At 51.1% G+C, this 108,204-nt stretch overlaps 1 protein-coding gene across 6 annotated transcripts; it reads left to right on the top strand.

Moving 5' to 3' along the window:
- Window positions 1–24,778: 24,778 nt before the first annotated feature.
- Window positions 24,779–105,280, top strand: SLC38A3 (solute carrier family 38 member 3). Of its 6 annotated transcripts, none has more exons than XM_073562559.1 (17): window positions 24,779–24,974; window positions 35,468–35,654; window positions 83,212–83,327; window positions 83,437–83,515; window positions 83,839–83,954; window positions 86,549–86,622; window positions 86,701–86,793; window positions 86,872–86,953; window positions 96,533–96,615; window positions 96,740–96,798; window positions 97,338–97,514; window positions 97,733–97,812; window positions 98,125–98,225; window positions 98,655–98,779; window positions 101,776–101,920; window positions 102,092–102,195; window positions 103,071–105,280. In XM_073562559.1, the coding sequence occupies exons 3-17, from the start codon at window positions 83,239–83,241 to the stop codon at window positions 103,173–103,175; spliced, it is 1,512 nt and encodes a 503-aa protein (XP_073418660.1). In that variant the 5' UTR covers window positions 24,779–24,974; window positions 35,468–35,654; window positions 83,212–83,238; the 3' UTR covers window positions 103,176–105,280. The 6 variants fall into 6 exon arrangements, with proteins under 6 accessions (XP_073418660.1, XP_073418661.1, XP_073418663.1 ...); XM_073562560.1 differs by having other exon boundaries at window positions 24,779–25,016; XM_073562562.1 differs by lacking the exon at window positions 35,468–35,654.
- Window positions 105,281–108,204: the final 2,924 nt, after the last annotated feature.

Here is a 108,204-nt window from a genome sequence, read left to right as displayed (position 1 = left end):
CCGGTCTGACTCCTGTGTCCGGTCTGACCACCAGTGTCCCGGTCTGACCACCAGTGTCCCGGTCTGACCCCGGTGTTCCGGTCTGACCCCGGTGTCCGGTCTGACCACCAGCGTCCCGGTCTGACCCCTGTGTCCGGTCTGACCACCAGTGTCCCGGTCTGACCCCTGTGTCCGGTCTGACCACTAGTGTCCCGGTCTGACCCCTGTGTCCGGTCTGACCACCAGTGTCCCGGTCTGACCCCTGTGTCCGGTCTGACCACCAGTGTCCCGGTCTGACCCCTGTGTCCGGTCTGACCACCAGTGTCCCGGTCTGACCCCTGTGTCCGGTCTGACCACCAGTGTCCCGGTCTGACCCCTGTGTCAGGTCTGACCACTGTGTCCGGTCTTTTTTGCTTGGATACCTCCATTTTACACGTTTCGTGGATTCCCACTGTAATAGACGCCCATAACACGGATTAGATCGTAGATCTTACAGGAAGGGCTGATAATGACCGGGCCGAGGCCTCTACAACTGTGGCCGTTCATTCCCCACTCACTCTCCATAGCGCTCCGGTAGAAGAGTGGCAGCTTCATATGACCAGGCACCAGGTACGGACTGACTGGGGCTGATATAGAGCCCTGGCAGTGGCATGTGAAATCACACAGGCCCATGTTGTCCCTGTCTCCGAGAACCAGATGGGATATATTACTAATATCACCCTGGATGGAGGAAAGCAAGATTTACTACAAGACCAATATTTCTTATAATAAAGAATAACTTGGCATTCAACTTAAGGCGTAAGTAGAAGATAATTTTTATTTGCGCAGTCAGCACAACGTTTCGGCCTACATGGCCTTCATCAGTCCTTTTGCTTAAAATTGTTGTGGTAATATGAAGGTCAATCTTAGGACCCTGTTTATAGTAGATATAGGTGATCTGTCCAGCTCCCTAGAGAAATGGGATATTGTGTAGGGAAAAAAAATCCAGAAGAACTTATGGATTCCTATTATGGTAGGATCCTGTAAATTCACGGCAGTCCAGAGTAGCTGATGGCAGAACCCGGCGTGTTGAAAACGAGGCTTGTAATAGAATTTTCGGTCACTAGTGGATTCCATGTATCAGTATGTCAGCTCCCTGTGAAGCATAGGAGGTCGGTGGTGCTGGACGTCAGCTTAGACGCGGTCTCCACCGTTTGTCCTAGTGGTAGGATAATCTACTATAAACAGGGTCCTAAGCTTGACCTTCATATTACCACAACAATTTTAAGCAATCGGACTGATGAAGGCCATGTAGGCCGAAACGTTATGCTGACTGCGCAAATAAAAATTATCTTCTACTTACGCCTTAAGTTGAGTGCCAAGTTACTCTTTATTGTGCACTCTACAGTAGTGCCACGCTATATAATGCACAGTATTTCTTATGACACCCGTGGCCTGCTGGGGTAAGCGACGGAGTCAGCCACTTTGTGCTCCATCACATCTCTGAACAGTATGGGAGACTTGAGAACACCGATTCTGTTAGCAACATAGCAGGCAGGCCCTTCTGGCATTTGCCAGATTTGTCAGATGGCCAGTCCGGCCCTGCCAGGCATGTTGTGTGTGAGGGACTGAGAGCCTCCATGTTACTGATTGTTAGGAGGGTACAGCGGCCATCACAGCTGCTCCTGGCAGATAACAGTGAGTGCAGGTGTCGCAGGTCTTCGCCTCAGCTCTATGCTGCTACCATTACTTCATGCTTCCACTAGAGGGCGCCACAGCTCAGAGAACAGTGCTGGCTCCAGGGCAACGAGGGAGCGTCCATGTTCTGTCAGAGACCTGAGAGCATTGTGTGAGCTACGGGCCAGCAGCGAATACTCCCATCATCTCATATCAGCGGCTCCGAATACTCCCATCATCTCATATCAGCGGCTCCGAATACTCCCATCATCTCATATCAGCGGCTCCGAATACTCCCATCATCTTATATCAGCGGCTCCGTATACTCCCATCATCTCATATCAGCGGCTCCGAATACTCCCATCATCTTATATCAGCGGCTCCGTATACTCCCATCATCTCATATCAGCGGCTCCGAATACTCCCATCATCTTATATCAGCGGCTCTGAATACTCCCATCATCTTATATCAGCGGCTCCGTATACTCCCATCATCTTATATCAGCGGCTCCGAATACTCCCATCATCTCATATCAGCGGCTCCGAATACTCCCATCATCTCATATCAGCGGCTCCGAATACTCCCATCATCTCATATCAGCGGCTCCGAATACTCCCATCATCTCATATCAGCGGCTCCGAATACTCCCATCATCTTATATCAGCGGCTCCGTATACTCCCATCATCTCATATCAGCGGCTCCGAATACTCCCATCATCTTATATCAGCGGCTCCGAATACTCCCATCATCTCATATCAGCGGCTCCGAATACTCCCATCATCTTATATCAGCGGCTCCGTATACTCCCATCATCTCATATCAGCGGCTCCGAATACTCCCATCATCTTATATCAGCGGCTCCGTATACTCCCATCATCTCATATCAGCGGCTCCGAATACTCCCATCATCTTATATCAGCGGCTCCGAATACTCCCATCATCTCATATCAGCGGCTCCGAATACTCCCATCATCTTATATCAGAGGCTCCGTATACTCCCATCATCTCATATCAGCGGCTCCGTATACTCCCATCATCTCATATCAGCGGCTCCGAATACTCCCATCATCTCATATCAGCGGCTCCGAATACTCCCATCATCTTATATCAGCGGCTCCGAATACTCCCATCATCTCATATCAGCGGCTCCGAATACTCCCATCATCTTATATCAGCGGCTCCGAATACTCCCATCATCTCATATCAGCGGCTCCGAATACTCCCATCATCTTATATCAGCGGCTCCGTATACTCCCATCATCTCATATCAGCGGCTCCGAATACTCCCATCATCTCATATCAGCGGCTCCGAATACTCCCATCATCTCATATCAGCGGCTCCGAATACTCCCATCATCTTATATCAGCGGCTCCGTATACTCCCATCATCTCATATCAGCGGCTCCGAATACTCCCATCATCTCATATCAGCGGCTCCGAATACTCCCATCATCTCATATCAGCGGCTCCGAATACTCCCATCATCTCATATCAGCGGCTCCGAATACTCCCATCATCTTATATCAGCGGCTCCGAATACTCCCATCATCTTATATCAGCGGCTCCGTATACTCCCATCATCTCATATCAGCGGCTCCGAATACTCCCATCATCTTATATCAGCGGCTCCGAATACTCCCATCATCTTATATCAGCGGCTCCGTATACTCCCATCATCTTATATCAGCGGCTCCGTATACTCCCATCATCTTATATCAGCGGCTCCGAATACTCCCATCATCTTATATCAGCGGCTCCGTATACTCCCATCATCTCATATCAGCGGCTCCGAATACTCCCATCATCTCATATCAGCGGCTCCGAATACTCCCATCATCTTATATCAGCGGCTCCGTATACTCCCATCATCTTATATCAGCGGCTCCGTATACTCCCATCATCTTATATCAGCGGCTCCGAATACTCCCATCATCTTATATCAGCGGCTCAGAATACTCCCATCATCTTATATCAGCGGCTCCGTATACTCCCATCATCTTATATCAGCGGCTCCGTATACTCCCATCATCTTATATCAGCGGCTCCGTATACTCCCATCATCTCATATCAGCGGCTCCGTATACTCCCATCATCTTATATCAGCGGCTCCGTATACTCCCATCATCTCATATCAGCGGCTCCGAATACTCCCATCATCTCATATCAGCGGCTCCGAATACTCCCATCATCTTATATCAGCGGCTCCGTATACTCCCATCATCTTATATCAGCGGCTCCGTATACTCCCATCATCTTATATCAGCGGCTCCGTATACTCCCATCATCTCATATCAGCGGCTCCGAATACTCCCATCATCTCATATCAGCGGCTCCGAATACTCCCATCATCTCATATCAGCGGCTCCGTATACACCCATCATCTCATATCAGCGGCTCCGTATACTCCCATCATCTCATATCAGCGGCTCCGAATACTCTCATCATCTTATATCAGCGGCTCCGAATACTCCCATCATCTTATATCAGCGGCTCCGTATACACCCATCATCTCATATCAGCGGCTCCGTATACTCCCATCATCTCATTTCAGCGGCTCCGAATACTCCCATCATCTCATATCAGCGGCTCCGAATACTCCCATCATCTTATATCAGCGGCTCCGAATACTCCCATCATCTCATATCAGCGGCTCCGTATACTCCCATCATCTTATATCAGCGGCTCCGAATACTCCCATCATCTTATATCAGCGGCTCCGAATACACCCATCATCTCATATCAGCGGCTCCGTATACTCCCATCATCTCATATCAGCGGCTCAGAATACTCCCATCATCTTATATCAGCGGCTCCGAATACTCCCATCATCTCATATCAGCGGCTCCGTATACTCCCATCATCTCATATCAGCGGCTCAGAATACTCCCATCATCTTATATCAGCGGCTCCGTATACTCCCATCATCTTATATCAGCGGCTCCGAATACTCCCATCATCTCATATCAGCGGCTCCGAATACTCCCATCATCTTATATCAGCGGCTCCGTATACTCCCATCATCTTATATCAGCGGCTCCGTATACTCCCATCATCTTATATCAGCGGCTCCGTATACTCCCATCATCTTATATCAGCGGCTCCGTATACTCCCATCATCTTATATCAGCGGCTCCGTATACTCCCATCATCTCATATCAGCGGCTCCGTATACTCCCATCATCTTATATCAGCGGCTCCGTATACTCCCATCATCTTATATCAGCGGCTCCGTATACTCCCATCATCTCATATCAGCGGCTCCGTATACTCCCATCATCTCATATCAGCGGCTCCGTATACTCCCATCATCTTATATCAGCGGCTCCGTATACTCCCATCATCTCATATCAGCGGCTCCGAATACTCCCATCATCTTATATCAGCGGCTCCGAATACTCCCATCATCTTATATCAGCGGCTCCGTATACTCCCATCATCTTATATCAGCGGCTCCGTATACTCCCATCATCTTATATCAGCGGCTCCGTATACTCCCATCATCTTATATCAGCGGCTCCGTATACTCCCATCATCTCATATCAGCGGCTCCGAATACTCCCATCATCTTATATCAGCGGCTCCGTATACTCCCATCATCTTATATCAGCGGCTCCGTATAGTCCCATCATCTTATATCAGCGGCTCCGTATACTCCCATCATCTTATATCAGCGGCTCCGTATACTCCCATCATCTTATATCAGCGGCTCCGTATACTCCCATCATCTCATATCAGCGGCTCCGTATACTCCCATCATCTTATATCAGCGGCTCCGTATACTCCCATCATCTTATATCAGCGGCTCCGAATACTCCCATCATCTTATATCAGCGGCTCCGTATACTCCCATCATCTCATATCAGCGGCTCCGTATACTCCCATCATCTCATATCAGCGGCTCCGAATACTCCCATCATCTTATATCAGCGGCTCCGTATACTCCCATCATCTTATATCAGCGGCTCCGAATACTCCCATCATCTTATATCAGCGGCTCCGTATACTCCCATCATCTCATATCAGCGGCTCCGTATACTCCCATCATCTCATATCAGCGGCTCCGTATACTCCCATCATCTCATATCAGCGGCTCCGTATACTCCCATCATCTTATATCAGCGGCTCCGAATACTCCCATCATCTCATATCAGCGGCTCCGAATACTCCCATCATCTCATATCAGCGGCTCCGTATACTCCCATCATCTCATATCAGCGGCTCCGTATACTCCCATCATCTTCTATCAGCGGCTCCGTATACTCCCATCATCTTATATCAGCGGCTCCGTATACTCCCATCATCTTATATCAGCGGCTCCGTATACTCCCATCATCTTATATCAGCGGCTCCGAATACTCCCATCATCTTATATCAGCGGCTCCGTATACTCCCATCATCTTATATCAGCGGCTCCGTATACTCCCATCATCTTATATCAGCGGCTCCGTTTACTCCCATCATCTTATATCAGCGGCTCCGTATACTCCCATCATCTTATATCAGCGGCTCCGTATACTCCCATCATCTTATATCAGCGGCTCCGTATACTCCCATCATCTCATATCAGCGGCTCCGAATACTCCCATCATCTCATATCAGCGGCTCCGAATACTCCCATCATCTCATATCAGCGGCTCCGTATACTCCCATCATCTTATATCAGCGGCTCCGTATACTCCCATCATCTTATATCAGCGGCTCCGTATACTCCCATCATCTTATATCAGCGGCTCCGTATACTCCCATCATCTCATATCAGCGGCTCCGAATACTCCCATCATCTTATATCAGCGGCTCCGTATACTCCCATCATCTTATATCAGCGGCTCCGTATACTCCCATCATCTTATATCAGCGGCTCCGTATACTCCCATCATCTTATATCAGCGGCTCCGTATACTCCCATCATCTCATATCAGCGGCTCCGTATACTCCCATCATCTTATATCAGCGGCTCCGTATACTCCCATCATCTTATATCAGCGGCTCCGAATACTCCCATCATCTTATATCAGCGGCTCCGTATACTCCCATCATCTCATATCAGCGGCTCCGTATACTCCCATCATCTCATATCAGCGGATCCGTATACTCCCATCATCTCATATCAGCGGATCCGTATACTCCCATCATCTCATATCAGCGGCTCCGTATACTCCCATCATCTCATATCAGCGGCTCCGTATACTCCCATCATCTCATATCAGCGGCTCCGTATACTCCCATCATCTCATCAGCGGCTCCGTATACTCCCATCATCTCATATCAGCGGCTCCGAATACTCCCATCATCTCATATCAGCGGCTCCGTATACTCCCATCATCTTATATCAGCGGCTCCGAATACTTCCATCATCTTATATCAGCGTCTCCGAATACTCCCATCATCTCATATCAGCGGCTCCGTATACTCCCATCATCTCATATCAGCGGCTCCGTATACTCCCATCATCTTATATCAGAGGCTCCGTATACTCCCATCATCTCATATCAGCGGCTCCGTATACTCCCATCATCTTATATCAGCGGCTCCGTATACTCCCATCATCTTATATCAGCGGCTCCGTATACTCCCATCATCTTATATCAGCGGCTCCGTATACTCCCATCATCTTATATCAGCGGCTCCGTATACTCCCATCATCTTATATCAGCGGCTCCGTATACTCCCATCATCTTATATCAGCGGCTCCGAATACTCCCATCATCTTATATCAGCGGCTCCGTATACTCCCATCATCTTATATCAGCGGCTCCGTATACTCCCATCATCTTATATCAGCGGCTCCGTATACTCCCATCATCTTATATCAGCGGCTCCGTATACTCCCATCATCTCATATCAGCGGCTCCGTATACTCCCATCATCTTATATCAGCGGCTCCGAATACTCCCATCATCTCATATCAGCGGCTCCGTATACTCCCATCATCTCATATCAGCGGCTCCGTATACTCCCATCATCTCATATCAGCGGCTCCGTATACTCCCATCATCTCATATCAGCGGCTCCGTATACTCCCATCATCTCATATCAGCGGCTCCGAATACTCCCATCATCTCATATCAGCGGCTCCGTATACTCCCATCATCTCATATCAGCGGCTCCGAATACTCCCATCATCTCATATCAGCGGCTCCGAATACTCCCATCATCTCATATCAGCGGCTCCGTATACTCCCATCATCTTATATCAGCGGCTCCGTATACTCCCATCATCTTATATCAGCGGCTCCGTATACTCCCATCATCTCATATCAGCGGCTCCGTATACTCCCATCATCTCATATCAGCGGCTCCGAATACTCCCATCATCTTATATCAGCGGCTCTGTATACTCCCATCATCTTATATCAGCGGCTCCGTATACTCCCATCATCTTATATCAGCGGCTCCGTATACTCCCATCATCTTATATCAGCGGCTCCGTATACTCCCATCATCTTATATCAGCGGCTCCGAATACTCCCGTCATCTCATATCAGCGGCTCCGTATACTCCCGTCATCTCATATCAGCGGCTCCGAATACTCCCATCATCTCATATCAGCGGCTCCGAATACTCCCATCATCTCATATCAGCGGCTCAATCTTATATCAGCGGCTCCGTATACTCCCATCATCTCATATCAGCGGCTCCGTATACTCCCATCATCTTATATCAGCGGCTCCGAATACTCCCATCATCTTATATCAGCGGCTCCGTATACTCCCATCATCTTATATCAGCGGCTCCGTATACTCCCATCATCTCATATCAGCGGCTCCGTATACTCCCATCATCTCATATCAGCGGCTCCGAATACTCCCATCATCTCATATCAGCGGCTCCGTATACTCCCATCATCTTATATCAGCGGCTCCGAATACTCCCATCATCTCATATCAGCGGCTCCGAATACTCCCATCATCTCATATCAGCGGCTCCGTATACTCCCATCATCTCATATCAGCGGCTCCGAATACTCCCATCATCTCATATCAGCGGCTCAGAATACTCCCATCATCTTATATCAGCGGCTCCGTATACTCCCATCATCTCATATCAGCGGCTCCGTATACTCCCATCATCTTATATCAGCGGCTCCGAATACTCCCATCATCTTATATCAGCGGCTCCGTATACTCCCATCATCTTATATCAGCGGCTCCGTATACTTCCATCATCTTATATCAGCGGCTCCGAATACTCCCATCATCTCATATCAGCGGCTCCGTATACTCCTATCATCTTATATCAGCGGCTCCGAATACTCCCATCATCTCATATCAGCGGCTCAGAATACTCCCATCATCTTACATCAGCGGCTCCGTATACTCCCATCATCTTATATCAGCGGCTTCGTATACTCCCATCATCTCATATCAGCGGCTCCGTATACTCCCATCATCTTATATCAGTGGCTCCGTATACTCCCATCATCTTCTATCAGCGGCTCCGAATACTCCCATCATCTTATATCAGCGGCTCCGAATACTCCCATCATCTCATATCAGCGGCTCCGTATACTCCCATCATCTCATATCAGTGGCTCAGAATACTCCCATCATCTTACATCAGCGGCTCCGTATACTCCCATCATCTTATATCAGCGGCTCCGTATACTCCCATCATCTTATATCAGTGGCTCCGTATACTCCCATCATCTTCTATCAGCGGCTCCGTATACTCCCATCATCTTATATCAGCGGCTCCGAATACTCCCATCATCTCATATCAGCGGCTCCGTATACTCCCATCATCTCATATCAGCGGCTCAGAATACTCCCATCATCTTACATCAGCGGCTCCGTATACTCCCATCATCTTATATCAGCGGCTCCGTATACTCCCATCATCTTACATCAGCGGCTCCGTATACTCCCATCATCTTATATCAGCGGCTCCGTATACTCCCATCATCTCATATCAGCGGCTCCGTATACTCCCATCATCTCATATCAGCGGCTCCGTATACTCCCATCATCTTACATCAGCGGCTCCGTATACTCCCATCATCTCATATCAGCGGCTCCGTATACTCCCATCATCTTATATCAGCGGCTCCGTATACTCCCATCATCTCATATCTCCCCTCTGTATCAGTCTGTCATTGTTAGTTTACTGTTAGTGATATCTGTAATTTGTATGTGACCCCTTCTCATGTACAGCACCATGGAATCAATGGGGCTATAGAAATACTAATATCTGTCACTCTGTATACTCCCATCATCTCATATCTGTTGCTCAGAATACAGTCACCAGTTTTATTACATTATATCAGTGACCCCGGCCTCCATCTTCTCTCACTGACCCCAGCCTCCATCTTCTCTCAGTGACCCCAGCCTCCATCTTCTCTCAGTGACCCCGGCCTCCATCTTCTCTCAGTGACCCCGGCCTCCATCTTCTCTCAGTGACCCCGGCCTCCATCTTCTCTCAGTGACCCCGGCCTCCATCTTCTCTCAGTGACCCCGGCCTTCATCTTCTCTCAGTGACCCTGGCCTCCATCTTCTTTCAGTAACCTGGCGGCCATCTTCTCTCAGTGACACCAGGTGATCACCCTCTCTCAGTGACCCCGGCCTCCATCTTCTCTCAGTGACCCCAGCCTCCATCTTCTCTCAGTGACCCCGGCCTCCATCTTCTCTCAGTGACACCAAGTGGCCATCTTCTCTCAGTGACACCAAGGCGATCACCCTCTCTCACTGACCTCGGCCTCCATCTTCTCTCAGTGACCCCAGCCTCCATCTTCTCTCAGTGACCCCGGCCTCCATCTTCTCTCAGTGACCCCGGCCTCCATCTTCTCTCAGTGACCCCGGCCTCCATCTTCTCTCAGTGACCCCGGCCTCCATCTTCTCTCAGTGACCCCAGCCTCCATCTTCTTTCAGTAACCTGGCGGCCATCTTCTCTCAGTGACACCAGGCGATCACCCTCTCTCAGTGACCCTGGCCTTCATCTTCTCTCAATGACACCAAGTGGCCATCTTCTCTCAGTGACACCAGGCGATCACCCTCTCTCACTGACCCCGGCCTCCATCTTCTCTCAGTGACCCCAGCCTCCATCTTCTCTCAGTGACCCCGGCCTCCATCTTCTCTCAGTGACCCCGGCCTCCATCTTCTCTCAGTGACCCCAGCCTCCATCTTCTCTCAGTAACCTGGCGGCCATCTTCTCTCAGTGACACCAGGCGATCACCCTCTCTCAGTGACCCCGGCCTCCATCTTCTCTCAGTGACACCAAGTGGCCATCTTCTCTCAGTGACACCAGGCGATCACCCTCTCTCACTGACCCCGGCCTCCATCTTCTCTCAGTGACCCCAGCCTCCATCTACTCTCAGTGACCCCGGCCTCCATCTTCTCTCAGTGACCCCAGCCTCCATCTTCTTTCAGTAACCTGGTGGCCATCTTCTCTCAGTGACACCAGGCGATCACCCTCTCTCAGTGACCCCGGCCTCCATCTTCTCTCAGTGACACCAAGTGGCCACCCTCTCTCAGTGACACCAGGCGATCACCCTCTCTCACTGACCCCGGCCTCCATCTTCTCTCAGTGACCCCGGCCTCCATCTTCTCTCAGTGACCCCAGCCTCCATCTTCTTTCAGTAACCTGGCTGCCATCTTCTCTCAGTGACACCAGGCGATCACCCTCTCTCAGTGACCCCGGCCTCCATCTTCTCTCAATGACACCAAGTGGCCATCTTCTCTCAGTGGCACCAGGCGATCACCCTCTCTCACTGACCCCGGCCTCCATCTTCTCTCAGTGACCCCGGCCTCCATCTTCTCTCAGTGACCCCGGCCTCCATCTTCTCTCAGTGACCCCAGCCTCCATCTTCTTTCAGTAACCTGGCTGCCATCTTCTCTCAGTGACACCAGGCGATCACCCTCTCTCAGTGACCCCGGCCTCCATCTTCTCTCAGTGACACCAGGTGGCCATCTTCTCTCAGTGACACCAGGCGATCACCCTCTCTCACTGACCCCGGCCTCCATCTTCTCTCAGTGACACCAAGTGGCCATCTTCTCTCAGTGACACCAGACGATCACCCTCTCTCAGTGACCTCGCCCTCCATCTTCTCTCAGTGACACCAGTTGGCCATCTCAGTGACAGCAGGCGATCACCCTCTCTCAGTGACCCCGGCCTCCAACTTCTCTCAGTGACCCCGCCCTCCATCTTCTCTAAGTGACCCCGGCCTCCATCTTCTCTCAGTGACACCAGGCGATCACCCTCTCTCAGTAACCCCGCCCTCCATCTTCTCTCAGTGACACCAGTTGGCCATCTCTCAGTGACACCAGGCGATCACCCTTTCTCAGTCTCAGTGACCCCGGCCTCCATCTTCTCTCAGTGACACCAGGCGATCACCCTCTCTCAGTGACCCCGGCCTCTATCTTCTCAGTGACCCCGGCCTCCATCTTCTCTCAGTGACACCAGGTGGCCATCTTCTCTCAGTGACCCCGGCCTCCATCTCTCAGTGACCCCGGCCTCCATCTTCTTTCATTGACACGAGGTGGCCATCTTCTCTCAGTGACCCTGGCCTCCATCTTCTTTCAGTGACACCAGGTGGCCATCTTCTCTCAGTGACCCCAGCCTCCATCTTCTTTCAGTGACACCAGGTGGCCATCTTCTCTCAGTGACACCAGGCTATCACGCTCTCTCAGTCACCCCGGCCTCCATCTTCTCTCAGTGACCCCGGCCTCCATCTTCTCTCAGTGACCCCGGCCTCCATCTTCTTTCAGTGACACCAGGTGGCCATCTTCTCTCAGTGACCCCAGCCTCCATCTTCTCTCAGTGACACCAGGTGGCCATCTTCTCTCAGTGACCCCGGCCTCCATCTTCTCTCAGTGACCCCGGCCTCCATCTTTTTTCAGTGACACGAGGTGGCCATCTTCTCTCAGTGACCCCGGCCTCCATCTTCTTTCAGTGACACCAGGTGGCCATCTTCTCTCAGTGACCCCAGCCTCCATCTTCTTTCAGTGACACCAGGTGGCCATCTTCTCTCAGTGACACCAGGCTATCACGCTCTCTCAGTCACCCCGGCCTCCATCTTCTCTCAGTGACCCCGGCCTCCATCTTCTCTCAGTGACCCCGGCCTCCATCTTCTTTCAGTGCCACCAGGTGGCCATCTTCTCTCAGTGACCCCAGCCTCCATCTTCTTTCAGTGACACCAGGTGGCCATCTTCTCTCTGTGACACCAGGCTATCACGCTCTCTCAGTCACCCCGGCCTCCATCTTCTCTCAGTGACCCCGGCCTCCATCTTCTTTCAGTGCCACCAGGTGGCCATCTTCTCTCAGTGACCCCAGCCTCCATCTTCTCTGCGATGTGATTATGTAGTATTTAATAATAATCTTTATTTTTATATAGCGCCTACATATTCCACAGCGCTTTACAGTTTGGACACATCATCATAGTATTTGGCTGATAATGGAGGACGATGGGCATCTACCACCACTCACAGCTCTGCTTTTGTCACTTCCTCCATTATATGGCCTAGAGTTGCCATCGTGACACGACAGTTCTTACATCCATTACTTGGACGTGTACAAAATGGCTAGCTGCTGTCTGGTCAGGAGGTCTCTGCTTGGACTTGTAGTTCTCCCGCATACAGCACAACTAGCAGACGACTGCCAAGAGATTGCAGGCTCCGTCTTTCCTCTGGTCAGGTGCTGGCAGCTTGGTGTCCTCTTCACAGACTCCGCTGGGGGACACACATCTGCCCCTCGGTCTCTGGTTCGTCTGTGACACATGAGATAGCTATGGCGCTGTAGACCCTTCGGCTGCCACATTAGGGACTGGATTACACATGGCTGATACTTGGCGGCCCTGGTACAAGATTGATTTTGTTTACGTCTTTGCGGGCCTGGACTGTGGGGCTCAGCTCACGGCTGCCACAATGATCCCGCTGGTTGCCACCATATTTATATGGACATCACTCTGTCCTCCAGTAATGCTCGGAGTTTCACTCGCCCCTTGTGCCTTCGTCAGACAATGTGTGGCCGTAGGATATTTATCGATGATACTCTCCGGTTCCTCTGCACATGTGCAGTACGTGTGCCGACCGGGGGGTGGTCCCTACAGCACACTCCGTACTCCCGATGCCATCCGCCGCTTCTTTCCCCGTAGTACAACAGACTGGAGGCCAATGCCAGGAATACTTCAAACAATTCCATTTATTCTTCTTTAGAGAACAGCAACCTTTTGGACAGCCTCCATACACCTGCCTGGGTACCTGTTACACATTTCCTCCTTCCCTCCTCCGCTTTATCGGTGGGACGTCGTTTCAGCCTGTTTCACTGTACCTGCCTTAGGCCCACGGACACAGCGATCACCTACTCGGCCCGTCCACCCGCTGCAACACCTATTTCCCTCCAGTGCCCAGCTATCCAAACATTTGGTACCCCAGGCTCTCCTTTCCTTCCGCTGTCTTCCAGGGGCCACCCCCCTCTTAGATCTCTCTAGGTCTGGGAACCTCCCCTTTTATCCCCTCAGTCTGGAAATCCCCTACTTGCTCCTCCCACCTTCCAGACTGTTCCCAGACCTTCCCTGGTGTTATGTCTCCCCCTAGTGGCCACAGCCCTAACTGCAGCTTTCCTACTTAACTTTGTGTACAGTTAGCATACATATATACATGACACGTATTATACAGTAGTGCTCTAACTATTTACATTTGTCCTAGTCCACGTATTTGGTCCACCCTCCTATATATCAGCCGCCTCAGACGCTGGGGCCTGGCAGGGTATCTGCTCGTCCAGCCGGAGAGGTGACGTGAGAGGCCGCCTGTGACGTTCAGGAGCAGACAACGTCCGAGAGTGGACCCTCTGGGTCGCGGATCTGGAGTCCCTGGGCCGAGCACGCTAGGTGATGACCGACCCCTATACAGGGATCGTTAGGGGCAGGACCGCAGAGGCCAGAACCGCGACAGCCGGTACCAAGAGGGGAGGCTCACAGGAGGCACGGATGGGTGTATGGGAACTGGGTACCAGGAACACAAAGAGTGTACACGGAAGTGCACAAACTACAGATAGTGCGAGACAGGTAGCCGTGAGCACGTATGGCATATAGCGAGTAATACCTCCGTTGGTAAACAAAGCAGGATGCGTGCCAGGAGCACGACAGAGTACTGAATGGAGCAGCAGTCGTGCCAGGAGGTGTTACAGAGCACAGGGACAGAGAGTACCAGGAGGTACGACAGAGCAAGGGACAGAGGACAGGATACTAGAGTGTGCCAAGAGGCACTACAGAGCATGAAGCAACGTGAAAGTTCAGAGCAAATGCTAGGAGCACAATAGAATACCAGACAGAGCAGAGGACCTGAGAACAGCGCACGGCCCAACTGGGACTAAGCAGACCCAGCCAGGAAGCACAACAATAATCAGGCACCTCCCATAGGGGAGGATAGCCTGATATAGCACATGACCATGACAGGTTCCGGGTCAGATCCTAGCCAGAAAGCACATGACCACTACAGCTTCCGGGTCAGGTCCTCCCTTACCATAGAGGAGACTGACCTGGAGACAGCACTGACAGGAGCGCGCAAGCACAAACGTGACATGGAGGAGGAGCCCCGAGGACGAGAGCTGCGCGTACACACCCGACGGAGGCCCCGGAGGGACCGCCGTACTGGAGGGAGTGACGGGACCGAAGCCCCACCTCCAGGTGAGCGCGGCATTACAGTACCCCCTCCTTTATGCCCCCGCGCTATAGAACTGGAAAATAGCACCTTGACACTAGGAGCGAGATCCAGACACTTCCTAACTGCATGAGGACTAATCAGATCCAGAGTCTCACAACGAGAAAATTTGGTCTCCTGCCATACCCTGGAGAACTCCACGGACGGAGAGTCAGAGGCAGGTGCGCCCAAGACAAGACGAACCGGCAGAGACACACTGACCTGCTTGCAGGCCAAAGCGGTGGTGCGATTACTGGAAGTTAATTCAGCCTTAAGAGGCGAGCTGTCGGAGGATGGTTGCTTGGGAACTTCCTTCTTGGCACAGAGCGGACAAGCAGCCACAAAGTCTTTGACATCCTGAGCAATAGACGGCCACCAGTAGTAGTGGGATAAACGGGAGAGTGTCTTCGTGATACCAACATGGCCGGCAACCGGAGAAGAATGTCCCCAGGATAACACACCTTTACGGTTACCTTTAGACACGAAGGTGTCCCCCGGGCGCTGGGATGTCAACTTGACGGAAGTCACGGTAATTACCTTGGACCGGTTACTTGACAGATGTGGAGACTGACTCTCATCCCCCTTCTCGACAACGTCCCATGTCATAGACCGGTTGCTAGTCAGATGTGGAGACTGACTCTCAGCCCCCTCCTTGACAATGTCACACGTCATAGGCCGGTTGCTTGACAGATGTGGAGACTGACTCTCAGCCCCCTCCTCGACAACGTCACACATCATAGGCTGGTTGCTTGACAGATGTGGAGACTGAGGAAATGGTTGAGGAGGTAAAAGTGGCTGGGACCCTAGGAGGTAGCGACCATGATATTTTAGAATTTTGGATAACTAGAGGCGGAAGACCCGTGAAGACTCAGACGTCACGGTTAGATTTCAGAAAGGCAGATTTTAAGGGATTCAGAAAGAGAATTGGAGGGATCCAATGGCTGGATATCCTTAAAGACAAAAATGTCCAGGAAGGATGGGAAATCTTGAAAAATTAAATTCTCAAAGCACAGTTGTTAACAATTCCGAAAAGAGGGAAGAATAGGAAGCATTTAAGGAAACCAGGATGGATGAACACAGAACTTAAGCACATGCTAAAAAGGAAGAAAAAAATGTTTATAAAATGGAAAGAGGGAGGCATATCTAAAGAAGAATATAATGCTGTCTGCAGAACCTGCAGGGCACAAATCAGATTACTAAAGCTGAAAATGAATTGAGGCTTGCAAGAGATGTCAAAAGCAATAATAAAGGATTTTGGGGATATGTCAAAAGTAAAAGAAAAGTCAAAGATGCTATAGGATTTTTACAGGATGAAAATGATGAAATGGTAAGACAGGATGTTGAGAAGGCTGAACTTTTAAATTCCTATTTTGCATCTGTTTTCTCTCAGAAAGGAAATGTAACATCAACTGTTCTTCACTGTCCTATTAAGGGAATAGAAGAATCCAGGATATCTATAAACAGAAAGATAGTGAGGAAACACTTAGCTAACCTAAATGAATTCAAGTCTCCAGGTCCAGATGAATTACACCCCAGAGTACTGAAGGAGATAGCAGAAGAAATTTTTGAACCCCTCTCCATAATCTTTGAAAATTCTTGGAGAACAGGAGAAGTGCCAGAAGACTGGAGAAGAGCAAATGTTGTTCCTATCTTCAAAAAGGGGAAGAAGGTGGACCCAGGCAACTATAGGCCGGTGAGTCTGACTTCTATACCAGGAAAGATCTTTGAACAAAATATTAAACAACATGTATGTCAGTACCTGGATAAGAATGAAGTGATTAAACAGAGTCAGCATGGGTTTGTAACTAATAAGTCATGTCAGACTAACTTAATTTCCTTCTATGACGGAATCACTGATTGGGTGGATCAAGGAAATGCTGTAGATATAGTATATCTTGACTTCAGCAAAGCATTTGACAAAGTCTCTCATACAATCCTTATTGAAAAAATGACTAAGTATGGAATGGACAAGGCAACTGTTAGGTGTATTCATAACGGGCTTAGTGATCGGACCCAAAGAGTGGTCGTAAATGGCTGCACATCCAGTTGGAAGAATGTCTCAAGTGGGGTACCACAGGGCTCTGTCCTGGGCCCTGTATTGTTCAACATCTTTATCAACGATTTAGATGAAGGAATTGAGGGTAAACTGATTAAATTTGCTGATGACACAAAGTTAGGAGGGATAGCTAATACTAGAGAAGAGAGTGAGAGGATTCAAAAAGATATAAATAAACTGGAGAAGTGGGCAGCAACTAACAGAATGGTTTTTAACAGGGAGAAATGCAAAGTACTACATCTGAGCAATAAAAATGAAAAAAGCATATACAGAATGGGAGGAATAGGGCTAAGTGACAGCACATGTGAAAAAGACTTGGGTATACTAATAGATCACAGACTGAATATGAGTCAACAGTGTGATGCAGCAGCAAAAAAGGCAAATGCAATTCTAGGATGTATTAACAGAAGCATACAGTCTAGATCACGTGAAGTCATTATTTCCCTCTACTCCTCTTTGGTCAGACCTCATGTGGAATATTGTGTCCAGTTTTGGGCACCACATTTTAAAAAAGACATCAACAAACTGGAGCAAGTTCAGAAAAGAGCGACCAGAATGGTGACAGGTCTGCAAACCCTGTCTTATGAGGAAAGGTTGCAGGATTTGGGAATGTTTAGTTTGCAAAAGAGAAGACTGAGAGGAGACTTAATAGCTGTCTACAAATATCTAAAGGGCTGTCACATTGTAGAAGGATCAACTTTATTCTCATTTGCACAAGGAAAGACTAGAAGCAATGGGATGAAACTGAATGGGAGGAGACACAGATTAGATATTAGAAAAAACTTTTTGACAGTTAGAGTGATCAATGAGTGGAACAGGCTGCCACGAGAAGTGGTGAGTTCTCCTTCAATGGAAGTCTTCAAACAGAGGCTGGACAGACATCTGACTGGGATGATTTAGCGAATCCTGCTTTGAGCAGGGGGTTGGACCAGACGGCCCAGGAGGTCCCTTCCAACTCTACGATTCTATGATTCTATGATTCCTCGACATTGTCACACGTCATAGGCCGGTTGCTTGACAGATGTGGAGACTGACTCTCAGCCCCCTCCTCGACAATGTCACACGTCATAGGCTGTTTGCTTGATAGATGTGGAGACTGACTCTCAGCCCCCTCCTCGACAATGTCACACGTCATAGGCTGGCTGCTTGATAGATGTGGAGACTGACTCTCAGCCCCCTCCTCGACAATGTCACACGTCATAGGCTGGTTGCTTGACAGATGTGGAGACTGACTCTCAGCCCCCTCCTCGACAATGTCACACGTCACAGACCGGTTAACGGATGGTGACCTGTAACCGCCGAAGACGAGCAAGCAGGGTTCTTCGGATGAATGGACAGCAGGCAACTCTTTTGACAGGACGGTCCCCAACGGAGTATATCTCCGGATTGCCAGTCCAGGGTCGGCCCGTGAGTTCGTAACCAAGGAAGACCAAGAAGAAGGGTATGAGGCGAAGTCGGCAATACGTGGAAGGAGATTCGCTCCTGATGACATGTGCCAATCTGCAACTCTACTTCCTCAGTGACCTGGTTAACGGTGTCCTGCAAGGGCTTACCGTTGACCGGAACTACCGACCTAGGAGTCTCCAGGGATTTGACAGGAATCCGAAACTTCATAACTGCCTCGAAACTAATAAAGTTACCCACTGCACCAGAGTCCACAATAGCCTTCACAGTGCAACTCTCGGAGCCAAAATTCAGGGACACAGGCACGGTAAGGGGTAAAGAGGAATCACATACACCAGAGGAGAGGTCGCTTACCAGTCCCAGGCGGAGAAACTTCCCCGGCCTCTTGGGACATGAGCGAAGGAAGTGGGAGGCATCCCCACAATAGAAACAGAGCCCTTGTGCCTGCCTCTTCACACGACGCCGTTGAGCTATCTGGAGCCGATCCACCTGCATAGGCTCAGGTACAGGATCTACTGCAGATAACTCGAGAAACTGATGGGAAGAACTGCACGTGGAGAAGAGGCGGGAGGCCCCTCTCTCTCTGGCTGACTCGCGGGTGCGCTCCTGGTAGCGCAAATCAATGTGTGTCGTGAGAGAGATGAGGTCCTCTAAAATGGTAGGAGTATCTCGGCCTGCCAGTTCGTCTTTGCTCCGGCTGGACAGACCACGCCAAAAGGCCCCTACGAGGGCATCATTATTCCAACCAAGTTCGGAGGACAAGGTACGAAAACATATTGCGTATTGTCCAACTGTTAGGGTACCTTGACGGAGATTAAAGAGTGACTCGGTGGTGGAAGCGAGGCGACCCGGCTTGTCGAACACCTTACGGAAGGTGTCCAAAAAGATGGAAAGCTGAGAGACGAGTGGGTCGTCCCACTCCCAAAGGGGATTAACCCATGCAAGGGCCTTCCCCTCTAAGTGAGAAACTATAAATGCTATTTTAGCAAGATCGGTGGGGTAATGCTGCGGCAAAAACTCAAAATGCAAACGACACTGATTCAAAAATCCGCGACACAACACAGGGTCACCACCATACCGAGGTAGCTTACATAAGCGCGGTAGCGAGAGAGGAACCATGGCCTGGGCAGAAACGGATTGTATAGATAGGAGCCGATTATCTACCGACGACATAGTTGAGGATCTGGGCCTGGATGTCGCGTTGCTGCGCAAGTGCCTGCTGGAGACTGGACAACTGGGCAGCATTCCCAGGCTCAGAGGACTGTAAGGCAGATAAACAGGACTCCATGGATTTAAGAAATAACATAATTCTAGTTTGGTTTTCCCGGAGAAACGCCAGCTCCTTTTGGACGGAAGCTGTAGTACCAGCGGGGTCCATGGCCTGATTATACTGTGACGTTCAGGAGCAGACAAGGTCCAAGAGTGGACCCTCTGGGTCGCGGATCTGGAGCCCCTGGTCCGAGCACGCCAGGTGATGACCGACCCCTATACAGGTATTGTTGGGGGCAGGACCGCAGAGGTCAGAACCGCGACAGCCGGTACCAAGAGGGGAGGCTCACAGGAGGCACAGAAGAGTGTATGGGAACTGGGTACCAGGAACACAAAGAGTGTACACGGAAGTGCGCAAACTACAGATAGTGCGAGACAGGTAGCCGTGAGCACATATGGCGTATAGCGAGTAATACTTCCGTAGGTAAACAAAGCAGGACGCGTGCCAGGAGCACGACAGAGTACTGAATGGAGCAGCAGTCGTGCCAGGAGGTGTTACAGAGCACAGGGACAGAGAGTACCAGGAGGTACGACAGAGCAAGGGACAGAGGACAGGATACTAGAGTGTGCCAAGAGGCACTACAGAGCATGAAGCAACGTGAAAGTTCAGAGCAAGTGCTAGGAGCACAATAGAATACCAGACAGAGCAGAGGACCTGAGAACAGCGCACGGCCCGACTGGGACTAAGCAGACCCAGCCAGGAAGCACAACAATAATCAGGCACCTCCCATAGGGGAGGATAGCCTGATATAGCACATGACCATGACAGGTTCCGGGTCAGATCCTAGCCAGAAAGCACATGACCACTACAGCTTCCGGGTCAGGTCCTCCCTTACCATAGAGGAGACTGACCCGGAGACAGCACTGACAGGAGCGCGCAAGCGCAAACGTGACATAGAGGAGGAGCCCCGAGGACGAGAGCTGCGCGTGCGCACCCGACGGAGGCCCCGGAGGGACCGCCGTACCGGAGGGAGTGACGTCGAGACCGAAGCCCCGCCTCCAGGTGAGCGCGGCATGACACCGCCTCAGAGACTGGGGCCTGGCGGGATATCTGCTCGTCCAGCCGGAGAGGTGACGTGAGAGGCCGCCTCAGAGGCTGGGGCCTGGCGGGATATCTGCTCGTCCAGCCGGAGAGATGCCGTGAGAGGCCGCCTCAGACTCTGGGGCCTGGCGGGATATCTGCTCGTCCAGCCGGAGAGGTGCCGTGAGAGGCCGCCTCAGACTCTGGGGCCTGGCGGGATATCTGCTCTTCCAGCCGGAGAGGTGACGTGAGAGGCCGCCTCAGACACTGGGGCCTAGCGGGATATCTGCTCGTCCAGACGGAGAGGTGACGTGAGAGGCCGCCTCAGACACTGGGGCCTGGCGGGATATCTGCACGTCCAGCCGAGAGGTGACGTGAGAGGCCACCTCAGACGCTGGGGCCTGGCAGGATATCTGCTCGTCCGTCCGGCGAGGTGACGTGAGAGATTGCCTCAGACGCTGGGGCCTGGCGAGATATCTGCTCCTCTGGCTGGAGAGGACGTGAGAGGCCACCTCAAACACTGGGGCCTGGCGAAATATTTGCTCATCCAGCTGGAGAGGTGACATGAGAGGCCGCCTCAAACGCTGGGGACTGGCGAGATATCTGCTCATCCGGTCGGAGAGGTGACATGAGAGATCGCCTCAGACGCTGGGACCTGGCGGGATATCTCCTCCTCTGGCCGGAGAGGTGACGTGAGAGGCCGCCTCAGAGGCTGGGGCCTGGCAAGATATCTACTTGTCCATCCGGAGAGATGACGTGAGAGGCCACCTCAGACACTGGGGCCTGGCACAATATCTGCTCGTCCAGCCGGAGAGGTGACATAAGAGGCCGCCTCAGACTTGGGCCTGGTGGGATATCTGCTCGTCCAGCCGAAGAGGTGACGTGAGAGGCCACCTCAGACACTGGGGCCTGACAGGATATCTGCCCGTCCGTCCGGCGAGGTGACGTGAGAGATCGCCTCAGATGCTGGGGCCTGGCGGGATATCTGCTCATCTGGCCGGAAAGGACGTGAGAGGCCGCTTCAGATACTGGGGCCTGGCGAGATATCTGCTCATCCAGCCGGAGAGGTGACATGAGAGGCCGCCTCAAACGCTGGGGACTGGCGAGATATCTGCTCATCCGGTCGGAGAGGTGACATGAGAGATCGCCTCAGACGCTGGGACCTGGTGGGATATCTGCTCCTCTGGCCGGAGAGGTGACGTAAGAGGCCACCTCAGACACTGGGGCCTGGCGGGATATCCGCTCCTCTGGCCGGAGAGGTGACATGAGAGGCCGCCTCAAACGCTGGGGACTGGCGAGATATCTGCTCATCCAGCCGGAGAGGTGACATGAGAGGCCGCCTCAAACGCTGGGGACTGGCGAGATATCTGCTCATCCGGTCGGAGAGGTGACATGAGAGATCGCCTCAGACGCTGGGACCTGGTGGGATATCTGGTCCTCTGGCCGGAGAGGTGACGTAAGAGGCCACCTCAGACACTGGGGCCTGGCGGGATATCCGCTCCTCTGGCCGGAGAGGTGACGTGAGAGGCCGCCTCAGACACTGGGTCCTGGCGGGATATCTGCTCGTCCAGCCAGAGAGGTGACATTAGAGGCCACCTCAGATGCTGGGGCCTGGCAGGATATCTGCTCATCTGGCCGGAGAGGTGACGTGATAGTCCGCCTCAGACGCTGGGGCCTGGCCAGACATCTGCTCGCCCGGCAGCAGAGGTGACATGAGAGGCCGCCTCAGACGATGGGGCCTGGTTGGATATCTGCTTGTCCAGCTGGAGAGGTGATATTAGAGGCCGCCTCAGGTCAGGGCCAGCGAGCGCAGCCAATGACAGCGTACAATGCAGGGGTGTGCACTGCCATGTGAATGATTGCAGGGTGTGACGGGGGCTCCACGTATAGACAGGGACATATTTATAGAGCTGTGATAAGACCACAAGGTAAACATGGCGACCTAACGGCCGCAGCACAGCACACCCTTACACCACCACACTTCTTGTCCTGGTCCTGCCTGCACAACTAAGGGTTTGTCACAGTGTGTCAGTGCAGCACATATCTGTCCTGTCCTGGACTTCTGCCCCTCAGCTCTTCCATACACTGATACACTGTAACAAACCCTCACAAGCCTATGAAGAACAGTCACTGACATCAAGCATGTGTCCTGCAAGTATGAGACTTGGAGACAGGGGTCCCGAGACTAGAGGCACCGCCTCAGACATGGGACCGAGATGCCCCCAATGTTCTCTGTGGTGGTCACATGTTCCATGAGCGTCCATTCCACAACCTCTCTGACCCGCAGCAGGGATCGCTCGTCACCCATCGCTCACCCGCTGTCACTCATCACCCACTGTAATCCACCCATCACCTGCTGTCACCAATCACTCACCACCCGTCATCCGCTGTCACCCATCACTCGCCACCCGTCATCCGCTGTCACCTATCACCTACCTGCTGTCACCCACAGATAATGTCTCCGGTGTTGTGGGGATGTTCACTAAGGTCTCTTTCACACTTCAGTTTTTTACCATCAGTCACAATCCTTAGTTTTAAAAAAAAAAAACAGATCCAGCGTTTATTCATGCTGGATCCGTTTTTTTCTCATAGACTTGGATTAGTGACGGATTGTGACGGATGGCCACACGTTTGATCCATTGTCCGACGGATCAGTCAGAAAATCTCTGTCTGTCGGCAGGAGAGAACGGACAGACGAACGTTTTTTGTGTACGTTGAAAAGTCGGCCAGCGACGGATCCTGCGCCATCCGTCGTTGGCTATAATAGAAGCCTATGGGCGCAGGATCCGTCGCTGTCCGTCAAAAGACGGATTCCGTCTTTACAACTGAGCATGCCCGGAATAATTTTTCTTCCATTATTTTAACCCCTATGGCTTTTTCCATTCTGGCACCAAGAAAAATCTCTCTCTCTCATTCTGTTCCTTTAATTCCCTCAGCAAGGCTGCTACGAAGGATCCGTCATAAAAACGGATCCAGTGCATCAGTTTTTTTGCAATATGCACAAGATCTGTTTTTTTGCACACTTTGATGGATTGTGACTGATGGAAAAAAAGCTGAAGTGTGAAAGAAGCCTTAGTCTTGGACATGTTAGTGTCCAAGACAGAGGTATGGAAAACCTGCTCTGAATGTTGTGTTTGAAACAGATTGCAGTATGATAGTATTGCAGTCTGTTCCATTCCGGACCCAAATTTTCCATGTGGCTGGAAGCCACAGGTTTCTGTGATAAAATCCCTGCAGGAAAGGGTAAGGCTGGTTTCACATTCGCGCTTTTTAAGCGCACGCACGGCCGGGGGTAGCTCCGCCCCCGAGCCGGCTCTCTGCCCGGCGTGCCCGCCCCTTCCTTGTAGCGCCGCCTCCTAGCGCACAGCGGCGCCTGCGATCGGCGCACCCTATCTTTAGCATAGGGTGCGCAGATCGTGCGCAGGTCGTGCGCTAATTGCGCTTTGACCTGCGCTGCGCACTTTTGACGGTGCGCTGTGCGCGCCAAAATCCGAAAAGTTTGATTTTGGCGCGCACGGCGCACCGTCAAAAGTGCGCAGCGCAGGTCAAAGCGCAACTAGCGCACGGCCTGCGCACCCTATGCTAAAGATAGGGTGCGCCGATCGCAGGCGCCGCTGTGCGCTAGGAGGCGGCGCTACAAGGAAGGGGCGGGCACGCCGGGCAGAGAGCCGGCTCGGGGGCGGAGCTACCCCCGGCTGTGCGTGCGCTTAAAAAGCGCGAATGTGAAACCAGCCTTAGTGAGATCTGAGGAGTTCTGAGTGAGTCTCAGGTGTGTCAGGGCCAGAGTGAGTTGATGCTTGTTGCTGTGCAGAGCTGAGCCAATAAGCCTGGCACCGACAGTGTACACAGTGATGCAAGTCATTCACGGTAACTGGTCTCAGATGTGGACAGTCTTGTGCCCGGAGGTGGATGTCCTGCGCTCAAAAGAGGACTGGAGTGTAACGATTGCAAAACAGGTGGATATGGTGACCGGTTGCGATCCTGGACTGTGTACGGCTGTGAGTAGAGACTGTGATACAAGTAGTGCAGAACACCCAAGGGAACTAGTCAGAGGACTGGCGTGTGTAGTGCCTGCAATCTAAAGGATGCCGTGTACTATGGAGTGCTATGAACTGGTGTGAACTGAATACTGAAAATATGCACTGAAGTTGTATGCAATTGTGTGAATTTGGACTTTGCCTCTTCACTGCATACGGTGCTACTGCTGCCTTACAGTGTGCAGTCACATTAACATTTACTTTTATTATCAGTCTGCATTACAGTCACAGCTACGCCTGTGACTGCCATTCACTCCTATGGTCTTCATACACCTCCGTGCATATCCTGGGGAGAACATACAGCGACCCCGACCTGTGACATTGGTCACTGCTTCCTCATTGCAATCCCAGCTACGCCTGTGGCTTCAATGCATCCTTATAGCCTCAATATGCCTATGTGCGTATCCTGGGAGAACATACAGCGCCCCCCAGCTGTAACTGGGGTCACTGCCTCACAACACCCACATTTACATAGGCCTGCACACACGTCTAACCATCTTAATGGTTTACATAGGACTGCACACATGACTTTTCAACCTTACTGTTTACTTATTATTATTATTATTATTATAGCGCCATTTATTCCAAGACGCTTTACATGTGAGGAGGGGTGTACATAATACATACAAGTACCGTAATCTTAAACGATACAAGTCACACAGGAGGACTGCTGGCTCTCATGAGTCACACAGGAGGACTGCTGGCTCTCATGAGTCACACAGGACTGCTGGCTCTCATGAGTCACACAGGAGGACTGCTGGCTCTCATGAGTTACACAGGACTGCTGGCTCTCATGAGTCACACAGGAGGACTGCTGGCTCTCATGAGTCACACAGGAGGACTGCTGGCTCTCATGAGTTACACAGGACTGCTGGCTCTCATGAGTCACACAGGAGGACTGCTGGCTCTCATGAGTTACACAGGACTGCTGGCTCTCATGAGTCACACAGGAGGACTGCTGGCTCTCATGAGTTACACAGGACTGCTGGCTCTCATGAGTCACACAGGAGGACTGCTGGCTCTCATGAGTTACACAGGACTGCTGGCTCGGGTGCCTCGTTGCTCTGTAATCTCAGGATTACGGGGTCCGTAAGAGGCTTTCTTTAATGAAGGTTTCACAGAAGTGGATTATTTCGGATGCTCAGAGTGTTTCGCTTCAGAGTTGTGGTTTCTTTAACCCCTTCCCTCCACATGCAGCTGATGTGGAGGTGACACTGACACACTGTGACGGACCATTGCTAGCCAGCTCTGCAGCCCAGTGTGCAGGTATACAGTGCACTCGCAGGACAAGGCGGCCTTCATCCACACGACTCCACCATTTCCAGGATCTCTGCCTGCTGACAGTGAATGGGACCATCCCTCCTAATCCTGCCGACTTCTTCTGATACACTGTAACAGGCCTGCAGCTGTGCTAGCAGGACAAGGTCAGGCAGGGTTTCAGCAGGAATGTTTGCATTTACTCACAGCAACCAGAGATCTTAAAAATGGGGAAAAAGGGTAAAAACACAGAGCCGATCAGAGAGTGGCATCATACGGCTTCATTTACAGGACTCCCATCATGCGGCCATCCGGGGGGTCGTCTGGTTCATTCCTGATCAGTCTCAATGAAGGAGCCATTAATTATCGTCATAGTGTTTATTGGTCAACATCGTAACCTCCTGAGCCCGGAGATGTCCTGTGACTATGGTTTTGGCAACACCAGGGACGCGGCAATGAGCGGTGCCAAGGACAGAGGGTGCGGTGGGTCACTGGGTGTATGGTGCTGTACCCTGTCCTAGGAGCGGTGGTCCCTGGGTGTACGGTGCCATACCCTGTCCTAGGAGCGGTGGACGCTGGGTGTATGGTGCCGTCCCGTCCTAGGAGCGGTGGTCGCTGGGTGTACGGTGCCGTACCCTGTCCTAGGACCGGTGGTCGCTGGGTGTACGGTGTCGTACCCTGTCCTAGGAGCGGTGGACGCTGGGTGTACGGTGCCGTCCCCTGTCCTAGGAGCGGTGGTCGCTGGGTGTACGGTGTCGTACCGTCCTAGGTGCGGTGGTCGCTGGGTGTACGGTGCCGTACCCTGTCCTAGGGGCGGTGGTCGCTGGGTGTACGGTGCCGTACCCTGTCCTAGGGGCGGTGGTCGCTGGGTGTACGGTGCCGTACCCTGTCCTAGGGGCGGTGGTCGCTGGGTGTACGGTGCCGTACCCTGTCCTAGGGGCGGTGGTCGCTGGGTGTACGGTGCCGTACCCTGTCCTAGGGGCGGTGGTCGCTGGGTGTACGGTGCCGTACCCTGTCCTAGGTGCGGTGGTCGCTGGGTGTACGGTGCCGTACCCTGTCCTAGGAGCGGTGGTCGCTGGGTGTACGGTGCCGTACCCTGTCCTAGGGGCGGTGGTCGCTGGGTGTACGGTGTCGTACCCTGTCCTAGGTGCGGTGGTCGCTGGGTGTACGGTGCCGTACCCTGTCCTAGGGGCGGTGGTCGCTGGGTGTACGGTGCCGTACCCTGTCCTAGGGGCGGTGGTCGCTGGGTGTACGGTGCCGTACCCTGTCCTAGGGGCGGTGGTCGCTGGGTGTACGGTGCCGTACCCTGTCCTAGGGGCGGTGGTCGCTGGGTGTACGGTGCCGTACCCTGTCCTAGGGGCTGTGGTCGCTGGGTGTACGGTGCCGTACCCTGTCCTAGGGGCGGTGGTCGCTGGGTGTACGGTGCCGTACCCTGTCCTAGGGGCGGTGGTCGCTGGGTGTACGGTGCCGTACCCTGTCCTAGGGGCGGTGGTCGCTGGGTGTACGGTGCCGTACCCTGTCCTAGGGGCGGTGGTCGCTGGGTGTACGGTGCCGTACCCTGTCCTAGGGGCGGTGGTCGCTGGGTGTACGGTGCCGTACCCTGTCCTAGGAGCGGTGGTCGCTGGGTGTACGGTGCCGTACCCTGTCCTAGGGGCGGTGGTCGCTGGGTGTACGGTGCCGTACCCTGTCCTAGGGGCGGTGGTCGCTGGGTGTACGGTGCCGTACCCTGTCCTAGGGGCGGTGGTCGCTGGGTGTACGGTGCCGTACCCTGTCCTAGGGGCGGTGGTCGCTGGGTGTACGGTGCCGTACCCTGTCCTAGGGGCGGTGGTCGCTGGGTGTATGGTGCCGTACCCTGCATTATTTTCCAATGCCAATAGCCCTGGTGTTCGTCAGTCCCACAGACACAGATGGCTGTCCTGATTGGTGAGTGGTTTCTGGTTTTCTCTAATTCATCCAATTATAACAAACCATCAGCTGTGAGCAGCATTTGCTCCTTATAGCCTGTTTGCACATGTTGGGAGTCATAGTCTTGCACGCTGGTCTGTCAGGCATGGCCTTTTACATGGTTCTCTGACCACTAGGTGGCGCCAGCGTATTCCAATGTGTGAGATGAAGGAGAATCTGAAGGGATTCATTGCTCCTGACAGAACCTGCAGAAAATGAATGAGAGCAGACAGACCCCCGCAGCCCCCGCTCCGGCACAGCGCATTATAATGGATGAATTCATCCCGCTTCCCTGCTGCAAATATAAAATGCATCTGAAAAAGCCGAGAGATTCCCACAGCCGAATACAATCACTAAGAGACACGCGTAATCAGTCCAGGATTAGAGGCCACTAGGAGGGGTCAGCGAGGAGACCCCAAGAGCTCCCAACCCACGGCTCTCCATCTCTTACACCACGACAACAGAAAGGGGCCCCTGTGCAAGGACTGTATATGGGCCCCTTATGGTCCAAGAATGTCTGTGAGAGCAGCTGATTGGAGTGGACCTCATTAACTCCTGAGCGCCTGGACAGGTCGCCCCAATGTTATATCCAACCTGACAACTTTTATAATGCTCTTACAGCAATAGTCTGAGGAACGCTACTGTAGGGGCTTCTCTCTGAATACAGAGATGCATAAGATCCTGTCTGCAGCCACTATTAGGGGGAGCTCCCTGTATACAGAGATACATGATAAGATCTTGTCTGCAGACACCACTAGGGGGAGCTCCCTGTATGCAGAGATACAGGATAAGATCCTGTCTGCAGTCATCACTAGGGGGAGCTCCCTGTATACAGAGAAACATGATAAGATTCTGTCTGCAGCCACCACTAGAGGGAGCTCCCTGTATACAGAGATACATGATAAGATCCTGTCTGCAGTCACCACTAGGGGGAGCTCCCTGTATACAGAGATACATGATAAGATCCTGTCTGCAGTCACCACTAGGGGAGCTCCCTGTATACAGGCATACGTGATAAGATCATGTCTGCAGCCACCACTAGGGGGAGCTCCCTGTACACAGAGATACATAATAAGATCCTGTCTGCAGCCACCACTAGAGGGAGCTCCCTGTATTCAGAGATACATGATAAGATCCTGTCTGCAGTCACCACTAGAGGGAGCTCCCTGTATACAGGCATACGTGATAAGATCCTGTCTGCAGCCACCACTAGGGGGAGCTCCCTGTATACAGAGATACATAAGATCCTGTCTGCAGTCACCACTAGGGGGAGCTCCCTGTATACAGAGATACATGATAAGATCCTGTCTGCAGTCACCACTAGAGGGAGCTCCCTGTATACAGGCATACGTGATAAGATCCTGTCTGCAGCCACCACTAGGGGGAGCTCCCTGTATACAGAGATACATAAGATCCTGTCTGCAGTCACCACTAGGGGGAGCTCCCTGTATACAGAGATACATGATAGGATCCTGTCTGCAGCCACCACTAGGGAGAGCTCCCTGTATACAGAGATAGATAATAATGTTCTGTCTGCAGACACCACTAGGGGGAGCTCCCTGTATACAGAGATACATGATAAGATCCTGTCTGCAGTCACCTCTAGGGGGAGCTCCCTGTATACAGAGATACATGATAAGATCCTGTCTGCAGTCACCACTAGGGGGAGCTCCCTGTATACAGAGATACATGATAAGATCCTGTCTGCAGTCACCACTAGGGGGAGCTCCCTGTATACAGAGATACATGATAAGATCCTGTCTGCAGTCACCACTAGGGGGAGCTCCCTGTATACAGAGATACATGATAAGATCCTGTCTGCAGTCACCACTAGGGGGAGTTCCCTGTATACAAAGATACATGATAAGATCCTGTCTGCAGCCACCACTAGGGGGAGCTCCCTGTATACAGAGATACATGATAGGATCCTGTCTGCAGTCACCACTAGGGGGAGCTCCCTGTAAACAGAGATACTTGATAAGATCCTGTCTGCAGCCACCACTAGGGGGAGCTCCCTGTATACAGAGATACATGATAGGATCCTGTCTGCAGTCACCACTAGGGGGAGCTCCCTGTATACATAGATACATAAGATCCTGTCTGCAGTCACCACTAGGGGGAGCTCCCTGTATACAGAGATACATGATAAGATCCTGTCTGCAGTCACCACTAGGGGGAGCTCCCTGTATACAGAGATACATAAGATCTTGTCTGCAGACACCACTAGGGGGAGCTCCCTGTATGCAGAGATACAGGATAAGATACTGTCTGCAGTCATCACTAGGGGGAGCTCCCTGTATACAGAGAAACATAAGATTCTGTCTGCAGCCACCACTAGAGGGAGCTCCCTGTATACAGAGATACATGATAAGATCCTGTCTGCAGTCACCACTAGGGGGAGCTCCCTGTATACAGAGATACATGATAAGATCCTGTCTGCAGTCACCACTAGGGGAGCTCCCTGTATACAGGCATACGTGATAAGATCCTGTCTGCAGCCACCACTAGAGGGAGCTCCCTGTATACAGAGATACATGATAAGATCCTGTCTGCAGTCACTAGAGGGAGCTCCCTGTATACAGGCATACGTGATAAGATCCTGTCTGCAGCCACCACTAGGGGGAGCTCCCTGTATACAGAGATACATAAGATCCTGTCTGCAGTCACCACTAGGGGGAGCTCCCTGTATACAGAGATACATGATAGGATCCTGTCTGCAGTCACCACTAGGGGGAGCTCCCTGTATACATAGATACATAAGATCCTGTCTGCAGTCACCACTAGGGGGAGCTCCCTGTATACAGAGATACATGATAAGATCCTGTCTGCAGTCACCACTAGGGGGAGCTCCCTGTATACAGAGATACATGATAAGATCCTGTCTGCAGTCACCACTAGGGGAGCTCCCTGTATACAGGCATACGTGATAAGATCCTGACTGCAGCCACCACTAGGGGGAGCTCCCCGTATACAGAGATATAAGATCCTATCTGCAGTCACCACTAGAGGGAGCTCCCTGTATACAGGCATACGTGATAAGATCTTGTCTGCAGACACCACTAGGGGGAGCTCCCTGTATGCAGAGATACAGGATAAGATCCTGTCTGCAGTCATCACTAGGAGGAGCTCCCTGTATACAGGCATACATGATAAGATCCTGTCTGCAGTCACCACTAGAGGGAGCTCCCTGTATACAGGCATACGTGATAAGATCCTGTCTGCAGCCACCACTAGGGGGAGCTCCCTGTATACAGAGATACATAAGATCCTGTCTGCAGTCACCACTAGGGGGAGCTCCCTGTATACAGAGATACATGATAGGATCCTGTCTGCAGTCACCACTAGGGGGAGCTCCCTGTATACATAGATACATAAGATCCTGTCTGCAGTCACCACTAGGGGGAGCTCCCTGTATACAGAGATACATGATAAGATCCTGTCTGCAGTCACTACTAGGGGGAGCTCCCTGTATACAGAGATACATGATAAGATCCTGTCTGCAGTCACCACTAGGGGAGCTCCCTGTATACAGGCATACGTGATAAGATCCTGACTGCAGCCACCACTAGGGGGAGCTCCCCGTATACAGAGATATAAGATCCTATCTGCAGTCACCACTAGAGGGAGCTCCCTGTATACAGGCATACGTGATAAGATCCTGACTGCAGCCACCACTAGGGGGAGCTCCCCGTATACAGAGATATAAGATCCTATCTGCAGTCACCACTAGGGGGAGCTCCCTGTATACATAGATACATAAGATCCTGTCTGCAGTCACCACTAGGGGGAGCTCCCTGTATACAGAGATACATGATAAGATCCTGTCTGCAGTCACCAATAGGGGGAGCTCCCTGTATACAGAGATACATGATAAGATCCTGTCTGCAGCCACCTCTATGGGGAGCTCCCCATATACAGAGATACATGATAAGATCCTGTCTGCAGTCACCAATAGGGGGAGCTCCCTGTATACAGAGATACATGATAAGATCCTGTCTGCAGCCACCTCTATGGGGAGCTCCCCATATACAGAGATACATGATAAGATCCTGTCTGCAGTCACCACTAGGGGGAGCTCCCTGTACACAGAAATACATAAGATCCTGTCTGCAGCCACCACTAGAGGGAGCTCCCTGTATACAGAGATACATGATAAGATCCTGTCTGCAGTCATCACTAGGGGGAGCTCCCTGTATACAGAGATACATAAGATCCTGTCTGCAGCCACCACTAGGGGGAGCTCCCTGTACACAGAGATACATAAGATCCTGTCTGCAGTCACCACTAGGGGGAGCTCCCTGTAAACAGAGATACATGATAAGATCCTGTCTGCAGCCACCACTAGGGGGAGCTCCCTGTATACAGAGATACATGATAAGATCCTGTCTGCAGCCACCACTAGGGGGAGCTCCCCGTATACAGAGATACATGATAAGATCCTGTCTGCAGTCACCACTAGGGGGAGTTCCCTGTATACAAAGATACATGATAAGATCCTGTCTGCAGCCACCACTAGGGGGAGCTCCCTGTACACAGAGATACATAATAAGATCCTGTCTGCAGCCACCACTAGAGGGAGCTCCCTGTATACAGAGATACATGATAAGATCCTGTCTGCAGTCATCACTAGGGGGAGCTCCCTGTATACAGAGATACATAAGATCCTGTCTGCAGCCACCACTAGGGGGAGCTCCCTGTACACAGAGATACATAAGATCCTGTCTGCAGCCACCACTAGAGGGAGCTCCCTGTATACAGAGATACATGATAAGATCCTGTCTGCAGTCACCACTAGGGGGAGCTCCCTGTAAACAGAGATACATGCTAAGATCCTGTCTGCAGCCACCACTAGGGGGAGCTCCCTGTACACAGAGATACATGATAAGATCCTGTCTGCAGCCACCACTAGAGGGAGCTCCCTGTACACAGAGATACATAATAAGATCCTGTCTGCAGCCACCACTAGAGGGAGCTCCCTGTATACAGAGATACATGATAAGATCCTGTCTGCAGTCACCACTAGGGGGAGCTCCCTGTATACAGAGATACATGATAAGATCCTGTCTGCAGCCACCACTAGGAGGAGCTCCCTGTATACAGAGATACATGATAAGATCCTGTCTGCAGCCACCACTAGGGGGAGCTCCCTGTATACAGAGATACATGATAAGATCCTGTCTGCAGCCACCACTAGGGGCAGCTCCCTGTATACAGAGATACATGATGAGATCCTGTCTTGTCTGAGGCTTGTTAGGTCCTGATGATCACGTACTTGGTGGCAGATTCCTGACACATCACACGAGATTACACGATGGTCCCGGGGGTTAATACTAAACTTTAACGATCAGGCAGTAAACCGACTGAGAACTGTATCGTGGGATCAGACGTGACAACCAACCTGAATTCTGCAGATTCTCACTATGTTAATGGCAGAAATGATGAGAAAGCAAAACCGGGAGAAAAACATAAAAGACCAGTAATAAAATGAGTATAAGAGAGCACAAAACCTACAAAAAGCTCTAACTTTATTAGTCTTTTCTCTGACAACACCAGAATGATAACTTTACTCACTCACTCCCGGGCCCTGGTGTCTAAGGCCGGGTTCACATTGCGTTTGATCCCCATGTCAAGGGTCCGCCGGGGCTTCCCTCTTAGGCCCTGGAAAATGGGATTCGGGCGTATTCGCTGACGGGGCCATGGACTGCAATGGTGCAGACGGAGTCACTGTGTGCGCTGTCAGACATCATTTTTGGCCTTTTTGAAACGACAGAGCTCAGTTACCCCCGATGGGATCAGTGAAGTAGGGATCAAACGCAATGTGAATGTGGTCGGGGGATTCAGCAACCGCCACCCTCCATGATGGTGCCACATATGTGATACACCGCAATCTCTAGGAGCCATGCAACAGCAAATGTCCTTGTGTAGAAGAGCGCCTCCTGCAGTACAAAGCCTAACACTACACTGAAGACCCTAAGGGATGCTTATCCTCCACCTTCCTTATTTCCCAGGTTGCACCTGTGGCCCCATGATTAGCGCTCAGGGCCCCTACATGACATGTACGTAGCACAATGGCTGCAGATAAGGATGAGGCTCCAGGTTTTGTTTGTGTTCTTTTATCCTCCCATTGATTGTTCTCCATTGTTGGGATTGTATGGGGCTAATCAGCTGATCGGGGCGGTCACCCAGCGAGGTCTCCCGTCACACTAAGCGATATCGCTATGTGTGATACTTACCTCCGACCGGCTCCCCCGCTGGTTATCGCTGATCGCGCGAGATCGTCCAGGGCCGCTTCTCGTCGTCTGCTTCCATACACTATACGGTCTACTATTAACCCTTGTAGTTCTGGCGGTAGTCGTCCTCGGCGGCGTTGTTTCCGCAATTCTATTTTTAGATATACATTGTATCCAGTTTCTTAGTGCTGGGGGTATATAGAGCCACACACACGAGGACGAAACGCCGGTCCCTTCTGGTAGAGGAAGAAAACCCCACACCGGTCACTGAATGAAGCGGAAACTGACAAAAGCCATTTTGACTGTAACTTCTTGAATATCAATAATGAGGATCAGACTTTGCTTCTGGAGCATAAAAGACCAAAGACCCGGCCTGGCCAAAAGGAAGGCGACGTAACTCAATATTTTGTTGCACAACCTTGTGAGACGATCGCTGCTCACAAATCATTTGGGTGACTCTCATATTTTGGCGGCTCCTCGTGCCTCTGGTGTGAAGTCGCCTTCTCTAGACTGCTCCAGTTTTGTCTCCTCAGTCCATCATTTTTATAGACTGTCTATAATTATCTGTCTAATCTCCTGAGACAACTCTCTCCTCAGCTTCCTTTGCTCCATGTTCAGCACACCATGATAACAAACAGCACAGTGACTACTTTTCACCCTGTGAATAGTCACTGACTGACTACAAGTTTGTCGACACCTGTGATGCTAATTACTGGACGCTCCTTAGTAGAACAGGTCACTAGGGTCACATTATTTTCAGTCTTTTCGAAGGAAATCATCATTTGTGTCCAGACCATTTCATTAGATTACTTTTATATTTTTTTTTTTTTTTTTTTTTACTGTTGAGCCAGAATTCACAAGCAAAGTCTGATTCTCATTATTGATATTCAGGAAATTGAAAATGACTACAGTTGAAGTATAAACTTATGGTGACCCCTCTGTATTCGCTCTCACGACGTCTTCTCTTTATTATACGCTTAGATACTGAGTCCCCGACTTCCTAGAGGATGGTCTTCACTTATGGGGATGTTGTCAAGGGGTTTTCTTCACCATGAGGATTCAGGGATCATCCACCACTGTTGACCTCCTGATGAAACCACAGGTGGCAGTGAAACGCGCGTCGAGGTGCGGTTTAGCTGTCCACACATCCATTTTATGATGGCTACAGGTAATAATAGCTGATGCTTTTGATTTTCTGTATTACTATGTATGGTCTACTTGTCTTATCATACACGGTCTGTTAGTGCTTCCTGTGAATTTATTATTTTCTATACGATGCTAATTCTATTTATACATATTATTTATATATGTTTGTTAGCAAGTGTGACCATGCTATGTTGTTTCTGTATCTATGTGGCACAATACAGTTCTAATGGTTTTATGGCTTTGTGTATACCTATTATATTGCGTATAATTAATCTCTTAATATATTTACAATAAAATTGTTATTTTTAATATATTTGGATCACATTGTTCCTTCGTGGTCACTCTAGGTTCATATCACTTATTTTCAAAGGGATCACCCTCTACTTCTTGTGAGGAATTATTTAAGTTTCTTCATCCAACACTGTTGTCTTCTGTGAATGTCCAGGTCTTTTCAGTCCTCTGCTCACCAGGGCACTTTTTTTTGCAGAATGTACCAAATTGTTGATTTGGCAGCTCCTAAAATTTCTACTTTCTCTGATGGATTTCTTTTTTTCAGCCTAATAATAGGCTCTTCCTTTTTCTTTGACTGCATGTTGTGGGTTCACAACAACAGCTTCCAAATGCAAATGCCACACCTGTAATCAGCACCGGACCTTTTACCCACTTAATCGATGCTGTATTAATGAGGGAATAGCCCATGTAGGTCATTAACCATTAATGAGCTTTTGCGATAATTGTCCAATTACTTTTGATCTCTTGAAAAAGAGACAGCTCCATATTAAAGAGTGGTAATTCCTAAACCCTTCCTCCAATTAGGATGTGAATCCCTCCATTTAAAGCTGAGAGTCAGCACTTTATGCCAATATTGATTATAGGACTGGATCCTGTGAACAGTTAAAATGCTAAAACTTGTGTCACCTTTCAAATATTTCTGGAGCTCACAGTATATATATGTATACACATTGTATCCTCGCGCCTTATTTTCTTTATATTGACAGTTTCTGGTCCTGATGACAGAGGGGCAGAGCTGCCAGAAGTGTAAGTGGGGCAGAGGGGCAGGAAGGGCAGAGATGTCGGAGATGCAGAGGGGCTGGAAGGGCAGAGATGTCGGAGATGCAGAGGGGCAGGAAGGGCAGAGATGTCGGAGATGCAGAGGGGCAGGAAGGGCAGAGATGTCGGAGATGCAGAGGGGCAGGAAGGGCAGAGATGTCGGAGATGCAGAGGGGCAGGAAGGGCAGAGATGTCGGAGATGCAGAGGGGCAGGAAGGGCAGAGATGTCGGAGATGCAGAGGGGCTGGAAGGGCAGAGTTGTCGGAGATGCAGAGGGGCAGGAAGGGCAGAGATGTCGGAGATGCAGAGGGGCAGGAAGGGCAGAGATGTCGGAGATGCAGAGGGGCAGGAAGGGCAGAGATGTCGGAGATGCAGAGGGGCAGGAAGGGCAGAGATGTCGGAGATGCAGAGGGGCAGGAAGGGCAGAGTTGTCGGAGATGCAGAGGGGCAGGAAGGGCAGAGATGTCGGAGATGCAGAGGGGCAGGAAGGGCAGAGATGTCGGAGATGCAGAGGGGCTGGAAGGGCAGAGATGTCGGAGATGCAGAGGGGCAGGAAGGGCAGAGATGTCGGAGATGCAGAGGGGCAGGAAGGGCAGAGATGTCGGAGATGCAGAGGGGCAGGAAGGGCAGAGATGTCGGAGATGCAGAGGGGCAGGAAGGGCAGAGATGTCGGAGATGCAGAGGGGCAGGAAGGGCAGAGATGTCGGAGATGCAGAGGGGCTGGAAGGGCAGAGATGTCGGAGATGCAGAGGGGCAGGAAGGGCAGAGATGTCGGAGATGCAGAGGGGCAGGAAGGGCAGAGATGTCGGAGATGCAGAGGGGCAGGAAGGGCAGAGATGTCGGAGATGCAGAGGGGCTGGAAGGGCAGAGATGTCGGAGATGCAGAGGGGCAGGAAGGGCAGAGATGTCGGAGATGCAGAGGGGCAGGAAGGGCAGAGATGTCGGAGATGCAGAGGGGCAGGAAGGGCAGAGATTTCGGAGATGCAGAGGGGCAGGAAGGGCAGAGATGTCGGAGATGCAGAGGGGCAGGAAGGGCAGAGATGTCGGAGATGCAGAGGGGCTGGAAGGGCAGAGATGTCGGAGATGCAGAGGGGCAGGAAGGGCAGAGATGTCGGAGATGCAGAGGGGCAGGAAGGGCAGAGATGTCGGAGATGCAGAGGGGCAGGAAGGGCAGAGATGTCGGAGATGCAGAGGGGCAGGAAGGGCAGAGATGTCGGAGATGCAGAGGGGCTGGAAGGGCAGAGATGTCGGAGATGCAGAGGGGCAGGAAGGGCAGAGATGTCGGAGATGCAGAGGGGCTGGAAGGGCAGAGATGTCGGAGATGCAGAGGGGCTGGAAGGGCAGAGATGTCGGAGATGCAGAGGGGCTGGAAGGGCAGAGATGTCGGAGATGCAGAGGGGCAGGAAGGGCAGAGATGTCGGAGATGCAGAGGGGCAGGAAGGGCAGAGTTGTCGGAGATGCAGAGGGGCAGGAAGGGCAGAGTTGTCGGAGATGCAGAGGGGCAGGAAGGGCAGAGATGTCGGAGATGCAGAGGGGCAGGAAGGGCAGAGATGTCGGAGATGCAGAGGGGCTGGAAGGGCAGAGATGTCGGAGATGCAGAGGGGCAGGAAGGGCAGAGATGTCGGAGATGCAGAGGGGCTGGAAGGGCAGAGATGTCGGAGATGCAGAGGGGCAGGAAGGGCAGAGTTGTCGGAGATGCAGAGGGGCTGGAAGGGCAGAGATGTCGGAGATGCAGAGGGGCAGGAAGGGCAGAGATGTCGGAGATGCAGAGGGGCAGGAAGGGCAGAGATGTCGGAGATGCAGAGGGGCAGGAAGGGCAGAGATGTCGGAGATGCAGAGGGGCAGGAAGGGCAGAGATGTCGGAGATGCAGAGGGGCTGGAAGGGCAGAGATGTCGGAGATGCAGAGGGGCAGGAAGGGCAGAGATGTCGGAGATGCAGAGGGGCAGGAAGGGCAGAGATGTCGGAGATGCAGAGGGGCAGGAAGGGCAGAGATGTCGGAGATGCAGAGGGGCTGGAAGGGCAGAGATGTCGGAGATGCAGAGGGGCAGGAAGGGCAGAGTTGTCGGAGATGCAGAGGGGCTGGAAGGGCAGAGATGTCGGAGATGCAGAGGGGCAGGAAGGGCAGAGATGTTAGGACACAAAGTAACTAATGACCCCTCTCCCCTCCCAGCGGGTGGAGCCAGCAATCATTAACTGTGCGGTCCCCGGACTCTCTGTGCTGGAGCTTTAAATGCTGTCAGTGCCTGTGCCACCCTCGGACCGTGCACACTGTGCTGCTGCCACCCTCGGACCGTGCACACTGTGCTGCTGCCACCCTCGGACCGTGCACACTGTGCTGCTGCCACCCTCGGACCGTGCACACTGTGCTGCTGCCACCCTCGGACCGTGCACACTGTGCTGCTGCCACCCTCGGACCTTGCGCAGCCTCACCGTCTCCAGGACACTACACGTGAGTAGAGCAGGAGCCCGGCGTGGTGACGGGCACGGACAGCTGTACGGGTCGGTGGACTGTGCCGGGTCCGCCGGGGATGTCGCAGCTTTCCCGCTGATCGCTCTCTCTGAGTCGCTGACGATCGGTTTTCACAGTTGGGTGAGATCAATCACAGACAGATCTCTGACGCTCCTGTGCCGTCCTGGTGCTTGGATCTCCCTCCTCCATGTTTGGCTTAGTGGACCCCCACCCCAGAATGTTCCGGGCACACGTCTGCCCCCCGCGTCAGTAAGGAGATTGGAAGGATGTGTAATTAGCGGAATCGCGGAGATCGGCGTCAGATAATCCCCATCGGAGATCGGCGTCAGATAATCCCCATCGGAGATCGGCGTCAGATAATCCCCATCGGAGATCGGCGTCAGATAATCCCCATCGGAGATCGGCGTCAGATAATCCCCATCGGAGATCGGCGTCAGATAATCCCCATCGGAGATCGGCGTCAGATAATCCCCATCGGAGATCGGCGTCAGATAATCCCCATCGGAGATCGGCGTCAGATAATCCCCATCGGAGATCGGCGTCAGATAATCCCCATCGGAGATCGGCGAGTGAGGAGAAATCTGACGTCTCCACAGACCAAGTTCTCTGCTCTCCGTGTGGTGGGGCATAGAGTAACATGGGGGCGCATCACTGATGTTGGGGGGTTCAACAGATAATGGAGGCTGGAAATCAGGGTTGTAGAAAGGATAATGGAGGCGCTCTTCAGCGATGGTGTCCTTGAGCACGTGGTCGTCCCCCTTGTTTTATAAGTTTGGGGGGTCTCCTGTACCCCACTGACTGTGCAGCAGGATGGTCGGTCTTTTGTGATTTACTGCTCTCTGTTATCAGCCATTCTGTGCGGATAATCCCGCGTTGGGGGTTTCTATGTATTTTCTATGTATTTAATATATATTAATGTAATGCTCTCATACCTCACAGCAGGCGCCAGAGATTAGCAGCAGCCGGCTCAGTGGTTAAGTGTCCAGAGTGTACAGGGACAGCCCCAGGTGGCCTTTGAACATGGGGTTTAATTATTACTGTTGGCTCCTATATGAACATCAAATAAATGTCTTTGAGTCCCACATGCTAAACCCAATAAGTGCATCGAGTGGCGCTGCGCCGAGTGCTCTGCACGGCGCATCGAGTGGCGCTGCGCCGAGTGCTCTGCACGGCGCATCGAGTGGCGCTGCGCCGAGTGCTCTGCACGGCGCATCGAGTGGCGCTGCGCCGAGTGCTCTGCACGGCGCATCGAGTGGCGCTGCGCTGCCGAGTGCTCTGCGTGGTGCCTCCTTCTGCACTGTATGTCCCGCGCTGTACCGCCTGCCCTGTCCATCTCTGTGCGTGGTTCACACTGGTCTTTCCTCCCGCGCTGTGCACGCACCATTGGTCATTTTATGTTCTTGGCTTTGGCCCTTTAATTCCGGCAGGACGAGACATCACTTTTCTTGTGGCTGTTTTTTCCACACCTTCTGATCTGATGCCAAGCGCAGGGCTCAGTCAGGCGGTGAGAAGATAGTTTAGTTGTTGTTCGGGTGTAAGTGAATATTGCGCAGAGCGTGGATGACGGGGCGATATGTCCCGGAAAATTATTGGAAGTCTGCGGCATAATGTAAAAATGACTGACTAGAGCTGAGCATCGTCTGGCGGTGACCTACATAGAGCGCCCAACCAGCCTGGATTCTGCGGCAATGTCCCAATTTGAGGGGTCAGTCCCGCTATGTTAGGACTTTGCCCCAACTTCCACTCGCTCTCTTCTTTATTGCTCGTCATCCTCGGGGTCGGAGCAGGAATCTCTGCTATTATATTAAATTTATTTTGTTTACATAGCGCCATTTATTCCACAGCGCTTTACAGACATTATTGCCACTGTCCCCAATGGGACTCACAGTCTAGAATTAAATGAACGAGAATCCAACCCACAACCTCCATCATTGCAGGCAGCAGATGAGTCTACAGGCTGCACTGACATCACTGGGAGGGTTCTCTGGACTTGAAGCTGCAGTGCACAGGCAGATGATACTGGTCCACAGAGACACAGCTGTACATAGCAGTGCATTTCTAGGTCCATGTATTCTAGATGGCAATGAAAGTGTTTTTTTTCTTTTCCTATAAAGTTCCTAAAAAATAATGATCAATTCCAAAAATGTAATTTTTGTCTTCTTTTCTTGAGCTCTGTCTAACCCAGGAAATAAACCCACAACCTGTATCATAGCAGGTAGTAGCGAAAGCTATGAGCCACAGAGATCTTGAACATGGCGGGTGTAAAGCCCAAAGTCCAAGTGATGCCAGTACTTACTCCCCGTCTCGCGTGCAGGTTCATGGGGTTTCTCTATTTTCACCTAAGTCCTACAAGGAATGTTTATGGTCGCCTCATCTGTAGGTGCCGAGCAGCCGTATTCCTGGGGGCGCCTCACTCTCCTGCAGCCATCGTCGTTCGCCCGCAAACTTTGCCGCTTCCTGGAATCTCGGTTTCTGTTAGCCCCTTTAGACTGTCAGCGAGCGAGTGCACGATCCCGCCTCTCGGCCATGTGGAGTCGTCGGCAGCACATCGGCCGACGTGTGCAGGATGCGCTGTACGGCGACAGTAAACCAGAGCTGGCACCCTTACACGTGCTGACTGCTCCCGACACGGTTCCTTACTATTTACCATGAACTGTTCACATTCTGATTATTTTGGCCGATTCCTGTGAGCACACAATTGCATCATCCACTGCAGCGGCTGCGTTACATTTGCAGCGGGTTACACATTAATCTCCCCTTTCACCGAAGTAACAACAAGCGTCATCCAGAAGCAGCAACATGTTTGCTTCATCTTTGTGACTGGTGGTGCTGTGAGCATTGGCCTCTATAGTGCCGCCATATAGACAGCCGCTGCCTGCAGAATCCAGACATACAGTTCCATCGCTCATATAACCCAGATGTGAGCCCTCGCGGGCAGGGTCCTCTCTCCTCCTGTACCCGTCGTGACTTGTATTGTTTAAGATTACTGTACTTGTTTTTATTTTAAGTACACCCCTCCTCACATGTAAAGCGCCACGGAATAAATGGCGCTATAATAATATACAGTATTGTCATTATGTGAAGACGCACAATCTATAGTGCTTTCACCTACATGACCTAGATATATAGTGCCATCACCTATAACACCCGCACATATAAGTGAAATCTACAGTATCATCACCTATAAAACAGTTACATAGTTCTATCATGTAAAGAGCCCAAATCTACAGCGCTATCACCTACAGCATGGCAATATATAGTGCTCTTAATATTGTGTTATCACTTTTAGCACTCCAATGTAAAGCTCAATAATCTATACTGCCATCCCCTACAGCATGCCCATGTATAGTGCCATCTCCTACAGCATGCCCATGTATAGTGCCATCCCCTACAGCATGCCCATATATAGTGCCATCCCCTACAGCATGCCCATATATAGTGCCATCTCCTACAGCATGCCCATGTATAGTGCCATCCCCTACAGCATGCCCATATATAGTGCCATCCCCTACAGCATGCCCATGTATAGTGCCATCCCCTACAGCATGCCCATGTATAGTGCCATCCCCTACAGCATGCCCATGTATAGTGCCATCCCCTACAGCATGCCCATGTATAGTGCCATCCCTTACAGCATGCCCATATATAGTGCCATCCCCTACAGCATGCCCATGTATACTGCCATCCCTTACAGCATGCCCATATATAGTGCCATCCCCTACAGCATGCCCATGTATACTGCCATCCCCTACAGCATGCCCATGTATAGTGCCATCTCCTACAGCATGCCCATGTATAGTGCCATCCCTTACAGCATGCCCATATATAGTGCCATCTCCTACAGCATTCCCATGTATAGTGCCATCCCCCTACAGCATTCCCATGTATAGTGCCATCCCCTACAGCATGCCCATGTATAGTGCCATCTCCTACATTATGCCCATGTATAGTGCCCTTCCTTACAGCATGCCCATGTATAGTGGCATCCCCTACAGCATGCCCATGTATAGTGCCATCCCCTACAGCATGCCCATGTATAGTGGCATCCTCTACAGCATGGCCCCGTATAGTGCCATCCCCTACAGCATGGCACGTATAGTGCCATCCCCTACAGCATGGCCACGTATAGTGCCATCCCCTACAGCATGGCCACGTATAGTGCCATCCCCTACAGCATGGCCACTTACAGTGCCATATCCTACATCCCCATGTTCAGTGCCTCACTTATTGCACACCCTTGTATAAAACCATCAGAACAGATAAAGAAAGTGGTAACACAGCTCAGCCCTCCAGTGCATTGACCTCCATCATCGCACAGAGACAATCGTTCAGAATTACAAAGGGTAAAATCCAGCATCGGAAGGGAGGGTGCGGATTGGCTCCAACTAAGACTATGGGCTCCGCGTTGGACCATGGGCTCCACGTCAGATGACCTAGACAGGCCGCCCTTTCATGCGCTCTTAATACTGTCATTCTGTGCACGTATCTCTCTGCAGCACATGTTACACAGGACGATGTGCTGCTGAAAACGATCATTTTTAAACAAGCATTAAAATGGTCACATTCAGGTGATGGCTCAGCGTGAGCTGTAGAGGTGTGGGAAGTTTTGTCCTGAAGCTTTTCAACATTTTTCTGGGGTATTTACTGTGTTTTTAGCACATCTTTAAGCACCACTCCAGCAGGTTTTCTTTTTATTGCAGTGCTGGAGCGGTTCTACTAATCTACGTTGCCTGTACCTAGTATTATGCCCACTAGCTGCCGTTCCGTTCCCGATGCCGCCCGGTCGGTCAACAGCAGTTTGTTAGCGGCAGATTGCTCCAGTTTTTGCTGGAAGATCCGGACGTCGGTACTCTGTAATGTAAGTCTGTGAGAGGCACAATGGTGCCTGAGTAAGGCGCCCATAGACTTACACTGAGAGCTTGTGACCGTCTCCGCAGACTTCTGGTCAGTCCGGAGCTGCAGTCACAAGATGGCGGCGCGGGACCAGAGCGGCTCTGGGAAGACCTGAAGACAGCAGCGGGTAGGTATAAGACAGGGCAGGGAAAGTAGATTAATGGCAGCAGTCCAGTGCTGAAATTAAACAGCTGCACTTTTGCTTTAAGACTTTTTTAGGGCATTTTTTTTACGTCCATTAAGAAGAATCTTTCAGGAGTCTTTGGGGCAAGACCTGCAGTGTGAACATGACTTAACGGCAGGCTCACAGGACTGGCACACAGGATAACCGGAGAATCCTCCGGTGGGCTCCTACGCATGAGTAAGCCACTTACCCAACACGAGCAGTAGATCATTCACTATGCACAGGCAAAAGCGGGATCTCCTCAATAAACGGCCTCGTGTATTGTTATAAAGAAGCAGAACTAGAGAAGCAGAAGAGTCTCCCACTCCCACACTACCTCCTCATCCCACCCTCTCTCTACTGGATTCCCCCAAGGCTCTGTGTTAGGACCCTTACTCTTCTCAATCTATACACTTGGTCTGGGGCAACTCATAAAGTCCCACGGATTCCACTACCACCTTTATGCTGATGACACTCAGATCTACCTCTCTGACCCAGACATCACCTCTCTGCTGTCCAGAATCCCAGAGTGTCTATCAGCCATATCCTCCTTCTTCTCCTCTCGCTTCCTCAGACTCAATGTAGACAAATCTGAACTCATCATCTTTCCTCCATCTCACAGATCTTCTTTACCCGACCTAGCTATAACAATTAATGACATCACGCTTTCCCCAGTACCAGAAGTCCTCTGGCTCAGAGTAACCTTTGACTCTGCCCTGTCCTTCAAACCGCACATCCAAGCTCTTTCTACCTCCTGTCGCCTCCAGCTCAAAAATATTTCCAGAATCCGTCCCTTCCTCAATCTACTAAAATGCTTGTGCATGCCCTCATCATCTCCCGCCTCGACTACTGCAACATCCTTTTCTGTGGTCTCCCTGCTAACACCCTCACACCTCTCCAGTCCATCCTTAACTCTGCCACCCAACTGATTAATCTCTCTCCTCGCTACTCCTCCGCTTCTCCCCTCTGCATATCTCTTCACTGGCTCCCATTCCCTCAGCGTATCCAGTTCAAATTACTAATACTGACCTACAAGGCCATCTACAACCTGTCTCCCCCATATGTCTCTGAACTAATCTCCCGATACCTTCCCTCACGTAATCTCCGGTCCTCCCAAGACCTTCTCTCCTCCACACTTATTCGCTCCTCACCCAACCGCCTCCAAGACTTCTCCCGAATATCCCTCATCCTCTGGAATTCTTTGCCCCAACATGTCCGACTATCAACCACATTTGGATCCTTCAGACGGAACCTGAAAACTCACCTCTTCAGGAAAGCCTACAGCCTGCAATGACCCCGCTACCTCCTCACCACTACCGGTGATATCACCTCAACCAACACCGGAGATGCTGTAACCCCCCAACCTACTGTCTCCTTCCCCACCATCCTGTAGAATGTAAGCCCCCCGGGGCAGGGTCCTCTCTCCCCTCTGTATCAGTTTGTGATTGTTAGTTTACTGTAAGTGATATCTGTAATTTGTATGTGACCCCTTCTCATGTACAGCAGCATGGAACCAATGGGGCTATAGAAATAATAGCTAAGTGTGTGAAAGAGGGAAAGATAATATTACATGAAGCTGAGCCGTGGCCCTGACGTCAGTGTTACCGGGGGGCGCTTGTCACCCCGATCCGACACTGCCCACCGGGGATGAAATGAAGCCTCAAGGAGAACAGACCGCGTCCTGCATGGAATCAACTTTGTTCCAGAATTTTACATCTGCAGTCTCGTCAGGTGATGGCGGTCTCGTCAGGTGATGGCGGTCTCATCAGGAGACTGCGGTCTCGTCGGGTGACTCGGTCTCGTCAGGTGATGGCGGACTCGTCAGGAGACGGCAGACTCATCAGGTGATGAAGGACTCGTCGGGTGATGGCGGTCTCGCCGGGTGACGCGGTCTTGTCAGGTGATGGCGGTCTTGTCAGGTGATGGCGGTCTTGTCAGGTGATGGCGGTCTCGTCAGGTGATGGCGGTCTCGTCAGGTGATGGCGGTCTCGTCAGGTGATGGCGGTCTCGTCAGGTGATGGTGGTCACCTAGAGGAGAAGCATTGAGATGGCAGAACTGATGAGATGTGATGGGACTGACAGGAGGTTTTGTGTGAGGCACGGTGACGGTCAGCAGAGGGTGCGGCCGCCGAGTCCCAGCACTGATGGGGTGAATGTGAGGATTGGGTGTCGGACGGTGACAGGTTTGCGCCGGGATCCTGCCGGGTGTCCCTCAGCTCGCTGCCGTGGCCGGTATTGTATGGGGACAACTGACAGTTCGGCTTCCACTGCTTGCTGGCGATTCTTTGTTGTTTTCGCTGATGGCTGCCGCCCGCCAGGCCGCCTGTTGCCGTTACCTCCTGAGGGGGCAGGTTACGGACCGCGCTGTCTTTTTACCTCAGGGAGTGCCGGATCCCGCCACGTGTCCGGGTCACTGACATGGGGGGTCTTCTTATGTAAACCGCAGTGAGGGACGCAGTGTGTACAGACGCCGTGACAGCCCCGGCCCCCGCCATATCCGCGCCTTCATCCTCCTCACATTCCTCAATATAATGCAAATATTGTGCGGGGCGGGGGGCCGCCATCTGTGTTTATCTACCCGTTATAGAGGGGGCTTCATTACACCGCGTGTTCTTCATGAAATGGCTGATAACAGGGAACAGTAGAGCGCAGGGGCCCCAAATCGTCTGTGTCCGCCCTGGTAGAGCGCTCACAGATTCTGCCACTGCCTGACCAGAAGACTCCATTAGAAGGCGGCCCATGGTCACACATCATGCTGTGGGTTTGGTGTTTTTATACCATTTCTAGCAGGTTTCTGAAAAGCGGCTGCGGCCGAGCAGCGCCCAACAGATTCACGATCATTGATGCCACAGAATTGTCCTCTAAGTCCATCACCTCCAACCACGGAAAGACTCAACGCGTCAGTATTGGTGGTCCCCATGTCATGTTTATCATGTGATGGCGGTGGAGTGCTGCTGCATCAGTATTGGTGGTCCCCATGTCATGTTTATCATGTGATGGCGGTGGAGTGCTGCTGCGTCAGTATTGGTGGTCCCCATGTCATGTTTATCATGTGATGGTGGTGGAGTGCTGCTGCATCAGTATTGGTGGTCCCCATGTCATGTTTATCATGTGATGGCGGTGGAGTGCTGCTGCGTCAGTATTGGTGGTCCCCATGTCATGTTTATCATGTGATGGTGGTGGAGTGCTGCTGCCTCAGTATTGGTGGTCCTCATGTCATGTTTATCATGTGAGGCGGTGGAGTGCTGCTGCGTCAGTATTGGTGGCCCCCATGTCACGTTTATCATGTGAGGCGGTGGAGTGCTGCTGCGTCAGTATTGGTGGTCCCCATGTCATGTTTATCATGTGAGGCGGTGGAGTGCTGCTGCGTCAGTATTGGTGGTCCTCATGTCACGTTTATCATGTGATGGCGGTGGAGTGCTGCTGCGTCAGTATTGGTGGTCCTCATGTCACGTTTATCATGTGATGGCGGTGGAGTGCTGCTGCGTCAGTATTGGTGGTCTTCATGTCACGTTTATCATGTGATGGCGGTGGAGTGCTGCTGCGTCAGTATTGGTGGTCCTCATGTCACATTTATCATGTGATGGCGGTGGAGTGCTGCTGCGTCAGTATTGGTGGTCCCCATGCCACATTTATCATGTGATGGCGGTGGAGCGTTCCTGCTTCAGTATTGGTGGTCCTCATGTCACGTTTATCATGTGAGGCGGTGGAGCGTTCCTGCGTCAGTATTGGTGGTCCTCATGTCACGTTTATCATGTGAGGCGGTGGAGCGTTCCTGCGTCAGTATTGGTGGTCCTCATGTCACGTTTATCATGTGATGGCAGTGGAGCGTTGCTGTGTCAGTATTGGTGGTCCTCATGTCACGTTTATCATGTGATGGCGGTGGAGTGCTGCTGCATCAGTATTGGTGGTCCCCATGCCACGTTTATCATGTGATGGCGGTGGAGTGCTGCTGCATCAGTATTGGTGGTCCCCATGCCACGTTCAACATGTGATGGCGGTGGAGCGTTCCTGCGTCAGTATTGGTGGTCCTCATGTCACGTTTATCATGTGATGGCGGTGGAGTGCTGCTGCATCAGTATTGGTGGTCCCCATGCCACGTTTATCATGTGATGGCGGTGGAGTGCTGCTGCATCAGTATTGGTGGTCCCCATGCCACGTTCAACATGTGATGGCGGTGGAGCGTTGCTGTGTCAGTATTGGTGGTCCTCATGTCACGTTTATCATGTGATGGCGGTGGAGTGCTGCTGCGTCAGTATTGGTGGTCCCCATGCCATGTTTATCATGTGATGGCGGTGGAGCGTTCCTGCGTCAGTATTGGTGGTCCTCATGTCACGTTTATCATGTGAGGCGGTGGAGCGTTCCTGCGTCAGTATTGGTGGTCCTCATGTCACGTTTATCATGTGATGGCAGTGGAGCGTTGCTGTGTCAGTATTGGTGGTCCTCATGTCACGTTTATCATGTGATGGCGGTGGAGTGCTGCTGCGTCAGTATTGGTGGTCCCCATGCCACGTTTATCATGTGATGGCGGTGGAGCGTTCCTGCGTCAGTATTGGTGGTCCTCATGTCACGTTTATCATGTGATGGCAGTGGAGTGCTGCTGCGTCAGTATTGGTGGTCCCCATGCCATGTTTATCATGTGATGGTGGCGGTGCACTGCTGCATCAGTATTGGTGGTTCCCATGCCACGTTTATCATGTGATGGCGGTGGAGCGTTCCTGCGTCAGTATTGGTGGTCCTCATGTCACGTTTATCATGTGATGGCAGTGGAGTGCTGCTGCGTCAGTATTGGTGGTCCCCATGCCATGTTTATCATGTGATGGTGGCGGTGCACTGCTGCATCAGTATTGGTGGTTCCCATGCCACGTTTATCATGTGATGGCGGTGGAGCGTTCCTGCGTCAGTATTGGTGGTCCTCATGTCACGTTTATCATGTGATGGCGGTGGAGTGCTGCTACATCAGTATTGGTGGTCCCCATGCCACGTTTATCATGTGATGGCGGTGGAGCGTTGCTGCGTCAGTATTGGTGATCCCCATGTCACGTTCATCATGTGATGGCGGTGGAGCGTTGCTGCGTCAGTATTGGTGGTCCCCATGCCACGTTCATCATGTGATGGTGGCAGTGCACTGCTGCATCAGTATTGGTGGTCACTATGCCACATTTGTCATGTGGCGGAGCCCTGCTGCGTCAGTATTGGTGGTCCCCATGTCACGTTTGTCATGTGACGGTGGCGGAGCCCTGCTGCGTCAGTATTGGTGGTCCCCATGTCACGTTTGTCATGTGATGGTGGCGGAGCGCTGCTGCGTCAGTATTGGTGGTCCCCATGTCACGTTTGTCATGTGACGGTGGCGGAGTGCTGCTGCATCTATAGTAAACACTCCTTGTGTAATGGAACAGGAGGCGCCTTATCAGCTTGTTAAAGTAGTTTTCCATTGTGACCCTTTGTGTTACTTTAATTAGATCTGCAGTGGAATTCACATAAAGGTTAACCCCTGGTGTGAGCTGTATTCTTTGCTGGTGTTGCTGCTGTTTCTCCATGCTTTACACTGCAGCTCTCCTTCATTTTATCAGCATACATAACAGAAGGTGCAGAAGATTATAATCTAGAATAGGCTGTAGTAAGCTTCTGATGTGGGTTTTGTTGTTTTACCTGGATAGGGGGGATCTGCAGCTGCACACATCCACCAGAAACAATAATCAGTAGAGCCGTGTGGGGAAAATCCCAGAAACTGATTTACAGAAGACATCGACTGTGACCATCTCCCCTGTCTACAAAACGGACCCACTAGATCCTAATACCTGCACGTAAACCTCCCTGACATCTACACACGGACCACTCACCTCCATCAACCACCCCCAAAATGTCTGCACAAAAGACGGAGCTGCCCAGGACGCAAATCGCCGAGATCAGTGCACGTGCTAAACAGACTGCTGACACAAATCTGCAGCTTCAGAGCTAAAAGCTGAGTGCAGCTCTGGAGTATAATACAGGATGTAACTCAGGATCAGTAATGTAATGTATGTACACAGTGACTGCACCAGCAGAATAGTGAGTGCAGCTCTGGGGTATAATACAGGAGGTAACTCAGGGTCAGTAATGTAATGTATGTACACAGTGACTGCACCAGCAGAATAGTGAGTGCAGCTCTGGAGTATAATACAGGATGTAACTCAGGATCAGTAATGTAATGTATGTGCACAGTGACTGCACCAGCAGAATAGTGAGTGCAGCTCTGGAGTATAATACAGGATGTAACTCAGGATCAGTAATGTAATGTATGTACACAGTGACTGCACCAGCAGAATAGTGAGTGCAGCTCTGGGGTATAATACAGGAGGTAACTCGGGGTCAGTAATGTACACTCACTGGCCACTTTATTAGGTACACCATGCTAGTAAGGGGTTGGACCCCCTTTTGCCTTCAGAACTGCCTCAATTCTTCGTGGCAGAGATTCAACAAGGTGCTGGAAGCATTCCTCAGAGATTTTGGACCATATTGACATGATGGCATCACACAGTTGGCGCAGATTTGTCGGCTGCACATCCCTGATGCGAATCTCCCGTTCCACCTCATCCCAAAGATGCTCTATTGGATTGAGATCTGGTGACTGAGGAGGCCATTTGAGTACAGTGAACTCATTGTCATGTTCAAGAAACCAATCTGAGATGATTCGAGCTTTATGACATGGCGCATTATCCTGCTGAAAGTAGCCATCAGATGTTGGGTACATTGTGGTCATAAAGGGATGGACATGGTCAGCAACAATACTCAGGTAGGCTGTGGCGTTGCAACGATGCTCAATTGGTACCAAGGGGCCCAAAGAGTGCCAAGAAAAAATTCCCCACACCATGACACCACCACCACCAGCCTGAACCGTTGATACAAGGCAGGATGGATCCATGCTTTCATGTTGTTTACGCCAAATTCTGACCCTACCATCCGAATGTCGCAGCAGAAATCGAGACTCATCAGACCAGGCAACGTTTTTCCAATCTTCTACTGTCCAATTTCGATGAGCTTGTGCAAATTGTAGCCTCAGTTTCCTGTTCTTAGCTGAGAGGAGTGGTACCCGGTGTGGTCTTCTGCTGCTGTAGCCCATCTGCCTCAAAGTTCGACGCACTGTGCGTTCAGAGATGCTCTTCTGCCTACCTTGGTTGTAACGGGTGGCAATTTGAGTCACTGTTGCCTTTCTATCAGCTCGAACCAGTATGCCCATTCTCCTCTGACCTCTGGCATCAACAAGGCATTTCCGGCCACAGAACTGCCGCTCACTGGATTTTTTTTCTTTTTCGGACCATTCTCTGTAAACCCTAGAGATGGTTGTGCGTGAAAATCCCAGTAGATCAGCAGTTTCTGAAATTCTCAGACCAGCCCTTCTGGCACCAACAATCATGCCACGTTCAAAGGCACTCAAATCACCTTTCTTCCCCATACTGATGCTCGGTTTGAACTGCATGAGATTGTCTTGACCATGTCTACATGCCTAAATGCACTGAGTTGCCGCCATGTGATTGGTTGATTAGAAATTAAGTCTTAACACACAGTTGGACAGGTGTACCTAATAAAGTGGCCAGTGAGTGTATGTACACAGTGACTGCACCAGCAGAATAGTGAGTGCAGCTCTGGGGTATAATACAGGAGGTAACTCTGGGTCAGTAATGTAATGTATGTACACAGTGACTGCACCAGCAGAATAGTGAGTGCAGCTCTGGAGTATAATACAGGATGTAACTCAGGATCAGTAATGTAATGTATGTACACAGTGACTGCACCAGCAGAATAGTGAGTGCAGCTCTGGGGTATAATACAGGAGGTAACTCAGGATCAGTAATGTATGTACACAGTGACTGCACCAGCAGAATAGTGAGTGCAGCTCTGGGGTATAATACAGGAAGTAACTCAGGATCAGTAATGTAATGTATGTACACAGTGACTGCACCAGCAGAATAGTGAGTGCAGCTCTGGAGTATAATACAGGATGTAACTCAGGATCAGTAATGTAATGTATGTACACAGTGACTGCACCAGCAGAATAGTGAGTGCAGCTCTGGGGTATAATACAGGAGGTAACTCAGGATCAGTAATGTAATGTATGTACACAGTGACTGCACCAGCAGAATAGTGAGTGCAGCTCTGGAGTATAATACAGGATGTAACTCAGGATCAGTAATGTAATGTATGTACAAAGTGACTGCACCAGCAGAATAGTGAGTGCAGCTCTGGAGTATAATACAGGATGTAACTCAGGATCAGTAATGTAATGTATGTACACAGTGACTGCACCAGCAGAATAGTGAGTGCAGCTCTGGAGTATAATACAGGATGTAACTCAGGATCAGTAATGTAATGTATGTACACAGTGACGGCACCAGCAGAATAGTGAGTGCAGCTCTGGGGTATAATACAGGATGTAACTCAGGATCAGTAATGTAATGTATGTACACAGTGACTGCACCAGCAGAATAGTGAGTGCAGCTCTGGAGTATAATACAGGAGGTAACTCAGGATCAGTAATGTAATGTATGTACACAGTGACTGCACCAGCAGAATAGTGAGTGCAGCTCTGGAGTATAATACAGGATGTAGCTCAGGATCAGTAATGTAATGTGTGTGCACAGTGACTGCACCAGCAGAATAGTGAGTGCAGCTCTGGAGTATAATACATGATGTAACTCAGGATCAGTAATGTAATGTATGTACACAGTGACTGCACCAGCAGAATAGTGAGTGCAGCTCTGGAGTATAATACAGGATGTAGCTCAGGATCAGTAATGTAATGTATGTACACAGTGACGGCACCAGCAGAATAGTGAGTGCAGCTCTGGGGTATAATACATGATGTAACTCAGGATCAGTAATGTATGTACACAGTGACTGCACCAGCAGAATAGTGAGTGCAGCTCTGGAGTATAATACAGGAGGTAACTCAGGATCAGTAATGTATGTACACAGTGACTGCACCAGCAGAATAGTGAGTGCAGCTCTGGGGTATAATACAGGATGTAACTCAGGATCAGTAATGTAATGTATGTACACTCTGCCTGCTCCCTGTATTTGCTGCTGGGAGGATGTATACCGGTGTTGCTGCCCCGGGGTGATGTGTTTGGGGGGTGCAGGGTGTTATTTGCCGGGTGGATGCGGTGAAGGTTGCTCTGTATTTGCAGATATGAGAACTGGGACACCGGTGTCGGCCTCTGGAGCGCGTGATTCGGGTAGGGGTCAGTATTTGCTGAGGGGAGAGAGGCGGGAGATGATATAATTAGTCTGTGCAGGCAGGTATCACTTTTCCTGACTGATTTGTCGTTACTTGGCTGAAAGAGAATCCAAATGTGGGAAGAACGTGGCGATGGCGCCCAGACGCCTCAGATTGTATTTCTGCTAGGATGACTATTTTACAGTTTCGATATACAGCTAAGCTGTATTCCGCTTTCTGCCGAGTTCAGAGCTGAAATCTCCCAGCATCCCCTGCATGTTCAGTGGCTGCACAGACTGCTGTGGTGGGTTTGTGCGTTGTGATGTAGGAGCTCCTTCCCCTGCGCAGCTCGGACGTCCTGTGCTCTCCGCCTCCGCGGCGCTCATCACTGCGTTACGTCTGTGGTGGTCTGTAAGGCTCAGAGCCCAGTGGCGGCCGTGGAGCTGGGGTGGCTGGCTCCCTCGGGCAGGAATACGTTGGCCATGGAGAAACAAGGCTCCATCCATCCACATGAAGGCTGCGGGCCTGCGTCACTGCGGGGGGCGTCCCTGGCAGCCACAATGGGGTCAGTGCTGAGCTCAGGGAGCACAGATCCAACTCTACCCCCAGCTACAGGCCGGGTTACATTAGGCCACAGTGTTCTGGGGGTGGGGGTCCGAGGACGGTCCTGGAGGTGTCGTATGTCTCTGCCTAGGACATGGCAGAGCTCCATAGTGAACGCTGCGTTACCCCTGGTTTATGGAATGGTGTCACGGCGTACACTCGCATAACTAAGGGGAGCCTGTTACCTTCCCCGAGTGCTGGGGGTCAGGATGGACACCCAGAAGCCGCTCTGCCTGGTCCCAGCTCCTTCGATCCCCAGGGGATGGAAAGCCGAGCTGCGCCCTGCCCGCTAGAGGACTACCTTCATAGTAGGCCTCAGGACTTGGAGCTTTTCCACTGACATTCAGAGGCTGTGAACCAGTCCTGACATATTTCTCAAGGCTGAGGGTTTGTCACAGTTGTATCCAGTCTAGACAACAGGCTGTGAGCCAGAGGCCTCCACTGATACATTGTAACAAAGTATCACAATAGGAGAGATTTGTCCTGCTCCCTGGATACACTGTAACAAACCTTCAGCTGTGAGAGAAGTGTCAGGTCTGCACAGGATACAGTGAAGAACATGGGGTCAGGTTATAACAAATGTCTGACTGGTAACACCCAGTATAGCCCCGGGACCCCCTGACATAATCATCTGCTTACTCACGGAACAGGTGCTGGGCCCCCTGAGCCCCCGACCGGTGCTGCAGAGCTTGTGGCACAGCTTGGACCCCCCCAGTCCTTAAAATTCTTTTTCTCCATAAAACTGAACATATAAAATCTGAACAATAAAACCATAAAACTTCAAAAAGCAAAAATGTGCGCAATCTTCATAAAGGGCCAGTCAGTGTCGTAGAGAAATCGGGGACATGAAACCCCGTAGATCCCTTTTATGTTCTGTCTGATGGATCAGAAGAGAAGCTGATACCAGGGAACAGCAGACTGTACTAATCTGACGCTCCGGTTCTCCGGGGTCCGCACAGTCGATTCGCCTTGCTTTTCTGGCTCCATTCACCTGACTGTAGGTTGCGACATCAGTGACAGCTTGTTGTAGGGGCGGATTGCCAGGATCACTGGTCGATACCTGAGACGCTGATAACCCCGGCGCCTCTTGTGACTTGCTGACATTTAATTTGGACTTTCTGGAAAATTACTGAAATCGATGAGCATTGCATTGGTCTGTGCGTTTTCAGCCTCTGTGAATTATAATAATAATACATTTTATTTCTATAGCGCTGACATATTCCGCAGCACTTTACATTTCAGAGGGGACTTGTACAGACAATAGACATTACAGCATAACAATAATCACATAGATCATAACAAATACCAAGAGGAGTGAGGGCCCTGCTCACAAGCTTACAGTCTATGAGGAAAGAGGGAGACACGAAAGGTGGGTGGTAACAGTTGCCCTGATTGTATGGACCAGCCATAATGTTAAGTGTGTAACAGTACAGACACAGAGGGCTAATGGATGCATAAAGCATGTGGGAACATGATGCGGGGAACCTGGTTATGGTAAAACTTTTGGCTGTGCCACACAGGGATAGATTAGGTTAATGTGTTGAGGCGATAGGCCAGTCTGAATAAATGAGTTTTCAGGGCACGTTTAAAATTGTGGGGATTGGGGACTAATTGTATTGACCTGGGAAGTGCATTCCAAAGAATTGGCGCAGCACGTGTAAAGTCTTGGAGACGGGAGTGGGAGGTTCTGATTATTGAGGATGCTAACCTCAGGTCATCAGCAGAACGGAGGGCACGAGTAGGGTGGTAGCTGAAACAAGGGAGGAGATGTAGGGTGGTGCTGAGCCATGGAGGGCTTTGTGAGTGAGGGTAATAAGTCTGTACTGAATTCTGGAGTAGATAGGTAGCCAGTGTAATGACTGGCACAAGGTAGAGGCATCGGTGTAACGATTGGTGAGGAATATGATCCTGGCTGCAGCATTCAAGACAGATTGGAGGGGGGAGAGTTTGGTAAGAGGGAGACCGATTAGAAGAGAGTTACAATAGTCCAGACGAGAATGGATAAGAGAAACAGTAAGAGTTTTTGCAGAGTCAAAAGTAAGAAAAGGTCGAATTCTAGAAATGTTTTTGAAGTGCACATGACAAGAGCGAGCCAGTGATCGAATGTGGGGGGCAAAGGAAAGCTCGGAGTCAAGTATGACCCCAAGACAGCGGGCATGTTGCTGGGGAGTAATAGTGGAACCACACACAGAAATGGCAATGTCGGGTATAGGTACATTAGTAGCGGGAGGAAACACAAGGAGTTCAGTCTTTGACAGGTTCAGTTTCAGATATAGTGAGGACATGATGTTAGACACAGCGTTTAGACAATCGCCGGTGTTTTCTAGAAAGGCTGGCGTGATGTCAGGAGAAGAAGCGTATAATTGGGTGTCATCAGCATAGAGATGGTACTGGAAACCAAATCTACTGATTGACCAATAGGGGCAGTGTACAAGGAGAAGAGGAGGGGGCCTAGAACCGATCCTTGAGGAACCCCAACAGTAAGGGGAAGGTGAGAGGAGGAGGAACCGGCAAAAGAAACAGTAAAGGAGCGGTCAGAGAGATAGGAGGAGAACCAGGAGAGAACGGTGTCCTTGAGGCCAATGGAACGGAGCATAGTGAGGAGAAGCTGATGATCCACAGTGTCGAATGCTGCAGAGAGATCCAAGAGAATTAGCATGGAGTAATGACCATTAGATTTAGCTGTTAGTAGATCATTAGAGACTTTAGTGAGGGCAGTTTCAGTAGAGTGTAGAGAGCGGAAACCGGATTGAAGAGGGTCGAGAAGAGAGTTATCAGAGAGATAGCGGATAAGACGGGAGTGGACCAGGCGTTCCAGGAGTTTAGAGATGAAGGGAAGATTAGAGACAGGTCTATAGTTAGCGGCACAGTTTTGGTCGAGGGATGGTTTTTTAAGTAGTGGATGTATGATGGCATGCTTAAATGAGGAGGGAAAGATACCAGAAGAGAGAGGTTAAATATTTTAGTTGGGTGAGGGGTGACAGCAGGTGAAAGGGACTGGAGGAGATGTGACGGAAATGGGTCATTAGTGCAAGTGGTTGTGCGAGAAGATGCAAGGAGTCTGATTACTACTTCTTCTGTGACTGGTTCAAAGTCAGAGAGTGAGTTAGATGCAGTGGGGGAGGGAGGACAGTGCATGGTATGAGGTGATTGGGAGATAATTTCCTGTCAGATCTGGTCAATTTCTTCTTTGAAGTGATTGGCCAGATCGTCAGCTCGAAGCTCCATGGTTGGGGCCTGTACTCTTGGATTGAGTAGAGAATGAAAAGTGTCAAAGAGACGTTTCGGGTTATTGGATAGTGAGGTGATGAGAGTGTTGAAATAGGTTTGTTTGGAGAGGTGAAGGGCAGTGTTGTATGTTCTAAGCATAAACTTATAATGGATGAAATCTTCGGGTAGGTTGGATTTTCTCCACAGACGTTCGGCGCACCTGGAGCACCGCTGCAGGAAACGTGTTTGCACCGTGTGCCAGGGTTGTCGCCGTCTGTGTTGTGGTGTTCTATTTATAGGGGGTGCAAATTCATCCAGGGCAGTTTGAAGTGTTTCATTGTAATGCTTCAGTGCAGAATCAGGACATGAGAGGGAGGAGATAGGGGCCAATGAAGACTGCAAGTTCTTCAGAAGTTTCTGGGTGTTAATGGCCTGTATGTTTCTATAAGTCTGGACAGTGGGGGTGACCTGAGCAGCCGGGCAGTTCTTTATAGAGAATGAAAGAAGGTTGTGGTCAGAGAGCGGGAGAGGGGAGTTTGCAAAATCATCCACTGCACAAAGCCGAGAGAAGACCAAGTCGAGGGAGTTCCCGTCTTCATGCGTTGGAGAATTAGTAAGCTGCGAAAGGCCAAATGAGGAGGTTAGAGATAAAAGGTGAGTAGCAGATGGGGAGAGGGGAAGAGCAATGGGGATGTTGAAATCTCCCATGATGAGGGTAGGGATGTCACAGGAGAGAAAATGTGGAAGCCAAGTGGCAAAATGATCCAGGAACTGTTGACAAAGGCCGGGAGGATGATACACCACCGCCACTCGCATGGAGAAGGGGGTGTAGAGTCTGACGGCATGGACCTCAAAAGAAGTGAAGACTAGTGAGGGTAGTTGAGGGATAACCTGAAAGGTACATTTTGGTGATAGAAGCAGATCAACGCCTCCACCTGCTCTATTGTCTGATCTTGGGGTATGAGAGAAGTGTAGTCCCTCGTATGAAAGAGCAGCAGCAGCGGTAGTGTCTGACTGCTGGATCCAGGTTTCAGTAAGAGCCAGAAGGTTAAGAGAATTAGAAAGGAAAAAGTCATGAATGAAGGAGAGTTTGTTACACAGTGAGCAAGAATTCCAAAGTGCACAATTAAGAGAGACAGATGGCATGCAGGGAATATTAATAAGATTAGAGGGGTTTCTGAGTGTAGCAGTTGGGGGGTTTGACTTTCTATAACATGGGGGACCAGGGTTGGGAGAAATGTCTCCTGTGACTAGAAGGAGGAAAGAAAGAGTGAGCAGATTGTTAAGTGATTTGTGAGAGCGTCTCTGATGTTGAATGGTGGGACTGACTGGATCTGTGCTGTGTAGCAATGTGAAAAGCGCGTGAGTGCTATACATAGGAGAGCAAAGGAGCGAGGGGCCGATATGGATTGAGTGTAGAGAGTTAATGCCAGGGCGGTGGATGTGTGTGAATGCAGCGGCCAGGATATAACTTATACACATGCATATGGTAAATATTTGTGGTAGTCCAAATGTACAGGGAGTAGATGTATATAAATGTCTTACCTGTCTCCTGCCCTGTCTCACTGCCATGTTGTAACTGCCAGCCTACTTTGATCCATGTACATAAATGCCCCCCTGCATAAATGCATCCCCAGGCTAGCTCTGAATTTATAGAAGGCCAGTTCTAAGATCTTCCTTTTTTTTTTTTTTCTCTCCTTACTCGTTAGCAATCAATCAAACTAAGTTAGGACAGCAGGACACAATAAATGTATTTAGCAGATAAACAAGTGTCCAGGCCTACATAGATCATAAACCACTTTGAAAAGTTACTTGACCTCAATAGCATAAGGGGACAAGCAGGGTGAGTTGAAATAACTATGCCATTATATATGCTGCAAAGATGAATGATAGAGGTTGGACATATACAGGAATCAGTGAAGTTGCTGGAAATAGTTAAATACCTGTATGAAGAGAATAGAGATGCGTGTTAGATTCAGCCATGTTATAACTGCCTCATACTTTGATACATGTACTTCGATTACATGTACATAATTGCCCACCTGCATTTATGAATTATGGGAACAGCCACAGTTTTGTTTCTGTATATACGAGCTTCTGGGCAGTATCCAGTGCCCTGAAGAAGTCTTCATACCCTGTGAACTTTTCCACATTTTTTCATATTGCTCCCACAAACGTATTTTATTGGAATTTTCTGTCATACAACATAAAGTAACAAGCATTTAAGTGTAAATTAATTTATGAGGTTTTCTAATTACCATAACAAACAAATATGAATCTGATAATTATGGCATTGTGCGTTTCTATTCACCCCATATAGTGTGATCTCCCTGAATAAAGTCCTGAGTGACCAATCGCCCCCAGAAGTTTTATAATTATACATTGCGTCCCCCTGGGTGTGATTTCTTCTCAGTATAACGACAGCTGTTCTGTGGAGGCCTCAGAGGTTTGTGTGAGAACATTACGGATCAAACAGCATGAGGAAAACCAAGGCGCCCACCAGACAGGTCAGGGATAAAGTTGTGGAGAAGATGAAAGCAGGGTTAGGTTATAGAAAATAGCCCAAGCTCTGAACATCTCACAGAGCACTGTTCAATTCATCATCCAAACATGGAAGGAGTATGGCCCAACTGCAAACCTACCAAGACATGGCCGTCCACCTAACTAACATCCCAAGCAAGGAGAGCACTAATAAGAGAACCAGCCAAGAGGCCCATGGTCAGTGTGGAGATCACTGGAGGAGCGGCAGAGATGCACAGCTCAGGTCGGAGAATCTGACCATAGGACAACTATAAGGCCACGTTCAGTATTTGGTCAGTATCTTACATCAGTATTTGTAGCCAAAACCAGGACAGGAACAATCAGAGGACAAGTAGAATAGAGACTCGTCACCACTTCTGTGTTTATCACCCTCCTGCTTTTGGCTACAAATACTGACCGTGTGACCGTGGGCTTAGTAATTTATCCCACAAATCTGGCCTTTATGGATCAATGAGAAGAAGAAAGACAGTTGTTTTTTTTAAAGCCAAAAGAAATCCCATTTGCAGTTTGCAAAAAGCCATGTAGCTGACACAGCGAGTGTGGGAGAAGGGGCTGTGGTCAGATGAGATGAAGGAGAACTGGGCTAAATGAAAAAGCTATGTGTGGTGGAAAACGAAAAGGTTTGGTACGGTGTCAGCCAGTGGGAAAAACAAGATCACCTTCTAATGGCTGACAAAAATAATTGCTGTTACTCAGCATCTTTCAGGACTTCTTAGGTCCCATCCTCAGGTATTAATAAGGTTTCTGAAGAAACACAAATATATGCACAAAGAAACAAAAAATAGAGGCATGATATAATAAATGAACACGTAAATAAACAAACTGATCTCAGAGAATGAGTCTTTCATTGGATTAGATTAATGGTGTGAAATGTTTTATAGTCCAGATTAGCAAGGTGACATTAACCCATTATTATTAACCCATGAGCCGCCGCTAAAGGCAATGGGAATAGAGAGACTAAGTGCCAGAAAAGGCGACTCTTATAGATGCGCCTTTTCTGGGGTGGCTGGGGGCAGATCTTTAGCCGGGGGGGGCCAAAAACAATGATCCCTCTCTAGGCTATTAATATCTGCCCTAACTCACTGGCTTTCCCTCTCTGGTGGAGCCCACGGGAGCCCACACAATTGTTTTCAATTAATTTACCCGTTAATTTAACACCTACATGTCCCAAATTTTACACACAAACCCTAATCTAATTATTAGCCAAAGACCCATAAGAAACTAAATGAAGTGAAATGGTTTACTGTATGTAACCATGTGGCATTTCATGTCGGGTTTTGTAATGACTTTACAGAAGCCGGCAATTGAATTAGTGGCTATTCTGCTATGTAGAACTCTATGAAATATATATATATATATGTGTCTCAGTGACGTGTGTGTGTATATATATATATATATATATATATATATATATATATATATATATATACACTCACTGGCCACTTTATTAGGTACACCATGCTAGTAACGGGTTGGACCCCCTTTTGCCTTCAGAACTGCCTCAATTCTTCGTGGCAGAGATTCAACAAGGTGCTGGAAGCATTCCTCAGAGATTTTGGACCATATTGACATGATGGCATCACACAGTTGGCGCAGATTTGTCGGCTGCACATCCCTGATGCGAATCTCCCGTTCCACCACATCCCAAAGATGCTCTATTGGATTGAGATCTGGTGACTGAGGAGGCCATTTGAGTACAGTGAACTCATTGTCATGTTCAAGAAACCAATCTGAGATGATTCGAGCTTTATGACATGGCGCATTATCCTGCTGAAAGTAGCCATCAGATGCCTGTTCTTAGCTGAGAGGAGTGGTACCCAGTGTGGTCTTCTGCTGCTGTAGCCCATCTGCCTCAAAGTTCGACGCACTGTGCGTTCAGAGATGCTCTTCTGCCTACCTTGGTTGTAACGGGTGGCAATTTGAGTCACTGTTGCCTTTCTATCAGCTCGAACCAGTATGCCCATTCTCCTCTGACCTCTGGCATTAACAAGGCATTTCCGGCCACAGAACTGCCGCTCACTGGATTTTTTTTCTTTTTCGGACCATTCTCTGTAAACCCTAGAGATGGTTGTGCGTGAAAATCCCAGTAGATCAGCAGTTTCTGAAATACTCAGACCAGCCCTTCTGGCACCAACAATCATGCCACGTTCAAAGGCACTCAAATCACCTTTCTTCCCCATACTGATGCTCGGTTTGAACTGCAGGAGATTGTCTTGACCATGTCTACATGCCTAAATGCACTGAGTTGCCGCCATGTGATTGGCTGATTAGAAATTAAGTCTTAACACACAGTTGGACAGGTGTACCTAATAAAGTGGCCAGTGAGTGTATATATATATATAATCTATTCTTTGTGTTTTAACCTGTCATTGGGATCCATTATATGTGGGGTACTCGGTACCGGGCCGGTATCGGGGATGTGTCACAGTGGCGGTGACCCGGACCGTGGCCCTGGGCGCCCAAGTAAATGGGAAGATGTGAATGGTTTGAATGTTATTAAATGAATAGTTCGTGACGCCACCTGTGGTGTTCGGCAAGGGAGGTGTTAAGCCGACGCTGCATGCAAATCCTCCGGGACAGATGGTGGGATGCAGCAATGATGGTATAGCCCTCCACAGGCAGGGCTGTTGTCCCAGGGCAGTGTAGTTATGGAGACACTTAGGTGATGTAGTGTCTGGCGCAGTGGATGTAGCAGTGTCAGGCGGACGGACGCAGGAAGGAATGGAGGACACCAGGGCATGTAGTTCCAAAGCTTTACTCACAGTCTGTAGTGCCCGCTTCTGTACCGTGTCCTCCGGGTCAGGAACTCAGTCAACCTCCAGGCAAGATGGAAAGCTCCCTTCCACACTCCGCCAACTTATGTGCCTTTCCTGAACGTCTCCTCTATAGCGCCTTTAAGTGTGAAGATCTCCTAGTACTGTGTTACACTGGAGTTCCTCCTGACAGATGTTCCCAAGAACTCTACTTGCACGGCAGACAGCTGTAGCCTTCTTCGGGGACTCTCTACTCCTGAGTCCCGGCTCTCTATCCGTATTGCTGTTGTGCCCTCAAGTCTTAGATGGGAGTAGTGCATTTACAGCACTGCTGCAGAACCATTAGTGCCCATACAACCTCGGGGACCTGGCCCCGGCCTTGCGCTTAGAACTTCTAGGCAGGGTTCTTCCTCTAACCCACGTCCTCTGTGTTCCCTTTTACTCCTACGTTCCGTACTTGTCCTTTCCCTTCTATGGAAGCTCAGGCTTCAGGTCAACGTCCTTCTCCTTCTTTCCTTTCCTTTCCTTTCCCGTGCCAGCTGGCTCAGGTCACTGAGGCAGCTGCAGCACTCCTTCCTCCATCCCTTCTTCCAGGGATCCCCACTCCTCCCGAGTGGCTTCCTCTCTCAGACTCACCGACTGAGTGACTTGTAATCCTAAACCATCCCGCTCATATATATATTCTGAACTCCACCCACCTCCCAGCACATCTAGTGTTCCAAGCAGGGAGCCACCAAAGGTGCTCTGCTTCTCTCTAAGCAAGGAGCCGCAATGTGGTTATGCTGAACTACTCTATTGTGTGGGGTGCGAGTGTTGGAGCGTGGTCAGAAGCCTCCAACTTGCCTGAATGGTGGGGCACCACACCTTAGGAGAGAGGAAGGTGCAGTACCTCTGTGGCGCCACATGACTCCAGCCTAAGATCAGAGACCTGGTGCCCTCACTGTGTCATCTGGAGCAGAGACCTGGTGCCCTCACTGTGTCATCTGGAGCAGAGACCTGGTGCCCTCACTGTGTCATCTGGAGCAGAGACCTGGTGCCCTCACTGTGTCATCTGGAGCAGAGACCTGGTGCCCTCACTGTGTCATCTGGAGCAGAGACCTGGTGCCCTCACTGTGTCATCTGGAGCAGAGACCTGGTGCCCTCACTGTGTCATCTGGAGCAGAGACCTGGTGCCCTCACTGTGTCATCTGGAGCAGAGACCTGGTGCCCTCACTGTGTCATCTGGAGCAGAGACCTGGTGCCCTCACTGTGTCATCTGGAGCAGAGACCTGGTGCCCTCACTGTGTCATCTGGAGCAGAGACCTGGTGCCCTCACTGTGTCATCTGGAGCAGAGACCTGGTGCCCTCACTGTGTCATCTGGAGCAGAGACCTGGTGCCCTCAACCTTTCAGCGGGACAACGACCTTCAGCATCCTGCCAGAGCCACAATGGGGGGTTTAGATCAGAGCATATTCCTGTGTGTGAACGGCGCAGTTACCGTCCAGACCCAAATCACAACACGTGAAAATCACTGATCACAGATGTCTCCATCCAATGTGTCACTGACTGAGCGCGAGAGGGCAAAGGAGGGGCAAAATGTCACCTCTAGATGTGCAAAGCTGGAGACACCCCAATAGACTGCAGAGAAAGGTGGAGAGGCAGACCTCAAAAGACTGCAGAGAAAGGTGGAGAGAGACAGACCCCAAAAGACTGCAGAGAAAGGTGGAGAGAGACAGACCCCAAAAGACTGCAGAGAAAGGTGGAGAGAGACAGACCCCAAAAGACTGCAGAGAAAGGTGGAGAGAGACAGACCCCAAAAGACTGCAGAGAAAGGTGGAGAGAGACAGACCCCAAAAGACTGCAGAGAAGGGTGGTCCTACACAGTACTGACTCAGGGGCTGCATACAGATGTGCGGCACAATGTCCAGATTTATATTTTTTAAATATTTGGAGTACGTTCTATCATTTCCTTTACACGTCACAAATATTTGTTAATTTCTGTTATCACAGAAAATCCCAATAAAATACAAGTACAGGAGCTTCTCCCAAAATCAGAATATCAACAAAAAGTGAATTTGTTTCCGTTCTCCAATACAGACAGTGACTCTCCTCTATTCTATAGAGTCATTACACAGAGTGATCTATGTCACGGGTTTATTTCTGGTAATGTTGATGATTATGGCTTACAGCCAATGAGAACCCAAAAGTCATTATCTCAGGAAATTACAATAATTACCGTATTTTTCGGACCATAACATGCTCTTTTTCCCAAAAATTTTTTGGGGAAAATAGGGGTGTGTCTTATGGTCAAAATATACTTACAAATACTATGGCGGCGATCCCAGTCCGACGCTGCAGGGCGATGCAGCCTCCCTTCCCAGGCTGGTGTGGTGATGGTGCTCCTCTGTGGGGAGGCGGCGGTGGTGGTGCTCCTCTGTGGGGAGGCGGCGGTGGTGGTGCTCCTCTGTGGGGAGGCGGCGGTGGTGGTGCTCATCTGTGGGGAGGCGGCGGTGGTGGTGCTCATCTGTGGGGAGGCGGCGGTGGTGCTCATCTGTGGGGAGGCGGCGGTGGTGGTGCTCATCTGTGGGGAGGCGGCGGTGGTGGTGCTCATCTGTGGGGTGGCGGTGGTGCTCATCTGTGGGGTGGCGGTGGTGGTGCTCATCTGTGGGGCGGCCGCGGTGGCGGTGCTCATCTGTGGGGCGGCGCATGCTCAGATTCAGAGCTCATATATACTGGACAGTATTTGGGCCCCTGTGCAGTATATATGAGCTCCTGGACAGTATTTGGGCCCCTGTGCAGTATATATGAGCTCCTGGATAGTATTTGGGCCCCTGTGCAGTATATATGAGCTCCTGGACAGTATTTAGGCCCCTGTGCAGTATATATGAGCTCCTGGACAGTATTTGGGCCCCTGTGCAGTATATATGAGCTCCTGGACAGTATTTAGGCCCCTGTGCAGTATATATGAGCTCCTGGACAGTATTTGGGCCCCTGTGCAGTATATATGAGCTCCTGGATAGTATTTGGGCCCCTGTGCAGTATATATGAGCTCCTGGACAGTATTTAGGCCCCTGCGCAGTATATATGAGCTCCTGGACAGTATTTGGGCCCCTGTGCAGTATATATGAGCTCCTGGACAGTATTTGGGCCCCTGTGCAGTATATATGGGCTCCTGGACAGTATTTGGGCCCCTGTGCAATATATATGGGCTCCTGGACAGTATTTGGGCCCCTGTGCAGTATATATGAGCTCCTGGATAGTATTTGGGCCCCTGTGCTGTATATATGGGCTCCTGGACAGTATTTGGGCCCCTGTGCAGTATATATGAGCTCCTGGACAGTATTTGGGCCCCTGTGCAGTATATATGAGCTCCTGGACAGTATTTGGGCCCCTGTGCAGTATATATGAGCTCCTGGACAGTATTTGGGCCCCTGTGCAGTATATATGAGCTCCTGGACAGTATTTGGGCCCCTGTGCAGTATATATGAGCTCCTGGACAGTATTTGGGCCCCTGTGCTGTATATATGGGCTCCTGGACAGTATTTGGGCCCCTGTGCAGTATATATGAGCTCCTGGACAGTATTTGGGCCCCTGTGCAGTATATATGGGCTCCTGGATAGTATTTGGGCCCCTGTGCAGTATATATGAGCTCCTGGACAGTATTTGGGCCCCTGTGCAATATATATGGGCTCCTGGACAGTATTTGGGCCCCTGTGCTGTATATATGGGCTCCTGGACAGTATTTGGGCCCCTGTGCAGTATATATGGGCTCGTGGACAGTATTTGGGCCCCTGTGCAGTATATATGAGCTCCTGGACAGTATTTGGGCCCCTGTGCAGTATATATGGGCTCCTGGACAGTATTTGGGCCCCTGTGCAGTATATATGAGCTCCTATATAGTATTTGTGCCCGTGTGCAATATATATGGGCTCCTGGACAGTATTTGGGCCCCTGTGCAATATATATGGGCTCCTGGACAGTATTCGGGCCCCTGTGCAGTATATATGGGCTCCTGGACAGTATTTGGGCCCCTGTGCAGTATATATGGGCTCCTGGACAGTATTTAGAATCATAGAATCATAGAATCGTAGAGTTGGAAGGGACCTCCTGGGCCATCTGGTCCAACCCCCTGCTCAAAGCAGGATTCGCTAAATCATCCCAGTCAGATGTCTGTCCAGCCTCTGTTTGAAGACTTCCATTGAAGGAGAACTCACCACTTCTCGTGGCAGCTTGTTCCACTCATTGATCACTCTAACTGTCAAAAAGTTTTTTCTAATATCTAATCTGTGTCTCCTCCCATTCAGTTTCATCCCATTGCTTCTAGTCTTTCCTTGGGCAAATGAGACTAAAGTTGATCCTTCTACAATGTGACAGCCCTTTAGATATTTGTAGACAGCTATTAAGTCTCCTCTCAGTCTTCTCTTTTGCAAACTAAACATTCCCAAATCCTGCAACCTTTCCTCATAAGACAGGGTTTGCAGACCGGTCACCATTCTGGTCACTCTTTTCTGAACTTGCTCCAGTTTGTTGATGTCTTTTTTAAAATGTGGTGCCCAAAACTGGACACAATATTCCAGATGAGGTCTGACCAAAGAGGAGTAGAGGGAAATAATGACTTCACGTGATCTAGACTGTATGCTTCTGTTAATACATCCTAGAATTGCATTTGCCTTTTTTGCTGCTGTATCACACTGTTGACTCATATTCAGTCTGTGATCTATTAGTATACCCAAGTCTTTTTCACATGTGCTGTCACTTAGCCCTATTCCTCCCATTCTGTATATGCTTTTTTCATTTTTATTGCCCAGATGTAGTACTTTGCATTTCTCCCTGTTAAAAACCATTCTGTTAGTTGCTGCCCACTTCTCCAGTTTATTTAAATCTTTTTGAATCCTCTCTCTCTCTTCTCTAGTATTAGCTATCCCTCCTAGCTTTGTGTCATCAGCAAATTTAATCAGTTTACCCTCAATTCCTTCATCTAAATCATTGATAAAGATGTTGAACAATACAGGGCCCAGGACAGAGCCCTGTGGTACCCCACTTGAGACATTCCTCCAACTGGATGTGCAGCCATTTACGACCACTCTTTGGGTCCGATCACTAAGCCAGTTATGAATCCACCTAACAGTTGCCTTGTCCATTCCATACTTAGTCATTTTTTCAATAAGGATTGTATGAGAGACTTTGTCAAATGCTTTGCTGAAGTCAAGATATACTATATCTACAGCATTTCCTTGATCCACCCAATCAGTGATACCGTCATAGAAGGAAATTAAGTTAGTCTGACATGACTTATTAGTTACAAACCCATGCTGACTCTGTTTAATCACTTCATTCTTATCCAGGTATTGACATACATGTTGTTTAATAATTTGTTCAAAGATCTTTCCTGGTATAGAAGTCAGACTCACCGGCCTATAGTTGCCTGGGTCCACCTTCTTCCCCTTTTTGAAGATAGGAACAACATTTGCTCTTCTCCAGTCTTCTGGCACTTCTCCTGTTCTCCAAGAATTTTCAAAGATTATGGAGAGGGGTTCAAAAATTTCTTCTGCTATCTCCTTCAGTACTCTGGGGTGTAATTCATCTGGACCTGGAGACTTGAATTCATTTAGGTTAGCTAAGTGTTTCCTCACTATCTTTCTGTTTATAGATATCCTGGATTCTTCTATTCCCTTAATAGGACAGTGAATAACAGTTGATGTTACATTACCTTTCTGAGAGAAAACAGATGCAAAATAGGAATTTAAAAGTTCAGCCTTCTCGACATCCTGTCTTACCATTTCATCATTTTCATCCTGTAAAAATCCTATAGCATCTTTGACTTTTCTTTTACTTTTGACATATCCCCAAAATCCTTTATTATTGCTTTTGACATCTCTTGCAAGCCTCAATTCATTTTCAGCTTTAGATAATCTGATTTGTGCCCTGCAGGTTCTGCAGACAGCATTATATTCTTCTTTAGATATGCCTCCCTCTTTCCATTTTATAAACATTTTTTTCTTCCTTTTTAGCATGTGCTTAAGTTCTGTGTTCATCCATCCTGGTTTCCTTAAATGCTTCCTATTCTTCCCTCTTTTCGGAATTGTTAACAACTGTGCTTTGAGAATTTCATTTTTCAAGATTTCCCATCCTTCCTGGACATTTTTGTCTTTAAGGATATCCAGCCATTGGATCCCTCCAATTCTCTTTCTGAATCCCTTAAAATCTGCCTTTCTGAAATCTAACCTTGACGTCTGAGTCTTCACAGGTCTTCCGCCTCTAGTTATCCAAAATTCTAAAATAGCATGGTCGCTACCTCCTAGGGTCCCAGCCACTTTTACCTCCTCAACCATTTCCTCCCTGTTTATAAGGATTAGATCCAAGGTTGCAGTTCCCCTTGTTTTCTCTCCTACCTTTTGGAAGATAAAGTTGTCAGCAAGAGAGGATAAGAATTTCCTTGACCTGTTAGTTTTGCCTGAGAGAGATTCCCAACAAATGTCTGGATAGTTGAAATCTCCCATGACAACTATGTCATATTTTTTGGAGAACTTGGCCATTTGATGCATAAAGAGTTCATCCATATCTTCAGCTTGCACAGGCGGCCTGTAGTAAATGCCTACAATGGTGTCCTTTCCATTGTTCTGTCCTTGTATTCTTACCCAAACAGTTTCCACAGAACTCCCAGTCTCTGAAGCTTGGATCTCTGTGCAGATATACGCGTTTCTAACATACAATGCGACACCTCCTCCTCGTTTATCAAGTCTGTTTCTTGCAAATAAGTTGTATCCTTCTAGCCTTGTATTCCAATCATGTGTATCGTCCCACCAAGTTTCAGTGATTCCAATGACATCATATTTCTTTTCCTGTGTTAGTAGTTCCAATTCTCCTTGTTTGTTGCCCATGCTTTGTGCATTAGTATAGAAACATTTTAGTTTGTGATTGGTTTCTCTTTCTCCAATATTTTTATTAATTAGATTCTTTCGTCTTTGTTCTTCCTTTCCACTTCTAATAGCAGAGTTCTCAATAGCATTTGTCAGGTGTATGGCTTTTTCTGGTCTTTTGCTTCCCTTCCCATGTTGTTCTAGTGTAAAGCTCTCCTTACAAGTGTAGCAAGGCGACTTCCAAATACATGTTTTCCAGTCTTCGTAAGGTGCACCCCATCTCTAGCAAGTAGTCCATCGTATAAGTAGTTCACTCCGTGATCCAGAAATTCAAATCGTTGCTGACGGCACCATCGACGTAGCCAGTTGTTCACCTGCAGAATCTTATTCCACCTCCTTGTTCCATGGCCATCCACTGGGAGGATGGAAGAGAAGACCACCTGCGCTCCCAGTTCTTTCACTTTCTTGCCTAAGTCTTCAAAGTCTCTGCAGATGGTTTCCAGGTCGTTTCTTGCGGTGTCATTTGTCCCCACATGTAGTAGCAGGAATGGGTAGTCATCTGTAGGTCTGAAGAGTCCTGATATCCTGTCAGACACATCTTTAATTTTTGCACCTGGAAGACAGCACATTTCTCTTGAAGTTATATCCGGTCTGCAGATAGCGGCCTCTGTTCCTCTCTGCAGGGAATCCCCCATGACCACCACTCTCCGTTTCTTCTTCACATTTTTCTTTCTCCATCCAGGAGGACTCTGAAGGCGTACAAGGTTGCTGTTTGTGGGCAAAGTCTTATCCTGATGTATTTCTTCATCGTTTTCCTGCGTGAGAGCCTGGTACTGGTTCCTGAGCAGTATGGGTGCTGACTGCCTCCTGATCCTCCTGCTTCTCTGGGTCACATGTCTCCATTCCTCTGTTTCTTCAGGTGCACTTCGAATTTCTTCTCTTTCTGTAACATGAAGAGATAATTCTGCTCTGTCCAAGAACTCTTCACCTTCCTTAATGATCTTCAACGTAGCTAACCTCTCTTCGAGATTTTGCAACTTTTCCTCCAACAGGGACACAAGCTGCATTTGTGGCATGTGAAGTTTGGCTTTTCCACTGGTAAATCTGTGAACATGTAGCAAGAAATGCAGCTCACCAAATGGCTCCTGGCCTCTTCCATCTTGAGATTTCTTAAAAACGATGAAAGATGAGCCAAAATCCTGTCGGCGCGCGGTTTTTCCGAGTTCCTCTTTTCAGCTGCAACGGCCAAAACCCAGTGATCGTTGAGCTCACGGAGACTCTTCACTTATCCCAGAAGGCACTGGGAATATGCAAATGATCTCCTAAAGACTCTTCCCCTGGTTTTTGGGTCCCTGTGCAGTATATATGGTCTCCTGGACAGTATTTGTGCCCCTGTGCAATATATATGGGCTCCTGGACAGTATTTGGGCCCCTGTGCAGTATATATGGGCTCCTGGACAGTATTTGGGCCCCTGTGCAGTATATATGGGCTCCTGGACAGTATTTGGGCCCCTGTGCAGTATATATGAGCTCCTGGACAGTATTTGGGCCCCTGTGCAGTATATATGGGCTCCTGGACAGTACTTGGGCCCCTATGCAGTATATATGGGCTCCTGGACAGTATTTGGGCCCCTGTGCAGTATATATGGGCTCCTGGATAGTATTTAGGCCCCTGTGCAGTCTATATGGGCTCCTGGACAGTATTTGGGCCCCTGTGCAGTATATATGGGCTCCTTGGCAGTATATGGGCCCCTGTGCAGTATATATGAGCTCCTGGACAGTATTTGGTCCCTTGTGCAGTATATATGGGCTCCTGGATAGTATTTGGGCCCCTGTGCAGTATATGTGGGCTCCTGGACAGTATTTGGGCCCTTGTGCAGTATATATGGGCTCCTGGACAGTATATGGGCCCCTGTGCAGTATATATGAGCTCCTGGACAGTATTTGGTCCCTTGTGCAGTATATATGGGCTCCTGGATAGTATTTGGGCCCCTGTGCAGTATATGTGGGCTCCTGGACAGTATTTGGGCCCTTGTGCAGTATATATGGGCTACTGGACAGTATTTGGGCCCCTGTGCAGTATATGTGGGCTCCTGGACAGTATTTGGGCCCTTGTGCAGTATATATGGGCTCCTGGACAGTATTTGGGCCCCTGTGCAGTATATATGGGCTCCTTGGCAGTATTTGTGTCCCTGCGCAGTATATATGAGCTCCTGGACAGTATTTGGGCCCCTGTGCAATATATATGAGCTCCTGGACAGTATTTGGGCCCCTGTGCAGTATATATGAGCTCCTGGATAGTATTTAGGCCCCTGTGCAGTATATATGGGCTCCTGGACAGTATTTGGTCCCTTGTGCAGTATATATGAGCTCCTGGACAGTATTTGGGCCCCTGTGCAGTATATGTGGGCTCCTGGACAGTATTTGGGCCCTTGTGCAGTATATATGGGCTCCTGGACAGTATTTGGGCCCCTGTGCAGTATATATGGGCTCCTTGGCAGTATTTGTGTCCCTGCGCAGTATATATGAGCTCCTGGACAGTATTTGGGCCCCTGTGCAGTATATATGAGCTCCTGGATAGTATTTAGGCCCCTGTGCAGTATATATGGGCTCCTGGACAGTATTTGGGCCCCTGTGCAGTATATATGGGCTCCTTGGCAGTATATGGGCCCCTGTGCAGTATATATGGGCTCCTGGTCAGTATTTGGTCCCTTGTGCAGTATATATGGGCCCCTGTGCAGTATATGTGGGCTCCTGGACAGTATTTGGGCCCTTGTGCAGTATTTGGGCCCTTGTGCAGTATATATGAGCTCCTGGACAGTATTTGGGCCCCTGTGCAGTATATATGGGCTCCTGGACTGTATTTGTGCCCCTGTGCAGTATATATGGGCTCCTGGACTGTATTTGTGCCCCTATGCGGTATATATGGGCTCCTGGACAGTATTTGGGCCCTGTGCAGTATATATGGGCTCCTGGACTGTATTTGTGCCCCTGTGCAGTATATATGGGCTCCTGGACTGTATTTGTGCCCCTATGCGGTATATATGGGCTCCTGGGCAGTATTTGGGCCCTGTGCAGTATATATGGGCTCCTGGACAGTATTTGGGCCCCTGTGCAGTATATATGAGCTCCTGGACAGTATTTGGGCCCCTGTGCAGTATATATGGGCTCCTGGACTGTATTTGTGCCCCTGTGCAGTATATATGGGCTCCTGGACAGTATTTGGGCCCCTGTGCAGTATATATGAGCTCCTGGACAGTATTTGGGCCCCTGTGCAGTATATATGGGCTCCTGGACAGTATTTGGGCCCCTGTGCAGTGTATATGAGCTCCTGGACAGTATTTGGGCCCCTGTGCAGTATATATGAGTTCCTGGACAGTATTTGGGCCCCTGTGCAGTGTATATGGGCTCCTGGACAGTATTTGGGCCCCTGTGCAGTATATATGGGCTCCTGGACAGTATGTGGGCCCCTGTGCAGTATATATGGGCTCCTGGACTGTATTTGGGCCTCTGTGCAGTATATATGAGCTCCTGGACAGTATTTGGGCCCCTGTGCAGTATATATGAGCTCCTGGACAGTATTTGGGCCCCTGTGCAGTATATATGGGCTCCTGGACTGTATTTGTGCCCCTGTGCAGTATATATGGGCTCCTGGACTGTATTTGTGCCCCTGTGCAGTATATATGGGCTCCTGGACAGTATTTGGGCCCCTGTGCAGTATATATGAGCTCCTGGACAGTATTTGGGCCCCTGTGCAGTATATATGGGCTCCTGGACAGTATTTGGGCCCCTGTGCAGTATATATGAGCTCCTGGACAGTATTTGGGCCCCTGTGCAGTGTATATATGGGCTCCTGGACAGTGTTTGGGCTCCTGTGCAGTATATATGGGCTCCTGTGCAGTATATATGGGCTCCTGGACAGTATTCGGCCCCCTGTGCAGTATATATGAGCTCCTGGACAGTATTCGGGCCCCTGCACAGTATATATGGGCTCCTGGACAGTATTTGGGCCCCTGTGCAGTATATATGGGCTCCTGGACAGTATTTGGGCCCCTGTGCAGTATATATGGGCTCCTGGACAGTAAAGGGCCCTTGTGCAGTATATATGGGCTCCTGTGCAGTATATATGGGCTCCTGGACAGTATTTGGCCCCCTGTGCAGTATATATGAGCTCCTGGTCAGTATTCGGGCCCCTGCGCAGTATATATGGGCTCCTGGACAGTATTTGGGCCCCTGTGCAGTATATATGGGCTCCTGGACAGTATTCGGGCCCCTGTGCAGTATATATGAGTTCCTGGACAGTACTTGGGCCCCTGTGCAGTATATATGAGCTCCTGGACAGTATTTGGGCCCCTGTGCAGTATATATGAGCTCCTGGACAGTATTTGGGCCCCTGTGCAGTATATATGAGCTCCTGGACAGTATTTGGGCCCCTTTGCAGTATATATGGGCTCCTGGACAGTATTTGGGCCCTTGTGCAGTATATATGAGCTCCTGGACAGTATTTGGGCCCCTGTGCAGTATATATGGGCTCCTGGACAGTATTTGGGCCCCTGTGCAGTATATATGGGCTCCTTGGCAGTATTTGTGTCCCTGTGCAGTATATATGAGCTCCTGGACAGTATTTGGGCCCCTGTGCAGTATATATGGGCTCCTGGACAGTATTTGGGCCCCTATGCAGTATATATGGGCTCCTGGACAGTATTTGGGCCCCTGTGCAGTATATATGAGCTCCTGGACAGTATTTGGGCCCCTGTGCAGTATATATGGGCTCCTGGACAGTGTTTGGGCTCCTGTGCAGTATATATGGGCTCCTGTGCAGTATATATGGGCTCCTGGACAGTATTTGGCCCCCTGGACAGTTTTCGGGCCCCTGTGCAGTATATATGAGCTCCTGGACAGTATTTGGGCCCCTGTGCAGTATATATGAGTTCCTGGACAGTACTCCGGCCCCTGTGCAGTATATATGGGCTCCTGGATAGTATTTGGGCCCTTGTGCAGTATATATGGGCTCCTGGACAGTATTCGGGCCCTTGTGCAGTATATATAGGCTCCTGGACAGTATTCGGTCCCCTGCGCAGTATATATGGGCTCCTGGACAGTATTTGGGCCCCTATGCAGTATATATGAGCTCCTGGACAGTATTCGGGCCCCTGCACAGTATATATGGGCCCCTGGACAGTATTTGGGCCCCTGCGCAGTATATATGGGCTCCTGGACAGTGTTCGGGCTCCTGGACAGTGTTCTGGCCCCTGTGCAGTATATATGGGCTCCTGGACAGTGTTCTGGCCCCTGTGCAGTATATATGGGCTCCTGGACAGTATTTGGGCCCCTGTGCAGTATATATGGGCTCCTGGACAGTATTTGGGCCCCTGTGCAGTATATTTGGGCTCCTGGACAGTATTCTGGACCCTGTGCAGTATATATGGGCTCCTGGACAGTATTTGGGCCCCTGTGCAGTATATTTGGGCTCCTGGACAGTATTCTGACCCCTGTGCAGTATATATGGGCTCCTGGACAGTATTCGGGCCCCTGCGCAGTATATATGAGCTCCTGGACAGTATTTGGGCCCCTGCGCAGTATATATGAGCTCCTGGACAGTATTTGGGCCCCTGTGCAGTATATATGAGCTCCTGGACAGTATTCGGGCCCCTGCGCAGTATATATGAGCTCCTGGACAGTATTTGGGCCCCTGTGCAGTATATATGAGCTCCTGGACAGTATTCGGGCCCCTGCGCAGTATATATGAGCTCCTGGACAGTATTTGGGCCCCTGTGCAGTATATATGAGCTCCTGGACAGTATTTGGGCCCCTGTGCAGTATATATGAGCTCCTGGACAGTATTTGGGCCCCTGTGCAGTATATATGAGCTCCTGGACAGTATTTGGGCCCCTGTGCAGTATATATGGGCTCCTGGACTGTATTTGTGTCCCTGTGCAGTATATATGAGCTCCTGGACAGTATTTGGGCCCCTGTGCAGTATATATGAGCTCCTGGACAGTATTTGGGCCCCTGTGCAGTGTATATATATATGAGCTCCTGGACAGTATTTGGGCCCCTGTGCAGTATATTTGGGCTCCTGGACAGTATTTGGGCCCCTGTGCAGTATATATGGGCTCCTGGCCCAGTGACTCCTGGTTTTCCGGATATAAGTGGATGTTGACCACATAATTCCTGTCAAATAGAAATAAGCGGCTGATGGAGGAGCGGGTCAGGACGAGTTCAGGGGCGACAGGTGCTGCTTTCACAACTCCAAACTCTTATGTTAGACTGGAACATTGCGTCCTTATGGTAACACCACAGGGGGGGTCGATGTGTGATATAACTGGGGGGGGGGGTGTGTGACGTCACTGGGGGGGGGCGGTGTGTGACACCACTGGGGGGGGCGGTGTGTGACACCACTGGGGGGGGTGACACCACTGGGGGGGGGCAGGGTGTGACACCACTGGGGGGGGGCGGTGTGTGACACCACTGGGGGTGTGTGACACCACTGGGGGGGGCGGTGTGTGACACCACTGGGGAGGACACCACTGGGGGGGGCGGTGTGTGACACCACTGGGGGGGGGGGGCGGTGTGTGACTGCACCAATAGCCACATTGTCCCCCACCTCAATGGCGTGTCTGTACTGCGCTGCACGTTATGCTGGTGCTATAGGTAGCAGGAGCTGACTCCGTGCCTCACTCCTGTAGGTTATTACCTTATATTAGTGCAAAACACCCGGGCAGAAAGAAATGCTGCAAAGTAAAAAGCTCCTTGTACAGCAGTGATAAAGTTTTACGTCTATTAATGCCGCGCTGCGGTGACATTGGTTTTTATTGTCCCTTCATTAGGGATCATGTGTGAGTGTCATGAAGGTGTGAACATTCTCACCGGTCACCGTCTTCCCCCGGTGTCAGTGCTATGCCAATGTCATTAATAATGGGGAGTCCTGGGGTGATGATCTGGCCCCACAGATCCCTGATCTCCCATCAACCCGTCTGGGATCACTTGAAGGATCCTCACAAGCCTCATCCACAGGAGACCTGGGGGCAGTGATACAAGATGTCAGGAGCAACCGCCTGCCGAGACCCTCCATAACCAGTGTACGACGAGAAGAAGTGATGGAGGCGACGGGCGGTCACCAGATACTGATGATGGAGGGGACGGGCGGTCACCGGATACTGATGATGGAGGGGACGGGCGGTCACCGGATACTGATGATGGAGGGGACGGGCGGTCACCAGATACTGATGATGGAGGGGACGGGCGGTCACCGGATACTGATGATGGAGGGGACGGGCGGTCACCGGATACTGATGATGGAGGGGACGGGCGGTCACCGGATACTGATGATGGAGGAGACGGGCAGTCACCAGATACTGATGATGGAGGGGACGGGCAGTCACCAGATACTGATGATGGAGGGGACGGGCGGTCACCAGATACTGATGATGGAGGGGACGGGCGGTCACCGGATACTGATGATGGAGGGGACGGGTGGTCACCAGATGCTGATGATGGAGGGGACGGGTGGTCACCAGATGCTGATGGAGGGGACGGGTGGTCACCAGATGCTGATGATGGAGGGGACGGGCGGTCACCAGATGCTGATGATGGAGGGGACGGGTGGTCACCAGATGCTGATGATGGAGGAGACGGGCGGTCACCAGATACTGATGATGGAGGAGACGGGCGGTCACCAGATACTGATGATGGAGGAGATAGGTAGTCATCAGATACTGATTATGGAGGTCTCTGTTGGTCAGTTGTGTCCCCAGGACAGGGAGACCCCTGAGCATCTGGAGCTCAGTCCGAATAGAAAGTTACTGCTGGGTCAGTTATCACCATTCCTCTCTTCTGGGATCACAACTCCCAGCATTGTCCTCCATTGGTCTAGGCCAGTGGAACATATTGTGTGTGCGCAGCTTCAGTCTCCAGGGACATCATGGGATTATGAATTTAATTTGAGCGGCCAGAAAACTCCATCTGAACAAGTCCAAGAATTCATCCATATGTGTGGGGAGCATTGTGCGTGGCCCAAACCTCTCCACCCTCCTTATCTTGTTTGCTTTCAGGGAGCAGGAATGGTCAGGAGGACAAGATTGTACAGAGATGCCTGCGCCGCTCTCACGTCTTGTGGTGGTCCGCTCTTCATGGTGGTCCTCTCTCTGTGATGGCTTGCTCTATGTGGTGGGCTTCTTTCCATGGTGGTCTGTTCTCTGTGGTGGCTTGCTCTTCATGGAGGTTCTCTTTCCATGGTGGCTCTCCGTGGTGGCTCACCGTCTGTGTTGGTCTGATTTTCGTGGCGGTTCACTCTTTTTGATGGTTCACCCTCCTTGGTGTTCTACTCTACGTGGTGGCCCGTTTTCCATTGTAGCTCGCCATTTGTGGTGGCTTGCCTCCCATGGTGGTTGCTCTCCATGGTGGCTAATTCTTCCCTGTAGCTCGCTCTCTGTCATGATCTGCTCTCTGCTGTGGCTCACCCTCTGTGGTAGTCTGCTCTGGTGGCTAACTCTCCGTGGTGGCCCGCTCTCCATGGTGGTCGGATTTTTTTGGTGACCCACTATTCATGGTGGTCTGCTCTCTATGGTGGCTCAGTCTCCAAGGTGGTCTTCTCTGTGTGGTTGTAACAACCCTGCTGGCATCACTGCATGGCCTCCCATCCCCCGCACACCAACTTACTCACTGCTCCGGGTCATGCTGTGAATTCTGTCTATTGCCAGCCCTGTGCTCTGTGCCTCTGCTCTTCTGTATGTTTCCTTGCTATGTGTGTATAGGGGGGCGGCGCCAGAACTCTCTGGTTCTTATGCAGTCAGGGTGCACCTGTCTAATCTGTCCCTGACCAATTACCTAGAGCCCTCGACTATTTAGGTCCACCACACCCACTGGAACATTGCCTGTGCAATGTCTCAACTCAGTTAGCTCCTTGCTGCTGAGGAAGCCAGGCCCTGTCCTATGTCTCGCTTTCTCTGAGAGGCTTTACTCCTAGCTTTGTCTAGTATTCTCTGGCTGCCCGCCAGGAGGTGAATTTCCTGGTCTCTGCCTTGTCCTAGCTCTGTCTCTGTATTTTGCCTAGTACTTCTCTGCCCGCCCCCCAGGAGGCAGATTATCCTCGTTCCTGTATCCTTTGGTCCCTGTACATTGTCTCGTACTGTTTCCCTGTCTGAACTCTGTCTTACCTCTGTCAGTCTCCTTGTCTGTGGTTCCTTTCCCTGCTGTGTCTTTCCCTGTGTCCTCTCTGTCTGTACTTTGCAGTCTTGCAAGCTCCACCCACTTTGCACTCCTGCAAGCCCCGCCTACTCTGCACTCCTGCAAGCTCCGCCTACTCCGCACTCCTGCGGCTCCGCCTACTCCGCACTCCTGTGGCTCAGTTCCTAACCTGTTCCAACATACGCCACTCCCTCCTGCCTACACTGGTACCTACACCTGCTGTGTGAACAGGCCCCTACCTGTTCCTTCTCAAGCCGTGCCCGCCTGTCCTGTGTCTTAAGCCGTGCCCGCCTGTCCTGTGTCTCAAGCCGTGCCCGCCTGTCCTGTGTCTCAAGCCGTGCCCGCCTGTCCTGTGTCTCAAGCCGTGCCCGCCTGTCCTGTGTCTGAAGCCGTGCCCGCCTGTCCTGTGTCTCAAGCCGTGCCCGCCTGTCCTGTGTCTCAAGCCGTGCCCGCCTGTCCTGTGTCTCAAGCCGTGCCCGCCTGTCCTGTGTCTCAAGCCGTGCCCGCCTGTCCTGTGTCTCAAGCCGTGCCCGCTTGCCCTGTGTCTCAAGCCGTGCCCGCTTGCCCTGTGTCTCGAAGCCGTGCCCGCTTGCCCTGTGTCTCGAAGCCGTGCCCGCTTGCCCTGTGTCTCGAAGCCGTGCCCGCTTGCCCTGTGTCTCGAAGCCGTGCCCGCTTGCCCTGTGTCTCGAAGCCGTGCCCGCTTGCCCTGTGTCTCGAAGCCGTGCCCGCTTGCCCTGTGTCTCGAAGCCGTGCCCGCTTGCCCTGTGTCTCGAAGCCGTGCCCGCTTGCCCTGTGTCTCGAAGCCGTGCCCGCTTGCCCTGTGTCTCGAAGCCGTGCCCGCTTGCCCTGTGTCTCGAAGCCGTGCCCGCTTGCCCTGTGTCTCGAAGCCGTGCCCGCTTGCCCTGTGTCTCGAAGCCGTGCCCGCTTGCCCTGTGTCTCGAAGCCGTGCCCGCTTGCCCTGTGTCTCCAAGCCGTGCCCGCTTGCCCTGTGTCTCCAAGCCTTGCCCGCTTGCCCTGTGTCTCCAAGCTGTGCCCGCTTGCCCTGTGTCTCCAAGCCGTGCCTGCTTGCCCTGTGTCTCAGTCTGCCTGTCACTCGCACCTGACCAGGTGTCCTGTCCCCGAGTGGGATCAGCAGTCACAGCCAGACACCACCCTGGAGTGGCACCTGGCAGCTGCCTGCCGCACAACCTGACCTCACCATTGGAGGCTCCAGAGAAGACCAAGGCAGCTGTCTTATTCATCCCCCTTCCAGGGTATTCTGGTCTGTGGCACAGTGGGGCCACAACCCCCCGGCTCGCGCCAATCAGCCAAGGCGCGAGGGAGACAGTTTGCACAGGCCATGGTCCCCGCTGAGTCCCATGTCCTTTCACTCCCGGAGCGAGATGAACTGTTTTACCCGAATGGGCAACTGAATAAAGTCTTTACCGACTCTGAAGTCCGATCCTTCACTGCTCCACCCACCATTGTGGTCTCCAATGAACTGTTTGCTCAGCTTGAGGCTGGCATTCCTAAAGTTGAACCCCCTTCGGAGTCAGCAAGATATGATGGGAATCCTGAGCAGTGTCGTGTCTTCTTGGAACAGTGCTTACGGTACTTCCAATGGCATGCTCCCTACTTTGCCACTAATCGGCTAAAGGTAGGACTGCTATTGACCTACCTAACAGGAGATGCCTTGGAGTGGCTTAACCACCTCTGGGAAGCAGGGGATCCCATCACCTCGAGTCTTCCAGCCTTCATGGTGGCCTTCTGCAAAGCCTTCCACAAGCCTGGTACCGCGCCCCCTGAGAAGTATTCCCCCCCAAGCTTCCAGAAACGGACCAGACGAAGAGAACCTGAGGCTAATTCGTCTCATCCGTCCATGACCCACCTGTTCCACAGCCTGCCAAAGCAACCCACCGTGCAAGACCCAAGAGGTCTAAGAAAAAAGGGCTGGCTGGGTTGTCGTCGGAGTCCGGTCCTGGGAGGGAGCATCCTGACGGTCTCTGCCCTGCGAAGCCAGTGCTCCAAAATCCTGGGCCTGTGGGAGAGGCGGCCCTTGGCATGAACGCTCCCTCTCCATTAAAAGGACTGTTTCTCTTCCTTCTGGGAGCTTTGGTGTGTTCAAGCCACCAGCCATACAGAGTCAGTGCGTGATCTCCGTTCTTCATTCTCCAGGACCCGGCGTGGGCATTGTCTAAAGGTGGCCTAGCTCTCTTTGAGAACAGTCTAGTCCTGCAAGGACAACTACAGCTCCAGGTCGGAGCTTTGTACACGAAGAAGTTCATCTTCAAATTGCTGTCTGGTGTGCCCATGGGTCATGTGGAGCCTGAGATTCTTGTACCTATTCAGGTCTGGAAACCCAGCACGGTGCTTTGGTTGAAGCAACCAAGTGACAAGAGGTGTCTGGTTCCCTTGCGTCAGCGTCAGTCAGCAAGGTCGACTTCTTCATCTGGTCTGCTAGTCATCGAGTCAAGGGGTGATGACGTCTCTGAAGAGGGGGAAGCGGTGTCAATCTCCTCACACGTCTCCAATGACTATACCAGTGTCCTGCCCTCAGGGGCATCCCTGCTTTTTGATTGTCTTCCCCTGAATAAAGGGCTGAAGATGGCTACTTAGTGGATTCCCTCGGCTCCTCTATGGCCATTGGGTGAAGGTCCCAAGACTGAGCATTACTTATCCTCTAACATGAAAGAGGTGGCACAGTTTTTTCAGGGTAACAGGCGGAAGTGGCTCCCCGTATGTATGCCTCCAGCTTCCATGTGGCAGGTGGATGAAGAGGTGAGAACAGTGGCCTATGTATCTCCATTTTTTTACCCACTTGGAGGAAGAGGTCCAATTTTCTTGGAATAATGTGCTAAAGTTGGACCCACTGAGGGGTCTTCAGTTTTCAAGTGGCCGGCTGATGTAGAGGTCAAAACAGAAGCTTACAAATCCCTGCTTTCTGCTAACCAGGAGGAGGAGGTCCTGGTCCTTGTACCCTCTGTGTTGGAAGCTGACTCCGTCGGGCACCAAGAAACTTGGCACTCTGGGATTCCTGATGGCACACATACGCCTCCCTACCTGAAGAATGTTGTGTCAGCCTGGACTGTGTGTGCTACTATCCTTCTTCTGCAAGTCATTCTGGCAGGCTTGAGGAAGAGGGGCCGTAAGGGGGGGGGTACTGTAACAACCCTGTTGGCATCACTGCATGGCCTCCCATCCCCCGCACACCAACTTACTCACTGCTCTGGGTCATGCTGTGAATTCTGTTTGCTGCCAGTCCTGTGCTCTGTGCCTCTGCTCTCCTGCATGCTTCCTGGCTATATTTGTATAGGGGGGCGGCGCAAGAACTCTCTGGTTCTTATGCAGTCAGGGTGCACCTGTCTAATCTGTCCCTGACCAATTACCTAGAGCCCTCCACTATTTAGGTTCGCCACACCCACTGGAACATTGCCTGTGCAATGTCTCAACTCAGCTCCTTGCTGCTGAGGAAGCCAGGCCCTGTGGTATGTCTCGCCTTCTCTGAGAGGCTTTACTCCTAGCTTTGTCTATTATTCTCTGCCCGCCCCCCAGGAGGCAGGTTATCCTGGTTCCTGTATCCTTTGGTCCCTGTACATTGTCTTTTACTGTTTCCCTGTGTGAACTCTTGTCTTACCTCTGTCTGTCAGTCTCCTTGTCTGTGGTTCCTTTCCCTGCTGTGTCTTACCCTGTGTCCTCTCTGTCTGTACTTTGTACTATTGCAAGCTCCGCCTACTTTGCACTCTTGCAGGCTCCGCCTACTCCGCACTCCTGTGGCTCCGCCTACTCCTCACTCCTGCGGCTCAGTTCCTAACCTGTTCCAACATTCTCCACGCCTTCCTGCCTACACTGGTACCTGCACCTGCTGTGTGAACATGCCCCCACCTGTTCCTTCTCATACCACGCCCGCCTGTCCTGTGCCTGAAGCCGTGCCCGCTTGCCCTGTGTCTCCAAGCCGTGCCCGCTTGCCCTGTGTCTCCAAGCCGTGCCCGCTTGCCCTGTGTCTCCAAGCCGTGCTCGCTTGCCCTGTGTCTCCAAGCCGTGCCCGCTTGCCCTGTGTCTCCAAGCCGTGCCTGCTTGTCCTGTGACTCAGCCTGCCGGTCACTCGCACCTGACCAGGTGTCCTGTCCCCAAGTGGGATCAGCAGTCACAGCCAGACACCACCCTGGAGTGGCACCTGGCAGCTGCCTGTCGCACAACCTGACCTCACCATTGGAGGCTCCAGAGAAGACCAAGGCAGCTGTCTTAGTCACGCCCCTTCCAGGGTAGTCTGGTCTGTGGCACAGTGGGGCCACAACACCCCGGCTCACCCCAATCAGCCAAGACGCAAGCGTGACAGTGGTGGTTCACACTCCATGGTGGTCTGCCTTCTGTGGTGGTTCACACTCCATGGTGGTCTGCCTTCTGTGGTGGCTCGCCCTCCATGGTGGTCTGATTTCTTTGATGGCCCACTCCATGGTGGTCTGCTCTTCGGGTGGCTCGCTCTCCATGGTGGTCTGCCTTCTGTGGTGGTTCACATTCCATGGTGGTCTGCCTTCTGTGGTGGCTCGCCCTCCATGGTGGTCTGATTTATTTGGTGGCCCACTCCATGGTGGTCTGCCCTCTGTGGTGGCTCGCTCTCCACGGTGGTCTGCCCTGTGTGGTGTCTCGCTTTTCTTAGTTGCCCACCCTCTGACCCATGATTATCTCTTACAGAGCGGGGAGTGGTGCTGACCCCCAGTCATGGAGCTTTCTCCTCTGACGGAAATGGTGGACATGCGGTTGTGTGAAAAAACCAATGGCGCGCTGGGAACAGAGACGCCAGAACCAAGGTAAGATGCGCATTGTACGCTGTGTTCCTGCACCACTGCCGTCTCCCTGTGAGCATGGTGCCCCCCAAGATGGCATCACAGTAACCACAGTAAAATCTGCTTTATTTAGTTATACAGGAGTCGAAAACCAAGAACTGGAAGGGTTCCTCCCTCACACGTCCGGGAAAGAGAAGCCGCGATTCACAGATGTATGTAGCCAGTGGTGGCCGGAGCCATGTGACCAGACCCTATAGCCTCTGTACATGATGGGGTGGCTCAGGATCCGATCCTAGACCACACTGCAGTTTAGGAGAACTTCCCCACACAGTTGTTACCCTTGTGCCTACCTGAGCGGGGGAGGGAGGTGATAACCTTAGTGAGCCCAGCATGGTGGTGTCAGGAGAGCAGAACGCCATCTCCTGGGGCCGGTCTGTGGAAACTGTGGTTGTGACTGGTCCACACCCTGCTCCTGCCGTGTGCTGCGCGCAGCCTCCATGGCTCATGGACGACTCTCACAATAGTTTCTTTACAGTTCGAGGGGAAGACCTCATTCGGAATGTCCATCTTTAACCTGAGCAACGCCATCATGGGCAGTGGCATCCTGGGATTGGCATATGCCATGGCAAACACGGGCATCCTTCTCTTCCTGTAAGTATCTCCCATCTATGACTGAAGAAGCTGCCCAAACTCTCATCTGCAGTCCCATGTAAATATAGATTAGCGGAAAGTTCTGCAACTTTGTAATGGACTGTTTCACTTTCTGTCACTTTGTTACCATCTTCAGTACCTCTACTTGCTGTCTGTAAGAAGCAAGGGGTAAAACACTGTTTCTCCAAGTCCAACTCCCAGATCTTTTGGATTTGTTACAGTGTGTCAGTACAGTAGGAGCGATCAGCCTGGAGTCCAGGGAGGAGAGTAATTTATCCTGCAGTGTTTAGTTCTCTATCTGCACAGATACAATGTAACAAACCTCAGCTGTGCAGCAGAGCAAGGTCAGAGCAGGTTTTCTTTAACTATGTACATTATATGTTACCATCCCTGACAGCAGTCAGAGGTTGTGACAGAAAGTTGTAAAACTTGTGACCATGCGACAATTGGACTGTTTAGTGGATGAGCCCTTTAAGGCTTTGTCCACTCTTCTCTTCCTGATGTGTATCCTCTATGAGGGTCTCTGCTTCCTGCAGAGCTGCGCTGCTGCTGCGCACGTTAATAGCTATGCTGCATATGTGACATGTTCATGGTCCACTCTCCACTGCCCCTATCACTGCCCGTCACCCTGCGCCCTATCACTGCCCGTCACCCTGCGCCCTATCACTGCCTATCCTGGTATAATGCCCCCCATCCTGGTATAATGTTCCTCCCCCATCCTGGTATAATGTTCCTCCCCCATCCTGGTATAATGCCCCTCCCCCATCCTTGTATAATGTTTCTCCCCCATCCTGGTATAATGTTTCTCCCCCATCCTGGTATAATGCGCCTCCCCCATCCTGGTATAATGCGCCTCCCCCATCCTGGTATAATGCGCCTCCCCCATCCTGGTATAATGTTCCTCCCCCATCCTGGTATAATTCCCCCCATCCTGGTATAATGTTGCGCCCCCATCCTGGTATAGTTCCTCCCCCATCCTGGTATAATGTTCCTCCCCCATCCTGGTATAATTCCCCCCATCCTGGTATAATGTTGCGCCCCCATCCTGGTATAGTTCCTCCCCCATCCTGGTATAATGCCCCCCATCCTGGTATAATGTTCCCCCCCCATCCTGGTATAGTTCCTCCCCCATCCTGGTATAGTTCCTCCCCCATCCTGGTATAATGCCCCCCATCCTGGTATAATGCCCCCCATCCTGGTATAATGCCCCCCCATCCTGGTATAATGTTCCTCCCCCATCCTGGTATAATGCGCCCCCATCCTGGTATAATTCCCCCCATCCTGGTATAATGTTGCGCCCCCATCCTGGTATAGTTCCTCCCCCATCCTGGTATAATGCCCCCCATCCTGGTATAGTTCCTCCCCCATCCTGGTATAATTCCCCCCATCCTGGTATAATTCCCCCCATCCTGGTATAATGCCCCCCATCCTGGTATAATGCCCCTCCCCCATCCTGGTATAATGCCCCTCCCCCATCCTGGTATAATGCTCCCCATCCTGGTATAGTTCCTCCCCCATCCTGGTATAATTCCCCCCATCCTGGTATAATGTTGCGCCCCCATCCTGGTATAGTTCCTCCCCCATCCTGGTATAATGCCCCCCATCCTGGTATAGTTCCTCCCCCATCCTGGTATAATTCCCCCCATCCTGGTATAATGCCCCCCATCCTGGTATAATTCCCCCCATCCTGGTATAATGTTCCTCCCCCATCCTGGTATAATGCTCCCCATCCTGGTATAGTTCCTCCCCCATCCTGGTATAATGCCCCCCATCCTGGTATAGTTCCTCCCCCATCCTGGTATAATGCCCCCCATCCTGGTATAATGCCCCCCATCCTGGTATAATTCCCCCCATCCTGGTATAATGCCCCTCCCCACCCGTGCTCGTTACACCCTGGAAGGCTCTCCGATGGGGCACTGTTGGGTTGGCTCGGGTTTAGGATGGAGATGTGGTGTTCTTTGCGCGGTCTTGTGATGTAAGGCCGGGGGGATACCTTCATGTGTCCTCGTACTGTGGACCCAGAATGTGTGAGAGCGATGCTAGCACCACCGCGCTGTGGTGGGATCAGGACGCCGTGTTTGTGCCGGGCTGTGGAGCACCTGGCTGGAGACTCGGGGCCTCTGCAGGGTTCGGGTCACGGTTTTCCCTTTATCTCCTGACCACTTTCTCGGTTCCAGCTGTACTTTCCCACAGTTCAGGGACAGAAACATAATCTGGCGGCACTAACGTCGCTGCCCATCCGAGTGCAGGCGGGATGCAGGCGTCATCCTGAGAGTTTGGAATATCCCCTTCATGACTGGAGGTACCTGAGGACAAGCAGAGTATTCCTCCTCCCTGCCCTGGTAACATCTGCAGCCACCACTCTGCCCGTGTTCTGCTCCCAGCTGATGGCTTTGTTACAGTGTGTCAGTATTCGTGCTGCCTACATACGAGAGCTCTGACGCCCTGTAACGATCCGTGTACCTGGAGTAGCACCTGACCTCTATTTAGCATGAGCTTGGCGCTTTGCCTCCACGCTGTGCAGATTTCAGGGTACATCTGGCACCGCGGTACGACGCCGGCTCCTGACCTGCCATCCTTTCTTCATCTTGCAGGTTCCTCCTCACGGCCGTGGCGCTGCTGTCCACGTACTCCATCCACTTGCTGCTCAAGTCCTCGGGCATTGTAGGTGAGTGTGGTCTCTGATGCACCTCTGCCGTGGTCACGGCCCATGTCCTGGCGTGTAATCGCCTCCTGTGTGTTGCAGGGATACGAGCCTATGAGCAGTTGGGGTACAAAGCCTTCGGGACCCCTGGAAAGATGGCGGCTGCCATCGCTATAACTCTGCAGAACATTGGAGGTGAGTAGTGCAGACGTCGCTGTGACATTGTGGATACGGACGCTCACACCCCTCACGCCGTTCTCTGTCTCTCCGTAGCCATGTCCAGCTACCTGTACATCGTGAAATCAGAGCTTCCGCTGGTCATCCAGACGTTCCTGAACCTGCCAGAGAAAACCACGTAAGTCACGCTGCCGGCCTCAGGTTCTGTAATGCTGCAGCTACTGAAGATATCGTGGCCCAACAGACCTCCCATGACCTCCACTTTTAGACATATCCCCAGTGCCGAGACCCTGATATCCACATGTGACAGCTGTCAGCGACCACATTTCGCATATCTGTCCCTTTTACCTCTGAGTGGAGGTACATGAAGCCATTTTGCACATGGTCACAGTAATGAGGTGCACCTGATTCTGTGTGGACCCTGTGGTCTCACCAGTTCATACTCGGCATCAGTCACACATGATCTGCTGGGACTGGTTTCCTCGGCAGGCTGACGTGTCCGCTGCCGGAGACCCACTCTGCAAAGTGACTGCTCTCGGTGCTTTGTGTTTCATTTTCCCCATTCTTTCTGCAGAGTCACTTTTAATTAGTGGATTTTTTGGCGGCTCTGAGGTCTCTCAACACCTTCCCTCAGACCCAAGAGCTGCAGCTTGCTGGCCAGCCCTAACCACTCCACCACCCCCTAAAAATAAATAACCCTCAGCACGTCCGCCTGTCCTCAAAGCCTCTCTTATTGCAAGTGACCAGAATGGATCCGACTCCTCTGCCTGCAAATCTCACCATGCCCCATATCTGTCAGTCCCGCCAGAGCGATAGGTTGTATGTATGAGAAGGGAGGTGGCATTGTATCAGCAGAGATAATACAAGGCTGGCTTGTTACATTTTATCAGCGAGCGGGTTTTGTGGATATTACATTGTGTCAGCGGGTGCTGTGTTGTGGATGTTACCTTGTATCAGCGGGTGTTGTGTTGTGGATGTTACATTGTGTCAGCGGGTGTTGTGTTGTGGATGTTACCTTGTATCAGTGGGTGTTGTGTTGTGGATGTTACCTTGTATCAGTGGGTGTTGTGTTGTGGATGTTACCTTGTATCAGTGGGTGATGTGTTGTGGATGTTACCTTGTATCAGCGGGTGATGTGTTGTGGATGTTACATTGTGTCAGCGGGTGTTGTGTTGTGGATGTTACCTTGTATCAGTGGGTGTTGTGTTGTGGATGTTACCTTGTATCAGTGGGTGTTGTGTTGTGGATGTTACCTTGTATCAGTGGGTGATGTGTTGTGGATGTTACCTTGTATCAGTGGGTGTTGTGTTGTGGATGTTACATTGTATCAGCGGGTGATGTGTTGTGGATGTTACCTTGTATCAGCGGGTGATGTGTTGTGGATGTTACCTTGTATCAGCGGGTGTTGTGTTGTGGATGTTACATTGTGTCAGCGGGTGCTGTGTTGTGGATGTTACCTTGTATCAGCGGGTGATGTGTTGTGGATGTTACCTTGTATCAGCGGGTGTTGTGTTGTGGATGTTACATTGTGTCAGCGGGTGATGTGTTGTGGATGTTACCTTGTATCAGCGGGTGTTGTGTTGTGGATGTTACCTTGTATCAGCGGGTGTTGTGTTGTGGATGTTACATTGTGTCAGCGGGTGCTGTGTTGTGGATGTTACCTTGTATCAGTGGGTGTTGTGTTGTGGATGTTACATTGTGTCAGTGGGTGATGTGTTGTGGATGTTACCTTGTATCAGCGGGTGTTGTGTTGTGGATGTTACCTTGTATCAGTGGGTGTTGTGTTGTGGATGTTACCTTGTATCAGCGGGTGTTGTGTTGTGGATGTTACATTGTGTCAGCGGGTGCTGTGTTGTGGATGTTACCTTGTATCAGTGGGTGATGTGTTGTGGATGTTACCTTGTATCAGTGGGTGTTGTGTTGTGGATGTTACCTTGTATCAGCGGGTGTTGTGTTGTGGATGTTACCTTGTATCAGCGGGTGATGTGTTGTGGATGTTACCTTGTATCAGCGGGTGATGTGTTGTGGATGTAACCTTGTATCAGTGGGTGTTGTGTTGTGGATGTTACCTTGTATCAGCGGGTGTTGTGTTGTGGATGTTACCTTGTATCAGCGGGTGTTGTGTTGTGGATGTTACCTTGTATCAGCGGGTGATGTGTTGTGGATGTTACCTTGTATCAGCGGGTGTTGTGTTGTGGATGTTACCTTGTATCAGCGGGTGTTGTGTTGTGGATGTTACCTTGTATCAGCGGGTGTTGTGTTGTGGATGTTACATTGTATCAGCGGGTGATGTGTTGTGGATGTTACCTTGTATCAGCGGGTGTTGTGTTGTGGATGTTACCTTGTATCAGCGGGTGATGTGTTGTGGATGTTACCTTGTATCAGCGGGTGATGTGTTGTGGATGTTACCTTGTATCAGCGGGTGATGTGTTGTGGATGTTACCTTGTATCAGCGGGTGTTGTGTTGTGGATGTTACCTTGTATCAGCGGGTGTTGTGTTGTGGATGTTACATTGTGTCAGCGGGTGCTGTGTTGTGGATGTTACCTTGTATCAGCGGGTGTTGTGGATGTTACATTGTGTCAGCGGGTGATGTGTTGTGGATGTTACCTTGTATCAGCGGGTGATGTGTTGTGGATGTTACCTTGTATCAGCGGGTGTTGTGTTGTGGATGTTACCTTGTATCAGCGGGTGTTGTGTTGTGGATGTTACCTTGTATCAGCGGGTGTTGTGTTGTGGATGTTACATTGTGTCAGTGGGTGATGTGTTGTGGATGTTACCTTGTATCAGCGGGTGATGTGTTGTGGATGTTACCTTGTATCAGCGGGTGTTGTGTTGTGGATGTTACCTTGTATCAGCGGGTGTTGTGTTGTGGATGTTACCTTGTATCAGCGGGTGTTGTGTTGTGGATGTTACATTGTGTCAGTGGGTGATGTGTTGTGGATGTTACCTTGTATCAGCGGGTGATGTGTTGTGGATGTTACCTTGTATCAGCGGGTGTTGTGTTGTGGATGTTACATTGTGTCAGCGGGTGATGTGTTGTGGATGTTACCTTGTATCAGCGGGTGTTGTGTTGTGGATGTTACCTTGTATCAGCGGGTGTTGTGTTGTGGATGTTACATTGTGTCAGCGGGTGCTGTGTTGTGGATGTTACCTTGTATCAGTGGGTGTTGTGTTGTGGATGTTACATTGTGTCAGTGGGTGATGTGTTGTGGATGTTACCTTGTATCAGCGGGTGTTGTGTTGTGGATGTTACCTTGTATCAGTGGGTGTTGTGTTGTGGATGTTACCTTGTATCAGCGGGTGTTGTGTTGTGGATGTTACATTGTGTCAGCGGGTGCTGTGTTGTGGATGTTACCTTGTATCAGTGGGTGATGTGTTGTGGATGTTACCTTGTATCAGTGGGTGTTGTGTTGTGGATGTTACCTTGTATCAGCGGGTGTTGTGTTGTGGATGTTACCTTGTATCAGCGGGTGATGTGTTGTGGATGTTACCTTGTATCAGCGGGTGATGTGTTGTGGATGTAACCTTGTATCAGCGGGTGTTGTGTTGTGGATGTTACCTTGTATCAGCGGGTGTTGTGTTGTGGATGTTACCTTGTATCAGCGGGTGTTGTGTTGTGGATGTTACCTTGTATCAGCGGGTGATGTGTTGTGGATGTTACCTTGTATCAGCGGGTGTTGTGTTGTGGATGTTACCTTGTATCAGCGGGTGTTGTGTTGTGGATGTTACCTTGTATCAGCGGGTGTTGTGTTGTGGATGTTACATTGTATCAGCGGGTGATGTGTTGTGGATGTTACCTTGTATCAGCGGGTGTTGTGTTGTGGATGTTACCTTGTATCAGCGGGTGATGTGTTGTGGATGTTACCTTGTATCAGCGGGTGATGTGTTGTGGATGTTACCTTGTATCAGCGGGTGATGTGTTGTGGATGTTACCTTGTATCAGCGGGTGTTGTGTTGTGGATGTTACCTTGTATCAGCGGGTGTTGTGTTGTGGATGTTACATTGTGTCAGCGGGTGCTGTGTTGTGGATGTTACCTTGTATCAGCGGGTGTTGTGGATGTTACATTGTGTCAGCGGGTGATGTGTTGTGGATGTTACCTTGTATCAGCGGGTGATGTGTTGTGGATGTTACCTTGTATCAGCGGGTGTTGTGTTGTGGATGTTACCTTGTATCAGCGGGTGTTGTGTTGTGGATGTTACCTTGTATCAGCGGGTGTTGTGTTGTGGATGTTACATTGTGTCAGTGGGTGATGTGTTGTGGATGTTACCTTGTATCAGCGGGTGATGTGTTGTGGATGTTACCTTGTATCAGCGGGTGATGTGTTGTGGATGTTACCTTGTATCAGCGGGTGTTGTGTTGTGGATGTTACCTTGTATCAGCGGGTGTTGTGTTGTGGATGTTACATTGTGTCAGCGGGTGCTGTGTTGTGGATGTTACCTTGTATCAGCGGGTGTTGTGTTGTGGATGTTACATTGTATCAGCGGGTGATGTGTTGTGGATGTTACCTTGTATCAGCGGGTGTTGTGTTGTGGATGTTACCTTGTATCAGCGGGTGATGTGTTGTGGATGTTACCTTGTATCAGCGGGTGATGTGTTGTGGATGTTACCTTGTATCAGCGGGTGATGTGTTGTGGATGTTACCTTGTATCAGCGGGTGATGTGTTGTGGATGTTACCTTGTATCAGCGGGTGTTGTGTTGTGGATGTTACCTTGTATCAGCGGGTGATGTGTTGTGGATGTTACCTTGTATCAGCGGGTGTTGTGTTGTGGATGTTACCTTGTATCAGTGGGTGATGTGTTGTGGATGTTACCTTGTATCAGCGGGTGTTGTGTTGTGGATGTTACCTTGTATCAGCGGGTGATGTGTTGTGGATGTAACCTTGTATCAGCGGGTGATGTGTTGTGGATGTTACATTGTATCAGTGGGTGTTGCATTGTCTGTACTTCAGCATCCAATAATCCTATTGGGATTGGTATAACGTGAGGTTTTCTGTCCAATCTTTTTGCCTTTCTGAAAACATATCTTGTCCCCCTCCCCCACCTCATCCCCGTTTCTGTCCTCCATACAGTGTGCTCATGTGTTTTGTACAGTGGGATAGTTGTGAATGGTTTTCTGTATGATCTGTAGCTGGTCACCCCTCGACATGCATCTTCTTGGTGAGATCTAGTTTTGCCGTCCAGTTTGTACTAACTCACAACACCTAAAAATAACGAGACATGAGACTGGGAGAAGTGGAAAATTACAGAGAAGCTGGAAGGCACCCATGGGGGCGGGGGTGTGCACCGAGTTACGTCCAGTTACTGGCTGCCCCCTATCCTGACACCATGTGTGTGCCCACAGTCCCTGTAGGGCCTGACCACAATGTACAAGTACCCCCAATGATTTAACTTGTCACCTTTTCACACCCAATCATATCAAAGAGTTTATCTTGGATGTGTGCCCCAAACCTGTCACCTATCGCATAGTGTCACTGTCTGCATGTGTATAAGATCCCCGTCATACTGTATGTACAGCCGTGTTACTGTGTATACTGGTCACACTGTATATACAACCGTGTCACAGCATACACTGGTCACACTGTATATAGAGCCATGTTACTCCATATACTGGTCACAGTGTATACTGTATATACAACCGTGTCACAGCATACACTGGTCACACTGTATATACAACCGTGTCACAGCATACTCTGGTCACACTGTATGTACAGCCATGTTACTCCATATACTGGTCACACTGTATACTGTATATACAACCGTGTCACAGCATACACTGGTCACACTGTATGTACAGCCGTGTTACTCCATATACTGGTCTCAGTGTATACTGTATATACAACCGTGTCACAGCATACACTGGTCACACTGTATGTACAGCCATGTTACTCCATATACTGGTCTCAGTGTATACTGAATATACAACCGTGTTACAGCATACACCAGTCACACTGCATGTACAGCCATGTTACTCCGTATACTGGTCACACTGTATACTGTATGTACAGCCGTGTTACACCATACACTGGTCACACTGTATGTACAGCCGTGTTACTCCGTATACTGGTCACAGTGTATACTGAATATGCAACCGTGTCACAGCATACACTGGTCAAACTGTATATGTACAGCCGTGTTCCTCCGTATATTGGTCACAGTGTATACTGAATATACAACCGTGTAACAGCATACACTGGTCACACTGTATACGTACGGCCGTGTTCCTCCGTATATTGGTCACACTGTATATGTACAGCCATGTTCCTCCGTGTTTTGGTCACACTGTATATGTACAGCCGTGTTCCTCCATATATTGGTCGCACTGTATATGTACAGTACAGACGCGTTCCTCCGTATTCTGGTCACATTGTATATGTACAGCCGTGTCCCTCCGTATATTAGTCACACTGTATATGTACAGCCGTGTTCCTCCGTGTATTGGTCACACTGTATATGTACAGCCGTGTTACTCTGTATACTGGTCACACTGTATATGTACAGCTGTGTTCCTCCGTATATTGGTGACACTGTATATGTACAGCCGTGTTCCTCCGTATATTGGTGACACTGTATATGTACAGCCGTGTTCCTCCGTATACTGGTCACATTGTATATGTACAGCCGTGTCCCTCCGTGTATGGGTCACACTGTATTTGTACAGCCGTATTCCTCCGTATATTGGTGACACTGTATATGTACAGCCGTGTTCCTCCGTGTATTGGTCACACTGTATATGTACAGCCATGTTCCTCCGTATACCGTTCACATTGTATATGTACAGCCGTGTTCCTCCGTGTATTGGTCACACTGCATATGTACAGCCGTGTTCCTCCGTGTATTGGTCACACTGTATATGTACAGCCACGTTCCTCCGTATTCTGGTCACATTGTATATGTACAGCCGTGTTCCTCCGTGTATTAGTCACACTGTATATGTACAGCCGTGTTACTCTATACTGGTCACACTGTATATGTACAGCCGTGTTCCTCCGTGTATTGGTCACACTGTATATGTACAGCCGTGTTCCTCCGTGTATTTGTTCCACTGTATATGTACAGCCACGTTCCTCTGTATTCTGGTCACATTGTATATGTACAGCCGTGTTCCTCCGTGTATTGGTCACACTGTATATGTACAGCCGTGTTCCTCCGTGTATTGGTCACACTGTATATGTACAGCCACGTTCCTCCGTGTATTGGTCACACTGTATATGTACAGCCACGTTCCTCCGTATTCTGGTCACATTGTATATGTACAGCCGTGTTCCTCCGTGTATTGGTCACACTGTATATGTACAGCCACGTTCCTCCGTGTATTGGTCACACTGTATATGTACAGCCGTGTTCCTCCGTGTATTAGTCACACTGTATATGTACAGCCGTGTTCCTCCGTGTATTGGTCACACTGTATATGTACAGCCGTGTTCCTCCGTGTATTGGTCACACTGTATATGTACAGCCACGTTCCTCCGTATTCTGGTCACATTGTATATGTACAGCCGTGTTCCTCCGTGTATTGGTCACACTGTATATGTACAGCTGTGTTCCTCCGTGTATTAGTCACACTGTATATGTACAGCCGTGTTCCTCCGTGTATTGGTCACACTGTATATGTACAGCCACGTTCCTCCGTATTCTGGTCTCACATTGTATATGTACAGCCACGTTCCTCCGTGTATTGGTCACACTGTATATGTACAGCCACGTTCCTCCGTGTATTGGTCACACTGTATATGTACAGCCGTGTTCCTCCGTGTATTGGTCACACCGTATATGTACAGCCGTGTTCCTCCGTGTATTGGTCACACTGTATATGTACAGCCACGTTCCTCCGTATTCTGGTCACATTGTATATGTACAGCCGTGTTCCTCTGTATACTGGTCACACTGTATATGTACAGCCGTGTTCCTCCGTGTATTGGTCACACTGTATATGTACAGCCATGTTCCTCCGTGTATTGGTCACACTGTATATGTACAGCCGTGTTCCTCTGTATTCTGGTCACATTGTATATGTACAGCTGTGTTCCTCCGTGTATTGGTCACACTGTATATGTACAGCCACGTTCCTCTGTATTCTGGTCACATTGTATATGTACAGCCGTGTTACTCTGTATACTGGTCACACTGTATATGTACAGCCGTGTTCCTCCGTGTATTGGTCACACTGTATATGTACAGCCGTGTTCCTCTGTGTATTGGTCACACTGTATATGTACAGCCACGTTCCTCCGTATTCTGGTCACATTGTATATGTACAGCCGTGTTCCTCCGTGTATTGGTCACACTGTATATGTACAGCTGTGTTCCTCCGTGTATTAGTCACACTGTATATGTACAGCCGTGTTCCTCCGTGTATTGGTCACACTGTATATGTACAGCCACGTTCCTCCGTATTCTGGTCTCACATTGTATATGTACAGCCGTGTTCCTCTGTGTATTGGTCACACTGTATATGTACAGCTGTGTTCCTCCGTGTATTGGTCACACTGTATATGTACAGCCACGTTCCTCCGTGTATTGGTCACACTGTATATGTACAGCCGTGTTCCTCCGTGTATTGGTCACACCGTATATGTACAGCCGTGTTCCTCCGTGTATTGGTCACACTGTATATGTACAGCCGTGTTCCTCCGTGTATTGGTCACACCGTATATGTACAGCCGTGTTCCTCCGTGTATTGGTCACACTCTATATGTACAGCCACGTTCCTCCGTATTCTGGTCACATTGTATATGTACAGCCGTGTTCCTCTGTATACTGGTCACACTGTATATGTACAGCCGTGTTCCTCCGTGTATTGGTCACACTGTATATGTACAGCCATGTTCCTCCGTGTATTGGTCACACTGTATATGTACAGCCATGTTCCTCTGTATTCTGGTCACATTGTATATGTACAGCCGTGTTCCTCCGTGTATTGGTCACACTGTATATGTACAGCCACGTTCCTCCGTATTCTGGTCACATTGTATATGTACAGCCGTGTTACTCTGTATACTGGTCACACTGTATATGTACAGCCGTGTTCCTCCGTGTATTGGTCACACTGTATATGTACAGCCGTGTTCCTCTGTGTATTGGTCACACTGTATATGTACAGCCACGTTCCTCTGTATATTGGTGACACTATATGTACAGCCGTGTTCCTCCGTGTATTGGTCACACTGTATATGTACAGCCGTGTTCCTCTGTGTATTGGTCACACTGTATATGTACAGCCACGTTCCTCTGTATATTGGTCACACTGTATATGTACAGCCGTGTTCCTCCGTGTATTGGTCACACTGTATATGTACAGCCGTGTTCCTCTGTGTATTGGTCACACTGTATATGTACAGCCACGTTCCTCTGTATATTGGTCACACTGTATATGTACAGCCGTGTTCCTCCGTGTATTGGTCACACTGTATATGTACAGCCGTGTTACTCTGTATACTGGTCACATTGTATATGTACAGCCGTGTTCCTCCGTGTATTGGTCACACTGTATATGTACAGCCGTGTTACTCTGTATACTGGTCACATTGTATATGTACAGCCACGTTCCTCCGTGTATTGGTCACACTGTATATGTACAGCCGTGTTCCTCTGTATTCTGGTCACATTGTATGTGTACAGCCGTGTTAATCTGTATAGCGGTCACACTGTATATAAAGCCATCTCACACTATGTACCTGTCGCCATGTTGTGCTCCCTCCGTTCTGTCCTCTCGTTATTTCTTCTTCTCCGCTGTCTCATGCCTCGTCTTCTTTCAGGGACTGGTACATGAACGGAAATTATCTGGTTATTATAGTATCGATCTCCATCATCCTGCCGCTGTCGTTAATGAAGCAACTGGGTGAGTACGGTGACTGCCGGACTGATAACAGGGAGTAATGTACTCCAGGCAGGGTGATTGCAGTGTAATGGTGGCCATGTGATGAATATCTGCTGATTACCAGCCTTCTCCTGTCTCTCCCCAGGTTACCTTGGATATGCCAGCGGCTTCTCCCTCAGCTGTATGGTGTTCTTCTTGTGCTCCGTAAGTGAACGGTGTACTATACAGCACACAAGGGGGACTACAGATCCCAGAATGTCTTGCTTAAGGGAGTCGCCAACTACTCAGACAACCCATTTCTAAATCATCATGTTCCCCCACGTAATATAATAGCAGCTATAGTCACCTCCGGTGTTGTTCCAGCAATATTGGTGCAGGATCTCCCAGGGCTTGCCTGGCATTAAGTCATGAGAGCCCTGCAGCCAGTCAATGGCTGCTTCACTCTCTCCTCCACTGGACATAACTGACACCCGGAGGAGAAAATAGTGAGATTTTCTTCTATTGTTTTTATTTTTTACTTTTTGCAGCTCTGAGTATGAAATCATGTGCTCGCTCTGGGGTCACCATAGCATCAGACGAGTAACTGTGTGCACTTCCTGTCATGTGATCTGTGTTGGTTAGTGCCATAGCAACTCCAGAGCAAGCGCGACCGTTACTGCGCTGAATATACCATGGCGTGGTTAATTTCTCCTGAGTGACTAGGAACTCGCCCTCATGTGACGTCCTCATTTCTCCTATTTCAGGTCATATATAAGAAGTTTCAGATCCCATGTCCCTTGTCCTGGGACAACATGAACCACACGATGCTCAGGAACACGAGCCTGACGTCAGGTGACTACTCCTATCAGAACGGTCACACAGATGTAGCAGAGCCGGAGAGCGGAGAATGCTCAGCCAACATGTTCACACTGAACTCCCAGGTAACAATCACGAGACTGCGGCGGCCATAAAATGCCGACTTGTAGAGTTGTGCGTGTACGTGTGTATGTAGTTGTGTGATGTGTGTGAAGTCATGTGATGTGTGTAGTTGTGTGATGTATGTAGTAGTTGTGTTTAGTCGTGTGATATGTGTGCAGCTTCGTTCACAAATCCAGCTGTTCTGTCTCGGTCCTTATTTCTGTATCTTCTGTCCCTGTAGACAGCGTACACCATTCCCATCATGGCGTTTGCGTTTGTTTGTCACCCCGAGGTCCTTCCTATATACACAGAGCTGAAAGAGTGAGTATTTTGGAGCATGGAGTGCGGCGACCCGTCCTGACTCGGAGCCCCGTCCTGACTCGGAGCCCCGTCCTGACTCGGAGCCCCGTCCTGACTCGGAGCCCCGTCCTGGCTTCTCTGTGACTTGGTGGGGCTCCAGACCTGGGATTTGCCCCCGACCCTCCTGTGCGCTGACATATAGGGCCAATAGTCTGTATACACGATACAAGAGACCTGGGGCTGACGGCCTCCTCTGGACCCCCATCGAGCCCTCACCGGTCAGATCCCTTATTACGGGCAGGTCCCTGATGATTGTTGGTTTCCTCTTGTCAGCGCCTCCAAGAAGAAGATGCAGCAAGTGTCCAATGTCTCCATCACCGTCATGTATTGCATGTATTTCCTGGCCGCTCTCTTCGGATACCTCACCTTCTATGGTAGGTTGTGAGTTCATGGGATCGGGGACCCGGGAGGAGGGTGCACACGGTGTCACGCCGCTCAGCGTGATGTTCTACAGGAGCCGAGGTGACGGGCAGGACCCTTATACACTGCACCCATGCCATGCATCTCCCATCATGGAGGACTGTAAAGAGGCCTCCTATGCTTCCTGCCCTGACTCATTGTAGCAAACTATCACAGGAGACTGTCCTGACGAGATCAGAGTGTAAGAATATGTCAGCTGTGTGAGCAGGTGAATGGAAACAGTCAGCAAGCTTGTTGTCCAACACTCCGATTGCAGGGCAGCTTTTTCCACCATCAGATACAGACACTTAACCAGCATGAATGTGTTTAGGGAAGTTTATGGAGATCCATCCTATACAACTACTCCCCCCATCCTCCCTTACTTTCTTCATTGACGTTTTCAGACCACGTGGAGTCGGAGCTCCTGCACACTTACAGCTACGTGGATCCATTCGACATCCTGATCCTCTGTGTGCGTGTGGCCGTTCTCACCGCCGTCACCCTCACTGTGCCCATCGTCTTATTCCCGGTAAGAGCTGAAGGGTGCTGGCTGGGGGTGTAATGTATCTTGTGGAGGGTGCTGTGTGGGGGTGTAATGTATCCCGTGGAGGGTGCTGTGTGGGGGTGTAATGTATCCCGTGGAGGGTGCTGGCTGGGGGTGTAATGTATCCCGTGGAGGGTGCTGGCTGGGGGTGTAATGTATCCCGTGGAGGGTGCTGGCTGGGGGTGTAATGTATCCCGTGGAGGGTGCTGTGTGGGGGTGTAATGTATCCCGTGGAGGGTGCTGTGTGGGGGTGTAATGTATCCCGTGGAGGGTGCTGGCTGGGGGTGTAATGTATCCCGTGGAGGGTGCTGGCTGGGGGTGTAATGTATCCCGTGGAGGGTGCTGGCTGGGGGTGTAATGTATCCCGTGGAGGGTGCTGGCTGGGGGTGTAATGTATCCCGTGGAGGGTGCTGGCTGAGGGTGTAATGTATCCCGTGGAGGGTGCTGGCTGGGGTTGTAATGTATCCCGTGGAGGGTGCTGGCTGGGGTTGTAATGTATCCCGTGGAGGGTGCTGGCTGGGGGTGTAATGTATCCCGTGGACGGTGCTGGCTGGGGGTGTAATGTATCTTGTGGAGGGTGGTGTGTGGGGGTGTAATGTATCCCGTGGAGGGTGGTGTGTGGGGGTGTAATGTATCCCGTGGAGGGTGCTGGCTGGGGGTGTAATGTATCCCGTGGAGGGTGCTGGCTGGGGGTGTAATGTATCCTGTGGAGGGTGCTGGCTGGGGGTGTAATGTATCCCGTGGAGGGTGCTGGCTGGGGGTGTAATGTATCTTGTGGAGGTTGGGGTGTGGGGGTGTAATGTATCTTGTGGAGGGTGGGGTGTGGGGGTGTAATGTATCCCGTGGAGGGTGGTGTGTGGGGGTGTAATGTATCCCGTGGAGGGTGCTGGCTAGGGGTGTAATGTATCCCGTGGAGGGTGCTGGCTGGGGGTGTAATGTATCTTGTGGAGGTTGGGGTGTGGGGGTGTAATGTATCTTGTGGAGGGTGGGGTGTGGGGGTGTAATGTATCTTGTGGAGGGTGGGGTGTGGGGGTGTAATGTATCCCGTGGAGGGTGGTGTGTGGGGGTGTAATGTATCCCATGGAGGGTGCTGGCTAGGGGTGTAATGTATCCCATGGAGGGTGCTGGCTGGGGGTGTAATGTATCTTGTGGAGGGGTGCTGTGTGTAATGTATCTTGTGGAGGGTGCTGGCTGGGGGTGTAATGTATCTTGTGGAGGTTGGGGTGTGGGGGTGTAATGTATCTTGTGGAGGGTGGGGTGTGGGGGTGTAATGTATCTTGTGGAGGGTGGGGTGTGGGGGTGTAATGTATCCCGTGGAGGGTGGTGTGTGGGGGTGTAATGTATCCCATGGAGGGTGCTGGCTAGGGGTGTAATGTATCCCATGGAGGGTGCTGGCTGGGGGTGTAATGTATCCCGTGGAGGGTGCTGGCTGGGGGTGTAATGTATCCCGTGGAGGGTGCTGGCTGGGGGTGTAATGTATCTTGTGGAGGTTGGGGTGTGGGGGTGTAATGTATCCCGTGGAGGGTGCTGTGTGTGGGGGTGTAATGTATCCCGTGGAGGGTGCTGTGTGGGGGTGTAATGTATCCCGTGGAGGGTGCTGGCTGGGGGTGTAATGTATCCCGTGGAGGGTGCTGGCTGGGGGTGTAATGTATCCCGTGGAGGGTGCTGTGTGAGGGTGTAATGTATCTTGTGGAGGGTGGTGTGTGGGGGTGTAATGTATCCCGTGGAGGGTGGTGTGTGGGGGTGTAATGTATCCCGTGGAGGGTGCTGGCTGGGGGTGTAATGTATCTTGTGGAGGGTGCTGGCTGGGGGTGTAATGTATCCCGTGGAGGGTGCTGTGTGGGGGTGTAATGTATCTTGTGGAGGGGTGCTGTGTGGGGGTGTAATGTATCCCGTGGAGGGTGCTGTGTGGGGGTGTAATGTATCCCGTGGAGGGTGCTGTGTGTGGGGGTGTAATGTATCCCGTGGAGGGTGCTGTGTGGGGGTGTAATGTATCCCGTGGAGGGTGCTGGCTGGGGGTGTAATGTATCCCGTGGAGGGTGCTGGCTGGGGGTGTAATGTATCCCGTGGAGGGTGCTGGCTGGGGGTGTAATGTATCCCGTGGAGGGTGCTGGCTGGGGGTGTAATGTATCTTGTGGAGGGTGCTGTGTGAGGGTGTAATGTATCCCGTAGAAGGTGCTGGCTGGGGGTGTAATGTATGTTGTGGAGGGTGCTGGCTGGGGGTGTAATGTATCTTGTGGAGGGTGCTGGCTGGGGGTGTAATGTATCTTGTGGAGGGTGCTGTGTGGGGGTGTAATGTATCTTGTGGAGGGTGCTGTGTGAGGGTGTAATGTATCTTGTGGAGGGTGCTGTGTGGGGGTGTAATGTATCTTGTGGAGGGTGCTGTGTGAGGGTGTAATGTATCTTGTGGAGGGTCCTGGCTGGGGGTGTAATGTATCTTGTGGAGGGTGCTGTGTGGGGGTGTAATGTATCTTGTGGAGGGTGCTGGCTGGGGGTGTAATGTATGTTGTGGAGGGTGCTGTGTGAGGGTGTAATGTATCTTGTGGAGGGTGCTGGCTGGGGGTGTAATGTATCTTGTGGAGGGTGCTGTGTGGGGGTGTAATGTATCTTGTGGAGGGTGCTGGCTGGGGGTGTAATGTATCCCGTAGAAGGTGCTGGCTGGGGGTGTAATGTATCTTGTGGAGGGTGCTGTGTGAGGGTGTAATGTATCTTGTGGAGGGTGCTGTGTGAGGGTGTAATGTATCTTGTGGAGGGTGCTTGCTGGGGGTGTAATGTATCTTGTGGAGGGTGCTGGCTGGGGGTGTAATGTATCCCGTGGAGGGTGGTGTGTGGGGGTGTAATGTATCCCGTGGAGGGTGCTGTGTGGGGGTGTAATGTATCCTGTGGAGGCTGGAAGAGGTGGTGATGGTGCAGGCTCTTATGGCGCAGCACGATGTGCAATCTCGCCCCTCATTAATGTAGTTCTCTCCTACCCTCCCCAGGTCCGCCGTGCCATTCAGCACATGCTCTTCCAGGACAAGGAGTTCAGCTGGCTCCGGCACACCCTCATCGCCGTGGTGCTGCTGACTCTCATTAACCTGCTGGTTATCTTTGCCCCGACCATCCTGGGAATATTCGGCATCATTGGTGAGAAGTAGATAAGACGCTGCGATCCTTCCCGCAGCCAGAGACGATGGACGGTAGTCAGGCGGGCGATCTGATACAATGGGGTCGTCAGGCGGCCTATAACCGGTCCGGCCCGCAGTTGAGATGAGTCTGTCTTGGTCTCTTCATGTCTTCATCTTCCTCTCGTTGCAGGTGCCACCTCCGCTCCGTGTCTGATCTTCATCTTCCCTGCCGTCTTCTACATACGCATAATGCCCAAAGACAAGGAGCCGTCCAAATCACCGCCCAAAATTCTGGTAGGTGCCCTAATGCGGGTGAACGTCTCCGTTACTCCCCCAAGTCTCCATATCCCAGAGCAGCACCTCCCTACTTCCACCATGTCCTCGTATCCCGGACCAGCATCTCCCTACTTCCACCATGTCCTCGTATCCCAGACCAGCGCCTCCCTACATCCCCCATGTCCCCGTATCCCGGAACAGCGCTTCCCTACTACCCCCATGTCCCTGTATCCCGGACCAGCTCCTCACTACATCCCCCAAGTCTCCATATCCCGGACCAGCGCCTCCCTACTTCCACCATGTCCCCGTATCCCGGACCAGCGCCTCCCTACTACCCCCATGTCCCCGTATCCCGGACCAGCGCCTCCCTACTACCCCCATGTCCCCGTATCCCGGACCAGCGCCTCCCTACTACCCCCATGTCCCCGTATCCCGGACCAGCGCCTCCCTACTACCCCCATGTTCCCGTATCCCGGACCAGCGCCTCCCTACATCCCCCATGTCCCCGTATCCCGGACCAGCGCCTCCCTACATCCCCCATGTCCCCGTATCCCGGACCAGCGCCTCCCTACATCCCCCATGTCCCCGTATCCCGGAACAGCGCTTCCCTACTACCCCCATGTCCCCGTATCCCGGAACAGCGCTTCCCTACTACCCCCATGTCCCCGTATCCCGGAACAGCGCTTCCCTACTACCCCCATGTCCCCGTATCCTGGAGTAGCGCCTCCCTACTACCGCAATGTCCCTGTATCCCGGATCAGCGCATCCCTACATCCCCCCAAGTCTCCGTATCCTAGATCAGCGCCTCCCTACATCGCCATGCCCCTTATCCTGGACCAGCGCCTCCCTACATATTCCAGACGAGCCTCTGATAACTCTTCTTGTCCTCACAGGCCGCCTGCTTTGCCGGCCTTGGTGTCCTCTTCATGATCATGAGCCTCAGTTTTATCATCATCGACTGGACGAGTGGAAACAGCAAAAGCAGCGGCAGCCACTAACCCCTCCCCGTAGACCACCCCGACACCCTGCACCCCTCAGCATCCCAGGACTTAACTACGCACTTTCACTATGCTGCTGGACATCTGCCGCCATGGTGGGGAAGGGCTTCATATTGTGTGTGTGTGGGGGGGGGGACCTAACAGAACCAACACATCCACCCAAAACCTGACCTTCCCTCAGCCAGTGCCGGGGAAGGATGAGCTCCAGGTCCATCTCCTCTGTCCACACCACAGCCCACACCTCCTGTACCGTGACGCAGGGGCCATGTTTCTCCAGAGGGCTTGTGATTAAGGGTTTCTGGTGGTCAGCCTGAATAAGGACCTCCGCAGGAGGGAGACTCACAAGAGGGAACTTTACTAAAGAACCTGGGAAGATGATGGCCATAATGGGCCCCCGATCTGATGGAGCCCAGTGCAGGGGTCACGCTCGCCAAGGTCTCCAATGAAATGCCCCATAGATATGGGGGCTTTGAATAAAGAGGGGGCACAGCATGAAGGAAGCCAGGAGTAAATCCATCTGAAGACCACCTGCAGATGTGGCTATGAGGGTCACACAAAAGGCAATGTGTATGAAGTCCGGTCACGTCTGTGGTCACTGACAGCTTTGCGGGGGGGCTCCTGGTGTCGCTGACAGCTTCGCGGGGGGCTCCTGGTGTCGCTGACAGCTTCGTGGGGGGCTCCTGGTGTCGCAGGGGCTCCTGGTGTCGCTGACAGCTTCGCGGGGGGCTCCTGGTGTCGCTGACAGCTTTGTAGGGGGCTCCTGGTGTCGCTGACAGCCTCGCGGGGGCTCCTGGTGTCGCTGACAGCTTCGTAGGGGGCTCCTGGTGTCGCTGACAGCTTCGCGGGGGGCTCCTGGTGTCGCTGACAGCCTCGCGGGGGCTCCTGGTGTCGCTGACAGCTTCGTAGGGGGCTCCCGGTGTCGCTGACAGCTTCGCGGGGGGGGCTCCCGGTGTCGCTGACAGCTTCGCGGGGGGGCTCCCGGTGTCGCTGACAGCTTCGCGGGGGGGCTCCCGGTGTCGCTGACAGCTTCGCGGGGGGCTCCCGGTGTCGCTGACAGCTTCGCGGGGGGCTCCCGGTGTCGCTGACAGCCTCGCGGGGGGCTCCCGGTGTCGCTGACAGCTTCGCGGGGACTCCCGGTGTCGCTGACAGCTTTGTAGGGGGTTCCCGGTGTCGCTGACAGCTTCGCGGGGGCTCCCGGTGTCGCTGACAGCTTCGCGGGGGGCTCCTGCTGTCGCCCTGGGTCAGTTCGTGCCTCAACGAAACTCAGCAGAACAATCGGAAACTATTTAACATTCTGTAGAAGTTCCTGTGAGTGGAAGAAGAGCAGGGGCCGCCGACAGGAGCCAAAATCCAGTAACCCCTGCTGTGCCGGGGCGATCAGCCGCCCTTCACATGGACTCGCTGATCACAACGTGTCACATGCAGCCGCCCCGGACAGGGACGCGGTATTCGGCCGCTCTGCGGTATATACACGAGCGCTACTCGGCCTCTGTACGCCCACACTCTGTTATTCCCTGTTATCGGGTCAGATGAGGAAGAGGGTGAAATCCACAGATGCCCCGAGCACATCAGCTTCAGCCAGACCTGAACATCCGTTAGCTTGTAAAGTATGTTCCCCCCTCCCATGAGGATCAGCTTCTCTGTGATATTACTATCCGGCTGCAACCAGCAGACAATAGCGAGGCGCAGATTATGGCAGAACTCTAATGGACAAACTACGTGGAGTCCCCCTTTAATTTTCCCAGGTTGCACCAGTTCGGGGCAGCATTAATGTAGATAGAGGATTGGGGGAGTCGCCGTCCTGCATCGTAGTCGGCGGGGCCGAATCATGTGACCGCGTGCGGTGTGACCCGCATCCACTCCAGTGTGGGCGCCACCGACGACCTCATCACTAGGAGACTCTGTAAACTGTAATTTAATGTTTTGTTCTTTTTACATTTTGTAACTAGTTTGTATTAATGTATAGCAGATGATTAGGCCCCTCCCCCTGGCGGGTGTGCGGCGGGGGAGGGGCGTCTGGTGAACATTGAGGTTAGTATTCGGGAGAAGGGAACAGTTTGTAGCAAGAATTTACCGAATCATGTGAATAAAAAGGATCCGCCGGACCCTCCGCGTCTTCCTACTACGCCCCCCGTCATGTCCTGACCTCCACTACTCCTACCAGGTCAGTTACTGAGGAGGAGCCGAGCGCTGACTGGACTGTCAGCCTCCTCAGGTCACGGCGGAGGGATCAGGGCGATCAGTCAGCAGCTTTGGGCCGTGCGAAACTGTCTGTAATCCTGACTGATCCATCAACTGCACTGACACATTGTAACAAAGCAGACAGGAGAGAGATCTGTGCTGCGTCTGCTCCGCAGCAGGATGGCCTGCACTGACGCTAAGCAACAGCACATGTGAAAAAGACTTGGGTATACTAATAGATCACAGACTGAATATGAGTCAACAGTGTGATGCAGCAGCAAAAAAGGCAAATGCAATTCTAGGATGTATTAACAGAAGCATACAGTCTAGATCACGTGAAGTCATTATTTCCCTCTACTCCTCTTTGGTCAGACCTCATCTGGAATATTGTGTCCAGTTTTGGGCGCCACATTTTAAAAAAGACATCAACAAACTGGAGCAAGTTCAGAAAAGCGCGACCAGAATGGTGACCGGTCTGCAAACCCTGTCTTATGAGGAAAGGTTGCAGGATTTGGGAATGTTTAGTTTGCAAAAGAGAAGACTGAGAGGAGACTTAATAGCTGTCTACAAATATATAAAGGTCTGTCACATTGTAGAAGGATCAACTTTATTCTCATTTGCACAAGGAAAGACTAGAAGCAATGGGATGAAACTGAATGGGAGGAGACACAGATTAGATATTAGAAAAAACTTTTTGACAGTTAGAGTGATCAATGAGTGCAACAGGCTGCCACGAGAAGTGGTGAGTTCTCCTTCAATGGAAGTCTTCACACAGAGGCTGGACAGACATCTGACTGGGATGATTTAGCGAATCCTGCTTTGAGCAGGGGGTTGGACCAGATGGCCCAGGAGGTCCCTTCCAACTCTACGATTCTATGATTCTATGACACATTGTAACCTGCTCATTAGAAAGACAAGAGTGTATTATTTCATGGACAGCAGATGTGGACCGTGCAGGGCCGACGCTGGGCAGATGTGGACGGTGCAGGGCAGATGTGGACGGTGCAGGGCAGACACTGGGCAGATGTGGACGGTGCGGGGCCGCCGCTGGGCAGATGTGGACGGTGCAGGGCAGACACTGGGCAGATGTGGACGGTGCAGGGCAGACACTGGGCAGATGTGGACGGTACGGGGCAGACACTGTGCAGATGTGGACGGTGCGGGGCTGACGCTGGGCAGATGTGGACGGTGCAGGGCAGACACTGCAGATGTGGACGGTGCAGGGCAGACACTGTGCAGATGTGGACGGTGCGGGGCAGACACTGGGCAGATGTGGACGGTGCGGGGCAGACACTGCAGATGTGGACGGTGTGGGGCAGACACTGGGCAGATGTGGACGGTGCAGGGCAGACACTGCAGATGTGGACGGTGCAGGGCAGACACTGGGCAGATGTGGACGGTGCAGGGCAGACACTGGGCAGATGTGGACGGTGTGGGGCAGACACTGGGCAGATGTGGACGGTGCGGGGCTGACGCTGGGCAGATGTGGACGGTGCAGGGCAGACACTGCAGATGTGGACGGTGCGGGGCAGACACTGTGCAGATGTGGACGGTGCGGGGCAGACACTGTGCAGATGTGGACGGTGCGGGGCTGACGCTGGGCAGATGTGGACGGTGCAGGGCAGATGTGGACGGTGCGGGGCCGCCGCTGGGCAGATGTGGACTGTGCGGGGCCGCCGCTGGTCAGATGTGGACGGTGCAGGGCAGACATTGGGCAGATGTGGACGGTGCAGGGCAGACATTGGGCAGATGTGGACGGTGCAGGGCAGACGCTGGGCAGATGTGGACGGTGCGGGGCAGACACTGGGCAGATGTGGATGGTGCGGGGCAGACACTGGGCAGATGTGGATGGTGCAGGGCAGATTTGGACGGTGCAGGGCAGACGCTGGGCAGATGTGGACGGTGCGGGGCAGATTTGGACGGTGCGGGGCAGACACTGGGCAGATGTGGATGGTGCAGGGCAGATTTGGACGGTGCGGGGCAGACACTGGGCAGATGTGGATGGTGCAGGGCAGATTTGGACGGTGCAGGGCAGACACTGGGCAGATGTGGACGGTGCGGGGCTGACGCTGGTCAGATGTGGACGGTGCAGGGCAGATGTGGACGGTGCGGTGTCGCCGCTGGGCAGATGTGGACGGTGCGGGGCCGCCGCTGGTCAGATGTGGACGGTGCAGGGCAGACATTGGGCAGATGTGGACGGTGCAGGGCAGACATTGGGCAGATGTGGATGGTGCAGGGCAGATTTGGACGGTGCAGGGCAGACGCTGGGCAGATGTGGACGGTGCGGGGCAGACACTGGGCAGATGTGGACGGTGCGGGGCAGACACTGGGCAGATGTGGGTGCTGGGCAGATGTGGACGGTTCAGGGCGGGTACTGATGTGGAGTGCAGCTGCAGGGTGGGCGCAGTGTTGTTCCTATATAACGCTGGACATTAATGTGCGCAGCGGGGAGACGTTCCCACACACGGTGCGGCCGCTGGGGTCCACGTTTCCCTGTCCCCAGTCACATTTCCCATGATGCCTCACTCTGGACCGTCCTTCATTCCTTTGACCTGACACTTGTTTCCTAACATCGAGATAAGCTGCGGATTTACGGACTCAAAACTCAGAAGCTATTAATGATTAATCAAAGGGGCAGCAGCGGAGGGATCCTCGCCCACGGAGCTGACAATCTCCTCTGTAAAATCACCGCCAAATGTCAGCAAACAACTGAGGAAAGGAGTGAGCCGCATCCCAGGGCAATGTTCTGCAACTTTGTAACAAACTTTAATAGCATTAATATTTCCGCTTGCTGTCAGTGAATGGCAATGAACGCTGTGCTGTAAAGAATACGACGGTGCTACGTAAG

This window comes from Dendrobates tinctorius, unplaced genomic scaffold (genome assembly GCF_039654945.1).
Source record: "Dendrobates tinctorius isolate UK_male_01 unplaced genomic scaffold, ASM3965494v1 ptg000357l, whole genome shotgun sequence".
Classification (NCBI taxonomy): domain Eukaryota; kingdom Metazoa; phylum Chordata; class Amphibia; order Anura; family Dendrobatidae; genus Dendrobates; species Dendrobates tinctorius.
Note: the sequence above shows the minus strand (reverse complement) of the source record. Positions and strands in the feature narration are given on the sequence as shown.

Bases quoted from the DNA above. Each gene is read 5' to 3' on its own strand.
- SLC38A3 (XM_073562562.1), top strand. From the start codon at position 83,239: ATGGAGCTTTCTCCTCTGACGGAAATGGTGGACATGCGGTTGTGTGAA. The intron at 86,623-86,700 runs GTGAGTGTGGTC...TGTGTGTTGCAG, and splicing joins CAAGTCCTCGGGCATTGTAG to GGATACGAGCCTATGAGCAG. The intron at 96,616-96,739 runs GTGAGTACGGTG...GTCTCTCCCCAG, and splicing joins GTCGTTAATGAAGCAACTGG to GTTACCTTGGATATGCCAGC.